General features: G+C 35.6%; 4 protein-coding genes across 7 annotated transcripts; 2 read left to right on the top strand and 2 right to left on the bottom strand.

Moving 5' to 3' along the window:
* The first annotated feature begins 4,696 nt into the window (after positions 1-4,696).
* LOC120417056 (uncharacterized) lies at positions 4,697-8,829 on the top strand. Its single transcript, XM_039579011.2, has 2 exons — positions 4,697-6,337; positions 6,400-8,829. The coding sequence occupies exons 1-2, from the start codon at positions 4,769-4,771 to the stop codon at positions 6,463-6,465; spliced, it is 1,635 nt and encodes a 544-aa protein (XP_039434945.1). The 5' UTR covers positions 4,697-4,768; the 3' UTR covers positions 6,466-8,829.
* Positions 8,830-24,059: 15,230 nt separating this feature from the next.
* LOC120417058 (queuine tRNA-ribosyltransferase catalytic subunit) lies at positions 24,060-25,571 on the top strand. Its single transcript, XM_039579015.2, has 3 exons — positions 24,060-24,338; positions 24,394-25,296; positions 25,350-25,571. Exons 1-3 carry the CDS (start codon positions 24,123-24,125, stop codon positions 25,494-25,496), a joined length of 1,266 nt encoding a protein of 421 aa, XP_039434949.1. The 5' UTR covers positions 24,060-24,122; the 3' UTR covers positions 25,497-25,571.
* LOC120417059 (coiled-coil domain-containing protein 25) lies at positions 25,572-26,873 on the bottom strand. Its single transcript, XM_039579016.2, has 3 exons — positions 26,636-26,873; positions 26,108-26,199; positions 25,572-26,052 (listed from the first exon to the last, which is right to left on the bottom strand). The coding sequence occupies exons 1-3, from the start codon at positions 26,706-26,708 to the stop codon at positions 25,591-25,593; spliced, it is 627 nt and encodes a 208-aa protein (XP_039434950.1). The 5' UTR covers positions 26,709-26,873; the 3' UTR covers positions 25,572-25,590.
* A 9,959-nt stretch (positions 26,874-36,832) lies between these two features.
* On the bottom strand, positions 36,833-85,714 carry LOC120417057 (GATA zinc finger domain-containing protein 10-like). Of its 4 annotated transcripts, XM_039579012.2 has the most exons (7): positions 60,321-60,627; positions 48,763-49,167; positions 48,404-48,661; positions 47,758-48,343; positions 43,057-43,184; positions 42,663-42,853; positions 36,833-38,121 (listed from the first exon to the last, which is right to left on the bottom strand). In XM_039579012.2, the coding sequence occupies exons 2-7, from the start codon at positions 48,974-48,976 to the stop codon at positions 37,972-37,974; spliced, it is 1,527 nt and encodes a 508-aa protein (XP_039434946.1). In that variant the 5' UTR covers positions 48,977-49,167; positions 60,321-60,627; the 3' UTR covers positions 36,833-37,971. The 4 variants fall into 4 exon arrangements, with proteins under 4 accessions (XP_039434946.1, XP_039434947.1, XP_039434948.1 ...); XM_039579013.2 differs by lacking the exons at positions 48,763-49,167; positions 60,321-60,627 and adding an exon at positions 85,352-85,714; XM_039579014.2 differs by lacking the exon at positions 48,763-49,167 and having other exon boundaries at positions 60,321-60,624.
* Positions 85,715-101,719: the final 16,005 nt, after the last annotated feature.

Below are 101,719 nucleotides of genomic sequence, written 5' to 3'. Positions count from 1 at the left end.
CTGATTTTTTTTTTAAATCCCTGAACTGTAGAATTCTCCGAAGTCAAAACATTGTCAACTCTAATTCTACGTACCAAAAAAAGGACTTTGGCCATAAACATCTGTAACAAGAAAAGTAAACATACACAAATAAAAACAGAAAAATAACGAGGACACAGAGCCAGTGATCATGAGACTTTGGCCGCGGTGGTCGTACCACCAGGTTATGCAACACGTGCTTTTTACTGTCCACTTGCTGTTTTTTTCTCGTTGACGGACGCAACGCACAGTAAAAAAGTTCGACCTTAGTTAAAAAAATTGCCAGATTTGTAACCCAAGTTCCAAGGGACGAATTTGTCTTTAAAAAAATGATAAAACTTCTATTTTTTACTGTGCAAATCTTCGTTACGGTGCAGCACCGCCCAGACATTGACGAAATTGACGAATGCGTTATGTGTGTTAGGTTAGCTCACATTTTTAAAAGTGACGTTTTCTTTCTTCTTACCTTTCTTCAAACAGTCTTCAGTCTCGAATCGTGCGAGCCAAGAAAGTATTTATAAAACGTTCGGGGGACACGACAAACTTGACGGACACTGTCTTTGGTTGCGCGGGGTTTGTGGTGTCCTCGACTCTGCTACTAAATCGGTACAAACGCCGCAGAAGAATTTCGGTGCACTTTGGACCAGAGTAAGGTTCAAGGGGGGGTTTAGAGCAGCTGTGAACGAAGAGTTCTATAAGTGATGATATCAGTTGGTGTTTTAGAAATTATCAATTTGAGTCGATTAAATTACACCAACTTCGAAACTACTTTTTAGCCACTTTTATCTGGAACATTGCATAAGATTGTATATTCCACGTGAGCTCAACCGATCTCCCACGTGGCGTCGCGTCGGCGATCAGGAAGCACACCATTATGAGGTCACGGTGTATGATCAACGGGTGTATTTATTCGACTTAATGGGGCTCGTCAACACCCTTGAGGATCACTACGCGGAAACCTGCGCATACATCCGACATTGAAAAGGGTTTCGAGCAGGAACTTTGCCCAATGAAAACTACCCTACAAACCGCCTTAAATAGCGTGGAGTTAGCACAAGGTTGCATGATTAGAGGTAATAGATTGAATAAAACATAACATTAAGAAAAAGGTGAATCTACGCAGTTGAATTCCTTGCTTCGATCGAACAAGAATTTTTGTCTGGAAACCGGTTTTGCGTTTACCGCGATATTCAGGTTGAAGGAACCTCCCACTATGGACGATGATGATGCGCGGAAAAAACACCGAAATGGAATCGTACAATCGCCGCAGGTACCGCTACTTTCTGGAGTTGAAAGCTCGCAGTGAATGGTCTTTCGCCGGACGGCAGCAACCTGCTTGGTGGTGGTCTTTGGAGACATTCGCGAAAGTTAATTTATTTGTTTGCACTGAAAGACAACTTGCTTGAGGTGTTGAAGCCAAGACGTGTTTTGAAAACATCCATTGGAAGACAAACATCGCTCAAACTGAACAACGCCAATCAACAAATCACGATGTATTCCCAAACAACCTATCAATTATCACGTAAGCAAAAAGCGTATCGTACAACCGGTTGTTGGACTTCAGAATCGCCCGCTCAATTGATGTATAGAGTTGCCTCGTAGACCTCTTTCAATCAAGACATTCAGCGATCTTACCCCGGGCACAAAAGACCCAGTCCGTCGAGTTGAACTTGAACTTGGTTGGCCGGCGATCTTCGCTCTTCCAAAGTTCACTTCAAAGATTCTCGTACTTCGTTCAACCTCCCACCGAGCATCGCGGCGCCGATCTTTGCGCTTCGATCGGACGACATCGGATGTAAACAAAGTTGGCGACGATTTTTTTTTGTAGTCTTTGTTGATGTTCGTGGGTCACGTTCAGGGTCGCAACTCATCGCACAATAACGTCGTGGCGCCATTAATCATGCTGGTCAGTTTTGGGCGCCGGTTTGAACCGGTTTCGCACGCATCTGATCGGACCGCGGCCAGATATTACAAAAGAGTTCGCGCTCGCGCTCGGTAATCTTATCAGCGCGCGTCAATTGATGGCGGTGAATTGGGTTAATTGGGATCGGTCCGGAGCAATTGAAGTGCGGAGCAAATATCTGGCGAGTTTGATTGATTGGACGGTAGTGGTGCAGAAGGAATCTTGGTTATTGATTGATTTTTAGAAGAAAAAAAATTGCATCTACAAATTTTGGTACTTACCTACTTAAATTGAGTCAAAATTAATTAAGTCAAATTCAAGTGGTTGGTTGCTTGGTAAGCTACACCCAAACCAATAATTGCTGGTAAGCGATGTTATATCAAGGTGCTGACATTGAATTGCAGCTCTACTGTAAATGAGAGTTAAGATCGTCTCACCATCCTAGTAGTCCAGCTTTTCTCACGTTAGTTTCACTGTTTCGCTATACCAGAGATATACTTCGTAAAGAGCTTGTTTAAACCAGGAAGGTGCTGTGTCCTATCCCTCGCCTAGACCAGACCAAACTCCATGATAAAGCTGTCAGACCAAATCTGTCAGACCAAGACTGTTAGACCAAAGAGCAAAAAGTAAACAATCTTGGTCTTCGACGTAGGTGCACACAAATCAAGAAAAGAAAATTTGAAAAAGAATTTTAATTTTCCAATTTAATTACTGGTTTTGGGCTGCAAAATTTAATGTACGCCAGAAAATGTTAAAACAGTGCGGCGTCCTGTACACCGACAATTAAACCCGACTTCAAAGGGAATGTTATTTATTACATGGCTAGTTTAGTGTGGTGAATTACAACTCAACAGTCCGCCATGAATTACATACATATTTGAACAGGTCAAACCTCTCACGTGTAATCAATCTCACGCACGTTATGCCCACCTCCTCTGGCCTCGCCAGGTTTGGCCTAGTTAAAACTTTAACCAGAAATCGATACTTTTGTCCTCGCTGTGGAGTCATGTCTTCTGAAAGCACACAATATCCTACCTAGTAAAGTTTAGACTCGCGATTTCGCGAATAATGTTGAGAACTTTCGCGAAGCTTGTCCAACAAGTACATCGCGTCAACCATTGTCGTAATCTCTGCAGCAAAATCATGTTTCCGCTGCTTACTCCGGTGTACTGCCAAAAAAAAAGAACCGGGTCCCTTCTCCAGCCGGCTCCGCGCGAGAAGGTCATCCCATGTCTGCGGAGAAGGAAGGAGTTGGGGTGGGGCGAGCCACATGGATCCGATGAGACGGTCTTGCGCCGTACGCGTCCAACATCGTACGATATGTTGGCGATGCAACGCGACCCTGGTGTGTAGGTGGCGGCATCTCTCCCATCAAGAGTGTATTGGTGAGGCGTTTTGAACGTGTGTTGGTTGGGCAACATGTGCGCATCGGAATCGCTCATTTTTTGTTTGTCTCTTCTCTCGCGAGATATCTCGAACCAACGTGAAGAAAGGTATTTAGCAATGCAAGTCACAACCATAGCTAAATATAAATCGAACATGGTCGAATTAGAGTTCAATTAGGCAGAAGCAAAGAAGAAATTAAGAGTACCACGACGCGCGAAGAACTCGCTGACTGGCAGAAATAAACAACGGGACTAAGTCCGCTGAAATGTGTGGAATGAGTAAAGGAAAGCTGAAGAGAGAGGGAGAAGAACTGCCGAAGAAAAACACTCGAAAGTGGGCCAATGCATACAGTTTAAACTGAAACGTACAGAATTCGAATTAAATCGTTTAGACTTCAAACAATTGTGACCATATCCCTCTCCAAAAACAGTTCAACTCTAAGCGTAATTTACTTAAGGATTCCGAGGACTTTTTCCCTTGTTGTCTTAAAAAAATGCAGCATCAACAATTTAATTTTGTAGTTTTATGGCTTGTTTTTTATCATTTTGTTCATTTTTGTTCTTTTTTTTGTATTGTTTATAGTTTTTGTATTTTTTGTTATTTTTTCTTTGACATTTCTGTAATTTTTGTAATTTTTTTTTTTGTATTGTTTGTATTTTTTGTAATTTTTGTAATTTTTGTAATTTTTGTAATTTTTGTAATTTTTGTATTTTTTGTATTTTTTGTAATTTTTGTAATTTTTGTAATTTTTGTAATTTTTGTAATTTTTGTAATTTTTGTAATTTTTGTATTTTTTGTAACTTTTGTAATTTTTGTATTTTTTGTAATTTTTGTAATTTTTGTAACTTTTGTAATTTTTGTAATTTTTGTAATTTTTGTAATTTTTGTAATTTTTGTAATTTTTGTAATTTTTGTAATTTTTGTAATTTTTGTAATTTTTGTAATTTTTGTAATTTTTGAATTTTTGTAATTTTTGTAATTTTTGTAATTTTTGTAATTTTTGTAATTTTTGTAATTTTTGTAATTTTTGTAATTTTTGTAATTTTTGTAATTTTTGTAATTTTTGTAATTTTTGTAATTTTTGTAATTTTTGTAATTTTTGTAATTTTTGTAATTTTTGTAATTTTTGTAATTTTTGTAATTTTTGTAATTTTTGTATTTTTGTAATTTTTGTAATTTTTGTAATTTTTGTAATTTTTGTAATTTTTGTAATTTTTGTAATTTTTGTAATTTTTGTAATTTTTGTAATTTTTGTAATTTTTGTAATTTTTGTAATTTTTGTAATTTTTGTAATTTTTGTAATTTTTGTAATTTTTGTAATTTTTGTAATTTTTGTAATTTTTGTAATTTTTGTAATTTTTGTAATTTTTGTAATTTTTGTAATTTTTGTAATTTTTATATTTTTCTTTTGGCCAATCAAGTACTCCTTGACCTACTCCACCTGTCACAACACATCCCGCAATGAAGCGTTCCCCCTCCTCGCTGGAACTGGCCTGGCCATCGGGGCTCCAGCACGTGGTCTTCCGCGAACTGGGATGGCACTGTGGCCGCGACTCGGGTCGTAACATCCGGGTCGCGCGGACGAACCTTGCAAAAGCTTGCCAGGCGAATCCCGAGGCCAGCGACTGTCACTTGCGGCGAGCCGTCACCGAGTTGGGCGATTTAAATGTGGAAGCGGCGTTGGAGAACTGCCGGAACGGGTTGGCCGTTGACGGATTTGAGGAAGATTTTGGCGGTGTGGAGTTGGAGGGAAGGATTCTGTTCGAGAGGGGTGACTTCGAGGAGCATGCCAGAGTGACGTTTAATAGGAAGGAATTGCTGGTGGGGCATCGGAGGAAGCAGCTGAAGGCGGAGTGGCAGATTGCGGTCAACAATTACGAGAATATTCTGGGGAGGAAAGCGGGCGGTTGCTTGTACGAATTACGAGGGAATATCGCGAGGATTTGTAACCGTCAAGCAGGTAAACACAAGAAAGATCCTCAGGAGTGCGATGTAGTCAGTCTACAGGAAGAGGAGCATGTCGAAGCTCACATCCGTAAGGAGAAGAAGCTTCAGAAGGATACGCGAATGCTTGGTCAACTATATCTGGGTAAAACATGGAAAGATCTTGAGTTTCTCCAATCTCTACGAGGAAACGGGCAACACGGTAACGTCGTAAGACTTCCGGGAGCAAAAGAGAGTTCCGAATCGATGTCCAATACCATAGAGGAATGCTATCAGAAGGTATCCCACAGTCTACACCAGCTTCAATCCAGAACTCCAGTGTACACACTTCGAAACAAGCGCTTCGGAAGTAAACAATCCGCCGATTCGTACACGCAGGAAAACCTTTTCAAGTGGCGCTACAAGACGTACCGAGATGTCTACAACCAGCTCGATCGCATGCACGAACTTCGAGAGCAACGAAATCTCCAGGAACTGCTGAAATTCGCCGAAGATACTCTGTGGAACTATTACCAGATCAAAACGACTCGCGTCTTTCCGGACCAGTTCAAGTTCACCGCGGAAGTGTGCAACCTGGTCGGTTTGGCAGTGCTCGATCAGCTCGAAGTTCCACTAAACCTCATGGATGACCCCCTCGAAGATCGTCTCCGTCACCTGTTCCACCTTCCACCGCTTCGCGAAACCGCCCTAGTAGTCCCAATCTTCGGCGACAAATCAACCTTCCGTGATCCGGCCGCCCCCGACAAGCAGTACCTCAGCTACCGGAACCGTCGTCTCAAGCTGGAACACCGACTCCACCACAGCAAGTACCCGATCGAGCAAGCCCTGCTATACCACGCCCTGGCCCAAACGCACCTCGACGGTGAGCAGCTGGACACGGCCCGGATCATGGCCGGTAGCGTCATGCGAGCGGCGCAGGAAGCGGGAAGTAACCTGTGGTTTGCGCTCGGAACGCTGCAGCTGGTGGCCGCCGATTGTCTCCAGCGGAACGTGGAAAAGCTGGCCCGATCGCTGACCAGTGCTGCCGGGGCGGCGAGTGCGCTCAAGTGCCACCGGCTGCGGCAGGTGATTCATGTGGCAAGGATTGTAAGGGTTGAAGAAGAGGGAGATTCTGAGATGTTTGATTCATGCATTTTTTTTCGTTGCAGATAAACGATGAACTGATCAGTAAAAAGAAAAAGAAACGAGATTCTCAGGAGAGTCAACTTATGTAGATCGGTACAGTGTTTATTATATTTTATAACAAGTTTTAAAGGATGCTTAATAAAACACAATAAGGCTTTCTAGGCCCAGTGAAAAAAATATAATTTAACTCAAAAATGACGAACTCCTCGTCACAGTGTCCTGATGCAAACAATGATCGAGCTGTAGCTGTCACAGCCCTGCGAAGTATGTTGGCTGACATATCGGGCAGTCAGTCAAATAAATCAGCTAGAAGTCGCTTGACAAAAAAAAATTGCTAGAAAGAGATAGTAAACCTGATGCAAACAAAAGTCCAGCTGTCATGTAAACATACTTTGAATGTGTTGGTAAATTTCTGACTAGAAAGCCTTATACTGCAACGTAACCAGGGGGATGCTAAAGGTCGCCATCTTGAGTGATTGAGATTAATAACGCACGAAAACTGCGCACAGTGAAAACAAAACTATTTTTGCTTATCAATAATTCAATTTTTATTATAAGAATTACTGTAGTAAAAGTCAAATTACACAGTAGTAAAGTTAAATGTTTCATGTGATAAAAGTACAACTTTTAGTGAAGTCATCGGCCCGATGTGTGCTTCATAATCCCAATTTTAGTATTTTATTTTGCAAATAAATTGATAAAAATCACCTCAAAAACATACACTAACTTTTGAACTTACATTGCGGTAAAATTTTACATAAAAACAATAATTACTTTATTTCCATTTTATGCCAGCAGTTTTTGTACTTTTTTTGCTTTGATTTGGTTCCGTAACGAACAGCTGTTCTTTTGTGCTGGCGCCGAAATTGACAGCTTCCTGTTGTTCTGGTGCCGAAGTTGACAGCTTGCTGTATTTGAAACCTTTTCAATTAATCTTAAAACTCAATTTTGGATTTGTGCAATTCTTTGGGGCTTCGGTAAACATTGGATATTCGTATTATTTTCCCGAGCAGACGGAGATAACTTTGGAATATTTTTTTTTTTTTTTGATATTTGAAAATACTAGGCCAATAAAATTTTATTCGTTTTCGTTTTCGTTTTACGGAGCAAGGTGGGGGACGCGGCCTCAAGTCAGTCCAAGTCCGGTTTCTTGTGGAAAAAGGGTAGTGGCCGAACTAGTATTGCATACCAAATGAACACCACCGGAAGATATAGGGGATCGGGAGGGGGGAGGTGAAAGAAAATTAGTGTTGGTGTGAGTAGTAAGAACTTGGATGACTTGAGCAGTTACGGTAATCTAAGTTTAACACTGAATAAAGAAAATCTGAAATTGTGATTCAAAGTAAGAAGGCCCGGAATAAATTAAATTATTAGTTAATTAAATAAGAAAATGTAACAAATCGGAGATCTATACAAAAGAAACCTATGATGTATTCCAAATTTAAAGAAAATAAAAAATACTAGAGAAAAAAAAAATGAAAACTAACTGCCGACCTGTCACGTCCGTCAATAGTCTTGTCGTACATTACAACTAGAAACAGATCTGCCAATAAAATGTTACACTTCGTTCAAATCAACTAATCATTTCAGTCCAATTATTCATCGACGGAAAACTATCTAACTTTAATCAACAACCTAAACTAAACTGTCTGAAAGTAAATTTAATCTCAAATTCCCGAATGTTTTATTATAACGCCAAATAAGGTAAAGGATCTTGTTTTTAAACCAGTCTTGCCGCTTCCAAAAACCAATAAACATAAATGAATAGTTCATAAGTTGAACACTAGTAATTAAGACGATTATTTCATGCCTTTCATTTCATTAGGGCATAGAGCTTTGCAAACAAGAGTGCATCTCTATTATACCTTATGTAAACTGTCATTTGAGTGAAGGAGACACACTCCTGTTCACAAAACCCATGCGACCTTTTGAAATGTTAGGCTCCATTTGATCGTCAAGGCTCCAGTAGACCCTCGATTCGCAACAATGGTCGATACAACCATAATCCGAAAACCGTTAGTTCAACAGATTAACGAATTTTGTCCGATATCATCGCACTATTGATTGACCGAGACTCTATGGAAATTTTGACATATCAAAATGCTACGTAATAATATTTTTTTTTTTAATAAATTTCAAAATCTATTCTATCCTACAATGCCTAGAAGAGGCCTCTGTTTCTGTTGTGAGTAAGCGCTGGTTTCAGAGTTCATTTTTCAATTTAAAAGGGGTGGGAGACGACTAATTTGCTTCATGAACTCCTACTCGGCCTTGGGACCACCTCTTAAGACACTGATGGCTCCTAGCTAGGAATTAAACCTAGACACAGCGTCGAGGCCCGCTTCGCATGGCAAAAATGTTGGCTGGGGGGAAGTGATATTATCACGAAATTTTATTTTAAAGCCAACATTGCTAACGGCGTCGAGGTCCTTACTCATGCCCAAGGAACTAGGCCAATAAAATTTTATTATATTTATAACAGGATTTGTTATTCATCGATATGATTTTTTTGTTATTGGATTGTTATTGTAATAACAGACTACCCAAGTAACATTTGAAACCAACTAGCCACCACCAAGTTTTATTAAGGGTTTATTGTAGCATCTTGATTGCCTAATAGTTTTATTTGGGCATTCACCGCAACCAACAAGCAAGAGCTAATTAATAGGTTCTAACAGAGTTTTATGCCTCGGACATAAAACCGGGTTTAAATAAAAGCCGAATGGCTTTCAATAAGGTTTTATGAAAGTTTTAACAGAGGCTTGAAAACCAGATGGCAATGCCATGCCAAACGGTTTTATCGCATGCTTTGTTAAAACCTAGGGTGTTGTAGCTGTCAAGTGCCATTAGGCATGTAAAAAGCTCACTTAAAACCATAAGCTCCTTAAAGAGCATTTATCGCGGCCAAATAGCAGTGCATAAATATGGCGCTAGACGCGTGCTCTGATTGAATATGATTGACCGCCATCTTGGTTGAAAAAATTGAAAACTGAAAAATTTGATTTAAATTTAAATTGAAAACACACATTTATGCTGAATTTCTGGTATGATTTATATAGCGATAGATGTTAAAAAATCTCTTAAACATTTTTTTTAAAGAATTGCAATAATATATTTTTTAACATTAAACACTATGATTACAAAATATTGATTTTTGATGAAGCGAGTTCAATTTTTTGGCTCTATCTCCCCTACATTTATCAATAAAATTTCAACCGCAGCTGAATTTGAGCCATCAATTGTGAGAAATAAGCTTTCAAATTATTTGGATTAGCTCTAATATCTATTATTTATCATCGCACTTTTTGGACAACCATCTCCATAATTTTATTTGGCAAGACGAAGACTTATTTTTGCCAAAATAAAACCTATTTGGCATAAGACGTATGAAATGTCATTTTTCCATAACTCCTGACTAGGTTTTAACAAAGGTTTTATCAAGGCTTTGAGGATGTTGTTAGGATTCAGTTGTAAAGCCTTCAACTCCTATGTAGGTTTTATAAATAGGCCGTAACAACCTTTTGCGGAGGTCCTTTTGGGTTTTAAGTGGGGTTTATCAAGGTTCTGGGGAGTTTGTTACGACTAAGGGGTTTTAATTTTGGTTTTGGCTGATAGGTTTTATAGCGGTTGTGACAGCTTTGATTAATCCTAAAATGTTACTTGGGTAATACAATTTTTAGTTATTCTTCGAACAAATCTGTTATTATTTTTTGTTATTTTATCAACTAATCCGATCATCCCAATAGCATTTGGAGATGTTCTTCCATAACAAAAATGTTATTCCCAAGTTGTTTTTTTGAACAAAAAATACTCAAATTTTCCCCAAGTATCGTGTTTCAAAAAAAAAACAAATTTTTAATAATTTTCAGTATGAGTATAAGCCGATGCAAAGTTTCATATGCATTTTAATTTCATAAGAGTTTTTGTTTTTGTAAAACTCTTGATTTTTCACAAAATAGGTGCCGGTTGTAATTGTCAATATTTGTAGGAAACGATGTGAATTTTGTTATGCATTTTCCTGATTAAGAAATTTTGGAAAAAAAAAGATCACAAAATACCATAAAAAAAACTTAAGTAAAGTGAAAATGCATACAAGACTTTGCATCATTTGATACCTAAATTGCAAGTAATGAAATCTTGAGTATTTAAAAAAAAGTATTTTGTGAAACCAAACTTACCAAAAAAACAAAACTTACGTAATATCATATTACTAATATGAAAGCGTTAAATCTTAAGGCCAGATTTTAAATATTTTTTTTTTTTTTAGTTGATGATGGGAAAATGATTCTTATAACCACAATTAAAATTATATTTTTGGATCATATATCACCCACCAGGCCTGAAGGGTTAACAGGATTTGGTTACAATATTTCAACCCTCTACTGCCCAGTTTTTTTTTGTTTCATTTTTAGTATTTTAATTTGCATTTATCTTGTTGAGTTTATGTTTGTTTTTGGTATTATTTGGCCTTTTCTACCACCTCTTGTCATTGCATTTTGCCTTTCTATTTTTTTTCATGTTTTATCATCCATTATCATTTAAATAGTAAAAAAAATGCGTAGTTTCCAATGCTTTTTGAAGATCAAAAATTGGTTGAAAAATTGAACCCTTACCAAAAATCATGATTTTCTGAGTTCAATATCCCACTTTTCATTCGATTTTTTTGAGTTTAGGTACTACAACTATATATGGATTGAACTGAAAAATTCGTATAAAAGTGGGATATTGAACTCAGAAAATCATGATTGTTGGTAAGGGTATGGGTGGCTGTAGAGGGTTAAGTAAGATATTTTAAATTAATTATCGTCGATTACAATAAATTATCTTTGTCGGATAGTTGGATTATCAACGATAAGGTTTTCGATAAATAAAACATGTTTTTTCCCAACATTTACATTTTTTCATGAAAATGCTCAAAGTTTCACAAAATACCGTATTGATCAAAATGCTCAAACTTTCACAAATAGAAGTTATCACATAATTATGATTAGTAAAAATAATTGAACGAATGTTTTAGCAAAATGTTTTTTCTTTACAAAATTTAAATGCACTTTTTTTTAATTTGTAATTTTGGTGTCAATCATCAATCTGTATTTTTTGAATAAATTATTTAAATGTGTGCAATATTCATCTAAATAAGGTAAAAAATAGCTCAAATAAAAGTGAGCAAGCAACTCTCCATTGTTGATACATCTGACAATCTGGAGTTTTTTTAAAGGTCATATAAACAAATGCAAGACAATAGTTTATAACTGGATTTTTTTTTGAAAAGGACCAATAAACCAAATTTTCAGTTTTTGCTTTTAAGGTGTTTTTTAATACCCCAGACTCAAGGAGGTTACAAAAACACCCAAAAAGCAAAAACTGGAAATTTGGTTTATTGGACCTTTTCAAAAAAAAAAAAACTCCAGAAATGTTGATTAAATAGCGGAAAAGTTTTCCGGGAAACCGGTAAAATTGATGAGAATTGGTCGAACGACTCAGAGTGATTAAAATGGGTATGTTTCCACTACATTCTTTTTTTGTTTGCTGAAACGTTATTCAACAACAAATTTGGAGATGCATAAAAATCTTAGTAGCGGTAACATGTGGCATGAGGGATAAGATTTGGCCAAAGTGATTTTTGAAACTTTATTGTTATTAGAGGGTTGGTTTACAACTTGGCTGTATATTTTACGTTCTGAGAACAATAATATCGCTAATTTCCTTTTCAATTCATAAAGCCGGAAAAACAATACAAGTAAATTAATTTCGCACAAAGCCCGCAAATCCATAAAAAGAATCACAGAAAAGCAAAACATTCCCTTCTCGAACCGTCTGGACGACCACTCTCCACCGACTTGGAAACCGGCTTTCTCTCCACTGCCTATCCTCTGCCCTGCTAGAGCTGTCTGTCAGTCTATGCAGCAAACGGCAAGAAAGAAGAAAAAAAAAACGTGCCACGGACACACGGCCCAAGAATCCAACTCCAGCGCGAGAACCACAGAGAGAGAGAGAAGTAAGGTTAGAAGAAAAAAAAAACCCGGGGAGTGGAACATACAACACGCCACCAAAATATCGATTAAATGTCCACCCCCCCTCTTCGAAGAAGGGTGGTAGGGACAGGTGGCACCTGGAAGGCCACCAGGTTTGTTTTCGCACCGGATTCGCCAACGCCGCTACCGCCGTAATAATCCTGGCGTGGTGTCCTTTTTACTGGTATCGATTCTTCGGGTGAGGAAGAAAAGTGCAATTTGTGTCTCACGCCGCGAGTGGGGTTAAATCAAACTGTGCACACTTACCCCCAGAGGATTACGTCAGGAGAGTTTTGTGGTCCGCTTGGGGGGTATCGTAACGTTGTGTTACTGCAACTCTTTTTTCTCCGGTTGGTTTAATCTGGCTGATTTTGGTGAGCTGCAAACGCCTCTATCCCTCACACTTGGGCCTAGAGCTGTTGGTGTGTAACTTTTATTTTTTGCTTCTTCCTTGCCTGCTGAATATCTCTGCACTTTCTCACTTCACTCCGTGGATGGCCTTACAACTTTTGCACCGAGATATCCAATCCTCTCTTATGCGACGACGACGTCACGTTGCACAAAACTGTTCTTCACTAGAAAGCAAAAATTCCAAATGAATCAATGGAAACCACACATTCCACCAAGCCCCAGCAAGATGATATTCCAGATATTCCAGAAACACAAAAGAAGACGGCACACGTCACACGACGATGACGGTCTTGGGTAGAAAGCACTTCCGGCCACACCGTGAAGAACTCACGCTTTCGGTATGATTCAGACACACACACACACACGCCCCAAAAATAGAAATAACGCACCAAACCTCCAAATAGTACTCGAAATAGTTTGATAAGTGCAATCGTTGCTCCACACACTACACGCAACACACACTGCACTATAAATAAAAGTCTCCCGTTGTCGAGAAAGAAGTAACTCTCGGTCGTGTGATGGCTCGGCGATGTCCGTCCACGGTGACTGTTCACTCTCTAATGTATGAGAGCGATTTCGACGGCCGGCTGGATGAGGTGGATCGTCGTGGCGCGCGGTATTGCCGCTTATTGGCTCCACCACGAGTAGTAGGTAGTAGGTTGATGATCATTACATTTTCTCAGAGCGCGAAGCGGTGAACGGCGACGACGACGATGAGAGTCATGTTGTTCCGACCGGGTCTCTTTCGACTTTTTTTTATAGTTTTGTAAGAGGGCCTATCGAGGAAAGACTGGATGTTAGTTTGAGGAATTGTTGCGAAATGGAATTGTAGCTTGTTGGATGAATTCAACTAACAAGTGTCCCAGTCTCACAGCCCGGGAGCATGTTGACAGCTCCCATACAAACTGAGCGTACCCCTTTTTGTGGGCCCAGTGGGCCTAAGATGGCGGCCTTTGATATCATCCAGCCAAACATTTGAAAATGGCGAATAGTTTAAATTAATATAGTTTTTGCCTTGTTTCGGGTTAAAACGACAAAATAAGCATTTTGGAATCATTTTCTTGAAAAACTTGTTTAAAGATACGCCACGTTAAAATATTTGTCTAGAACAGTTGGAGGAAGCGTGCCGTGAAAGCCGTCACGAAACAAAAGTTTCCCATGCAAATTTTTAGTTGCGTTTTTATTGGGCGGACTCCGACGAGGCCCATTTGCCATCTGTCCGTGGATACGCGCAACTCACGAAAACTGTCATGTTAGGGGACGGCTGCAGTCTCATAACTCCACGTAGGTATTTTTTCATTGTCATGATGATAAGCTGTGACCGAGCTGGTGATCGACTCAAGCCTAGAAGAACATCTCTGAGCTAATAGGTACAGAGTTGAGGTAGCTAGATAATGCGATATAGACGGTATTGTTTTGATTCACCATATGTTGAGGCCATTCCCCCATACCATGTATGATCTAATTGCATAAACTCACGATACCTTAAACACGCCACATCATAATTAGGCTTAGTGATTTTTCACGCATGAAAATTGCAAATTTCACGGGGACCTCAATTTCAAAACACCAAATTTCACGCAAATTTCGCGGAACATGAAAAATGTTAAAATATTTCTGACAATCTTATGTTTAAATCACAGAAACTACTTGTTATGCTTCATTTTATATTATTATTCAATAAACTAAAAAAAAACTTCACCAAAACCAAAATTCTTCTAACTTTCAAAAAAGGTTCCACCTGATTTATGGATGAGCTCTTTATATTTTTTGCAACAAAATGTAGGGTATGCATTTTCTCATTTACTGAACTGCTTTTTTTATAAATATTCGACTAGTAAATATAAAAAGTTTTCATATCAAAGCAAGATTAAACAATATTGTTCAGCCAAAATGAGTAAAATTATCGGATTTTTTGCGACAGTAAGGCCGTTGCAAATATTTTTTGAAGTTTAGGTCTCTCGACTCTGGCCAAATTCGAGTGGGGGGGGGGGGCAACAAAATTAAAAAATTAAACAACAAGCCATGGTATTAACATTTGATTAAAAAAAAGTGTTTTAAAATGCATTTTACACCAGCCCAGTTTATTTGCAATCATTAGTTTTCAAAATATCAGAGTATTGAAGAAAGTTTTTTTTCGCCGAAAAAAAAAACTTTTTGCGGTGCTGTACATTGGAATTTCACAAAAATTGAAAAAAAAGATCGATCTCAGACAACAAAATATGATTTAAAACGCGGAAAATGCGTTAAAAATTGTTTCCAGTTGATTAGATGTTTCCTTTAAAAATTTGAAGTTATTTGAAAAAAAATATTTTTTGCCCCCTGATTTTTCACATCGGTTTTGAAGGGGGTGGGGCGACATAAACTTTGAAAAATATTTGCAACGGCCTAAGCCCATTAAAAATATTTTTTGAAGTTTTCATCTCACTTATCAAAAACATAATTTAAAATCAATAGGCAAAAATAATATGATTTTTAACAAAATCGAAATATTTAATTCAAAATGAGAACAGAAAACAAAAAAGTGTATTTTTTTATTTTTTAACGGGAATTATTCACCCAAATAATCAAATATTGGTCAAATTCAACAGGACTCAGAAAATAATCGTAAATGTTTTTAAAAGATTGTTTGAAAAATAAAAAATACTCTTCATTTTATTTTGAACAAAGCAAAGCTGGATTATTATAATTTCTATTGATTGTTTCAAATAAAATAGCAGCAAAATGTGTACAACAACAAATTAAAGTATTACTAAATTTAGTTAGTTTCTAAAAAACTGAAAAAACTGAACAATCTTCAGATGGTTCATATCAAGCTTTTCAATTGAAAAATAATAAAATAACTTAAATAGTTTTTATGGATCAAATATTTATTATTTTGCTATTTAAAAAAATATTTGAGAAAATTGATAAATTTCACGAAGTTTAAGCCGTACGCGAAATCGTCAAAAATCACTAACCCTATGTTAGTAATTAAACCGCATAACTTTGCAGTAATTACTAAGATTATTTTTATTCCTTTTTTAGTTTGATAAATTATTTTAAGAAATATCGTTACAATTTCACATAAAACATACAATTTCACGGGATTTCGCGGAAAAGGCAAAATTTCACGGATTTCACGATGTCCGCGAAATCGTGAAATTTCACTAACCCTAATCATAATTGATATCATACTGCCCACCCTGTTGATTTTGTGAAATGTGATCCGTTCACCGAATCCTCTCTGTGGTTAACGCGACGCAGTAGGCCTGACCAATTTAACCCTCTACAACTCAACTCCGCCTTTAGATGGGCTTCGATTAAAAAAAATCGCCAAATATCCATTTTTCAACAAATTTTATATCTTTAAAAGCATTTGAAAGAAGAACTCTTGAAATTTTAGAAAATTTATGGGTTGGAAGTTTTACTTGTTTTTTTGACTTTGCCAATGTTTAAAAAAAAATCATTTTAAGCTGTATTTTTTACTATACTTTAAGTAAAAAGGAAATTTCAGTTATTTTTCTAGTGCCCCAGACAATGCCTCTACGCATTTTTTTACAATTTAAATGATAATGGTGCCATTCTATAGCAGAAAATGTTAAAAACAAGCAAAAATTAAAAAAGTTACTGTAAAAACATGAAAAAATAGATAGGCAATAGGTATTGATAAGAGGTGGCAAAATAGGCCAAATACTGCCAAAAACGAATAAATACTAAACAAGATAAATGCAAATTAAAACACTTAAAATGAAACAAGAAAAACATAAAATAAGAGAAGAAAAGTTTTTCGTACAACAAAAGTTGCTCAGAATGTCCTGAACATGGGAAAATAAAAAAAAATTAAAAAAAAAATGGGCAACAAACATTACCAAAAATGTATGTTTAATGATCTAATAAATTGACCCTCAATTTTCAGTCGACGATATCAAAGAAACCATTGATCAAAGTTAAAAAGTGAATTCAATGTTAGAAAGTGCAACTAGCGTGAAAATTTAAATATTTCAATATTTCAAAGGTCGGATGAACAGGCAAAAAATTGTAAACAATTTTCTCAGCCTTTCTATTTTTTTATCAAAGAAGTACTAAGATGGACACCAGAGTTCCCAAATGAACCGGTTAGGCTAGGTTCACCAATAAAATTGGTTCGGCTTAAACCTCCCTTTTTGGTTCAATCCTGGTTCAGTGAACCATGAATCATGGCTTAAGCCAGGCTAACCAGGCTAATGAAAACCATGACTATGCATAGGTGTTAAGGTGCAACAATGCTACCGTGTAACTAATTGATGATGTAACAATGTTACAGTGTATTGAATGATACGGTGTAACAATGTTACGGTGTAACCATATCACGGTGTAACGGATGTTACGGTGTAACAAATATTACGGAGTAATAGATTTAGGGTTACACAGTGTCACGGTCTAACAGAGCTCACCGTTTAGCCTAACAATCTTTGATCAGGTTCAAGCCAATGGTTCATTTTGGCTAGCTTGCCTGGTTTGAACCAAATCAACCATGGCTCACGACGCTCGGTGAGCCTGAGCCGACGATGCTTGCCGACGTGTGGTGTGAACCTGAGCCAGAAAAATGAACCTAGCCGAGCCGATGGCTCAGGCTCGTGGGAACACTGATGGACACTTTGAAAAAAAAATCAATTTTTTGAATAAAATAACCTGCAAATTATCAATATTTTACATAAGTACTCCTCGAAAAATAAAACTGTTTTTCTAAAATATTAAAACTTGGCCAGTAACAAAACTTCCGTCTTACCCTATAGCGCAAAAGTTGGCACTCTTTGTCCACTAAAACTTATCAATAAATGATCGAAGAGGTAGTTAGTCAAAATCGAGTTTCTATAATTTTTTTTTTTCAATACAGTCGACTCTCTGGTTTTCAATATCCAATGGACCGTCGAGGAAAAAAATCATCAGTTTACAGAACGATGCAAAATGAAGACTCGATTGAAAATATGTTTTTCTTGGTACCCAGCTATGGGAGAGAATCATGGCAACGTCCAGCAAACAAAAACAAACTAATGTCAAACACCCTTCAAAGTTTCGTTTCGCAAAGAAAAATGTCTATGCAAGCCATGAGATAGTGACAACATTGACAACCGGAAGAGATTTTTAAAGCAAACAGAATCCAAGGGACCGTCGAGGAAGAGATCCTTCAGGCAAGGGAAAATATCGAGGAATGAAGATAATTGAAGTATGCAGTTTGAAGGGACTGAAGAATTCATCGATAGATGGAGCAATATTGATATCGAGAAGATCGACAGCCAGAGAGTCGACTGTATTATGATTGAAATTACAAGCCAGAATTTCAACATTTCAATAAAAAAAAATTGGAAAATGCATTATGCAACCATACAGTTGATATGAAATCATTAATTTTCAAAAAATGTAAGACTTCACCGAAAATTCAAAAGATTTTTGAACTAACCCTAACATGCTAAAAATGATTCAAAACTAAGCGGAATGCATTTTAAATTGATTCAGTTGATTACATTTAAATTTCCCGAGTTTTTGTTTAAAAGGTCCAATAAACCAAATTTCCATTTTTTCGCTGTTTGGGATGTTTTTAAAACCGCCTTGAATCAGGGGTATTTAAAAACATCCGAAAAGTAAAAACTGAAAATTTGATTTATTGGACCTTTTCAAAAAAAGAAACTTCAGATTTGAACTTAAAAAAAACATATTTTTTGCCACTCGATTTTTTGGGCCGGCTTTGAAAACTTTAAATAAAATTTGTTTCAGCCTTATAAATTCATAAAAAATAATAAATAAAAATTTAATGTGATAAAATCTAATTTTTTTTTTTTTTTTTGAAAAGGTCCAATAAATTAAATTTTCAGTTTATACTTTCTAGTTGTTTTTGAAACCGCTTTGAATCAGGGGTATTAAAAAAATTCGAAAAGCAAGAACTGAAAATTTGATTTATTGGACCTTTTCAAAAAAACTCCAGATTTGAACTTTTTTTGAAAAATGCATAATTTTTTGCCACTCGATTTTTTGGGCCGACTTTGAAAACTTTAAATGAAATTTGTTTCAGCCTTATAAATAAAAAAAATAAATAAATAAAATGCAATAAAATCTGGATTTTTTTTTAAAAAAGGTCCAATAAATTAAATTTTCAGTTTCTGCTTTTTAGGTGTTTTTGAAATCGCATTGAATCAAGGGTTTTAAAAAAACACCCGAGAAACAAAAACTAAAAAATTAATTTATTGAACCTTTTCAAAAAAAAAACTCCAGATTTGAACACTTTTGAAAAAAAAAAAAACATATTTTTTTGCCCCTCGATTTTTTGGGCTGACTTTGAAAACTTTAAATAAATTTTGTTTCAGCCTGACTCAAAGCGGTTTCAAAATCATCCAAAAAGCAAAAACTGGAAATTTGGTTCATTGGACCTTTAAAAAAAATTAAATGAAGAATAATCAAAAACTCCAACCACTCTTTCCCCGTTAGGCCCACCGTTTTCCTCCCAACATGCAGATGCCAGTACGACGCCGACCAATCACGGATCGGGAAATAGTGGCGTGATGTTTACGTCACCATGTTTCACAACTCTCGCTCCCTCTCTTGCTCTCGCGCGTTCTCCCGCTCTCCGCGTGATTCAACCCCACACAAAAGTACAGAAAAATGAGAGGAGAGAACGCGCCGTCAAAAGTTTATCAACGAACTTTTCCTATCCCACATCCCACGAAAAAGAAATGCAATTTATCTCGATGATTGCGACAGTTGAAAACTATCTCCAGTTGCTCTCACCTTTCCAGCACACCTTGATAACACTTATCTGGCCGTACGGCACCCGGATTAACCGTTATCACGACCGAAGTTCCTTCCGCTTATCGGACACGCAACACCACCCGAAGAGAGAAAAACACGCGACTATCGATGTTCGAACCGCGCTTGTGTCACGTTTGTTTTATTTACTTTTGTTTGAGGGGTGGCCTGCAGGCGGGGGATTGCCCGCAGAACTTTTAAAGTTTGGCCGAATTCTTTGCCGCTTCGTCGCATCGTGTAAACGTGTCAGTTGCAGAAACAGGGATGCCAGATTCGTTGATTTTAAATATTGAGAGTTTTGTGCAGACAATCTGATGCAAATCTTCTTTTGCAGACTTTGTGCAGATAACTAGACTGTAACTGAAAATCGCACTTTGCTGAGTTCGTTTTCGCACTTTTTCATACGATTTTTTCAGTTCGACTGCGATTACACAAAAAAGTTACAGTGAACTCAAAACACTCAAACTCCGATGGTTTGACACCAACTGTTGTCAAACGAACTGAGTATTTTTTTAGTTTGACACCCCTTTTATACGGAGTTCACACACACTACCAATCGACTGTTGTGATTTGGTTGTGATAGTGTGCGTGAGCGCTGTGTAAAATATGACAGTTCGTCACTTTTTAGATTGACTTTGACCAAAAAAGTGTCAAACGAACAAGTCGATGCCAACATTTCAAAAAGCATCATGTACAAACCATGCGTTTTGAGAAAAACGCATTTGAATGTTGAGCATCCATTTTCAATTACCATTTTTATATAAAAGCAAAATAAGATGTTCTAATGATAACGAACGATGAAAAACGTTGCTTTTGTTGATACTTGATCATCCATATTCAATAAAACATTATTTCCGTAATTTTATTTGAGAAAAACAAACATAACTTCTTTTGAAATCACCAACGTCGATATCACCCTGCTGTCACTGAGGGGAGCGCTTTGTTATGATTCGTTTTTCTTCGCCAAATGTACATGGCGCTTTTTTCATGTTGCTTTTTTTTCGTCACAAGGTTTATGTAGCCTTTTGTTTGACAGGTTGACAGGGCTATATAAACAGGGACTGCTGATGGCAGAGATTTTGTTTATGTTACTTTATTTAAAATCATGATTAAACAGACTTTACTGAAGTAACTTTTGCTCATTTTTGGTGGAGAGGTAGCTTATTAGAAGTACTTTCAGAATATACAATAACCCAGAAAGTGTCAAAATGTACATGATGCCTTTTGAAATGTTACCGTCGAAGTGACCAACCACCAACTTTTTTACACTTTTTTAGTTTGTACCCCAGTTCGTTTGACAACAGTTGGTGGTTGAGGGTAATTAAAAAAGTAATGGCTCGATTTTTAACGCTTGAAAATATTTGTAGTAAAAAAAAAATACAAAAGATTCAATAATTCTCCAATTCTAGAAAATCAAAATTGAAAATTTCTAAATTAAGAAAAAAACTGTTCAAATAAAAATGCTCCATTCTTAAATTTTTGAATCGTGGATTTTTCAAATTCTTTGTTTAATGAATTTCAAAATCATTCATAATTTTAAAATATGGGAACATTTCTAAATGTGGTTTTAAACATTACATTAAAAAATCTTTAGTCATAAGATTCTGAAATTCTTTTACTTTGCAAATCAAACCTAAGAAAGAAAATTAATTCTAAAAAACTTTGAAGTTCAGAATGTCAAAATGTGAAATTTCATAAATATTTAATTTTAAAACTTAAAAAAAATAAAAAATTACACATTTCAATTCTGAAATTCCAGAGTTGTTTTTATAAGGACATATGAACGCATGAAAGTCAATATTTTAAAAGACCTTTTTTAAAAAAAGGACTCTAGAATCCTACAATTACAATGTAGCTAATTTACTATCCAGGTTACTATACTACACTGAAAAATGTTATGTTTTCATTTTTAAGCAATGTAATTTGCTTATATCTGTAAGCCCATACATCCAATTAAAATGTGGTCAAAGACAAACTTATGGGAAATTGGACGAGCTTTCCGGTAAAAATATTTTCGAGACTGAAAAATCAAGTCTGTCATATAGAAATTGCCAAAAACCACCAAAAAACCTATTTTTTCAACTTTTTTATTTTTAAAACCGCTGTAACTTCACAAGGATTGGACTTAGAACAATGGTCAATATGGAGACTTTTATGTAAAATTGTCTGGAGAATTGACTCTCGTGTTCGGTTTTTGAAATTTTACTGTTTAGAGCACTTTTGAAAAAATAAAACAGTTTCGGTAGATGATTTTTGTATTTTTTTTAGGTGATGCTCCATCCTGCATTTTTCGTGAGTCTTTTCGTAACATCTTAGGCTATTTTCACAAAAAATTTGAACGAAAAAAAATTGTTGGCTCACCTTCAAATTTGACTTTTTAACTTAAAAATCTCATGAAAGTGGCGTATTTTTTTCTTTCGGTGTATTTTTTTCGGAAAGCCCGTCAAGTTTCCTACAAGTTTGTCTTTGACCAATGCAACGGCTTCAAGATACAGCAATATTTAAATTACAAAATACAAAAATATTTTAAACACTTACGCCCTTCTCAAATGCCGTTCTCGAATGTAACTGGCTTCATATACACAAAAATGGCTTATATAAGCGTAGGATAACATGTCTACAAAGTATCAATGAAATCGGAGAGAGTCGAGAAAAAGGTAGGGACCATCCACAAACCACGTGGACACTTTTTTTTGAATTCTCAACCCCCCCCCCCCCCCCATCGTGGACAATTTCCATACAAATAAAATCTTTTTTGTATGGAGCGTAGACAATCGCCGAACCCCCCCCCCCCCCCCCTAAGTTGTCCACGTGGTTTATGGATGGTCCCGTACCTAAAAAAATCCTGTTTTGGGCTGGAATTGCTCTTATAATTTAAAACATTTTGAACATTTGAAAGTACTCTACCCAAAACAAAAGAGGTTACCTACGTACATATAGGACCTTTCCATAAAGTTTGCAAGAATGTTATGTCTTTTTTTATTTTCAAATTTTTCGTTTTTTACTTTGAATTTCATTTTTTTTTTCAATATTTATTATATTTAATTTTTTGTAAAGGACCTACCTGGGTGCAGAATAGTTGTCCGCAAAGCGGCCTCAATTTAGAACTGTCAAAGCGGAACCAATTTACTGTTTGGAAAATGATGCCATGAATTGGCAAGTATTGTAATCGATCTATAATTTATTTTGTCAGGAATATAAAAGTCGAGAGCGTCTAGCTTTTGAGTCAGTCTTAAGAAAAGAGATGAAATCGAGATTGTCTTAATTCGTTGCTAACATTTCCATAAGCGTTATGTCTCACTCAAAACCTATGTTTACAAATTGTTTAAGACGAATTATCAGTAACTGTGAATGGCACCTGCCAAATAACATTGAATAATCTTACTCCTGTATTATCACTGCGCTTCAAAGATACAAAATCTCGTAACTTCCATCCGGTTGCTCTTCTGATTCACGAAATTCTCCCACTTCTGACGCAATATTTCATCACGTTAAAAACAAAGAAGGACTCCAAAATGTTTCAAAACGAGTCACTTCAACAGCAAAAAATACGTCACGCTTGAGCTTGAACAAAGCCTTCTACTTTGTTTATATTTACAGCTGTAGTTCAGTTGTATTAGTGAGGAGCAGTGGGGATCATTCGGAAATCACGTTACGCATTCTGTCTTTTCAGCACCCAGGGACCTACTATAGAATTATAAGATTTCTTATATTTTAACGAGCATTTCAAATAAAACTCTTTTTTTTTCCTTTCAAAAATTTCAGTTTTCGAGAAAAAATTAAATGATTATTGTTATGGTTTTTCCATATGTTTTAATTTTTTTGAGCAAAAAACTTCAGTCCTAATAATTTTCAGCATTTCAAGATTCTGCGTTTTGAGATTCATCCTCCAAAGTGATGTGATTGTGTGTAATATAAATAGCGGCATTTAGGACAATATATTGTAACGTACCAGACATCCAACTGGTCAAATTCAGCTTGCTGACCACAAATTTCAGTCCAAAACTGAAAATTGATAAAATAAAAATTGGGTTCTAAAATGAAGCATAGATTGCTGATATTATTGTTTACAGCGATAAAGCTTATTTTTCTGAGTACAATGACCCTTTGTACGACCACAAAGAGTTTAAAATGGATTTTTAAATCAATTTTGAAAAATTAACCTCTCGGTCCTTCTTGACAGAAAAGCTCCTACTTGACAGCTCGTTCCAAGGGGACCATAGTTGATCCATCAAAAAAATGTTGTCTTGTCAAAAAAATTTTTTGCATTAAAATGAAAAATAGTGATCAGAAATGGTTTTTAATCGTGTTTTTTACCGTTGTACATAAAAATTGACATAGGGCTTTAGTACCCAATTATCATCAATGTTTGCGGCGAAATGGCGTCTGTGGCGCATTCATTACAGACAAACTGAAACCATTTTTTTGGCAGACATTTCCAAACTTCATCTGCAAATCTGCCGACAATCCCGCAATCCAAAACGTCAATCTGTTTTTCTTTCAGCCCCAGCTGTCTCTTGAGTCCGGTTAGGGTGATACTCCAGCCTGGTTCTACGCGAATGCGCGCGCCACGATCCTTGCCGTGTTTAAAGCAGTTCCTCCGAAGGATGTCGTCCGCAGCCGCCGATCAACCCGCCGCGACGACGGCCCCCACCGGTCCCCCTCTACGCTACCGCGTACTGGCCAAATGTTCCCGCACCAAGGCGCGCGTAGGCGTGATGAGCCTGCGGCACAGCGACGTCGACACGCCGGTGTTTATGCCGGTCGGAACGCAGGTGAGGCTGGTCACGCGTAGGTTTGGTGGTTGTTAATGTTTTGGTTGTTTTTTAGGGGACGCTGAAGGGACTGCTTCCGGATCAGATTATGACGTTGGGGTGTCAGATAATGCTGGGGAATACGTATCACTTGGGGATGCGTCCGGGGACGGAGATCTTGAAGAAGGTTGGTGGGTTGCACGCCTTTATGGGCTGGCCCCGGGCGCTGTTGACCGATTCGGGCGGGTTCCAGATGGTTTCGTTGCTTCAGCTGGCGGAGATAACTGAGGAAGGGGTGAAGTTTGAGTCTCCGTACGATAAGAGTGAGTGTATGTTGACTCCGGAGCGGTCCATGGAGATTCAGAACGCGATTGGGGCGGACATTATGATGCAGTTGGACGATGTGGTCAAGACGACCACGACCGGGCCTCGGGTTGAGGAGGCCATGCATAGGACAATTCGGTGGCTTGACCGGAGTATTGAGGCTCACGCGAGGGACGATGAGCAGAGTATCTTTCCGATCGTTCAGGGCGGACTTCAGCCGGAACTACGGAAAGTTTGTGCGGCTGAATTGACGGAACGGAACACGCGCGGGTTCGCCGTTGGGGGTTTGAGCGGGGGTGAAAGCAAGGACGAGTTCTGGCGTACGGTCCATCTCTGTACGGATTTGCTGCCCGAGGACAAGCCACGCTATCTGATGGGAGTTGGATTTGCGGCGGATTTGGTGGTCTGCGTCGCGCTTGGTATCGACATGTTTGACTGCGTGTTCCCGACGAGGACGGCCCGGTTTGGCTGCGCGTTGACCCGGCAGGGTCAGCTCAACCTGAAGCAACAGACCTTCAAGACCGATATGCGACCGATTGACGAGAACTGCGACTGTTCCACGTGCAAAACGTACACACGAGCGTACCTACATCACATTGTTACGGTGGAACCGGTGGCCTGTAGCATCATCAGTATCCACAACGTGGCTTTTCAGGTAGGTTTCAATCCGCTATTTTGATTCAAGACCTATAATTTGTCCTCTTTCAGCTCAAACTAATGGGAGACATTCGAAAGAGCATCGAAGCGGACACCTTCCCGGAGTTTATCAAGTCGTACATGCAGGACCGTTTCCCGGACAGCTCCGTCCCGCAGTGGATCGTGGACGCCCTTGCCGCCGTCAACGTGCAACTTTAAGGGAACGCGTTCGAAGCTCAACAACCAACCCCAAAAAAATAACAGTTTTGCAATAATTTATTCCACCTTACCGTACTCTCTCTCTCTCTCTCCCTCACATAAACTCGTCCGAATCGTTCCCCGCGTCGTAGTTGCTCGTCATGTTCTCCGACTTCATCAGCGAGTTGTAGCTGCGCAGCTCCTTCTCCTCCAGGCGCCGCTTTTCCTCCTCCTTTTCGCGCTCCCGCCCATCCCGCACCTTGGCCTTCTTCTCCGCCCGCTCCGCGGCGTCCCGCTTTTCCCGCTCGGCCCGAAAGTCCGGATGTTCCTCGCGCTTCGTCTTGTTGAGCCGGTTCACGATCTCGTTGGAGCGCTTCTCGATGCGCATCTTGCGCACGTCCTTGTCGCGGTAGAACGAGACTTGGCCCACGTCCATGCCCTGCGTTTTCTTGAGGTTGTCCCACATGGTGTACACGATGTCGACGTTGTTCATCTTGTTGCCGTTAATACTGTTGGCCTTGACCAGCTGGCAGGCGTCCTCGATGACGGCGGACGGGACGTCGTCCAGGGTTTGGCCCTGAGAAGGAAATTTGTTTAGAAAGCTGAAGGATTTTTAACAATTAAATGCATACCGGATTCAGCCGGAGGTACACGTGCGCCGAGGACACCTTGTCCACGTGGAACCAAACATCCTCTGGCCAGCCCCATTTGATAAGATCTTCGTCTGAAAAGAGAAGTTAAACAGTTACTTTTGGTCAAACATAACGTGTTAATGAAGTGATTTATACAAAAAAAAAGCTCTAGAATTAGTTAATCAATATCACAAATGTTGAAATTGTTTAATTTGTAGTTTTACAAACATACATAACAATTCGCTATTTTGAATACAGTTAATTCGAATCAAAAAGAATTCAAACGTCAAAATATTGCTGCCAGACGTCCAAATTATCGGCTCCCCTCTGTAATCTCTAATGAATTCCTAAGCTTGTAGAACATTCCGCTAAAAGATTGTTAAAACTTAAGCGCCAATCCCGAAGAAGACCCTTCCCACCTGTTTGTTGGTTTGTCCAGCAGAAGTTACTTTTCCCCAAATCTCAGCCCCGTCCATAATTCTAACCTAAGCAGGCCGCCGCCACAACACCAACCCCGCAGAAACTTACTTTCGTACTTGTCAAGTCCCATAAACAGTGTCACCGGCGGTTGGACGACATTGCTGGTGAAGTAAAATACCATGTTTTTCAAGCGCAACACAACACGCACTAAACACTGACAAATTTACGCGATAAAATATGTTTTAACGTAGGAAAAAGAGACGAGCGAAAATTTCAGACGAACGAAATTTGAGTCCGCCGCCGTAGCGATTCTCGCGTTGTGTGTCTTCGCAAGAAACAGAATAATTCTGCAACACGAAATGTCAGATAAGAAAGGCTTTTGAGTGCAAGGTTACTGTAAGACAGGTTGGGCTGTTTTTGTAAGGCTGTATTGTTGCCAACACGGAGAAAAAAAGAAAATGTAAATTTTCGCATGAAATTTAATTTTTCTTCATTTTTTATCTCCGTGCACATTTGGCGACGAACACTGTGACGTCACAAAGTTTGTTTTTCATTGAAGTTCAGTGGCAGATGGGCGATTTGAAGTTGGTTTGGACTAGTTTTGAGGAATCTATGGCGTGATTATGGCCATTTGCGGAGTGATTATTAATTTGACGAACCGGAGACGGTTGCGGTGCTGTTTCCTCTCTCCACTTCCGGCAAAATTCAATCCTTCAGCAAACAGGTAGGTAAAACATACTAAGATTAGATTCGAAAAATAATTAATACAATATTATTTTCATTATTCAGCTGTGTCAATCCGGCGACCTCGCCGAGTAGGTCGAGCGCCTAACCGCGGAGGCCAAACCGACGTGCGTTCCAGCCATAATTCCGGACGAGATCAAGCTGCAGTTTCCCTTATTGGCCAAGTACAAATCGAGTCATCAAGTACGTCCCGCCGAGTCTGAGCACCACGATGAAGAAGGTCAAGAAGGGGGAATAGCTGGCAGAACCGAGGATCAAGTGCAAGAAGACCCCACTCTACTCTACCTGAAGTTTTTCATTCTTCGCAAGACGGAAACGCCCTAAAGGGCGAGATCCTCAAACTGGGCGGTAAAGTGGGCACCAAAATCACCAACTTGTTCGCGGCCATTATCTCGACCCCGGCAGAGGTTGAACGGATGTGCAGTCGCATGCAGGAGGCCAAAGACATGCAGATTCAGGTCGTGCCGGAAGATTACTTCGAGAATGCCAAGGCAGGCGGCGAAATATCGTACATCACGAGCAAGTCCATCTGCGATTGGGTCTCCAATCCGCACAGCCGAATCCCGTAGGATGAAGAAAAGTTCAAATCGAAGAAGATTATCTATACCAAATCCGCCCCGTCGAAGGTGACGCTGAAGCTGAAGGGTGGTCTCGCGGTCGATCCCGAATCCGGGGTGGATGAAGTCGCTCACGTCTACAAGCGGGAATGGTTGATTTTCAATTTTAAGCTCAACAAGGTGATACTCAAACGGAGAATTGCTACTTCAAGATGCAACTGCTGGAGGCGGACATAGGCAACAAGTACTGGGTGTTTCGCGCTTGGGGCTGTACCGGAACCACCATCCAGTTGACGGTATCAACAAATCAAAATAATTTATTTCCGACTTATTCCTCGTTTTAAACAAGTCTAGTTTTCTATGTTGGATGTCTCTCAACTGATAAAAAATTAATAAATTATCCGCTTTACAGCATTGCCTTGTCATTCTCGATTGCGAGATTCTTACTCGAAACTAGGTGTCCGAAGGCTAAGTTATCGACCTAACCTCAAGGTTAAATCGGGCCAACATTTACTTTCCTGTCCGACGGAAGGCGTGATCAGACAAATCTTGTCACAAAATTTGCCACCGGGACCTTCTGGGATCGAACCCAGGCCGACAAGGTGAGAGGCAACCACGCTTGCCCCTACACCACGGGTCCCAGGTAATTTAACAAACTACATTCCAAATCCCTGCGATCAAAGTTGTACTATCATTGCAGTCCAAATTGAATCAATTTATATATTTTATGTAATCAAGAAACTCTCATTTAATGCTTTCTACTACTGTATATACATGCTTTCTATTGTTTTAATCCATTTAATCTCGAAAATCACCGTTTAATTTAAAATTGGACAAATTTTCATTCAATTCTGTATACTAGCCATAAGAAACGAGAGCGTTGTGACGTCACCACTTGAAGCATCGCAAATGTTGACACTTTTTTGCTTACTAATACTTAACCAACACGCTTTCAGCCCAACCTTTCTTACAGTAACCTTGTTTTGAGTGTGGTGGTTTCGACAAGGTTTGTGTTAGGGCGGTTCATCGATGGGATCTGCGATGGTTGAGTGTCCTACCCCTCGGAGAATCTAGGTTTTCAGGTTTTTGCCTTCCTCACATTACTGAGGAAAGGCAGTGCATTCATGTCAACCCAACTTGATTTGCACGCAGCCTTCACCCACACAACCAAATGCTGCGTGAAACTCATGCCTGAAAAATCGGGGGCGTGGCATGCAGTCATCTGTTTCTTGGTTTGCATGAAATTCTTGTTATATCCACGTGGAAAATGCTATGGAAAAAAAAATCACTAGCATTTTCATGCAACATTGAAGTGAAAAGTCATGGTGATGAATGAACAAAGCCTCAAGCGTGAAAATCCTGTCTGCAAATTTTGAGTCGGGCGTGCAAGTCTGGGACAGTCAGTTAGCTGCTGATTGTCATCAACTGAACATGGTTTCAGTTTTTTTTCTGTTTGTGCCGGAACAATCTAGCGATGATTTTTACGAAGTGAGATTATGAAGTGCAATAGTAAGTATTTTGCCCACAATGCCATCGTATTTTGCTTAACTTTTTAATTTTATTTGTTTATTTTCTAGGCCACGAAAACCGAAGTTCCAGAGCAACAACGTCGGTGCAAATCACCGACAACAAAGCCAAGCGCAACATGAAGCCGGAGGTGAGCTAGGCTCACCCGGTCCAGGACATGGGAGTCAAACAAGCTAAGAAGGTAACAAAGGCACTGGTCGCGTGCGGCAGAAGGTGAGGATCGCTAAGGAAGTCTCCCTGGACCCGCGTTCCGCAAGTGATAAACCGAAACGATAACCAAGAGTGCGTGTGTGAAATTATTCATTGAAAATGTCTCCTGAACCAGAAAATAGCAGAAAATTTTAGTATTTTGTGATTTATAGTGTTTTATGTAAAGTGAACCATATTTTGTGTTGAAGTGTTATTAAAATTGGTTAATAAAAAAATGTCAAAAGAGCAACCTTTTTTTCTTTGATAAGTAATCACAAAACGAAAAAAAAACATTACTGGTAACAAATCCTAGAACAAATCACAAGACACTCGAAGCAAAAACGCATGAAAATCCAGCGAATACATTCTGCTGCTCATGAGGATCACGTTAAAATATAATAAGAAGCACAGGACAATGCGGTGGAAGCTACATGAAAGTCCGGTGAAATTCATCAGAGGCGCATGCAAACTTGCTTTCAATGTGTGTGTCAGCTGGTTTTCGGTATGCATGAATTTCATGACACAATCGCATGGGAATAGGTTTGGAAAAAATCCACATACCTTTTCATGCAGCATTGTGGTGAACAGTTTTTTGAGTGTCGATATCAACAGTGGTACATTAGAGAACCTGGAGCTTATTAGAGAACGGACATCTCAAACTAGAGGTGGGCAAAAGCGCTCTTTTTTAGGAGCCGCTCATTTTCGTTCGCTCATTAAAAAGAGCCGCTCTCTTGAACGGCTCTTTCGCTCTTTTTCAAAATTTTGATGAACAGATTTTTTTTAAGAATCGTGTGATTTTATAAGCCATTTCACATTGGATTTTTATAAATTATTTGATAAAAAAATAAAACTGAAAACCAGAAGACGCCCATGAAAACGATAGGTCTTGGTGGCCTCTATGTCAAGATTTCTACTAGAACCTAAACTTTTGGGTTGGCATCCAAAAAATTGCAATTAATTATAAAATTGTGTTTATTTCTGCAAGAATTGAACTAATGCTGATATGTTATTTGGAGAAAATATTCTGTGAACTCTTTTTACATTCTGATTTAATTGATAAAGTTTTTAAACTAGAGGTGTTCAAAACCGCTCTTTTTTAGGAGCCTCTCATTTTTGCTCGCTTTTTAACAGCTTTTGAACCGCTCTTTCACTCTTTTTCAAAACAAAATGTTGGAAATACTATTTTAAAGAATGATATGATTTTGATGATTTTTGTTAGACTCAATTAGACATTATTAAAAAAAAACAAAAACGAGCAGATTCGCGTTAAAACTATAGTTCTAATCGTTCCAATGATTGGATGGGGAAAGCACCCAAACGTAAATCTTGAATTTTGGAGAAAATTTCTATTAATTTTACAAAATTGCGATTATTTCTGCTAAAATTAAACAAATTTTATCATGAGAAAATGTCTTGCGAACTCTTTTCTACATTATTATTTAATCAAAAATTCTATAAATGCCAAAATTAAATCAAGCAAAAAATTGTAATAGGGCCGAGTCCGAAGTGTAAACAAAGAGTCCATCTTGCTCGCGTTAGTTGATGTTTACATTAATTCTAAGTGAAGCATTTTGAAATGCTCAAATTTGTACTCCGGTAATTTTGTAATTTGTCTTCCGATCTGTTGTGCAATGAAAAGCTTTTTATTTTGTTTAGAAAATCATTCACTTTTGAAGTTATTTAAGTACATGAAAAAGTTCACCGTGTGCTTAATTCTGACAAATGTGACATAATTTACAAGAATTGAAAAAAAAAAACATTCTCAATCCTCAAAAACAAATTTTATGCTAAAATTTGTAGGAAATTCCAATTAATGATATTTGTTAACTTTAAAATAGACAAAAGTTAAAAAATCATTCCATCTTGAAATGGCTCTTTTAAAAGACCAGAGTTTCAAAAAGAACCGCGGCTCTTTTCCTGTGAGCCATGGCTCGTTCTTTCTTTTTTGTGAACCGGCTCTTTGAGCGGCTCGCTCTTTTTTTGCCCACCTCTCTCTTAAACCAAAAGTACCAATCGAAGCAAGAGAACTGTCAAATGGAGGTACCGATAGAGCAAAAGACAAAGGATTTTACTCGATCTATCGTAATCGTTCTCTAATAAGCTCTCGGCTCTCTATGCTACATCTGTCAATATTTTTTTCAGTCCCTGGTGACACCTCGTGCTGTCGACGGTATCTTTAATACCGACAACGAGAGAGTCCACTGTACCTGGAAATATTTTTATCGGAATCCTTGGACAATTTTACATAACATATCTCAAAATAGTGGAGTTTCATTAACAGAATTTCGATATATATTTTTGAAAATAAAACTAGGTTTTTCAACGCGCCGCGCGCTGGGCGGAAAAAACAACATTTTTCACTAAAATTGCGATAATTTCAGTAGCATCTTTCAATATCGAAAGAATTAGTACTAAAAAAGTATTTGGTATAAGTCATCGCTTGAATTTTGAAGTTGTTGCAATTTTAGTGAAAATGTAGATTTTTCCGAATCATGCTGTTTTCGTGGGGAATTGCTATTAATATCAAAAATGCTTTCAAATAATCTAAAAATAAAAAAAAAAACAGTGAAAAATTATTAATTTTTATTATTTCAACAGAAAAAAATGAAAAAAAAAATCGAAAAAAAGGCTTGTTTTTAAAAGGGCCTTCAAGCTATTGTCTTTCATATGTTTAATATAAAACAAAAACAAAATAGAAAAGAATTTTAAAAATTTGAAAATTTAAGTGCAATCAGATGAAATCAATTTAAAATGCATTCCTCTGCATTTCTAATCATTTTAAGCATGTTTGGGTTAACTCAAATATCATTCTAATTTTTATGAATTTACGATGTACCGCAAAAAAAGTATCCAAATTTTTTTTATTTTTTTTTTTTATTAGTGGCAGCAAATCAACTGTAGTGGTGTATGAAGCAGGATTTTTCTTTGAAATGTTGAAATTCTGGCTTGTAATTTCATTTTTTTTATTTCCCCCCTCCTCGACCCCGGCCTAGTCGAGGGACAAAAACTTTTTAAAAATATTTGAATCGGCCTAAAATTGTGAAAAAATAAAAAAACAAAATTCGATATTTTAAGAAATCTGAATTAAAACATTTGAAAAGGAAAAAAAAAACATGGCCGTTGCATTTTTTAAGTTTATGTCCCTTATATCCCTTGACCAAAATTGAGTAAAGGGCAAACAAATTAAAATAAAGAAAATTGGAATTATAAGCCATGGTTTCGCCATTTAAAAGAAAAAAATGCATTTTACACCGGTCTAGTTGTTTTGCAATCATAAGTTTTTCAAAATATCTGGATGTAGGGTAGAGTAGTCATCAATGAGACACGGGGAACAATGATAAAATGGCTCTCACAAGTCGTAGTTTCAACCAATCAGGCTCATATTTGGGGGAAAGGTGTGTCTACTGGATACACGTCTGCCATTATAGTGGCTTTGGTTATGGACGCTTCCTTTAAAAGTTATTCATAAATGTTTGATTCTGGGGTGTAAAAGTAAATTATGGACAAAAATTACTTTTTCGCTCGTAGGCTGCCATTAACACCAAAACTAATATTTCTTCAAATTTCTTTCGACGTTCCATAGGGATTGAGTTGGGCTACAATGTCCTTTCATTAGGTTTGGCCAAAATTTAGAATATACCCAGTATCCAGGACTGTCTCATTGTTCCCCACTCATTTCAGCACATGGGTAACAATGAGACACTTTGATTTTTCTTCATTAAACTTTTCAAAATCTATGGAAATCTTTCAAAACATGAATTAAAAGTGATTTTTGGCATATTTATTGAGTTTATTGAGTTTTAACTTCATTTAGCCAAAAATGCAAAGTTATTTGGTATAAATATACGTATTTTACAAAATGTCAATACTTTTTAGTATAACTTTTGATAATTAAAGTTTCATGTTGGCAAAATTGCTCTAAAATGTTCAAGGCAAGTTACATGCAATGGAACAATACAAAAACATGATGTTTTACTAGAAAAATCTTGATTTTCGTAGTGTGTCTCATTGTTCCCCAGCTGTCTCATTGTTCCTGCCAAGTGCGTCTACAATGAGACAGTTGAATAACTCTGGCTGTAGATGTCGGATCGATCTCATATTTTGGTCAATGTTAGAACACATTAAAAGAAAGAAAATGCAACAAAAAGCTCATTAAAACATGCTGATGAAAAAATGAGAAAAATCTTTGAAAGTTGAAAACCAAAAGTGTCTCATTGATGACTACCCTACCCTATCGCAGATTTTTTTCTCGAGACAAAAAAACCTTTTCGCGGAATTTCGGAAATCAAAATCTCGATCAAAATAGTATTTTACCAGCCCAAATATGCTAAAGATGATTTTCAACGGGTTGTCGATTGTCCACGAGCCAAACATGAGAGATTTGTCAATTTTTCACATGGGAGGGGGTTGTTCTAGAATTTTCAAAACAGTGTACGTAGTTTGTGGATGGCCTCTTAGCAGCTCAATTTTGAAGTTTGGACACCTGACTTTTTAGAATAAAAAAAAGTATTCATTCGAAAGAGTTTGAAAACAAACAATTCATTCGAAAGAGTTTGAAAACAATCGAAAAATATTTCTTTTATCTGTATATCAAATCGTGGTGATATTGAAAAAAAAGTTTAAAATAGTAAATGAAAAAATCATCAAAAAGAGGGGAGAAGAAAAAACTTTCAAAAATCTTTGCATGTTAGGAAAAAATACTCGTATCTTCGGCTGGAAAAGGATTCGGATAGAATTCCATCCATTTTTTTCCTGAAAAAATCTTATCAAAGTACAGTACTTGTTCGATAACTGGGCTGAGAACATAGCCCAGTCTCCGAATGCTGCTCGCTAACTGGGCTGAACGAAAAATTGCGAGGGAACCACCGCACTATGGGCCATCTCCATACAAACAGGCGGCCAAATTATTTTTTTTTGCTTTTTAAATGTTTTTTCACACAAATTTGGGTAATTGTATGGTATTGAAATGATAAACGTCGATTTTTATGACTTTTCATGTTTTTCAATAGTTGATTGTTTATAATAAATAGTCTTTTCATACATTTGCAAGTGCAACAGAATTGCGTATATATTGTATTGCAAGTTTATATTATTAAATTATGGATAAGCTAATACATCCCCACTTTAAGGACACAACCCCTCCCTCCTCTATTTTTCAACCCCCCCCCCCTCTCCTCCTCCCCACCAACAAAATTTTGTTAAGCGTAATAAATTCATTTTAAGTCAAATATTTATTATTTACTGCTGTGTGTTTCTTTTTGTGAGTCCATGCCATATAACTTGAGACCCCCCCCCTCCCCACCCTTACGGGCAAAAATTGCGAAAATTTTAATTGTTAAATCAAATAACAGAAAAAATAATTTTATTGAAAATTTTAATTATGAAGTAAAACGATAAAATACAAACCATATTCTTAAAATTCATTTGATTATAGAGTTTGTGACAGCTTCAGGATATGTTAATGGTACTTTTTATGATGTTTTATACTAACCAACATAGAACTTAAATGTGAATTAGTTTCATGGATTGATCGCAGAAATTCATCATGCTAAGTAAACATTTTGCTGAATACTTTTTTCGGTATCAAACTGAGATTCTCCAGTTTCGCTTGAGAAACTTCGGTACGAATACCTTATTTTGACTAAGGTACTCAATTTGAAATGTAGGCAACAGAAAATTCCAATAAAGTCATTTCGAACTTCATGAAACAAGGTATTGATTTTTGAAGCGACGATGCCCACGAAGTAGGTAGCAAAGCAAGTGAAATAAACGGGCGCATATGTAGATTGCAGCAAATTTTGAAAAAACGTAAATGTTCAAAATGGCATATCTCCGAAAACGCAAAAAATCGCAGGCTGGAAATTTCAGCAATGTTAGATTATAATCCAATCTTTCAAGTGATCTTAGTTTCATGTTTAGCATCGGTTAGCAAAAAAAGTACTCGATTAACAAACACAAAAAAATATGTTTTGTCAAAAAATGCTCCAGTTATTCGATGAAAACTTCAGTTTTTGGTTTGGAAACAACATTTTATCTATTATTAGTTTCAAAGCTTATCTCATTACCTTTCCAACGATGTATAGTTGTCCTAGTAAAACATTTAAAATGGCTGAGCTATGTTAAAATTAAACAATCAGCCTTTTTTACGAAAAACGCTAGTTTTTTACTCCATTTTTTGAGTTTCAGCTTGCGTATCTCCGTAATGAACAAATTTAGAGCTTTGAAAATTTGGATTTTTCTTAGTTAGAATGTTTACTTTCGAGAAAAAAATACCAAAAAATATTTGGAGAAGGTCACTTTTTTGAAACTTGGCCACCCAATGTACCATAGACCGATGCATAAATTTTTCCAGATGAAATATAAAAATAAAAAATTACTCAAATTTATGTACAATGTTTGCTTTTCATATGTCTTTAATTGTGACTTGAAATTAAATAAAAGATTGAAAAAAGTTTTTTTTTATTTATTGAACATGATTTTTGCATCCATTAACCCCTCGGTAATTTCGGTTTGTTTTGGTTTTTTGACGTTTGTCTGCTTTTTAACTGGGCTACGGCCCTTTTATCGAGCGCCCAGTTAAACAACGCCCAATTACCGAACAACTACTGTACTCAAAAAATACCTTATCAGCATTTGTTTCGGCAGAGCCAGATTTTTTTTTAAATAGTTTTGTTTAAACCATTTCTGAAATATTTTTTTTCGAGTGGCTGAGAAAATTCTTTAAAAATCATTCGTTTTCTGTCATCAAATTATACCACTTTATTTTTTGAGAAAAATAGCTCGGCTTCCACTTGTCGGATTTAAAATGATTAACGAAACATTTTAAAAATGTCCGATCCTTGTTTGAAAAGTCCCTGAACATGGTTTTTCGAAATATATGAAATTGCTAAAGAATTTTACATCGAATTTTCAAAGAACTGTTGAACTGCAAGGATTTTTCGGATAAAATAAACTAAGGTCAACCACAGAAAATATGGAAATATGAGCAGGTGGACATAACATGGAATTTCGGATCACTTTAAACCATTACGATTATTTAAATTCACATGACCTTCTTTATTTTCTCCTTTGTTACTGCAGCTGTTTTGCAAACATTTTCCAATCTTGCAGTTCCGTCAATCTTTTTGTGAGTTTTTTTTCCTGCTGGTGAGGTCCACCCTTCACCATGCCAAACTATTCTCGTTCTTCTAGCAGCGGAAAACCTCTGCACTGCTCTACTGATTGTTTTACATTTAATAAGTATTGTTTCTTTTTTCTTTTCCGCAAATCATTTAATGACGCTCTCCTGTTTTCTTGCAGCTAACTCGATCGGTTTAAAACACGTAAAGTTTTTTGTTTGTTTGTTTAAATTCACTGTATGATTTTTTCTATGCTAATCGCGGCGGTTCGCTTAAATATAATTTCTAATTAACTTATAATGACCAGAAAACGTAAAGCAACGATTGATGCACGTGTTGTCGCCAATTTATCTAAATTCTTTTATTTTATTTTAGGTTTGCACCCGCCGGGATTTCACTAATTAAGTTACAAGCTAAAATGGCTTTTGGTTTCTTTTCGCTAAAACGTTCACGAACTACTAAAGGGGGGTCTGCTGGAATTTGCGGTTTCGCTCGCGGATGATGAGATGCAAACATTGAAAGATTTACATTGCATAATCATAACACTATTCGTACGGAAATGATGGTTGTTGTCTTAGCATTTTTCTAAAGGGAGATTTAGAGCCTGTGTTTGTGTTCTTAAAAAACTGGGTTTGAGATTCCGGTTTTCGATTTTGTTTTATTTTGTATGACTATCTGTTTTTCTCTGTTTATTTTGCAAATGTGAATAGTAACTGTTTTAATTTCTGCTTCGTTCTTTATGATAGTTTTGGTTTTTTGTTAATTACTTTTTTACAATTGGGGGAAATCTATCAGTCTTTGTAAACGTTATTTTGTTTATCTTTAGTCGAAATATGTTGGTTTCATGTATAAATAACAACATTCACGTTCTCTTGATTTGGGGTTCTTTACTTTTGGGGGGAGGATCGATCGATTTGCAACGACTAACACGATTATGTTTCGATATTGAAAACGGGGGAGAAGATTTGTTTTTTTCAGTAGCAAAAATGTTGAGATACTTTGCTAGGTAACATTTTTGATGGAAAATTAGCTTTCTTACAGTAAAATGTTAACAACGATCAATTTTCTAGCGTGATTTCGGTGATCATGAATACAAAATAGGCATGCTATCTTCGTCTGCCACGTGTAACTAAACTAGTAAGCACACGTGTTACTAGTCGTACTCGTGGAGTTCGTTTGACCTTTTTTTTTTTTCTTTACGCTAAAACCAACGTAGCTTCGTCCCTTCTACGCCGAAAAGAATACCTCACCCCGTCAACATTAGTCCCCGAAAGTCGTACCTACTCCCGTTTTCAATTCAATTCTGTCTCTAGAGGGCCGTCCGCTCGTCGTACACCACGACCGCGTCCTGGTCGGACATCGGGAGCGAGGCCAAATTTTGCGACCGTGACCGGCACAGGGCAATGATGGCCGCCTCGTCGTTCCGCATCCGGTTGCGACGTTTTTTGCTAAAGTTTACCTGTTGATTAGTAATTGAGTAATTGTTAAAGAGTATCTATTAATAAAAGAGCCATTTTTTTAAATAAACTGTACAAAAAAAAAATAGGCGCTAAAACACCTTCTGCTTAAGAAAAGGTTTATCATGTATTATTATTTATTTTGTAAATATAGGTTTACGGTATTTCCTAACAGAATGTTGCTACACTCGTTTCTACTCAAATTCCAAGAAGTCAAAACAAAATGTCGACTTTCCAAAACAACAATGAGCAACATGAAAAAAAGTTCTCAGGAAAAGTTTTAGGAGTCATTTTATCGTTGTACATACAAATTTACTGAATACAATTTAAAATCCATTTTCCTGAGTTGATATCCATTTAAAGCATGATTGAAACATATTTTGAAGTCTTGAGGAATTTGTACGAAACCGCCATGGGGTCATCCATAAACCATAAACCAAAAATTTCAAAAACAAATTAGGATAGTGGATAGTTCCTTAAAAGCTAAAGGTTTTTTAAATGCTACATATTTTATCAGAAATTAGATTTTTCGAAAATTTGTGATTTAAAATAGATGATGAATTTAAAACAACTTTTTTTATTTAAATGTTTGAAACCATTGTAACTTATTTTGATTTCTACTTTTATATAGTGTTTTTTATTCTATAAATTGCAATAATTCAAATCATCAAAAAAATAATAAATCCAAAATATCGAGAAAAAAAATTAAAATCAAGACAATTTTAAATAACTGATACTAGTTTATGCAACAAGTTGCAAAAAGAAGTTTTTTTCAGCACGAGCCGCACATTTATCCAACGAGGTTCACCGAGTTGGATAATTACGACGAGTGTTGAAAAAATAAAGTTTTGCAGCGAGTTCCATACAACATTTTTTGAAAATTACAAAAAATACCCTTTGAACGGAATTGTAAGTGCAACTTTTAGGCATCCATTTCAGTGCTGAAAAGTAGAACTTTTCAGTTTTTAAAAGTGTTTCTATTCGATTTTGTTAGTTTTGGTATAGAAAAGTAGGCGTTTTCACGACGGAATTGCAAAAAAGTTATATAATTTAAAAAAAAAATCTGAAAGTTAAGCAAAAATATTCTAAAAATTCAAATTGTTCAAAACATAAAAAACTACATATTTACAAAAATCTGAGCACTTAACAAAATAACCAAAAAAATCAAAAAACTTTTTTTATGAAACTCAACAAAATTAAGGAAATTGAAAAATAAAAATAAAATAGAAGAAATAACTTTTTTAAATTCTGAAAGTTGTTTGAATGATTATTCATGCTTGCTTTTGCCAAAAAATTTAAACATTTCTATCCAAAAGAAACAGGTTTCCAAGATATCGTCACTTGAAAAATAAAAGTTTTTGTTTTTATTTACTTTGGTCATAGGCAAGGGGCATAAACTTTGGAAATTATTTGCAACAGCCTAAATTAAAAAAATGTATGTATTTAAAGAAATCTAAGCGTTAAAAAATTAAAAGTACAAAAAAATTTAAATATTTCTACGAAAAATTTCAAAATTTAAATCATTAGGAAATAAAAAAATGGTCAAGACCATTTAAATCACATAAAATACTTTTTGCGATTCTGTTGTGAAACTACTTACTTTTCCTGTCATTCTCGAAAGACGAAAAGGCTTACCGGCACTACCGAAGCAACTCAATATGTAGTCAATTCTTTCAGATTCAGATCCTTAAAAACGAGGTGTATTAGGGTGTAAGATGGTTTTATGTAGAAAAAATAATGTTATCCAAAATTAGGTGGCACAGTAATTTTTCAGTTCCTTTTGGGGTCCTAAGATCAAAAAAAAATCATTCCCGTGCATTTTCTATAAAAATTAGATCGTTTTGCGCAAAGTGAGCACTAAACCAATCGTTTCCAAAATTTATAAAATTGTTCAGGACCCCAAAAGAAACTGAAAAAATGCTGTGCTGGAAAATCGATTTTGTTATTACTCCCTGGTGGAGCATAGCTAAACTAGCAAAGAAGCCTCTACTCACTTTGACCAGCTCTTGTTCAACGAAAAAATGACTTTTCTTGTTGCGTGTTTTTTTTATTATTTTTGTTTTATATTTTCATGCATTATTTTTTTTATTAACTTCAAAATTTGAATGGAAATCTTATTAACTGCAAACATTTTTCTGCTTAATAATCAGATTTAGCGTGTTTGAGTTCGCTAAAAAGAAACATTTTGAATTTTTGTTAAAATTCCGAAGTACAGTTCCACGAAAAGTTTTATTTTCGTCAATACTAAAATATTTTGAATACTGTTAATGGCCACACAACTGAACTGGTTTAAAATGCCCCCCTCCCCCCGTTTCCCTTACAAAAATGACTGTATTCTTTTTTACATAAAATATAGAAAATGTTAGTGAAAACCACCCCAGAAAGAATTTCATTGGCAAAGTCACATAAAATAAGTTCAACTTCCAACCCTATAATTTGAGAATTTTTTTGGCAATATTTTAGAGCGAAGCCCGTCTAGAGGTGGGGTTTCCCGTGGGAGTCGCTCAACCTGCATTCCTGTCACACATGAGGTCTGCACAGCTGATTCCACGTAGATTTTTCCCGCCAGTAATGACAGGAAACGCTGACAAACGGAATATGTGCCAAAATCATAAGTGGTTTTTAACATATGAAGGGAAATCATCGTGAACTGGAACTGCCGGCCGTTAGCCCGGGTAAAGTGGAAACGTTGAGATGATTGTTGTCCTCTGCTCTCATCTCGCAAAAAGCCATACAGAGAACCACGTCCCTTTCAACCGGCTCCGTAGCTTAATGGTTACGGCTTCTGTCTCCCAAGCAGAAGGTTCAGGGATCAAATCCCGGTCGGTACCTTTGAAATTTGGAATCAGGAATTTGAATATGAATAAAAACTAAAATGAATCAGGTGGGATTCGAACTCACACCTTTGGATTGGTGGTGGTCTGGGACGCTAAGCAGTCGGCCATCAGAAGGTTTACACTCTAGCAGTGAATTGATCCGTAGTGTTGAAACATGTTATCTCTTCTTCTCATATTATTAAATACGCGCTGATCCCTGATTTGCCTGAGGGGATTGGAAGTCTAAATATAGATCGAGTTTCCTTCAGATGCTTGCTTCTATGTTTAGGCGGGGCCGAACAATGCCCAACGACCTCGGAATTGGACCGCAAGGAGCTCTGTCATTCTGAAATGGGTCGTTGGAAGCAGCGCGAGGGCTATCACCACCTAATACCCGGGATTGAGATAAGCTGTATCAGCATTCGGCATGTACACAGTCTGATACAAATTATACTTTCCCATAATTTCGCTACCGGTTAGCGGGTATTGGATTGGACCACACACACACACACAAGCCCGTCTAGAGGTGGGGTTAGGTTGAATGTTTTTCACATTGTTCATATGAACTTAAACTGCAACAAGTATGTAAAAACCTAAATTGGTACATAACAAAAATGGCTCCATTAGATTTTTTTTAACCGAATTTGATAGTTGATAAATCGGTAAATCATCTGTCAAAATGAACAGAATCTTACCTAATATCGGTTGTATATATAATGATAATTATGCATATAATGAACTTCATAACCGAATTCCCGTATTTTTTTTTACCGAAATCGATCATTTTCAGTTTACCGAATTGTTCAGCAGTTGAAAATTCGGTAAAGTTTACCAAATTCGGTAAAATAATTAAAGTCTACTTATCTTATCTTTTATATATATAAAAAATTTCGACGGTTTTGTTCGAACGCGAATCAGTTCAATACGGAGCGTCGGATCGAGGTGCTTTTTGTTGCGTTGGGTTCGTATAAGCCCAAGGAAGGTTCTTACGCCAAAAAGTGACAACTTTGGCCACTCTGGAACTGATTCCGGAAAATCTGCAGATTGTATGGAAAAAGCTGCGTAAAATCAAATTTTGATCACAGGAGGCTGAATACGCAAAAAAGTTAAAAACGTCAACAAACAAAAAAAGACAAGACGAAGTTTGTCGGGTAAGGCTTGTTTTGTCATAAAAATTTAAATAATATGACTTATTCGACCAGATTTGACCGCAGTTTTTTGTTTTTTTTTTTCAAGGTATTAGCAAAATCATCAAAACCAAAATTTTCTAAAAACTTAGTTTTTTAGTTCTACTTTCCAACGCTGTAGAAGGTTCGAAATTGGCTTGAAATTTGAAATGTTTACGAATCTTTAGATTGCATCTCATCTAGAGGCATAGTCGGGGGTATAGAGGAGAAAATCGTGACGTCAGAAATGAACTCAAGTCACTCAAAGTTCATTTTGTGAGTGACTTTAACATTTTGGCCTAGTTTGACAGCTACATTGTCCCCAGTTTTCTGTGGGGGAGAAAAGGAGGCGAATACTTTATGAAAATCATACCTGTCAAAATTCCTAGCCTCAAAATTTTGTCGCGAGTTGCTTTTCTCCTCTATTGGAGGGTTAACTTAACTTTATGTCTTTGATACCATTCGCACCCCCCAGCATAGCAGCATGATTTCCCACGAAATTTCAATTTTATCGAAAAATGCCCCCATGCGTGATTGCACTCCCTGCTGATGATGGCCTACCTTGGCGTACAACTCCTCCAGGTCATCGGCATTGGACAGCGGTCGCTGTTTGTTTTTGCCCCACGAGGGCAGCGATCGCGTCCGGTAGGACGTACTGCCCGCTTCCTCATCGGCATCACCCCGGCCATCCAGTCCACTTCCGCCTCCGCCGCCGCTGCCACCACTGCCGCCGGACAAGCCATCGCTTATCACTGGTAGAGATTCGCGCGCCACGTGGGAGTCGTGAAACAAAGCAGATGCCATCGAGGGGGGAGGGAGAGCGCAGATAAAAAAACGAAACGAAACAATCTCATCAATAATACATGAATTGGGGGCTCGTTGATGTCCTTTTGGGACCTCTGGCCATGGCAATGCCAACAACGACCAGCAACAATGGAACCAACCGACTACTTACCCCCGCTGGACGCGTACAGTGGATTAATTGCCCACATGGATTTGTGATGCACCAATTGGCTCTGCTGTTTTTGTTGCTGCTTTTGGTGGTGATGGTAGTGATGTTGCTGTTGCTGAATTTGATGTTCTCTGCGAAGGGAAAAACAAAAAAACGTTGTAACGCATTAGGGCAAGCGATAATCTGCTGATGTGTGTCAGAAAAAAAATGTAATTGAATATTAAATTGTGCTACAATGTCATAACCGTTTAAATGTTTCAGTGTATTGTAGCACTGCTGAACCAATTTCATGCTCATGAAAATTGCATTTGAACTGTTTTTATATAAATCCATGCAGTTGCGTCAAATCCAAGAATGAGCAAATTTTCAGAAAATTTATTATTTGTTTTCTTTTGTCTGAAACTATGAGAGTATGACCGAAGAAGTCATGATGTATCATAAGTTCGTCTTTACACATCTTTTTACAATTTTATCTTAATGGACAAGAAAAAAAATCAACCTCAACATTTAAAAATGTAAAAAAACACGTTTAGCACCATTTCAAAAACCCAAGTTGATTTTTAGTTTAAAAAAAAAATTACAAGGAAGATCAACAAATTTCACCAATACAGTCCAGAGTCGATTATTCGAAGTTTCATTATCCAAAAGTTCCAACCGAATTTTTTTTTTATATTTTCTTGCTTTCAACATCAAATTGGAGTTCTGCGACCCCGTTTTAGTAAAATTAAATTAGTTGATTGCATATTAAATTACAACACGCATTTTTTTCAGTATTCCATCACTCCCATTTTGGCCGCCATCTTGGATTTAATTCTAAATCACTTGAGCGTAATTAAGGGGCCAATCAAAAATAAGACAACAATTGTGATTTGATCATCCGAAGTGAAATTCTTCCAAGGCCTTCGGATAATCGAGTTTGGGCTGTATTTCATGGTTTAACATAGAAGATCAGTCCAATAGTTCGTGAAATATCGTCACCTGAACGTTGGACGATTATTGTGTGGACACTCAGACAACTTTTTCCAGTTTGTTATTTTTCTTATGTGGTCAAGTTTGGTCATGATTTCTACAGGGCAAAACATAACATAAACATAGAAAAAAAAATAAAAAATAAAACATAAAACATAAAACATAAAACATAAAACATAAAACATAAAACATAAAACATAAAACATAAAACATAAAACATAAAACATAAAACATAAAACATAAAACATAAAACATAAAACATAAAACATAAAACATAAAACATAAAACATAAAACATAAAACATAAAACATAAAACATAAAACATAAAACATAAAACATAAAACATAAAACATAAAACATAAAACATAAAACATAAAACATAAAACATAAAACATAAAACATAAAACATAAAACATAAAACATAAAACATAAAACATAAAACATAAAACATAAAACATAAAAAATAAAACATAAAACATAAAACATAAAACATAAAACATAAAACATAAAACATAAAACATAAAACATAAAACATAAAACATAAAACATAAAACATAAAACATAAAACATAAAACATAAAACATAAAACATAAAACATAAAACATAAAACATAAAACATAAAACATAAAACATAAAACATAAAACATAAAACATAAAACATAAAACATAAAACATAAAACATAAAACATAAAACATAAAACAGACGATTTTTTTTTATAAACTGACTTCGGATAAACGAGTGCGGACTGTATTTGCATTTTTGAACCCTCAGTTTATAAATTTTAAAATTATAAACATTTTTCAAAAATATTTTGAGTATTTTTTTAGGTTTAGATTTTTGTAATTCAGAATTTAAAAAAATCAGAATTATTGAATTTCAGTTTTATGGGACTTCTTCAAATTCGGCATTTTTTCCATTTATTTGGTACTTTTTCCCGCAAGGACGATTGTCTTTAATAAATCAATAATAAATCAATGATTTTGAATTTCACAACTTTTCTTAGCGACTGTTTCTAAGAGAGGAGAAGATCAAAAAGTATTGATTTATTCAGGGCTGTGGAGTCGGAGTCGGAGTCGGAGCCGGAGTCGGTGGAGTCGGGTCTTTTTGGGGACCCGGAGTCGGAGTCGGAGTCGGAGTCGTCAAAACTCGAACAGCTGGAGTCGGAGTCGGAGTCGGAGTCGGCTAAATTTTTTTTAGCCGGAGTCGGAGTTGGAGTCGGAGCCGACAATTTTAGATAACCCGGAGTCGGAGTCGGAGTCGGAGTTATCTAAAATTCAACAAAAAATATTATTTTTATTATTGTTCATAATTTGTTACAATGCAGGTTAATTCATAAAACATCTTATATTTTTAATTGTCGCATGCACTGCGTTGCCTCTTATTTTAATTTTTTTTAAAGATTTATCAGATGCCATTATGTTTTTGAAGCATTTTTATTGTGATTGGAATGCTTGAATTGTTTTATTTCACTATGATCACTAAATGATAACCTTTTAGTCCTCTCTAACTCAAGTATGTAGTATCATAACTTAAAAAATAAAAGACAATATTGGTTTTGTATTCAGAAATATTCAATTGTTTCTTGACTACATCTTTTTGCCTATTTTTATGTACCTTTTCAATTCAAATTTGACCAAATTTAATCCAGTTCATTCTGAAAAAAGTACTTAACCCCGATAGCAAATATTTTGGAGGTTTTAAGTAAATAATTTTTCAGGAAAAAAGTTACGAGGTACATAAAAAGATTTAAAATAATAAGCACTGTTTTTGGAAATCTGAAAAAAACTCAATGAGAGTATAACTCTTCCATCAAATAATCAACGATTAAAACAATCTACTACTTCGAACTCAACATGCGCATTTTTTTATAACTAAGTAGTACTAAGTAGTACAAAAAATTAAAGTTTCACGTTTTAAATATTTGAAACTGACAAAAAATATCAAAAAAAGTTGCAACTTATTTTGAAAAAATCATTGAATATGTTAAATATATCGATTATTTTAATGTTTACTATTTCTCTACTATAATCTGAAAGTGTCGATCCTTGGGAAAACTATTTTGATATGATTGCATATTATCGTTGAATGAATCTCAAGATTTCAGTTCCAGAAGACATAAAAAAAGTTTAATTAAAAAGAAAGGATTTTAATTTATTTTCCAAACATTGTTCAACCGGTAGGATTTTTTGCGTAATGTATATTTCCCGCGCAGATATGACCAAAATGTACCAACAAAATCTTCTTGTAAGGTAGCTTTAGGGATCCTTTTGAAATATCTGTGACCTAGAAAATATTTTACCGGAGGCGCGCGATCATTCATAAAGCTTCGTTTTAGGTGAAGATTCAAGAAGTATCGCGCGCCTGCTTTAAAATATATCGAAAATTTTAAAATTAAATAAATTAAAAAAATCCTGGGTAAAATATTGTTCATGTTGCGGATTTTTGAAAAGGACCCCTTAGGCGTCCTTCCCACGAAGAAATTTTTCAGGTATATTGATTTGCAATAACAATCTCCTTCAGCCATGGCGTGATGTCCATGCACGTCTAATCTAATCTAATCTAATCAAACCCTAGCGCAGCCAATCTTTCGAAGGGATCCTGGAGAGTGCTTTAGGTTAGATTACGCCTAGCCTCTTCTTGTCATTTATTAACATTTGTAGTGCACCATTGCATTAGAATGCATTGAAACATCACAAAACGTTAAATCGACCAGGGCTACTGCGTAAAGATTACCGCAGAGATGAGTCGTTGAATTGAATTGAGTTTGAGTACGGGGTGTTCAAACAACAATACAGTTTTGAATCTACAGGGGAGGAAGAAGCGTGGGGACACACCACCATACGCTCCGAGTTTTGGTGATGTCCATGCACGTCTTAAATATAAATCAATGGAGCTTAAAAGAATTGATTCGTTTAAAATTATATTTTTAAATCACAAGTGACTTTGAGAGTCACTGCGCTTCTTATAAATGTCAGCCTAAAAGTGAACAAATTGAATTTATATGTTAATCGATCATTAAGGCTAGGTTTCTTTTAATGGTTTATTAAAAAATAACGTTCATTTCTAATAAATTAAATGTAAATTAGAAGTTATGTAAATAAATCCTTATTTACTTACAAAATTGTTCTTCTAAAAATGCCTTCAAAGCTGGATTTTTTTTATTTCTGTTTTAATAACGTATAAAACTGGTAACCTAGAAACCTTTTTTTCTGTTTTGTAATTCGAACTTATTTTCCTTGCGAAAAACTTGACACTTAGAGAGTAATTAAATAATCCTACTTATCGTTTTTTTCAAGTAATAGCTTACTATTTTTTGAAAAAAAAAGTGGAGTCGGAGTCGGAGTCGGAGCCAACAATTTGTTGAAAGCTGGAGTCGGAGTCGGAGTCGGAGTCGGCTAGAGTTGGCAGGCCGGAGTCGGAGTTGGAGTCGGAGTCGGTTGGAGCTGCAAGCCGGAGCCGGAGTCGGAGTCGGAGTCGGCTAAACTCAGAAAGCTGGAGTCGGAGTCGGAGTCGGAGTCGCTTAAAATATGACCCGACTCCGCAGCCCTGCTAGAAACTTTTGCAAAAATAATTAAGTTCCTTGTTAAGTTCTCATAAGTAAAGGTCTCAATTTCAAGCAAATAAATTATACATTAAAACCATAAATGACAATTTTACAGAGAGCTGTCCGAATAAAATAAATGGAGCAGCTCAGTACTTTGTTCACAAGAAAAAGGAACCCTGCGTAATCTTACCTTTGCTGTTGTTGCTGCTGCTGCTGCTGCTGTTGTTGCAAAGCCTGCTGCTGCGTTGGATGTATGTACTGAGTTAGCTGCTGTTGTTGTTGTTGTTGATGCTGCTGCTGTTGTTGGTTGTAATACTGTTGATAGGATTGCTGTTGTTGTTGATGTTGTTGCTGCTGCTGCAGGTGAGCATAATGCGCTTGATACTGTTGCTGCTGCTGCTGCTGTTGCTGTTGTTGTTGTTGATGGTGGATACACTGGTGGTGATGTTGATATTGTTGCTGTTGATGATACTGTTGCTGCTGCTGCTGCTGATGGGCGTACTGTTGTTGATGGGGTGAACTGCCGTACTTGCTGCTACCGTGGTGGACGGCAGCCGGACTCACGTTGCTACCGTGGCATGGAATTCCGGACGATCCGGCTGAGCAGATTTGCTGTTGTTGTTGGTTCTGGTTGGTTCCACTGTTGTTGCTGTTGGTGCTGGTGCCAGGGGGAGGTGGTGCACTATACTGGGGTGGACATATCCCGATGGACAAGGGCATCACTAGCTGGTTCGAATCACTGGTTTGCGACTTGGGCACGATCGAACTGTGGGACACTGGAATTTTTTGGAGAGCATTAAACAACCTAAATCTTGGGTCGAAGTTACCCAGCTTACCGTTACTCCCGGTGGTGGCGTAGTAACTCGCGCTGAGCAGTTTCCGCGTCCTCGGCTGGAGCCAGCAGCAGAAGAAGAGCGTCGCTAGGATGACGATCAGTATCACGATGGTCCCGATCAGGATACCCCAGATCAGCGTCGGTAGGCCCCAGATTGACTTTGCCGCCGTGGCCTCAATCGGATACATCCGGGCGGTTAGCGTCACCGACTGCTGGTAGAGACCATTGGAGCTGTTGAACAGCAGCACGTCCTCTGGCCCTGAAACAAGACAGAACAGAAACCGCAGGTTAAAACCTCAGTCACGCGTAACTTTCGCCGGGCAGAAATCAATGACTTTGCAGGAATCGTCCTCCGACTACCTGGTAGGACAACGTAGTCCTCCGTTGGTTCCGCACTAGACCCGACCGGACTAATCTGGGTGGGTGTCGGCCTGGCCGTGGTGACGACGGCCACGGTCGACGACGTCACGTTGAAGATATCGAACGCGGGTGGAGAAAACGCTAGCGTGTCCAGCAGTTTGTCAAAAAGGTTCACGTTATTGCTGGCCACATAGCCAGACGATGTTGCTGCCATGAGGAGGAAGAGGCAGGCAGGCGTCGCAGAACACGTGACCACTTGTGGCGCCAAATAAAGACGAGGCACTTGTTGCCCCCCGAAGAACCAACTGGACTCGACTGGCCGGCCGGGCTATCGATGATTTATTTACACCACACACTTGCTATTTTCACTTGCTTTTATTGTGTTTATGGGTGTCGTTTGCAGTCCTTACGAGTGGATGGTTGTTCATGCGTGTTCAAATTATAGTTGGACTGTTTAGTGGCAGTGCTGGAGAAATGCTTATTGTTTATCATACATTGTTTCCGTTAATTTTAAATTTAAATAGGCAATTGGGATAATTTTTCTTGCATAATTTCTTGACTTTGGTCAAGAATGACCTTTAACACGAATTATAATTTTCCACTTGAGCAATTCTGTACAAAATCGGCAATTTTGTGCATTATTTTTGTTTTATTTTATTTGGCTCACACATTTTGGAGGCCCTCCCTACCAAACAAGCAATTTGTAATATTGAATATTTGATCATTTTTAAATGGTAGTGTTGATCCAACATTTAAAAAATATTTTTTTTGAAAAGCTCAGGAAATTTTAACGGATGTTTAATTTTTAAACATTGAAAATAGTTTAGTTTCTGAGATACTAGAAAAAAAAAAGTTTGGACGATACTTAAACAATTTCAATTTTCTTGTATCTTTTTCTTTTATTCGCTGTGTTTCCAGACCCGGGCAGGTTGGAATAACAGAGGTAATACCATTTCAATAACAAATCGGCAATTATCCCAAAAACTGTTATTGAATTTTCTTATGGGACCATCCATAAACCACGTGGACACTTTTTTGGAAATTTCGTAATCCCTCCCCCCTCACCGTGGACAATTTTTATACAAAAAAAAAAACTTTTTTGTATGGAGAATGGGCAATTACAATCCCCCCCCCCTCCCCCCCATCCATGAATCAATCAATCAAGTTATGTTATCATAACTAAGTTTGTTTTTAAATCTTCTTGCCCCGTCGATTTTTTAATAACAAATTGTGTTATCATAACAATGTTTGTTATTGATTGAAATTTTTGAATAAAATCCAATACCGAACGAAGTTGACTTTATAGCTGTCGGCCACCATTGCTAGTACCAACCACTAGTGTCTTCCTTTTTATCTACAACCCGAGCAGACGGAAATAACTTGGGAAGGTCAGTTTTTGATATTGTGAGAAGATCGAAATATGTTATTGGGATGATCGGATTAGTTGTTAAAATAACAAAAATCAATAACAAAGATTTGTTCGAAGAATAACTTAAACTGTTATTATGTTGTTATTGCGATAACAAACCAATAACACAGAAGGAATCGTGAAGGAATAACAAGATTTGTTATTTTGTGCGGAGAGGAGGAGCAGCATAATAACAAAAAATGTTATTGAACTGGTATGTCTCAATAACAAAACAAGTTATTGTTTTGGTTTATTTGCCATTTGCAAATAAACCTGCAGTTGCCATAACTCTTCTGTACTAGTCAGGGCTGCAGAGTCGGGTACCTTCAAGCGACTTTGAATCCATACTTTGAAGACAACTCCGACTCTGGATGCAGGATATGACGTCAACGCCGACTTCAGCTCTCCAAAAATACCCGACTTCACAGATTCCGACTCCAAGTAAAAGTTGCTGAAAATTAGCTGAATCCGATGCCGTCTCCGAGGTATCTTTCCAGCTCGAACTTCAACGTCAGCTCCGACTTCCTCGCTCTGTGAAAATAATAAGAGTTTTTGTTATTCACATTTCAAAAATTCTCAATAAATAAATCAATTCCCTTAGGGAATATAACAAAATTAAAAAAAAACAACTTTCAAAAGTTAATTTTATCAGATTAATTTAAGCTTAAGGACCCCATTTCATGGTCAAATAAATGACCACGATTAAATTGGTCAAAATTATTCCATAGTTCTAGCCAATTTTAGCAAAGTCCCTTAGGGGGTATATCAAATAATTAAAAAAATCAACTTTCAAAATTTCAACTTTTTAGAATAATTTTAGCTTAAGGACCCCATTTCATGGTCAAATTAATGACCCTGACAAAATTGGTCAAAATTATCCCATAGTTTTAGCCATTATAAACAAAGTTTCTTAGGGGGTTTATCAAATAATTAAAAAAAATCAACTCTCAAAATTTCAACTTTTTAGAATAATTTTAACTTAAGGACCCCATTCCATGGCCAAAATAATGACCCCGACGAAATTAGACAAAATTATCCCAAAGATCTAAACATATTTAACAAAAGAAAAAATAATAACAGATTGTGTTATGGACACTTAAAAACTTTTCCATTTGTGCGATTTATGGTAATTTTATTTCTAAGTCAGAATACCAAACGAATAACAAATCTTGTTATTAGGAGAGTTTTTGAAATGTATAACATTTCCTCTTATTAGCGTGTTATTAAACATTTTCAATATAATATCACTTCAATACCAAATCTTGTTATTTTATCAAAAACTGTTATTATTTTTTCTTCTTGAAGTTGAAGTTCAGGATAAAATAATAACACTTTTTGTTATTTTAACAGGATTTGTTATTGAAATATTATTGATTTTGTTATTACCGTCTGCCCGGGACTTAAGGACTTCGCCGCCCTGGCCTCCTAAGTGTATGGAAGTATGGCACGGAGCGACGGCGCCGAATACCCATATTTACACAAAGAATTTTAGAGCGCCCGCCGCGGGATTCGAACCGGCGACCTCTGGATTGTGAGCCCAGTGCGCGGTCCGATTGATCCACACGGGCGGGAATCCAATACCATTTTATGTTATTTCGATCAACAACATCAGTTATTTTCAGTAAAAAAAAATCTGTTATTATTTGAATTATTATAACAGCTATTCTGGGTATTTCAATAACATGTTGAGATCTTGGTATAACAGGTTTTGATCTTCTCGTGTTATTATGAGCTATTCAATCGTATCAAAGCTTGTTATTCTTGATTTATTTCCACCTGCTCAAGGAGGTTCAATCTACAATGTCTTTGTACAATTTTAATAGAAATTTTCTGAACTTTCAGAACAAAACAGTTAAAGTTAAACTATAAGTGACGTTACCTTTATTTTTTATATTATAAGGCTGGTACAAATTGTATTTAAAGTTTCGGCCTAAACTGAAGTAAAAATTAATTCGAGTAAAAATTCTACCTTTCAAAAAAACACATCTATATTTCAAAAACATAGATACTGGGAAATTGATATTCTTAAGAAAAAAAGTTAATCAAAAAATCGGTACTTTTATTTTAAATTGTCCTCATCAATACCGACAACTTTGCCAAAGACACCAAATCGATTAGAAAATTCCTTCAAAAGATCCAGATTTTAGAATATTTACGTACTATGTTTGTATGGACATAAACTGACAGGAACTACGTAATTCAACGCCATTCCGGTCACGTAACGGCATTACCACTTTGACTTGTTCAGAATACCTTTCAAAATATGGTATTTAAAAAAAAATTATTCTGGTTAAAATTTGTAAACTTGAAGGACAAATTTTTGTATGTGATCTTTTTTAAGATAAAGCCACATCAATTTTATTTCTGTTTGAAAAGTGTTATTTTTGGCATTTAACAAAATAAAATAAAAACCTTTTTGGAAATAAATGACAAATTTCAACCCTGAAATGCCAAAACAAAAAGTTTCAAAAAATGCTGAATACATCATTACAGCTACGGTTATATATAAAAAATGAGTTTTTCCTAAACTTTGACGTCGTTCATCGATCTGTGGTCCCAAAATTTTAAATTTGTTCAGAGATTAAAAAGTTGTTATTTATTTTAAAATTAATAAAATACCGTGTATTTTGAATAGTTTACAATCGTTTTTTTTTATTTTAAGCAAAAAAACATGTACCCAAAGATCCTATTAGAGCTATTTAGTAAACGTATTCGATGCACATCTCCCCTAGTTTTGTAATACTCTCGAAATATGATAAAAAAAAAACAAATTGATTTGAAAATAATGTACAGTCCAGACTCGGTTATCCGAAGGTTTGTATGGGACTTCGGATAATCGAATAATTTTTTTTGTTTTGTATTTTTTTATTGTCTTACTTTTAACATAAAATTCGAGTTGGTTGCGTTATAAATTGAAAAATGCGTTTATTCAATATTTCATTACCGCCATTTTGGCTGCCAGCTTGGATTTCTAAATGCTAAGTCACCTTACAGCTCCTGATCGCATAAATTTCCCATATGGGTAATTCTCCGCCAACTCACACAGCAGTTGCCCCGACCCCTCTTCGATTTGCGTGAAGCTTTGTCCTAAGGGGTAACTTTTGTCCTTGATCACGAATCTGAGGTCCATTTTTTTGATATCTCGTGACGGAGGGGCGGTACGACCCCTTCCATTTTTGAACATGCGAAAAAAGAGGTGTTTTTCAATAATTTTCAACCTGAAACGGTGATGAGATAGAAATTCGGTACAAAGAGACTTTTATGTAAAATTGTACGCCCGATTTGATGGCGTACTCAGAATCCCGAAAAAACGTATTTTTCATCGAAAAAAAAAACACTAAAAGAGTTTTAAAAACTCTGCCACTTTCCGTTACTCGACTGTAAAATTTTTTGGAACATGTAATTTTAAGGGAAATTTAATGTGCTTTTCGAATCTACATTGACTCAAAAGGGTCATTTTTTTATTTAGAACAAAAATTTTCATTTTAGAAATTCGTGTTTTTTGTAACTTTGCAGGGTTATTTTTTAGAGTGTAACAATGTTCTACAAAGTTATAGAGCAGACAATAACAAAAATTTGATATTCAAACATAAGGGGTTTGCTTATAAACGTCACGAGTTATTGCGATTTTACGAAATAAAAGATAGATTCGAAAAGTACATTAAATTTCCATTAAAATGACATGTTCCAAATTTTTTAACAGTCGAGTAACGGAAAATGGCAGAGTTTTTAATTTTTTTTAGGGTTTTTTTTTCGATGAAAAATACGTTTTTTCGAAATTCTGAGTACGCCATCAAATCGGGCGTACAATTTTACACCTCTTTTTTCGCATGTTCAAAAATGGAAGGGGTCGTACCGCCCCTCCGTCACGAGATATCAAAAAACGGACCTCGGATTCGTGATCAGGGACAAAAGTTACCCCTCAGGATAAAGTTTCACGAAAATCAAAGAAGGGGCAACTTTTTCCGATTTCGTGTGAGTTGGTAGAGAATTACCCATATACATTTTAATCGTTTTTGAGTTATTGATGCAGTTTGGTTCAAAATCGTGTGCTCTTTAAAAAGAGCCTGCAACATCCAGTACTTTGTTCTAAAATAAGGATGAAATCCAGTTTTTTCGCGAAAACTTAACACGTAGCCTTATGTGTGGGACAAACTTCAAATGTTTTTTTTTCAGCTTGCTGTTTTTGCATATGGGACATTTATGCGAACATGGGCAGTTTAGAGGTCATTCTAAAGCTTAACAATCAAAAGTAAGACAACGAAAAAAAATCCTGATTCGATTATCCGAAGTTTCAATAGTCAGAAGTTAAATATTGCCAAGGTCTTCGGATAATCGAGTCTGGACTGTACTTGAATAAAATTAAATGAAGCATTTTTTAACAGATCAATTTTTGTTTGTTTTCAAATTCTGTATACAGAGCATGTTGAAATTTTAAATTTCGACTGAAATTTTACTCTGCATTTTGTAATACTTGTTGCTTCTTATACAGTCGAGACTCAATTATCCGAGAATGCTCGGATATTTATGATAAAATGTGAGAAAATATGAAATACGAAAAATAATGTTTGCCTCGAAGTTCCTTAGAAACATTCGAATAATCGAACTTCTGGACTTTTGAATGCCTTAATCTATCTACTTTTCAAGTTTGTGCAATTTCCATCACTGTGATTCACTTAAAAACCATTATTGAATTACCGGCTGCTATATATGTTCAGAACGTTTCTCAGGCAACAAACGACCCATCATAAGAATGAATGGCAAGTTATGACTATATGTCGCTGACTAAAGGGAAACTTTTCTGATTGTATTTTGGTATGAGTGATAATGGCTACCGTTTGAGAGTGATTTTTATTCTTGTCACGTACCAAATCCTTACTTTTTATAAAGAACATCCCAAAACTGTTACTTTTCCTCGTTTCATGGAAAAATAGAATTTCAACAACACGAAAAATAGTTTACATTGCAGTATTTTCCTCATCCTACAAGCAAACAAAAAAAAACGCTATCATCATCAGTCACGTGTCTAAACTTTGACCCACAAACCGGGACACCCGGGAGGAAAAACAACGCATGGAGTGCAAGTTTTCCCCCGTGAAATTGTGGAAAACCGAGCTAAAGTGTAAAAGACAAAAGAGCTCCCAAAACGTTGCACAGCTAGATAGTGGTGAAAATGAATGATCCACGTCCTCGCAAAATGGGGGTCGTCCCCGCCGCGCCTCTCAACTTTCCCCACAACTTTAAGTTTTGCTAACAAGATTAGTTCCGTTTCCCCGCTCTTGGCTTAGGTACACAACAACAACGGTGAAACAAATTAGTAAATAAAAAGTCTTTATGTTGAAGTGCTATTACTTCGCCGGGAACAAGTTCAAGGTTTTTTGTTCTCAAACTTAATAGAATAACTTGTTTGCAATGGAGCCACTTGCTCGCTTTCTCATTATTCTAATTAATTTTCACCTCACGAATTGCGCCAATCGATTGGTCGCTGCAATTATCCGTTCCGGCATTGCGTAGAGCTTGGCACTGACATTGAAAAAGAAGCATAGACTAATATCGTTAGAGCACATACACTGTTATTCAAGACAGAACACGACCAAATGCACGCAGCTACACCTTAAATGTAAGTCTATGACTGGAGTATTTGCAGAGCAGCCATACATGACACCAGCTTCTTGACTTAATTGCTCATCGAATTTGCCAGTTATTTGGTTCCACAATTCCAATGGAATCGAAGCTCAGGTATGTTTGTAAAAGTGGCCTATGTTGAAACAACAAAATAGGACCATCTTGCGTTCAAACAAAGACAAAATAAGCGTAGGCGAATAAGAAGTCACGTTTAGTCTGTCATTAGCTTCCTTCCTCCTAATAGTGAAACCAATTTTGGTCTTGGTAACCGCAGTTTGCGATGGCACAAGTGAAATAATTAAATCGTGAAGTGGATGCGACACTTCCTCACATTAAAAAAAATCAGTGCTTATTTCTTAAATGAAATTTTACGCTTTTCAACCTGACTCTTTGATGTATCCCAGAAAACGACTGGCAAAATACCAACCGAGTTGCATTGTTCAGATGCCAGTAGAAGAAAAATATTATGAATTGCTAATGAAACCTAACTCGGCAGCAATTTCAATTGATTAGGTATGCAATCGCTTGCAACGAAATGATCGAATTGTTGCCCCAGATCAGCCCACCTGGATAACAAACTTTCACTGTTCGCTATCGCCCAGCACCCATCAGCTCATCAAGTCAAGAACGGTTGCGTTCAGCTGGAAAAGGAAATACATTAGGGAACTATCGGTGTGTCAATTGCTTCCAGGTCAACTGTTGTTGTTCGAACTTGCGACTGCATTGTTTAATTCTGGGAAATTTTTGAGATCATCCGAATGAAATGTGAAAACAAACAGTGTTTGAAATGAAATAACGTTAACTTTAATCATCAAAAAGCATGCTTGTTTTTGCTTTATGAAATTGCCCCCCAATTGCGTGGGTTAAAAAAATAACCTCTGGAAAAGAAATTCGTGGAACAGCCACCGGTGGGAGGATGCCGAACTGTTCATAAAAGGCTCTTTAATTTGTAATGATTGATAAAGGTTTCTTCTCCGCTACATTAGATTCATTTTGCAGCTTTGCCATTTTTAACAGTACAATTCTTGACTTTTTTTTGATAAGGTCCTATAAACAAATGTAAACATTGAGTGTATCCCTTTCACACCTTATGTCAAAGTCCATCGGAGTAAGCGGGATACACTCAATGTTTACATTTGTTTATAGGACCTTATCAAAAAAAAGTCAAGAATTTTAAAAATTAACACATTTTTCATTACAATCTCATTGCATAATAGATCCATATGAAGTTTGTAACAAAGTTATCTTAAATATCTTTTGAAATTTTTACATTTAATAAGAATTTATTTTCTTTTTACCCATCATGTTTAAAAAATATTTTAAAATTAAAAAAATAAATAAAACAGAGGCAGAAAATGAAACTTTTGTGAAATTATTCGATCTTTTCGAAAATAATAATTTGATTTTTTTTATCAAAGCTAACATTTCAAAAGGGCGTAATATTGAATGTTTGGCCTTTTTGAAATTTTAGTCTTGATTCATAAAAAAAATCTAAATATCGTTATCGAAAAGATCGGAAAATTTCACGAATGTTTCATTTTTTTACATTGAATATCGGACCATTAGTTGCTGAGATATCAACAATAGAAAATAAGGGATTGTTTGAGTGAAACCAAAAAAAATCTTTTTTTTTTCTATTTCTTTTATCTGCTGTATCTCAGCAACCAGTGGTCCAATATTCAATGTTTCATAGATGAAGTTGTAGGAAATATTCTGAACTTATCGAAAAAAATATTTTCAGTCCATTCCTGAATCATAGACACTATTTTAAAAAAAATATAAAAACCAGAATTTTTCGGACAACATTTAACTTTGAATGGCTATATTTTGAAAACGATGCATTTAACCAAAAAAATTGTAAGGTACTTTTCGATTGCAAATTAGATTTACGTGAAAAATGAGGTAAAAAAATTGTATGTACATAATTTCAATTTTTAACAAAAAATCACTATTTAAAAAAAAATCATAACTCGTCTTCAAAATTTTGATCCATGCTTTTGAATGGCTTAAAAGATGCGGGGATTTGTCCCCTAAAAATGTGAAGAAAATAAAAAAAGAATTTTGGGAACTTGAATTTTTGCGAAATCAAATTAAAAGAAAAATCACCAAATATTTTTTCCGTGTACCTATTTTTTTGAATAGTCCTCATCAATACCTACAACTTTGCACAAGACACCAAATCAATCAAAAAACGTACCATTGGGAAAGTAGTCAAATTTTAAAAATTTTGCCACGTGGATATCAAATGATTGAAATTTGATTGGAAATACAAAAAAAATAAAAAAAAAATCGATAAAAAAAATCAGATTCTAAGTCTTTGCTAAAGTATCAAATGACTGGGAAACTTTCGATCATTTGATGTCTATTTCAGAAACATAACATAAGAATTTGTCTGAGAAATTGTGAAAATTTTGAGCAATTTAAAAAAAAATGCGTTCAAAATTATCAGAAGTTGTAAAAAAGATCTAATTATAATATTTTTTAAATACGTTTTCGTTGAAAATAAGAGTAGGTAGAGAAAATTCTCATATGTTTGGCAGGTTAGGCGCTCCTAACTTCATCCAATTAACTGATTTTCACATTAAAAAAAAATTGTAAAGCTTTGATAAAAATTACAAATTCATACAATCTTAGAAGATATTAATGAAAAGTTTTTTTAGTCTATTTACTTCTGACAGCTTAACCGTTTTGGTCATCCACTGCATTTTTTTAAAACGTAGTTTTATGGAAATTTCAGTTTTTTTTAATGAAAATTTCAGTATTTTTTATTACAAGGATGATTTGAAAAAAGTGGTTTCATTAACATTATAACTTTACAAAATTGATAATATAGTTAGTTCATTATGATCACAGCCAAACTTCCTGAAACATCATAATACATAATAAATCATAATAATTTGATAATAGATAACTTTCGGGTTTTGTAGAACGCATCAAAATATTTTTTAAATAGTGCGTCCAGCCAGAAAATTCGGGGAATTTTCTGTAACCGTGAATTTTTGAATATTGGGATTTTTTTTATTGTGTCCTGGTTTTCCCAAAATTGAAAAATAAAATACTACATATTTTGGTCTACTTATTAAGATTTGGTTGTGAAAATAATGAAAATAGTAGCATATTTACACCCAAAACTGGGCAGCGCTCGTCCGAGAGAATAATGGCCTCGAGTCGAGAGAATGGTGATACCATTCACGGACACAGAGAACACAGCTCGAGATGGGCGATAGAACTATTCCCTCGAGGTCCATTGTCAAAAAAAAAAGTTCATGCGTCAAACAAAAAAACCAAAAAAGTCGACTCCGGGAATCGAACCAGAGACAAACCAACCAAATGACTTTACTGCCTCCTTTACTGTTACCAACCCACACCATCAAAACAAATGTGTTCATTCGTTAATTGGGTCCTAAAATGAAGCTTAGATTGCTGATATTATTGTTTACAGCGATAAAGCTTATTTTTCTAGCTACAATGACCCTTTGTACGACCACAAAGAGTTTAAAATAGATTTTTAAATCAATTTTGAAAAATTAACCTCGTGGTCCCTCGTGGTGATCAGAAATGGTTTTTAATCGTGTTTTTTACCGTTGTACATAAAAATTGACATAGGGCTTTAGTACCCAATTGAGACCTCGAGGGAATAGTTTTCTCGTCCATCTCGAGCTGTGTTCTCTGTGTCCGTGAATGGTACCACCATTCTCTCGACACGAGGCCATTATTCTCTCAGACGAGCGCGCCCCAGTTTTTTTTGATTTCATAATAAATTTTTGGATTTCAAGCCTAAAAACTTAACAAATGTTTTGAAAAATGTTTTTTTAAGTATATTGAAAAAAAATCTCGGGATTTCAAAATTGTTCGTCCTGTTTCCCGGGAAATTCAGAACCCAGGAAAATTGGACGCCCCATAAAGAGGTTTATGAATATTTTTGTAGCCTTTTTGTATGGACAGCTGCCATAACTGTATGGCGACTCGTCAAACCAGTAAACTCAATTGAACAACCACATTACTTAAATTAGGTAACACAACTTGCACAACTTGATAACATCAACCCGCTCTGCTGTTGTTTGCAAATGTTGTGTTCTGTATTCTAACACAACTGGCTACCGCGGGCATCATCACAACACATCACAACACAGTCCAGCCTCGTCATTATCCTCGGTACAAGCCAGCTTTGCTGCGATGATTAATCGCCTTCGGGATCGTGGTGTGACACACACGGCCTGGTTCTCTCCTGACCGCGTTGGACACAATAGACACAATCCCGACGATTCGTTGTGGTTTGTCGACGTGAACACTATTGCACCATACTATTGTATCATCACGCGAAATCTCACAGACATCACTCACAGCACTACTGTATAGTAATATTCTTGATGATGATGTGTGTTTTTCCCCACTAGCACTGGGTTGAAATCTCTCACTGACGCCCTCGTGACACATTTAATCGCTCTTGTTGAACACTTTCAGATCCGAAGCCGCATATGAATCCTAATGTGAGTGCAGAAACAACCATCCATCCTCATCGTACCGTGTAAAATCTTCGTGACACACCAACTTTGAACTCCCAAAAGAGAGATATTTCAGCAGCGGCCAGTTGGTAAACAAAACGAAAAAAAAAATCCAGAACACCAAGAAAAAAAAATCGCGCCAAAAAAGGACACTCGACAAAAAACAAACAGCTGACCACGACGAGACACCACCGTCTTTTACGCGATTCCCGAACACTGACCAAACGCAAACATCCCGAGCACCGGTCAAAAGCGGAGTGAAGAGCCCCAACCGACCAACGAGAATGACGACGACGGCGATGGGAGCTTCGTGTAATGATTCACTTTCATGCATGCGCTCCGCTGTACTGACTGTCTGGTGCCGACGACGACGACGACGACTCTGCTGTCAGAACCGTTCTGATGGTCGTTCGGGTGAGACTCGCGTTGAAGAACACTTAAACGGGCGTGAAATATTTTCTGTTGCTGAGCAAAGTTGGAATTTTGGTCAGTAACGGCGCCGGCCGTGTTAGGAGGTAGATCTCAAGGAATAATCCAAAGAGGTGTAACAACTTTATTGATGTTCCAGTAATACAATTTTTCGATTTTCCAAGAACTTTAATCATCTTTAATCATGAAAAAAAACATCATTTTGAGCTCTAAAATAATTATTTAGAATACTTATGAAATAATATTCAAATTTTAGTAAGGTGCTCAATTTAAAAAAAAAATAAAATCCGGGAAGCGCTATATGTGCTACAATCCTGTTCAGCGAACCCACAATTATGAAAGTTAGATAAGTTTATTGCCATAACTGAATTTTCAATATTTTATCAATAGGCCTATATTATAGATTGCAAATTCCAAACATATTTTAATTTATATTTGATGCTTATATAATTCGAATTTTGGCGGTGATATTTTGGCTTGGATTTCGAATAACGATGTTTCGATTTTATGTAATTTTGTTGATACTTACGACTTTAATACGATTATTTTAATTATATATAATCAATTACACCTGATAAATTAAGAGTATTACAAATAGACATTTTTGCAAATTTCTGAAGATTAACATAAATATCTTTACTAAAATTTTTGGTTAAATTGTTTTCTAAGACAGGGGAGGAAAAAAAAAACATTACAATAGTTTATGTAAATGAATTCATGAAAATATTTTTTTCTTCAAAGCTTCGCGTCTTTTGCGATCTGTGGCCAAAAAACATATCTTGTATATAGCCTTAATTTGCCAGATTTTATAAAACATGCAGAAATACCGAAATAAAATGTAGTCTAAATACATATATTTTGCCCTTGATTTTTAGGGAAAATTTTAAAAAGGAAAAATTAAAAATCATTTTTAAAATTGAATCGAAATTGCTGTCCAAAAGTACTATAATTTTTTTGATTGAATTAACCGTTGCACTCAAAAATTGTTTTTTTTTAATTTTCGTACATTTTTTTCTTCAAGACTTCCAAAATTTGACAATCAGTTTCAATGTTTTAATGTAAAAAAATAATCTTATATTTTCAATAAAAATACAGTCGACTTGCTGGCTGTCAATCTTCTTGATATCAATATTGTTCCATCTGTCAAATAGTTTCTGAGCAGTTCTCTACGGAATCGATCTTTTTTCTTTAATTTTAATTTTTGTATTTTTTAATCCGGCTGAAACTTTTTTGGTGCCTTCGGTATGCCCAAAAAAGCCATTTTGCATCATTAGTTTGTCCATATAGGGGAAATATGCCCATTTTAATCACTCTAAGCCGTTCGACCAATTCTCATCACTTTTGCCGTTTCCGCTATGAAATCAACATTTTCAGATGTATCAACAATTGAGAGTTGCTTGCTCACTTTTGTTTGAGCTATTTATAACTTTGAAACAGTCAAAAACACTTTATGAAAGCTGTAATTCATGATCAAAGTGCTGATAGGCCGATAATAGAAATATGCTGAGAAAGGGTATAGTTACCCTAATTTTCCATACAAATTTGGTAGCTGTCCATACAAAAATGATGTATGAATCTGTATCTTTTGAAGGAATTTTTTTATCGATTTGGTGTCTTCGGCAAAGTTGTTGGTATGGATATGGACTGCACTGAAAAAAAATGACACAGGGTAAAATTTTTTTTGGTGATTTTTAATTTCACTTTTTATCACTAAAACTTGATTTGCAAAAAAACACTATTTTTATTTTTTTTTATTTTTTGGTATGTTTTAGAGGACATCAAATGCCAACTTTTCAGAAATTTCCAGAATGGGCAAAAAATCTTTGATCGAGTTATGATTTTTTGAATCAATACAATTTTTTTCAAAAAATCGATATATTGGTCGCAAAATTTTTCAATTTCATTTTTCGATGTAAAATTGAATTTGCAATCAAAAAGTACTTTAGTAATATTTTGATAAAGTGCACCATTTTCAAGTTATAGCCATTTTTATGTAACTTTTTTCAAAATAGTCGCAGTCATTGATTTTTTTAAAATAGTGCCCATGTTTGCCCGATTATGAAAAAAATATTTTTGAAAAGCTGAGAAAATTCTCTTTTTTGAACTTTGTTGATACGACCCTTAGTTGCTGAGATATTGCCATGCAAAGGTTTAAAAACAAGAAAATTGATGTTTTCTGAGTCTCACCCAAACAACCCTCCATTTTCCAATGTCGATATCTCAGCAACTAATGGTCCGATTTACAATGTTGAAAGATTTTTTGCCCATTCTGGAAATTTCGGAAAAGTTGGCATTTGATGTCCTATAAAACAAATAAAAAAAGGGTTTTTTTTTGCAAATCAAGTTTTAGTGACAAAAAGTGAAATTAAAAATCACCAAAAAAATTTTTACCGTGTATCATTTTTTTTCAGTGTAGTCCATATCCATACCTACAACTTTGCCGAAGACACCAAATCGATCAAAAAATTCCTTCAAAAGATACAGATTTTTGAATTTTCACATATCATTTTTGTATGGATAGCTACCAAATTTGTATGGAAAATTATATGGACAAACTAATGATGCAAAATGGCTTCTTTGGCAATACCGAAGGCACCAAAAAAGTTTCAGCCGGATTAAAATATACAAAAAAAAATCGAATGACCGAAATTTCAAAGAATTGCTCTTCTTCAAATAGCATGCCTTGATTTCTCGTTCTATAATTTGATACCTCCCGCTCTCGACAATCCCTTCAATGTCAACACTGTAACCGTTGGTCACAGTTCTTGAACGAACCTTCACTTTTCAATTTATTTCCCGTTCATACAACACTACACGACACAAGCAGTGAAGGGTTATCCGTACCGCTGCAAACACGCAGATCCTGACAGCGCTAGGTCAGGACTGCACGAAAAGTGGGAGGGAAAGAAAATGGTGGATTTTCCCACCCAAAATGATAAGGTAATGTTTACCTCAGCCGCCGACGACAACATTCGGCCTCTTTTATTATCAGGCGTCCGTGCGGTGTAGTCGAGGATCCAGGTGCCAGTACCGCAACTTTGTGCTGGACACGTCTAGGCCTTCTGGAGGAAGTGCCGCGGAAGTTACTCTCCCGCTCCGGAACTCGACCCCGTACGGGTTTGGTCAACCTAGCCCTGTAAGTGCAGAGTGCCGTTGGCTACGTTTCCCGTCAAGGACCACGACAATCTCTGGCGCGCGGCGCCATAAACGCAAAGGAGATTCCCCCTCTCGGCGCGACCGGATTGGTGGAAGCCAGGTCCGCCGATTACGACAACGAGGGAAGACGCCTGCCGCAGGAAGGATCGGCAACGCCCGCTCGACCTTGCCTCGCGGTTTCCAGCGCAGCAACAACAACAGCCGTCAACCGTTATTCGGCTGCAACAAAGACGACCCCCCCCCCCCCCCCCACGGGACTTCCGGCGGCACAGTCGAGGGCGCTCCTGTGACCGGCCAACGCAGAGGAGAACGCCGAAGGCGTTCAATCCCGGAGAGCTGCTGCTGGTAAAAACGGTACGTTTAGTCCCTGAAGTGCTCACCCCAAAAACACACACACACTTTACACGATACAGAAAAATACACGATTTAAAGTTGAAAAGTGTGGTTCTTGATTTTTATTTCCTTTCCGAGTCTCTCTTGAATCGCTTAGTAGTAATGCCGACCCTGAGATGATGAGTAGTCAGTAGCTTAGGTCTACGACTACCTTTTAATAAATGGTCTCTGCCCTGAAAAAATGGAATGAGTTAGCCCTCCTTGACAACTGATCAAGCCATTAGTTTCAACACAGAGAGAGTCCATTGTAATTTAAAAATTTAAAATTAAACATAACTTTTGAAAAGGTCTGCAAACAGATAATTTTCCTTATTTCATATTTGATACCAAATTTAAAATTTTGAAATTATTTATAATGAAAAGATCAGAAAATTTCACAAAAGTTTCATTTTTTAACATTGAAAATCGAACCAATAGTTTCCGTGAATTCTGTATCTCAACGTCTCAGAGAGAAAATTGTAGGAAATTTTCTCAGCTTTAAAAAAAACGAATGACAGGGTTGGCTTACCTTTATCAAGTTTTTTTAAACAAAAAATGTAAAAAAAATCCGAAAATTATAACCTAAAAGTAACTATTACTCCAAAACGGTAAACTTTATCAAAAGTTCGGTAAAGAACTATTCAATTGCAAATTTCATTAAGGGACCATCCACAAGCCACGTGGACACATTTTTGGAAATTTCAATCAATCCCACACAATTTCCATACAAAAAAATCTTTTTTGTATTGAGCGTGAACAATCGAAACCCCCCCCCCCCCACCCCCCCCCCCCCCCTTAAAGGCGGCCACGTGGTTTATGGATGGTCTCTAAGCTTCGGAAAATATTTAAAAAAAAATTAACCACGTTTCGATAATTTTTCAAAACCCACAACTCACAAATTTATATTTCTGGAACCAGATTTTGCACCATCATGCACTATGGCTCAAAAGATGTCTTTTTGAGTCCCATAAAACATAAAAAAAATTCAAAAACTTAAAAATACGTATTTTGGGAATCCAGCTTTTAGCGAAATAGAAAATGGGTAATTTTTTGAAACGTGACATTTTTTCTGAAAAGTCCAAGACGCCAAATGGATAAGAAAAATTCCATTTCAAGATAAAGATTTTCATAAATTTACGAAAACATTTTGTATGACCGACCCGCAAAATTGCATGGAAACTTGTATGGAAAAGAAAATGATTTAAAATAGAATATTTACAAACTATCGGATTATTTTTGGGCCCAGTCGAGAAAAAATACTAAAAATATAAAAAAAATCTTAAAAATCGTAAAAACTGGTCAACAAAATAAAAAAATAATAATGAAACAATACTCCTTTTGAAAAATTAACGTAACAAGTTCTTAAACGAAAATAATGGACTATTACATCCGTGAAAACCCAAAATTCACACCACCTACGTGGCACGAACTATCGTCTGTCTGCGAGAGACGGTACGAAGTCGAGGATTTTCCTTTTTATTTTTATTTTTTTCCGCCAAACTGTGTGTGATGTCCCCAGGTAAGGGTATCATGCTACCATGCGAATACAAGCTCTCGTTTAACACACAGCTGATGGATGGTTTGTCGCACAAAATACACACGGTGGTGCATTCCGATGGTTTGAAAATTTGCCAAAATGTTGTTGTTTTTATTTAAGTTCGTACAGTTTAGATTGGTTACAAGGTTAGAAATTTATGAACAGCTCAAGGATTAATTTTTTAAGGGAAATGGACATTCAAGCCCACCGTGCATCGCTACTCCAAATCCTCAAACGGAAAAAAAATCCAACATGATAGAGTGACTAGAGGTGAAAGTGAAGCAGCAAACTTGTAAAAAAAAGCATGCCCGGCTAGAACATTCGCATGAGTTGCTTCGAGCTGTGCTGGTAGGAAAGCGTTTACGGGAAGGTAAGCTGAAAAAAAGTCCATTCGCTGGAATTTTCTAAACGTTTCTTTTTTGTACTGCATCAGCAGTTTGAAGCTGAAATTAGGTCTCACTGAGATGACATAGATTTGTTTTTAAATGCATTTATGAGCATGGATTAGATAGTGTAAGTTACTTTTTTCTTACTGTTTTACTTTTTTAACTATCTATACAAAAGCATAATTTCCCCATGACATAACAATCATAATCGGAATGGATCTGAGAAAATGTGACGTAAAATCATCTCTCCATGGTATCCCGTGGAGTGTCATAACGGGGTGCTGTATTTCATGTGGGTTTGCAACATACCATCAAGTCAGAAGGAACTCATTAAAAGTCATGCTGCGCGCACAAAGGTGCTGGCTGGACAGGAAAAACGTTAATGATCGTCTGGTTGTAATCGATCCCCGGTTTGATTTGGGATTAGGAAGTGAACATTCGCAACTGAACAGGGATGATTCTAGTTTTTTGCAATTTGTGGCCAGTGCACAGTGTTCGGAATGGCAAAATTAAGTGGAATAAATTGATAATTCCTTTATTTGACGTCCTAGCCAAATGGTGTCTTCGGAAGAGTTGTTGTACTTGATAAGAGCTATCTTTTGAAGTTATTGACATACAGGGTGACGACCTTCCAGGGTGCAACCAAAAACTAACTTTGTTGGATGACGTTGTAGAGCTTTGGTGTCTTCGGCAAAGTTGTAGAGAAGAAAATTTCATGAAAGTTTGTCGAAGGCGCCAAATTTGTAGTTCTTAATCTACTCGAGATATACGCCATTTTTGTAAAAATGGTCCAAAAAAGCACTTTTTTGGTGATAACTCAAAATGTAAGCATTTTAGCGGCCTACTATGTTCTGAAGAGTTGTTTATGACATAAAATTACACATCTTTGCCGAAGACAGCAAAATGTTTTGAGCCTTTATTGAGGAGTTATAACAATTTTAAGTGATTTTGAGCCTATTTTCAAGTTGCTATGTTTTCAAAATGGCGCATTTTGGCGCAAACCGAACAATGCACCTGAAAGTACACACATTCAACTACATTTCCTGAAAATATCTCCGTGTCTATCGGTGTCTATTTTTAGATATCTCAATTTGAATTTGACGGTTTTTAATCAATTTATTTATAATTTTTAAGCGGAATCTTATTGAAAACGTGGTAATAATCGGTAAATTGAAGGGTAAATTGATCGATTTTTATGGAAAATACATTGTCTATGAAAAAATACGAAAAACGTTCTAAAGTTACCAAATAAATAAGTAAATACTTGATTTTCAATACGAACAATTGTTTAATATTTTAACTTACATTATTTTTGGGCTAAATATGTTTTTATTCATAATTTAAGAATGTGTGTCATAATTTTATGCATAAACAATGTGTTTTCCATGAAAATCGACCAATTTACCGTTCAATTTACCGATTATTACCACGTTTTCAATAAGATTCCGCATAAAAATTATAAATAAATTGATTAAAAACCGTCAAATTCAAATTGAGATATCTAAAAATAGACACCGATAGACACGGAGATATTTTCAGGAAATGTAGTTGAAAGTGTGTACTTTCAGGTGCATTGTTCGGTTTTGCGCCAAAATGCGCCATTTTGAAAACATAGCAACTTGAAAATAGGCTCAAAATCACTTAAAAATTGTTATAACTCCTCAATAAAGGCTCAAAACATTTTGCTGTCTTCGGCAAAGATGTGTAATTTTATGTCATAAACAACTCTTCAGAACATAGTAGGCCGCTAAAATGCTTACATTTTGAGTTATCACCAAAAAAGTGCTTTTTTGGACCATTTTTACAAAAATGGCGTATATCTCGAGTAGATTAAGAGCTACAAATTTGGCGCCTTCGACAAACTTTCATGAAATTTTCTCCTCTACAACTTTGCCGAAGACACCAAAGCCCTACAACGTCATCCAACAAAGTTAGTTTTTGGTTGACACCCTGGAAGGTCGTCACCCTGTATGTCAATAACTTCAAAAGATAGCTCTTATCAAGTACAACAACTCTTCCGAAGACACCATTTGGCTAGGACGTCAAATAAAGGAGTTATCAATTTATTCCACTTAATTTTGCCATTCCGAACACTGTGCAGTGTGAAATAATTGTTGTAGTTGTTTTTTGTTGTAATTTAGTCTTTTTATGTCAGTGTTGATTTTTTTTTAAATTTTTGGCCGCTTTGGTAATTTTGGTCAATTTGTAATTTTTGTAATTTCTGTTTTTTGGACATTTTCGTCATTTTGGTAATTTTGGTCATAAGCATTTTGACAGTTATTTTCCAGGTTCCGAGGCAACAGGTAATTATTTAACAAAACCCGCAATGTAGAAAGGCATCTGGAGAGGCCACCTATTGTTTAACACTTCGTGTTTTGTGGAAAAGTTATCTGTTGTCACGAATTTGCAAAATAGTTACAACTGTCAAAATGCTTATTCGCTCTTTTCAAATGTTGCTCCAGATTTAGATGATGGTCATTTTTGCCATTTTCGTCACTTTCTTAATTTTTGTAAATTTCGTAATTTAGGCTGTGCAAATATTTTTCAAAGTTTATGTCGCCCTTAAAAATTGGTCCAAAAAATCAGGGGGCAAAAAAATATTTTTCCAAAAAAAAAAAAAATTTCCATGAAAATAGAAGTCTAATCAACTGAAAACAATCTAAAATGCATTTTTCTGCATTGATAATCATGTTTAGCATGTTTGGGCTTGTTTAAAAATGTTTTGAATTTTTATGAAATTCCAATGTACAGCACAGCAAAAAAAATATTTTTCGCAAAAAATAAAATTTTCCTCAATACTTAGAAATTTTGGGAACTAATGATGGCAAAACAACTGGACAGGTATATAATGCATTTTAAAACACTTTTTTCATTGAAATGTTGAAACCATGGCACGTAAATTATATTTTTTATACTTTTTTATTTTTTTGCCCCCCCCCCTCCCCCTCCTTCGACTTTGGTCAGAGTCGAGGGACATAAACTTAAAAAAATATTTGCAACGGCCTTACACAATTTTCGTAATTTTCGTGGTTTTCGTGGTTTTCGTAATTTTCGTAATTGTTGTAATTTTTGTAATTTTAGTAATATTCGTAATATTCGTAATAATCGTAATTTTCGTAATTTTCGTAATATTCGTAATATTCGTAATATTCGTAATTTTCGTAATTTTCGTAATTTTCGTAATTTTCGTAATTTTCGTAATTTTCGTAATTTTCGTAATTTTCGTAATTTTTGTAATTTTTGTAATTTTTGTAATTTTTGTAATTTTCGTAATTTTCGTAATTTTTGTAATTTTCGTAATATTCGTAATTTTTGTAATTTTCGTAATTTTCGTAATTTTCGTAATTTTCTGAAATTTCGTAATTTTCGTATTTTTTGCAATTTTCGCAATTTTCACATTTTTTGTAATTTTTGTAATGCTTGTAATTTTGAAATTTTCGTAATTTTTGTAATTTTCGTAATTTTCGTAATTTTCGTTATTTTTGTCAATTTCGTTATTTTCGTCAATTTCGTTATTTGCTTAATTTTCGTAATTTTCGTAATTTTGTAATTTTCCTAGTTTTCGTAATTTTCGGTTCTTTGTAATGTCAATTTTCTTATGAAAATTTTCATAATTTTCGTATTTTTTGTATGTTTTGTAATTTTCGTCATTTTCGTCATTTTTGTCATTTTTGTCAATTTCAGCATTTCGTCATTTTGTTTATTTTAGTAATTCTGGTAATTTGTGTCATTTTTGTCATTCCTGTCATTTTGGCAGTTTTTTGTCATTTTGATCACTTTGGACATTTAGGTCATTTAGGTCATTTTGATAATTTTGATCTTTTTGGTCATTTTGGTAATTTTGATCATTTTGATCTTTTTGGTCTTTGTGGTCATTTTGATCATTTTGATCTTTTAGGTCATTTTGGTAATTTTGGTAATTTTGGTCATTTTGGTCATTTTGGTCGTTTTGGTCATTTTGGTAATTTTGATCATTTTGGATCATTTTGGTCATTTAGTTAATTATGGTCATTTTGGTCATTTTAATCATTTAAATCATTTTGGTCATTTTGGTCATTTTGGTCATTTTGGTCATTTTGATCATTTTGGTCATTTTGGTAATTTTGATCATTTTTGTCATTTCAGTCATTTTGGTCATTTAGGTCATTTAGGTTATTTTGGCCATTTTGGTCATTTTGGTCATTTAGATCATTTTGGTAATTTTAGTCATTTTCGTCATTTTGGTCATTTAGGTCATTTAGGTCATTTAGGTCATCCAGGTCATTTTGGTCATTTAGGTCATTTTGGTCATTTAGGTCATTTTGGTCATTTTGATCATTTTCGTCATTTTGGTCATTTTGGTCATTTTGGTCATTTTGGTAATTTCGGTCATTTTGATCATTTCAGTAATTTTGGTCATTTCACCCATTTTGGTGATTTTCGTCGATTGGTAATTTTGACCAACTCGGTAATTTTGGTCGTTTCGGTCTTTTTGGTCATTTTGATCATTTTGGCCATTCGGTCATTTAAGTCATTTCGGTCATTTAGGTCATTTAGGTCATTCGGTCATTTATGCCATTTTGTTCATTTCGGTAATTTAGGTCATTTAGGTCATTTTGGTAATTTTGGTCATTTTGGCCATTTGATCATTTTGGTCGTTTCGGAAATTTTGGTAATTTTGGTGGTTTTGGAAATTTTAGTCATTTTGGTTATTTTGGTAATTTCAAATATTACGATCATTTTGGACATTTTGGTAATTTTGATCATTATGGTCATTTTAGTCTTTTTGATTATTTTGGTCAATTTTGTTTTTTTTTGCAATTTAGAATGTTTAAATTTTACAGATCAAAATTTAAATTACTTTCTTTTTGTTAGCACAGGGACTATCAGAGATATATGACATCCTCACATGTATCACACAAAATCCTCTGATACCCGGGAAACCGTGATGAACCACAAAGAGAAGAGGTGCCAGTTCAAATAATTGCCTTCTCGGATTCACACTTTACTTTTGCGAAATGTGAACACTGACACCGGGTGTCATTTGCAGTCGTCATCGTGCTCAGGGGGGAATTCCGAGCCGAATATTATCCCGACGACGGTCTAATTCCAAAGTTACACAAACCACACCACTTCCGGGGCTAATCCGTAATCTGATGGATCCAGTCTCTTTTGCTGGAAGGGCATATCTGTTGCTACAAGTTTTTGAAGAACTAACAGATGAGCCAGTCCCAAAACCTCACCCTCGGAATCCATCAATCATGGACTCCATTTATTGACACATTCTTTTGGGGGGCTATATTCATTCACTGGAAAAATGTCTGACAATTTTGATATTCTGTCTGTTCTTTGGAAAAGCAGCAGCAAATAATGCCGTCACAAAATCTACTACCCCCTCACAACACACTCAAGATGTGCCTGATCAATATTTTATTAAACTCTGGCCCGCCGGGAAATCGGTCTTGTCCTGTTACGTTTTCGGGGCCGACGAGCGGCGAATGTGGTTCCTTTTCTTCCCAGAAAAGAAACCCCCGGACTTGGCAAGGTAAGGTAAGCAAAGAGCGCCCACACACGCCAAAGCAAATTCGATTCCACTTTTGGGAATCACTTTCATGATGATGATGTTTCGATGGTTTCCCAAATTCTGAATCGTAGTCGGTCGTTCATGGTGGCACCAAATGAATGAATTGTTGGAAAGAGTAAAATGGATGGAATTGTCCTCAGGAGATCGTAACTTGCTTGTGAGTGGGTTTGAGAAGAGAAAGAATAATCAAGCTGAGAATATTGACACTGACAGAACACAACTTTGTGGTTCCAAAAATATCTTCTAAATCTCTGCTATACGCAATGGATTAACTTCTAGCAATCGTTTCAATCTCGATACGATGGTGATGGATACCGTACAGCAAAGTTCTAAGAAATATGTGGTCTGCTATCCACTAAAGCAGGGGTGCTCAATGTTTTTGGATGCGGGCCAAATGTATAAAATTAGTTATTTAAAAAATTAAATTACGTTATTTTAATTTAAAAGACAAAACATTTAATGTATCACTTGATGTTTTTTTTAATTTCTGTTTTTTTTTTTTGGAAATTAAAAATAATAGAAAGCAGAAAATGACAGTTGGCCATCAGTTTTGCTGATTTTATTGTATTAGGTATTTGAAAAAATGGTATTTAGCCAGGTTAAAATTATAAAATTATGGTTATGGTTATTCCGATAATTCTATCGGCGATAATCTTGTTGCTGATAATGGAACTCATCTTGAAAAAATCATAAATCGACCTAATTCAAACATATCATGTTAATTTTTTAATGCATTCACTAAGAATATATTTTTTCAAAACGAAGCTTTATTAGAGTTGTTTTTGGAAAATACTAAAATTTTCACAAAATACCGTATTTTTTCGAAAATAAACGAAGCGAAATTTTGTATGCTTTTTTTCACTTTATTAGAGTTTTATTTTGGAAAATATAAAATTTTTCACAAATTACTGTTTTTATTTCAAAAATACTGAAATTTTCAAGATAACATTTTGAATTTTTTGTATTTTTGAAAAATACGGTTATTTGTGTGAATTTTAGTATTTAAAAACTCTAATAAATTGAAAAGCATACAAAATTTCAATTCGTTTGTTTTTCAAATTATGAAAATTTGAGTATTTTCAAAAAATACGGTATTTTGTGAACAATTTTGAGTACATATTTAAACTTTTAAACTTACTAGGAGCGGCCGTGGCTGACTGGTCACGGTGTTCGCTTTGTAAGCGAATGGTCCTGGGTTCGATTCCCATCTGCTCCCAACGAGAAAGTATAAGAATTATAAATCTTGAAACTCTGAACATGAACGAAAAATCAAACTCGCTCGAGTCGGGGTTCGATCCCCCGTCCTTTGGATTGGTAAGCAAAAATGCTAACCACTAGGCCATCACGGCTTGGTGAGCTATGAATGGAAATAGGAATACTGTTACTATCAACTATATACGCGCTGGGTCCTTGTCCATTTGACAAGGGTTCGGAAGTTCTAAATAACGTTTGAACCCGATTGGTGCAAACGTTCTTCAGGGCGGGGCTTGTCGATAAAGCTGAAGTACCTCGCGCTCGGCTAGCCAGCGTAGAAATGGGTCACCGAAGCTCGGCAGAGCTAACACCTTCCAAATGCCTATGAGAGTTATTTGCATGTATAGAATGTAGATCTAAAATATACATGGAAACAACTCAATTTGTAAGAAGTGGCCGCGTGGTCCCGTTTGGTTGGTTGCACACACACACACACACACACACACATATTTAAACTTTTAAACTTACTACATTTTCAAAAAATATTAACGTCGATTAACAACCTTGATATTTGTGTCGTAAAATGAGGTTCAATAAATGGAAAAACCCTTATTTTTTAAATAATGATAATAAAAAAAGATAAGCATAAAAAAGTTTAAAATAAAACTTCATTTTGAAAAAAAAATCATTTTACAAATGGTCAACGGGCCATTTTACATTATCAGTCAAAATGGGTTTGCGGGCCACAAAAAATTACCTCTCGGACCACGCGGCCCTGCACTAAAGTGATTCTATACTAAACAAAAAAAATACAAAAGTTTTTAAACTCAAAAATATTAAGTTCATTTGAAAATTATGTAGAACATATATAAAATTATATAAAAAAAATTTGTAATTTTCCATGGAAGTTTCCACCTTCCACTCGCTGACGTCGTGGCGTAATGTTATCATTAGGGATTTACGAAAAAAAAGAACGTAAATCTTCAATAAAAATCGTGTCGTCTTTCACCTACACGAAATCCCGCATGCAATAACGGAAAATGATGGCACAAGGACGGCCGAAGCAGTAAGGTTTGACTTTCTCCACTTTGGATTATATTTAGTATTCGCACAGAAATGGAAGAACCAATAATATTGCCGGGGCGCGGGGGTGGTTATAATCGTTGACATCGCACACCGAGTTACGTGGGGACTTTTCCGATGAAATCTGGCGAAGTATGTGTGTACGGTTGAGCTTAGGCCTCATAAATCTGGGCGCAAATTGCTGCGGAGATTTGTCGAATATTGGCTGATTTAACCCTCTACTTTTGGCATTTTTTCGTTTTTTTCCATTTTCAAGAATTTATTTTCAATTTATATTTTTTTTTGCAATTTTAAATAATAGATAAACTAGAAGAGAAGTTATTGCATCAACAATTCCATTTCCAAAACGAAAAACTGATTTTTAATTCATAATGACAGTCAGTTTGCCAACAACACAAAACCGTGAACAATCATTCTAGAGTAAAAACGCCAGAAGTAAACTGTCACAGATCGCGAATAATTCATTTTGATGGAAAACCCCAACAAGACATCCCGCGTTGCAATGCTACATTTTCCGCGCAGCATCTGTCAAGCTCTAGCTTATTTTTTTTCAATTTTCGGTTTCGTTTTTAGCTCACCAAAACAAAACGCTAGTAATAACTGATGTAGGGACAACATTTAGTCTCCATCCTCCAGGGCAATGTTTGGGGGAAGGAAAACTGCCCTTTAAAATGGGAGAATGAATGTTTTTTTATTTGTAGATTATAAATTATTCTGCGGTTTTTGTTACATGTAATCCGAAAATAATAGGTTTAAAATGTTTTTATTCTATTTTTCTTCAAAAAGAAATTTCATCACTGGTCTCCATCTACATTTAAGGGCTGGGCCAGGGATGCCACTTCATTTTTTTTTTAATATCTGTAAAAAAGTCTGTGTATGTCTGTTCATTTGTCTAAAATTCAAATATATCAATTTACAGTCATGGAAATCCATCAGAAATTGCGTTTTTAAGCATTTGAAGACTAGCTAAATAAGTTTCGGTTGATATTTTTGTAATGAAGTTTTTAAAAAGTCTGTGCACCTAAAAAAAAAGTCTGGTACAAGCTCAAATGTCTGTACAACACAGACAAATCTGTGTATCTGGCATCCCTGGGCTGGGCTATCTCTCCAAAATATCATTATCGATTCAGAGTCTTCGACAAAGTTGTAGTTATTAACACCTAAACTCCCAAGCTCGAGAAAAAGGGGGAGTATCCATATAAATTCCCCCTTTTTCTCGAGCTTGGGAGTTTAGGTGTTAACACTGAAAAAATAAATTCTATTTAAAAAAAAACACTATTGCTTTGAACAATTATACAGCGTTTTTAGTAGGTAATAATGCGATCTGTTTTGCTTTAGCAAGTGGTTTTTTTTTTGGCTTAACCCTCTACTGCCCAAATTTTTTTTTTCGCAAATATTTATTTTTCCCGTGTTCAGGAGGTCATTTTGAGCAACTTTTGTTCTACGAAAAACTTTACTTTTCTTGTTTTATGTTTTTCTTGTTTCATTTTAAGTATTATAATTTTCATTTATCTTGCTTAGTTTTTGTTTGTTTTTGGTAGTATTTGGCCTATTCTACCACCTAATATAATTACAATTTGCCTATCTATTTTTTTCACGTTTTTACAGTCACTTTTTAAATTTTTTACATGTTTTTCACATTTTCTGCTATAGAATGGCACCATCATCATTTAAATTGCAAAAAAACGCGTAGAAGCATAGTCTGGGACACTACAAAAATTACTGCATACTTCTTTTTACTGAATATATAGGAAATATTAGTAAAACACACAGCCAAAGTTGACCCCTAAAAACATGTCAATTTAAAAACATTGGCAAAGTCACATAAAACAAGTTAAACTTCCAACCCTAAAACTTTTGTAAAATTTTAGGAGTTCTTCTTTCCAATGCTTTTTAAAGATCAAAAATCGGTTGGAAAATTGATTTTTGGCGATTTTTTAGATCGAAGCCCGTCTAAAGGCAAGGTTAGGTTGTAGAGGGTTAATTATAATTTATGAAAAAAGGTATGAGAGTAAGCTCGAAAACAATCTTCAATATATTTTTTTAAATATAAAAATTATTGCAGTACTGATGTAACAGCATGAAATTTTAATGAGATTTTTTTTTCGATTTTTTAAAGGTAGTTTTTTTAGATGCAAAGCAATATTATATTAATGAATGTTTTAAACGACGTTGTTAAACAATTAGAATTATCTTGAAAAAATTAGGACTGGAGATTTTTTTATCGAAAAATAACTTAAAATCTAGCGTGATACAAAAAACGTGCATTCAATCTGAAAATTGGAAAGAAATTGAAACCAATGTTATACCTAAATTTAAAAAGCATTGTAAAGGAGAACTTTTTTTTAGAAAGGTTTGGGTTCATTGATTTAACTTGTTCGTGTGTTTTTGCCCATTTTTTTAAAATGTTTTTTTTTCAGGTATCAACTTGTGATTAAATTAATGTTCACTACTTTTTAAAGCAAAAGTAATATCCAATAATTTTTGGTTTTGTCCCAGATGCTTTGGACATACTTTTTGCGATTTGATAGCAGAAATTATTTCGATAAATTTGTAGATAATAGAACTATTCAGAAGAAAAAAAATAAATACAAACCAAAAAAAAATCTTAATTTAACTTTTTTCACTAAAATCTTAATTTCCCAAAAAAAGTTATTTTTTATTCTCAATTTTTTATGTTTTGGACTCAGAAATACATTTTTTTGTGCCGGAGAAGTGCATAATCTGGTTCCAGAGACATGATTTTTTGTAAAAAGTTATTTATGATAGATATCGAAATGCCGTTATCTAAATTTCACGAAATCATAAAAAAATATTTTGAAAGGTTTTTATAGATTTTTTTAAAAAGAGCTCCGTTTTGGAGTTATAATAATTTTTTTGCAATTCCGTCGTGAAACTACTTACTTTTCCTGTCATTCTTGAACGACGAAATAGCCTACTTTTCTGTACCAAAAATAACAGAATCGAATAGCAACACTTTTTAAAATAAATGCTGAAAAGTTGAACTTTTCAGCACTTGTTTCGAAAAGTTGAACTTTTCAGCACTTGTTTCGAAAAGTAACACTTTTCAACATTTTTTTTATTTAAACGATTTATTGACAAAATACATGAAAATTTGACTTAAAATTTCACTCAATGGGTGTTTTTCGGAATTGCAAAAAATGTTGTATGGAACTCGTTGCAAAACTTGTTTTTTCAGCACTCTTCGTATTTATCCAACTCGGATAAATGTACGACTCGTGCTGAAAAAATCCACTTTTTGCAACTTGTTGCATAAACTACTATTAGGCTTTTTCGGTTAAAAAAATATAAAAGCTTATTTTATTTACAATTTTCTCTCTGAGATCTGAAGTTTTTGAGATACATCCTCACAAAGAATTCAAATCGATGAAATTAGTTTTTCTAAGTGTCACCTTATTAGCTTGTAATTTCAACTGAAAATCTCTCGAAAACTATTGGTTCGATTTTCAATGTTAAAAAATGAAAATTTTGTGAAATTTTCTGATCTTTTCAATAGAATAATTTAAAAATTTGGTTTAAAATATGAAATGAGGAAAAACATCTATTTGTAAACCTTTCAAAAGTTATACCTGTTTGCAAAACTGTAATTATTTTTCATTGAAAAAATCCCAAAAAAAATGTAAAAGTTTATTTCATAACATTGAAAATCGAACAAAAAGTTTTCGAGATATCTTCTGTTGAGAATTACAAGCCTAGACGGTGACATTTAGAAAAAAAACTCATTTTCATCGGTTCGAATTCTTTGTGAGAATATATTAGAAAAACCAGCTGTCCAATTTCCAAAATTTTAGAGAGAAAATTGTAGGAAATGTTCTCAGCTATTAAATATTTATTTTTTTCAGAAAATAAATCGAACATATTTACCCAAACGTGACTATAACTTATCAAACAAAATGTAAAGTATTTTTTAAATTGCAAATTCACGTCAGTTAAAAAAAACATTTTTTAAAAAATGTCCATTTGTCCACAAAATAATTCTTTTTGCATATCGAATACGAAGACGAAATTCCATTTAAATCGAAAAATACCAAGATCGATTTGCGAAAACGGAAAAAACTATTCACTTAAAAACCGAAAAAATACTTAAAAAAATATTTAAAGAGACCAAAGAGGCAAAATATATTGTTTGGAAACTGTAAAAATAATTTGCTCAAAATAACCTCATAAACACGAGAAAAAAAATCTTATTAGATAAAAATTAAAAATCAAATAAATTATTTGGTGATAGAATGTGTTCCAATCGGAACGAAAAGGAAAAAGAAATTGATGAAAAAATGCAACAGATTTGCTAAAGCGTAGATAATTGCTCATCTCAACTCAGAGTTAAATTTACATGAATTTGTAATAAACTAATAAACTCAAAATTCTCAGAATCACATTCAAAATATACTAATTTAAATACTTTGTAAATATGTGAGAATTAATTACCTGCGGCATATAGCATGAAAATGCCACGTAACATGTGAAAATTGCCAGCAAAAATTATGTACAACCCAAAAAAAAACACATGCCGAGATACAGTACAAAGACACACGTCTGAATCCAGGAGCTTGCGACGGCCATGTCCATGCGGAGGATGGGGGGTCTGCGTCCTACTTGGAAAATTATTCCCCACGGCGATCGCAAGGAGATGTTCTTTTGCAAACATGGGAGCAATTTTCCACATGCAGCCTTTTGGGATTTTGTTGTTAATTTATCTTTTACTTATTCGCGACACAATGTAACAACATTTGGATCAAAGTTTTAAGTTTTTGAAGATAAAAATCAGCGAATAGGTGAAAATCAAGCTTTCAACGTTATTTATTCGCTCAAGTACGGTAACCACCTTGATTGACCATTGCAAACGATGTTGGCACTGTCATAGTACCCAGGGGAACCTTCTTGGTTTACTTTTACACAATAAACAAAATAATGTTAAAAAAAACAAGATTGAAAAAATTGCTTTAAATTTATCTAATTTTCAATTTATTTTTACACAAGATTTTTCCGTAATAAAATATTTTTTCCAAAAAGTTTCAACTGTGTCCAACCGGTGAAAAACAGACCAACACGGAAGACAAGCAAATCAGAATTTGCGACCCGCTTTTTTCCCACAACGATAACAACCAGGTCTGGTCTGGAAAAATGAAAACATAAAACTGGATAGGTAGGGATATGGAGGCACCACAAGTGCGGCGGATATCAACCATTTGCATGCAGCATTTCCGGTTGAATTGTTTCTCGGCTCTTCCTCCCTGGTGGTGGCAGCAGCATGCATGCGGAGCAGTTTGCGTGTGGACTCTTTAGAGTCTTTAGAGAGTAGAATTCATTTGTTTTTCTTTTCGGAAATTTTTGCATTGTCAAGATTTACTTTTCTATTGCATCGCCACCCAATTGCATCGTCGTCCTGGTTGGAGACGAGAGGGAGCCGTACAATTCCAGTAAAGTCAGTAAACAATTCCAAGAATTTCCTCTTTCATTTAGCTTTCCTGTGATGTCAAATCAACCAAAATGAATTTGTTGGCGATTGAAAATCGTCTTTGAAGGCGAATGACATTTGGCAGTCAATGGGATGTATAATCTGATAAAGATTCATACGATTATGGAAGGCTAGTGAATGAAGAGATTGGAGACATATCGATATTATGAAACTTTAGGACATAGATTATACATTATTTATACAATCCAAATGTTAAGAAAAGCAGGTTTGTTTGCAATAACAAAAAAATAGCATAGTGTGCCCAAGAAACTGATTTTATTAATAAAAAATTAAAAAAAAAACCTAAAATTCAAGAAACCTTGGAAGTTGTATTGGAACAACATTACAACCAAACAAGTTCCGGAAAATGAAAAATTATTCGAACTTTGAACTATATACATTTTGAAATAGGTTCATGTCGTACGTTAGTTTTGTAAAATGTTTTGCTGCAATCTTTCAAATGCTTAAATCAAGATAATTTTGATAGAAAACGGGGTGACACATTAAAAAAAACTAATTTTCAACTAAAATTCATTTCTGATATCGGCGGATTGCTTGGTATCGTTTTATTTCTAGAAAAACAATAAACTCTGTGTCTTATAATATGTGGACCCTATGATCATCAGAATTCCGGGGTCCGGGTTCAACCAACGCACAGTGGGAAAAAAGGGCCCAAAAAATTACCGCAACATGATTTCGCGCAAACCATCGATTGCTATACACCAAAAGCTTCGTTTTTGCACCAGGAACAATAATCCGATGAAAAATCGCACTGCACGGACTGGTGGCCGGAGTACAGGCCACCGGAAGATCCGGATTTTTAGAAAAAGTATCAGACTTATCCAGTTGTGAACAGATACGCTTTCTTCTACCATGAATAGTCATGCAAAACAATCTTAGAATAATATTAAATACCATAGGACTCATCGGAACCGGTTCCACGGATCTCCGGTGGCCACATCCGAACCATAGTGGGTAACAGTATAAACTAGTCGTGCGACGTATCAAACTTCCTGATTTTGGATGGGGACATGAGATATACACTCCCCTTTTAAAAACATGAAGTTTGATATGTCGCAAGAGTGGTTTCAGGAATTTGCCAATTATGATCTCTGGATGTGGCCACCGGAGAACTTGGGAACCGGTCAAGGAGGCAAAAATACATCTTAAAAATACTCTCCATCCAAAATCAGGACGTTTGATACGTCGCACGACTAGTTTATGCAGTTTCCCACTACGGTTCCGGATGTGGCCACCGGAGATCCGTGGAACCGGTTCCGATGAGTCCTATGGTATTTAATATTATTCTAAGATTGTTTTGCATGACTATTCATGGTAGAAGAAAGCGTATCTGTTCACAACTGGATAAGTCTGATACTTTTTCTAAAAATCCGGATCTTCCGGTGGCCTGTACTCCGGCCACCAGTCCGTGCAGTGCGATTTTTCATCGGATTATTGTTCCTGGTGCAAAAACGAAGCTTTTGGTGTATAGCAATCGATGGTTTGCGCGAAATCATGTTGCGGTAATTTTTTGGGCCCTTTTTTCCCACTGTGCAACGTTTCTTGCTCATTTCAAAAGTATTTCAAATACCTTGGGTGATGGAATCGATTACCAATTTAAAAAAAAGTTCTATCGTGATTCGCAATAGAACATCAATATGAACTAAATTGCCATAACTTGAGATAAGGTGACCAGACTCATTGTAAAGGTTTTTCAATAACCTTTCCAACGATATGTCTCAAGATAGATCCGGACATCGTTTTTATAAAGTTTACTGCGACCGGCTTGAAAAAAAAAAACATGCAATTTTTTTATGTCTGAAAAGGGTTAATAAATTAACAAAAAGTCTGATTGGTCTCAAACCGGTTTGTAAATAAAGCACATGTTGCTAGTTTTCACATAAATATATCAAATACATGTTCACCACTTTTGAGTTATAGATGCAGTATTGCTCTAGGGAATGTAAACTTTAAAAAAAAACCACAAAGAAAATAAAAAATGAAAATAAATAAATGAATGAATTCCAAATTTGAAACCTTAATTTTAAAACAAAATTCAACTATTCAAAATATTTTCATCGGCAAATTATACCTCTTTTGAAGATATGTGGTCCATAAAGCTGAGGGTTCGTTCAAATATTACGTTACTTAAATTTCGGCATATTCAGGTATCCCCCGTCCTCCACGACAAATCAGGAAAATGTTCGGAAAAAAATCGGACAACCTTTAGTCAAATGAATGCAATATCAATATCTTTCTTTCTCTACGAGAGTATTATTTCACTTGAAACTGTGTAATAGATTCAAGCTACTAGGTATTGGATATTTTTTCTGTTGAGTAATCTATAATATTTTTAGCCTTCGCAAAATTGTTTTCAAAATTTTCAAAATAAAATTCCACAGAACTGGCAGTTTTCCCACCAAATTTTGCATATCAAAATTTAGAAACCAATTACGAAAATTAAGAAAAGAACGGTTTGTATGCAAATATTTTCTTTTAATTTTTATCTATTTCTTTCTAAATGGTTAAGAAAAAAAACTTTTTTTTAAATCCATCGATTTGAATATTTTTTGTAATTCTAGTCGAATACGAAATAAATATAAAAACGTTGTCCCGCCCGTTTGGATCAATCAAACTGCGCACTAGACTCCAATCCAGAGGTCGCCGGTTCGAATCCCGCGGCGGGCGCTCTAAAATTCTTTGTGTAAATATGGGTATTCGACGCCGTCGCTCCGTGCCATACTCTCGTACACTTAGGAGCCCAGGGCGGCGAAGTCCTTGTAGATAAAAAGGAAGACACTAGTGGTTGGTACTAGAAATGGTGGCCGACAGCTATAAAGTCAACTTCGTTACGTGTCCCGGATTTTTATTTCAATGGCGAAAAATAAAACATTAGTTAAATTTTCTTTTCTTTCCAGTTAAAATAACGCTTTCAAAAATATATTTAGAGCTTTAATGCTAGAGCTTCTACTGTCTAAAATAGTAGTTTAAGCAACAAGTTGCAAAAAGAGGATTTTTTCAGCACGAGTCGTACATTTATCCAACGAGGATAAATACGAAGAGTGCTGAAAAAATCAAGTTTTGCAACGAGTTCCATACAACATTTTTTGCAATTCCAAAAAAACACCCATTGAGTGAAATTTTATGTCAAATTTTCATGTATTTTGTCAATAAATCGTTTAAATTAAAAAAATGTTGAAAAGTGTTACTTTTCGAAACAAGTGCTGAAAAGTTCAACTTTTCAGCACCCATTTCAGTGCTGAAAAGCAGAACTTTTCTTCATTTATTTTGTAAAGTGTTGCTATTCGATTCTGTTATTTCTGGTACAGAAAAGTAGGCAATTTCGTCGTTCAAGAATGACAGGAAAAGTAAGTAGTTTCACGACGGAATTGCAAAAAGATTTTTTATAGAAACAATTATTTTTGAGTCGATACAACATGAAAAGAATAGTGAAATTTTGATTGATTTTAAATTTGATTCCTCATCTGAAAATTAATTTTAAAAAATGGGTTTGACGTTTTCATAAAATTACGATTTGCACTGCTTAATGAAAATTTAACATCGTGTTTTTTTTAACTCAAAAGATTACATTTTTAGTAATTAAAAACAACAATAATTCAATTCAATTTGTGTTTCATTAGTATTTAACAGTTCTGCCTCAGGATGTGACATATGCAATACAGAGATTTAAAGAACCTTTCAACTGAGTTCAATTCATAAGCCTTTGCATGACCTATTTCTAAGATAAGATTTTGAACATCATAAATGATTTTATTGCGCAATTATAATTACAGGTGAAAATTAATAAACGGTTATTTTTAAGATAACTAGTTCTTTTTCAAGAGTCCTAACATTAATACCTACAAGTTTTTAAAAAGGTCAAAAACCGATAAAAATCGTGCCAATAAAAAAAATCAAAGAAATTGCTGATTCTTTGAAGAATTGCACTTCTTTAATTAACACGAGCTTTTTTTTTTTAAAGAATGGGGCGCAAACACCGAAGAGTGTTTGAATATTTTGTTAATCTTTGTTTTTTTTTCACCCTGGTTTTAAATTTAATTTTTGATAAAAAAAGGAAAAAGATTTTTAGAACGTTCTGATAAAAAAAAGCTTTATGGAAAATAAGATTTTGGAATTAAAAACGATCTAAAAGGCTCTGTTTGAAACTAGTGCTAGCGTATATTAATTGATATATTAAAAATAATACTTGTATCAAATTCACACATTCAAGTTTTTTTTTTTGATACTCAGTTCAGATTTGAAAACATTGTAATTTGATGTAAACAAATTCTGAAAAATACAAATTTGGTGTAACGTAACAGAGTGAACCCTTAAAAGTCACTTTTCAATAAAAGTGGAAAAATAAACGTGAATGAAATAAACAATCAATGTATTTTTAATAATTTACATTTTATTGTATTAGTGTTTCAAGGAAAATTTTATATCATTTTTTTTACATATTTAACCTAAAAGATGAATAAAATTCAGCTTGTTTAGCAAAATTTGTAACATTTTCTTATATTCTAGGCACCCTAGCGTCCATTAATGGTCAAACTTCCCTACGAAAACGAAGTTGACTTTATAGCTGTCGGCCACCATTGCTAGTACCAACCACTAGTGTCTTCCTTTTTATCTACAAGGACTTCGCCGCCCTGGGCTCCTAAGTGTATGAAAGTATGGCACGGAGTGACGGCGCCGAATACCCATATTTACACAAAGAATTTTAGAGCGCCCGCCGCGGGATTCGAACCGGCGACCTCTGGATTGTGAGTCCATTGCGCGGTCCGATTGATCCACACGGGCGGGACAGAAACTTCCCTACTCCTAGTTTTATTTTCCATTTCAAACCATCCAAATCAAAATCAAGTTAAATCTCGAAAACATATTATTCTAGCTAGGCCACACCATTACTAAACCATATGATTTTGTAGACTGGCATCCCCCGCCCATGCCGCCGGAAAGTCGGCATCACTGTCTTACCCCCACCCCCCCTCCTTCCTCTCCTCATCGGGAAAATATTAACTTGTTTGATTGCCCGCACGAATGACTGGAATCGACAGCGAAATTGGCTCCGAACAAATAGACAAATGTGCAATATGTGCAAATGGCAACGGACCAACTGTTGCGCGGGGTTAAATAGATTTGTATTTGTTTTGATAAAATGCAAATCATGGCTTCAAAATTGATAGCCATGTTTAAAAAATATAACTGGAATCGAAACTGCAAAAAACTGCTTTTTCTGTTGTTGTGTAATTTTAGTTCAAAAACTGATCATTGCATGAGCAAACGATGAAAACAAATATAAAATACGGGTTTATTTGTCTACAAAATATTCTGTAATAACGCATCCAATATCCTTTCCACTCGTTATTTACCATCCAAAAAAAAGGATGTTATCATCCCGCCTATACCAACATCTCTTCCCTTTCAAGAGAAGAGGGGGAGGAACATATTGCGGGGGTGTCGGAATGATGTTATGGCTGTCGCTGCCGCTGCTGTGACCCGCACTCGACCGAAACGGAGGTGAGCGCGAAAATCGATTTTCACCATCATAATGCTTTCTATGCTATTTTTTTTGTTTTTTTTTGTTCACCTCAACCACCCACATTATGTTGTGGGTTGATGTGGGACATGCCATCGAGGGCTTCAGTAAAGAAGGGGTGGAGGCGTGGGAGGCTGCCCCTGGCAGACATTGCCCGGAGTCCCAAACAAAGAAGTCGTACAACTATTGGTGCGTTCTTTTTTGTTGTTGTTGTTGTGGCTGTTTCGATCAGTCCTGTAAACTCACTTCGGGAAAAGTCATTGACTTCTGCCAAGAATCTGTGTGCTTGGGTTTAGCTCGGAGTACTTACATTACTGTTTAGAATATTACATAATCTAGCGTGCAGGACAGGACTCCTAATCAACAAATCTGTTGAATCGATAGCTGGCGATGCTGGCGTTCTTCTTCACCAAAGATTTTCCTAATCCTTTTTTCTCACTCAAATGGAAAACCACTCGACACTTTGCCGAGGAAAATTTTCACTCGGTATTCACGTGCCAAACACACAAACTCGCACTCCCTCGCGCACACGTCGTCCACCTTCGTCCCGTGCAGCAGCCCCCTTTCAAACCGGAAAGGAAACAGGACGAAATTTCCGCTTCTCGTTAATAAAATTTCAATTAACAGAGCGACACGGGAACCGAAAAAATCAGAGCCTAAAACTTTCGAAACGAAAACTGACTGACAGTCGCTGTGTCGCTGTCGTCGTGGACAAACAACAACAGAAGGGCACTCACTTGTTATCCTTTGGGGCAGATTTTCCTTGCACGCACACTACGATCGGGGGAACTCACTCATACAGAAAGCTAGAGCGGGTGGAAAACTCCGTGAGTGACTCACGTGTGGTGAGTGGAGTGTTGATGTTTTCACCTTCTTTTTGTTTAGGCTTCTTGTATTTAACTGCTCCGGTTGTCGTTCACAGAGCTTGAAGTTCACTTTGTGGAACCAACGTGGATCCAAAATGCAATTAGCTTGCAAATTGACCGGAAATCAACCCCAGAATGGCATTTTTGGAGCTGGTCCAGTAAAGGTTTCGACGTTTTTTTTATTCGTGCCGGAATTAACGGTCAACTGTGCATTTGATTCTTTCGTTATTTTAAATTGAAGGATGAAAATGTAGTCTAAATTATGACACAGTGCTGCTCAAGAGAATTTTCACATGAATTTAAATCTGTGCTTATTTTCAAATTGCTTTGATTCATCTATATACCGTAAACCGGGGTGACTTTGATAGGATTTCAATTTGTTTTTAGAATATTTTCCAACAGGTAATGTTTTTCTCAACATTATTATTTTTAAAACATGTACTGGGGTAGGCCACACAAAGTCTAGCACTATTTCGGAAAAAAAGTTTTTTCAATAATGTTTAGAAAAATAGTTACGTTAAAAATTCTTAGTTTTAATTCCGGGGTGACTTTGATAGTCATAGTTTTTCTTGTTAAAATCATAATTAAGATGTTCAAACTTTATTTGTGTGTATTTGTACGTTGAATGTACCATCACTAAAGTAGCTGATATAGTTTTTAAGAAAAAAAATCAATGTTTATACAGGGTGTTTGGTTCATGGATGCGGATACTTGCTGGTCCCCTAGAGGACCCCGAAAAATGAAAAAAAGTCTTCTACGGCATGGTCGAATTCTCAACCTAAACCGAGTTAAGTAGAATTTACTGTTTTGAGGAGTTTCTACACTAAAATCGATTTATCTCATGATTGTGATCACGAAAAGCTTCGCTTCTGATTTCATGCGAAAGCTGACGATAAAAAATGATTTTTGAAATTTTTTAAACTTTACTTAAGTCTGCCTACAGAGCCTTTACATTTTTTTCTTGCCCTGGTGTTGTTAGTTTTTTGCATTTATTTTGCGTAAATGGCAGGTAAATGGTTTGTTTTATGTATCAAAACGATGCTCCTAGATCCCCTCTACAAATCTCTCTAAATAACCATTTCCCAATTTCTTTTCCTAAAGCCGCTATTTTAATTTTATTGGTGAAAAAAAATCGAAGCCAGAAAACTAGACATGGTATCTTAATAAATCAAACCGACGCCTGTCAGAGCATCGCGCAAAGCATACTTGATCGACGCGCGCGCGGCCGCATGTTTGCTGGAAGGAGGGTGACAGTAAGAAAACAAACCACGTGCATATGGAAATTCGACCAAGGATAACGAAGCTTAAAATTGCATTTTATTGCAAACTAAAGAAGAACTTTGAAAAGCCATCGCCGCTATGCTGAAGGATGTCATCCATGAAGAAAGTACTTCACGCGATCAAAATCATCATTCCAACTTTTTTGGTCGCTCTTGCCTCCGCGGAATAGGGCCGGTAATTGAAAATTACGTTTAGCGAAATCTGTTTGTGTGATGCTTGAATACAAAATGGAAATGTTGAATTGTTTATTGAATAGATTGAATCATATTCTTCGGTAGTCAAAAGTTGCCAAAACAAAGAAATTACAGTGTAGTTGCAAACAAGGTTTTGCCACACACCCAGTCGGTCTCGGTCCGATCACTGTCCCCGATCCCACCCGAATTTCTTGAGACGAGAAATGTGTCATCACTCCTTTTATCGAATGGGGAAGTAAAACGTCGGTCTCGGCCTCAGTTGTTGTACGGTCGATAGCTTATCCCACACGAAGAAAAAAAAAATCCGTCCAGGTGTACAAGTTGTCTCGCTGGAATAAGTATACATAACACACCAAACCAAACCAAAGCCTTGGAGTCTTTGATTGGCGGTTACGAATCCAATGATCGTCAGTTCTTGCAACAGAGACCACAATAGACTCCTTCGTGTATTTTTTTGGAAATGGAAAAAACATAAAATGAGGTGGTAAATAATAAATTTAAAAAAATTGATAGCTTATTTGCATATTCTGGGAGTTTCAGTAATTCTAATTTAAACATTTCGTCGCTTGTGTGCTATCTTGTGACACGTCCTAACTTTTTACAGCAGACGCGTCTCAAGAAAGTACAAACATGACGATTCGGTAAATGGTAGAACTAATTATTTATTTTGTTAACACTCAAAAATTCTTATTCCCTTCCTAAATATGGAAAAACTTTGTTTCCATTGTACATTTTGACGTTTTATTTCATACAAACTTAAAGGACATTGGTGCATTATTTTTTTTAATTTATTAACTTCTTTTTGAAATAATAAAATTAAAAATAAAAAATAAACTAAAAACTAAAAAAACTCAAATTTAAGTGAAGCTAAAATTTGTTATACTAAGTTGAAATAACTAAATACAACTCGAAACATTAAAGAACGACAAGATGTAATTTTCAGCAATTTCTAACAAATAATTTGATAATTTAACAATTTATTAATTTAATAATTTAATAATTTAATAATTTAATAATTTAATAATTTAATAATTTAATAATTTAATAATTTAATAATTTAATAATTTAATAATTTAATAATTTAATAATTTAATAATTTAATAATTTAATAATTTAATAATTTAATAATTTAATAATTTAATAATTTAATAATTTAATAATTTAATAATTTAATAATTTAATAATTTAATAATTTAATAATTTAATAATTTAATAATTTAATAATTTAATAATTTAATAATTTAATAATTTAATAATTTAATAATTTAATAATTTATTAATTTTATAATTTAATAATTTAATAATTTAATAATTTAATAATTTATAAATTTAATAATTTAATGATTTAATAATTTAATAATTTAATAATTTAGTAATTTAATAATTTAATAATTTAATAATTTAATAATTTAATAATTTAATAATTTAATAATTTAATAATTTAATAATTTAATAATTTTATCATTTAATCATTTAATCATTTAATCATTCAATCATTTAATCATTCAATCACTTAATCATTTAATCATTTAATCATTTAATCATTTAATCATTTAATCATTTAATCATTTAATCATTTAATCATTTAATCATTTAATCATTTAATTATTTTAGGTATCACGAATCTGAGCTACATTTTTCATGAACTTGAATTCAGTTTAGTTTTAATAACATTTATTTTTCAGATGCTTCATGAGCTTCAAGGATAAGCCGTTCATCAATGACAAATGTATTTTATGGGGTGAAGAATATCACTAAGAACAACATGGAATCATCAGGTGGGTAGATTTTGCTGTTGCATGTGGTGCATTGTGATGCCATTTCCGTTTTGCCTTCCTCACCTTACTGAGGAAAGGCTATAAAATCACTCGAAAAATGAACTTTTTAGTTAGACCTCCTAGACCTACCTTCATTTGTACATATCGACTCAGAATCATCAGCTGAGCAAATGTCTGTGTGTTTGGCTGTATGTAGACATGTGTACCGAATCAATGTCACTGGAATATCTGGTCACTGGCTGAACCTATTTTGACCAGATCCGCCGTATTCTGTTCGTTTTGGGGTCCCCTAAGAGCCTATTAAATTTTATTTTGTTTAGTAAAGTAATTTTAAAGTTATGCCATAAAATAGTTTTTTTGTAGATGCTAAAAAGGGTGATTTTCAACATAACCTCAAATGGCCGGGTCTGCTGTTGCGGGTCGACGAGCGAATACAGCGTTGTAATTTTTTCTATATGAGAGATCTGTATTTTCTTATGTAAAAGTCTGTAATTGGCAAGTATATTTGTTGCACCTTTATAGATTTTTACTAACTTTAAATGCAAACTAATAATTTTGGAGCATTTTGCCTTCCTCACCTTACTGAGGAAAGGCTATAAAATCACTCGAAAAATGAACTTTTTAGTTAGACCTCCTAGACCTACCTTCATTTGTACATATCGACTCAGAATCATCAGCTGAGCAAATGTCTGTGTGTTTGGCTGTATGTAGACATGTGTACCGAATCAATGTCACTGGAATATCTGGTCACTGGCTGAACCTATTTTGACCAGATCCGCCGTATTCTGTTCGTTTTGGGGTCCCCTAAGAGCCTATTAAATTTTATTTTGTTTAGTAAAGTAATTTTAAAGTTATGCCATAAAATAGTTTTTTTGTAGATGCTAAAAAGGGTGATTTTCAACATAACCTCAAATGGCCGGGTCTGCTGTTGCGGGTCGACGAGCGAATACAGCGTTGTAATTTTTTCTATATGAGAGATCTGTATTTTCTTATGTAAAAGTCTGTAATTGGCAAGTATATTTGTTGCACCTTTATAGATTTTTACTAACTTTAAATGCAAACTAATAATTTTGGAGCATTTTTTATTATAGTTTAATAACAATTCAGCTGGAATTAAAAAAAATAACAATATATTAATGACACTTATTACTCATTTCAAAATAATAAATTTCAAAAGTCTGTACTAAACATTTGGTTCAATATATCTGGCATCCTTGTGTGCGAGAAACGTCAAGTCGCAAGTTGTTTCGTTTCGGTTTTGTTGTGCTGCAATCCTTCCTCCTGAGGAGGCATTTCAACGATTTGAACCTATTTGAACGGTATTCTCGCGATTCTCAAGCCAAATCCGGTGGCTGTCCATCAGTAGTGCTAAGCGCTGGTGAACGGTCCCCGCGTTGGAGTTCCAGAACGGGTGAAAAAGTTATGTTAAGGCGGCGGCGGCGGCTCGCCAGGAAGAAACTTTTTTTTTGTGAGGACAGGAAGCTGGACAAGTACAACGATTGCATTTGCGAGCAGGACCGGGTTCAGAAAAGCTGGAGATCGCTAGATGGTATGAAGTTTTTTTTTTGAGATTCAGAAGAATATTACCTAAAATGACTTGTTTGTTACAGGCCGGCAATTACAAGATTTGTCTGTTGAACATTGCGTTGGCCAGAAAGCACCACTACAGGGCCAGGTCGGAGCCCAAGTTGGCCGATGGACGAACTTCCAGTGCTGATGGAGAAGAAGAACCTACGCCAGCTGCATCTGAACTTGAACAAGCCGGGGAAAGAGGTGATCTCAGGTGGTCTTTCGATGACTCCAGACTCGCTGCTCCAGAACCAGTGCGAGTCCTGGATGGTGGTCCAGTTAACGCAGATTCAATTGGATATTGTGGAAATTGGGTCGTCGGATGTGGTGCTGACTAGGGAGGAGGTGTGCCAAATCTCGACGTCCCTGTCCGTTACGGTTAGACCAACAATAGGAGGATGCCCTCGTTCAGCCGGATCGACTTTGGCCGGTTGGCCAACACGCGGCTTAAGCACGTCAGCCTGAACGACATCCACGATTGGGTCCGGCTGTAGGACTACTAGGGCAGAGATGCAGCACCTGCAACGGTTAGTCATGCACGCCTGCTGGCTGGACAGTTGGGCTGAAGTCTTTGGAGCGGTTTAGCAGGCACCGGCATTGCTGTTTTTTGTAGCTGAGCTGCATCCGGGTTGAGTGTGGATGCGATTGTCTGGCGGAGCGAGTCGGGAATCTGCGATATTTTACGCTGAGGGCGTGCGACGTAACCAAGAGTATGTGGCAGCACATGATTGTGGTGTGTCCGGCGTTGAGGCAGGTCCAGCTGTCCTGTTGGCGCTTTGTCTTGGACTATCCCGACTGGCGCTGCTGATCGTGTTCCGGTGTCCTGTTACGGACAATTCCGGGGGCAGCTTGGTCCGGTTTGGTGGATACTGCAATCAGTTGACGGCGGGTGCGATCGCCAAGCTGGGTAAGCTTTTCCGGGTGCTGTACGGGGCGTAAGTCCAATAAAAACGACTGTTGAAACCAAAAAAGGTATTATAACTATGAATGAGAGTTCAAACTTCAAAAACAAAGAAGTTTCCCGTAAAACAGATGAAACTGTTCGCTAACGAACGAAAGACCTTCAAAATTCAAAGTGCATTTTTGTAATTTTTTAGGTCATGATATATTTCTGGGCAAACGATGTTAATCAAAATAACAGAACTCGATTCATCATCATGCTGGTCTCTCATGCTCATGCTCATAATAGAACTCGATTTTTTTTGGGACTGGCTGAACCGATTTTGACTGTCCTGAGGTTCCATAAGCCACTGTTTATAAATTATGATGTTTTGTTAAGTACTTAAAAAGTTATGCTAAGAAACGATTTAGGTTATAGTCCAGAGGAATGTAAATGGGTTGTTTTTGTAAGAAAACCCGTCATGTTATTTCTTTTTTAGAAAAGCATTTAATAGACCTTTCCAGCTCTAATGACTACAGACCTGATAACTCTATCAAAAGTTATAAGTTATAGATATACACTTTTTGGAGGCCAGGTCTCAGGTATTTTTGGAAGAAAACGTTGTCCAGATCTACCATGTGACCCATCTTTTGATAGGTACTCAAAAACATTTCGAACGAGCCCAATAAATTGTAGGTTTGACAACCCTATTAAAAGAAATGAGTGATGAAGTTTAGTTTGTTAAACGTGTTAAAGATATATTTTGACTGAATGTAATTACTTTATAAAAGCGAGGAAGGCACCATCCACCTAAAGGTGGATTAAGTAATGTTTTTTATTATAGTTTAATAACAATTCAGCTGGAATTAAAAAAAATAACAATATATTAATGACACTTATTACTCATTTCAAAATAATAAATTTCAAAAGTCTGTACTAAACATTTGGTTCAATATATCTGGCATCCTTGTGTGCGAGAAACGTCAAGTCGCAAGTTGTTTCGTTTCGGTTTTGTTGTGCTGCAATCCTTCCTCCTGAGGAGGCATTTCAACGATTTGAACCTATTTGAACGGTATTCTCGCGATTCTCAAGCCAAATCCGGTGGCTGTCCATCAGTAGTGCTAAGCGCTGGTGAACGGTCCCCGCGTTGGAGTTCCAGAACGGGTGAAAAAGTTATGTTAAGGCGGCGGCGGCGGCTCGCCAGGAAGAAACTTTTTTTTTGTGAGGACAGGAAGCTGGACAAGTACAACGATTGCATTTGCGAGCAGGACCGGGTTCAGAAAAGCTGGAGATCGCTAGATGGTATGAAGTTTTTTTTTTGAGATTCAGAAGAATATTACCTAAAATGACTTGTTTGTTACAGGCCGGCAATTACAAGATTTGTCTGTTGAACATTGCGTTGGCCAGAAAGCACCACTACAGGGCCAGGTCGGAGCCCAAGTTGGCCGATGGACGAACTTCCAGTGCTGATGGAGAAGAAGAACCTACGCCAGCTGCATCTGAACTTGAACAAGCCGGGGAAAGAGGTGATCTCAGGTGGTCTTTCGATGACTCCAGACTCGCTGCTCCAGAACCAGTGCGAGTCCTGGATGGTGGTCCAGTTAACGCAGATTCAATTGGATATTGTGGAAATTGGGTCGTCGGATGTGGTGCTGACTAGGGAGGAGGTGTGCCAAATCTCGACGTCCCTGTCCGTTACGGTTAGACCAACAATAGGAGGATGCCCTCGTTCAGCCGGATCGACTTTGGCCGGTTGGCCAACACGCGGCTTAAGCACGTCAGCCTGAACGACATCCACGATTGGGTCCGGCTGTAGGACTACTAGGGCAGAGATGCAGCACCTGCAACGGTTAGTCATGCACGCCTGCTGGCTGGACAGTTGGGCTGAAGTCTTTGGAGCGGTTTAGCAGGCACCGGCATTGCTGTTTTTTGTAGCTGAGCTGCATCCGGGTTGAGTGTGGATGCGATTGTCTGGCGGAGCGAGTCGGGAATCTGCGATATTTTACGCTGAGGGCGTGCGACGTAACCAAGAGTATGTGGCAGCACATGATTGTGGTGTGTCCGGCGTTGAGGCAGGTCCAGCTGTCCTGTTGGCGCTTTGTCTTGGACTATCCCGACTGGCGCTGCTGATCGTGTTCCGGTGTCCTGTTACGGACAATTCCGGGGGCAGCTTGGTCCGGTTTGGTGGATACTGCAATCAGTTGACGGCGGGTGCGATCGCCAAGCTGGGTAAGCTTTTCCGGGTGCTGTACGGGGCGTAAGTCCAATAAAAACGACTGTTGAAACCAAAAAAGGTATTATAACTATGAATGAGAGTTCAAACTTCAAAAACAAAGAAGTTTCCCGTAAAACAGATGAAACTGTTCGCTAACGAACGAAAGACCTTCAAAATTCAAAGTGCATTTTTGTAATTTTTTAGGTCATGATATATTTCTGGGCAAACGATGTTAATCAAAATAACAGAACTCGATTCATCATCATGCTGGTCTCTCATGCTCATGCTCATAATAGAACTCGATTTTTTTTGGGACTGGCTGAACCGATTTTGACTGTCCTGAGGTTCCATAAGCCACTGTTTATAAATTATGATGTTTTGTTAAGTACTTAAAAAGTTATGCTAAGAAACGATTTAGGTTATAGTCCAGAGGAATGTAAATGGGTTGTTTTTGTAAGAAAACCCGTCATGTTATTTCTTTTTTAGAAAAGCATTTAATAGACCTTTCCAGCTCTAATGACTACAGACCTGATAACTCTATCAAAAGTTATAAGTTATAGATATACACTTTTTGGAGGCCAGGTCTCAGGTATTTTTGGAAGAAAACGTTGTCCAGATCTACCATGTGACCCATCTTTTGATAGGTACTCAAAAACATTTCGAACGAGCCCAATAAATTGTAGGTTTGACAACCCTATTAAAAGAAATGAGTGATGAAGTTTAGTTTGTTAAACGTGTTAAAGATATATTTTGACTGAATGTAATTACTTTATAAAAGCGAGGAAGGCACCATCCACCTAAAGGTGGATTAAGTAATGTTTTTCCATTTACTACAACTTCTATGATTGAAAAATAAATGTAAATTAAAAGACAGTTTCTTTTATTTTCAGGATCACCAAAAAAATCAACGAAACTATCAATTGAATGGTTAATCAAGTATTTGATTATGTCACCTAAGTGAAATCGCAACGATTATACAAATTTCCTTAGTGGAAAATTTAGCCATGCGCAAAGCGAACTGTCAAACTTTGCGAGCGTTTTTCTCTGAACATCGAGTTGATTTACGGGTGCCATAATATCTCGAGATGTGATTGACCGAATTAGCTGCAATTTGGGGTGAAGACTCGCAAGACATATCCCGTGTGCATGACGATGCTCGAATTTGAAATTTTAATTTTTTTTAAAGTACAAAAATTAAATTCACGGGTCCCGTGCAATCAAAGTATTTTTTTATCCCGACTTAGAGACATTTCAATGATTCCATTTTTGTTAAATGAAAATTTAAAAATCAAATCATTTTAGCGCACTTTTTTGACTTTGTCAAAATTGATCAAAATTTTTTCATAGTTTCAGAAGAAATTGATAAAATTCTGTAAAAACATACCATACCAAAATGTGGTATTCTGACTTAGATTTTTTTTTCAAAATTATAAGTAATTTCTTTAAAGGGTATTTCAAAAATCTTAAAAATCATGTTTGAAATGTTCGGTTTTTTTTTCGTTATTCGCTTGGAGAGTTCTTTTTTTCACCCCTGATGACGGTAGTTGTTTTTTTTTTTGTGAATGTCTGCTCCGATATTCTTGAATGGAGTTCGTTCCCCTACAAGGAAACCGAGGAATAATTATTTTTATTTACCAAAAACATTTCAAATCCATTTCTTGGATGGCAAATGATTTTAGGAAAGAATTTTTATTTCGATAAGAATTAATGCATAGCATGGTAGGTTATCTTAAATAAATCAATTAATTAATCACTTTCTTAAATAAATAAAATAAGTAAGCACTTCCTTAAATGACTAAATCTGTGTTTATTCATGCAAAAGTTTTTAAGTTTTCTTAAGAAGTTTTGTTATTCTAAGTGTGCATTTTTTTATTTACTTTAAAACCAATTGCAATGTTTGAAAATGATTGAAAAATATCAATTCACGTTAATAATCAAAAATCTATCATAAAACGATTTTCAACATGTAATGATTAAAGCACAGAGGAAAGAAACACTTTCTATTAAATTGGTTGATTTTACATTTTTATCAAATTATGATCACATTCTAAATTAGGTCTTGAAAGAGCTATTCAATAAAAAATGCTTTTCAAAAGTTGAAATTAAACAAAAGGTTGTTGATATGCCAACATTTGGTGCTTGATAGAAATGTATGCTATTGTCCTATCTACGCAAGAAATAACTAAGATACATCTTGGATTTAAACAATTCAACTTATCCTTTTTGTAATGTAAAGAAAGTAGAACTGCTAACTAAACTTTTACTTGCATTGTCAATGGGCTTGTTTTAAATGTTTGATTTAATCAGCTTAATTATTTATTGTTGTACCGCCTGTGTGGGTCAAACGATCCGCACACTGAACAACAGTGGAAATCCTTCAACGAGACCCTATGCCACACTTATTGCATTTTTACTCATTTTAAAAACTAGCACCTTCTTTCCCTTAAATAGCCGTCCCTTAACTTTTGTTTTTACCGTTTGCAAAAAGAACGCGAGACAAAATACCTCCGGTATTGTAACAATTCTGAAACGAACTTTTTTCCACAATGCAATGGGCACACGTGGTTTGTTTTCTTACTGTCACCCTCCTTCCAGCAAACATGCGGCCGCGCGCGCGTCGATCAAGTATGCTTTGCGCGATGCTCTGACAGGCGTCGGTTTGATTTATTAAGATACCATGTCTAGTTTTCTGGCTTCGATTTTTTTTCACCAATAAAATTAAAATAGCGGCTTTAGGAAAAGAAATTGGGAAATGGTTATTTAGAGAGATTTGTAGAGGGGATCTAGGAGCATCGTTTTGATACATAAAACAAACCATTTACCTGCCATTTACGCAAAATAAATGCAAAAAACTAACAACACCAGGGCAAGAAAAAAATGTAAAGGCTCTGTAGGCAGACTTAAGTAAAGTTTAAAAAATTTCAAAAATCATTTTTTATCGTCAGCTTTCGCATGAAATCAGAAGCGAAGCTTTTCGTGATCACAATCATGAGATAAATCGATTTTAGTGTAGAAACTCCTCAAAACAGTAAATTCTACTTAACTCGGTTTAGGTTGAGAATTCGACCAAGCCGTAGAAGACTTTTTTTCATGTTTCAGGGTCCTCTAGGGGACCAGCAAGTATCCGCATCCATGAACCAAACACCCTGTATTTAGTTAACTAAGTTTATAAGCTTTTTAGCAAAATACATATAAATTTTAGGTAAAAATGTTAAAAAGTCGGAATTTTGCCTGAAATTTGTTTAAACTAGTTATGTTTATAAAATTATCGATTTATATTGCATTTTATACTGAATTAGAAGCACGAATCACAAGTTTTCACATTTTACATGAAATTTGTTCAACTGAAATTGCCTACAAATTTGAAGATTTTTTTGTAATTGTGTTTCAAAAACACATATTATTTATTATTTACAAACTTTTTTAACCTTCTCCTAGAGGAAAATTGTCCAAAGAATCCGAAAATGCATTCCGTTTTCCGATTAAAAATCATGTTCATTGAGAAAATCATGACACTTTGAGAAGTTTAAAATAATTACTTTCATCAACATTTTCTTAACTATAGTTAACTAACTTTTAAAACTTGTCAACATTTTATGAAAAGTTCTTCTTGAGGTACTTTGAACACTTTTCTACCACGGTCAGTATGTTTCTAAACCATTCCTTACGTATTTTAATTGTACTCTTCATTTTGCGGAAAAATCGCAAACCTATCAAAGTCACCCCGGCTATCAAAGTCACCCCGTTTTACGGTATATAAAAAATTTCGACGGTTTTGTTCGAACGCGAATCAGTTCAATACGGAGCGTCGGATCGAGGTGCTCTTTGTTGCGTTGGGTTCGTATAAGTCCAAGGAAGGTTTATATGCAGAACAATTGCCACTTTGGCGACTCTGGGACCGATTCCGGAGCATCTGCAGATTGTATGGGAACAGTTGCGTCAAATCAAATTTTTATCACAGGAGGCTGAATAAGCAAACAAGCTATACGCCAACAAACAAAAAAAGACAAGACGAAGTTTGTCGGGTAAGGCTTGTGTACTTATAAGCAAAAGTAAATCTAAAATAATTTCGATTTTTTATAGAAAAGTAAAGCTTGATTTCTTAGTTAAAAAAAAACTGTTAACTGTAATATAAGACAAAATCACGTTTTTGTTTTTCCTTTTTTGGATAACGGAAAATGAAAATTTCACACTCTGACAACCTCATTTTGACTTTATGCTGATAATTCGAAACTCAGGCAATATTGGTTCCATCCAAATATCATCTCGATAAGACCTGCATCTTGTAGGGGATCTGGGACTACCATCTGAGACTGAGGACGCTTTGGGTAAGGCAGTTTAACATATTAAATATACATTTTTTTCTTTTAGTGATTTTTTTGGTTGTAAAGTTTTGCTAGGGGGACCCCTAACATCAAATTTTCTGATTAGAGGTGGGCAAAAAAAGAGCGAGCCGCTCAAAGAGCCGGTTCACTGAAAAGAGCGAAAGAACCGTGGCTCACAAAAAAAGAACCGCGGTTCTTTTTTAATTTTCGGTCTTTTGAAAGAACTGACTCAAGATGGTATGATTTTTGTATAAATATGATTTATTGAATTTCCAGAAAAAATAGTATTAAATTTGTTTTCGCGAATTGAAAATGCAATTTCAAATATTTCAATGTTTATAAAAATTAATTCCAAAAGTAAATGAATTTTTAAGCTACATAAAATAACTTTTCACTTTACAACAACATCCAAGTATACCCGGAATATAAATTTGAGCGTTTCAAATTGTATAATTTGTAAAATAATACCAAAAATCTACTGAATAGTTTAGAGATTTTGGAAAAAAAAATCTTTTTGTCGGATTAAACATTAGCGTTTATAGACTTTATCGATTAAATCTGAATGTAGAAAAAAGTTCACAGAATGTTTTCTCCAAATACAATATCAGCATTAGTTCAATTCTTGCAGAAATAAACGCAATTTCAAAATCAAGAGCAATTTTTCCAAAATCTTAGATTTATGTTTGGATACCCTTCAATTACTCGAATGTTTATGTTCGAGTAGAAATCTTGACATAGCGACCACCAAGACCTATGGTTTTCAAGGGCATCTTCTCGTTTTCAGTTTTAATTTTTGTTATCAAATAATTTGTAATATTCCAATGTGAAATAACTTATAAAATCACACGATTCAACTTTTTTTTTCAAAATTTCTAAAAAGAGCGAAAGAGCCAGCCGTTCAAAAGAGCGGTTCTTTTTAATGAGCGAACGACAATGAGCGGCTCTTAAAAATGAGCGGTTTTGCCCACCTCTATTTCTGATGATATTTTTTTCATATTCGTATTTCTGAGACGATTTCACAATGGAAACATGCATAAAAACTTAAAAAAAACTAAACTTTAAAAAAATAAATTTATTTTTTTTTATTGAAAATCAAGTTCGTTTCCAAGGATTCTAGATGTCATCAGAAAAAGTGTTTTTAACTTATTTTTTTTTTTTGAAGGGTTTAACCCTCTACAACCTAACCCCGCCTTTAGACGGGTTTCGATCTAAAAAATCGCCAAAAATCAATTTTCTAACCGATTTTTGATCTGTAAAAAGCATTGGAAAGAAGAACTCTTAAAATTTTAGAAAATTTATGGGTTGGAAGTTTTACTTGTTTTATGTGACTTTGCCAATGTTTTTAAAAATGACATTTTTTTAAGAGTCAACTTTGGCTGTGTTTTTTACTAACATTTCCAAATTTTTCAGTAAAAAGAAGTATGCAGTAATTTTTGTAGTGATCCAGACTATGCCTCTACGCATTTTTTTTGCAATTTAAATGATGATGGTGCCATTCTATAGCAGAAAATGTGAAAAACATGCAAAAAATTGAAAAAGTGACTGTAAATACGTGAAAAAATTAGATAGGCAAAATGTAATTATATTAGATGGTAGAATAGGCCAAATACTACCAAAAACAAACATAAACTAAACAAGATAAATGCAAACTAAAATACTAAAAATAAAACAAGAAAAACATAAAACAAGAGAAGTAAAGTTTTTCGTAGACCAAAAGTTGCTCAAAATGACCTCCTGAACACGGGAAAAATAAATATTTTCGAATAAAAAATTTGGGCAGTAGAGGGTTAAATTGATGAAATTAAACATTGTTATGCATGTTTATATTATGACATTGTCTAAGGAACACGAATATGATAAAATTTTCATCAAAAAATTTGATCTTAGGGATCCCCCGAGCAAAAATTTACAACCAAAAAATCACTAAAAGTAAAAGAAGCTATTTAATACGTTAAACTGCATTACCCAAAGCGTTCTCAGGCTCAGATGGTAGTTCCAGATGTCCCCTACATGCCCTACATGGTCAAATCAAGTTGATATCTGGATGGAACACTTTTTTATTTGAGTTTGAAAATTGTGCCAGTTTTTCACTGAAATGCCAATAACTCCCTTTAGATTAAACCAATTGGGATGCTTCAACTTGCATTTTGTTGAATTTTTTAAGCCCTTTCAGATGCATTTTCAATTTTGGTATTTAATTGAATTTTGTAAAAGTTACAGCATTTTTAGGATTTTTGACGTTTTTTTAACATTCAAACTTTGTGTCTCGATTTGCCCCACTTCTCCTTGACCTAGAGTGCTCATATTTTGGCCAGAGGCTAGTTTTATATGTACAAACAACCCCTGAAAAGTTCAGGCCAATTGGTGAGGTCTAATCGACGTACCATACAAAGGGGTATGCCCTGTTCGTGGACTCGCTCTTAATATCTGGCAGCAGAAAATCTAGCGAGATTTCTCGCTGTTAAATCTGATTTTTACGAAACCAGTAGATTGAGCCCCGAAATCAGCATAAAACACTCCTGAATGATTTTGAAATAGGGCATCACTGTGTTTTTAGCTTTCAAGCGGCCAGGCCTACTGCGTTGCATAACATCACAGAATTTACAAGGGGGGAAGGATGCGTGGACATACCTTTCCCAACGCTTCGGCGTACTCATTTAGAAATATTTATAGGAAAAGTGCGTGACAGGGGAGAAGGGGGGGGGGGGGTCTTAAATCCCGAAAATCTGTGGACGTAATATTTGAACAACCGCAAATCATCAAAAGTTAAAGATTTCTTACCCAGAAAAAAATAACAATTTTATTTATTTGCTTTTAAAACCATAATATCACGTACATAAGTTAACTTAAATTTTGCCATGAACACCGTCATTTTTAACTACCTTTTGAATGCAACATTATTTGTTCATAATTTACCTTGGTCCTTTCTTCTAACTATCCCACATCTTTTAGTTATTTCAAAAGTTATTTTACATTTTTTTCCATCTCTGTACAATTTTTTCTCCTTAGTGGATTTTCCGAAAATGGTGAAGTTTTGGAGTCATCAGAAGAGTTGTTGCAAATGAGAAGGGGCAACTTTTGTTTTTTTTTTTTTTTTTGAAAATTGGGTGGTTCACTATTAGGGTGATTTTGAAAATCTAATCTTTTCAGGAATATTTTTGGGATTTTCCAAGCAACTTTGTTGAAACCACCAAAGTTTTATCTCGCAAACCTTCAATAATCAGTTTTTTAAACGTAGCAATTCCCGGCTAAGCTTTAAAGAAACAAGATGTTCGAGGCACTTTTAGAGCTTTGAAAAAAAGTGTATGGGACCACCCTAATGAAATTGAAAAATTCTCCAACTATATATTTTTCCATGTAATTTGCCCGCTGAATCTGAATCTGCCCTCAGAATTGAGCCAAGGTATCAAAATTTCAATTTTGTGTTTGTATGATAATTTTTGTTTTAAATTTCTTTTTCGGAAAACAGATGGTAAAAAAAATAAGAAGAAGAGGAATTTCAAAAATTCTTTAAGCGTTAGTAAGGTAATTGGCTAGGCTAAACACTATTTAAAAAGTAACAAAGATTTA

The sequence above is a fragment of the Culex pipiens genome, chromosome 3 (assembly GCF_016801865.2).
Source record: "Culex pipiens pallens isolate TS chromosome 3, TS_CPP_V2, whole genome shotgun sequence".
NCBI lineage: Eukaryota > Metazoa > Arthropoda > Insecta > Diptera > Culicidae > Culex > Culex pipiens.
The sequence above is the reverse complement of the archived record's forward strand: the minus strand, read 5'-3'. Positions and strand labels throughout refer to the sequence as shown.

Excerpts from the sequence above, each read along its gene's own strand:
- LOC120417059 (XM_039579016.2), bottom strand. The coding sequence starts at position 26,708 with ATGGTATTTTACTTCACCAGCAATGTCGTCCAACCGCCGGTGACACTG. Across the intron at positions 26,200-26,635 it reads GGGACTTGACAAGTACGAAA|ACGAAGATCTTATCAAATGG; the intron begins GTAAGTTTCTGC and ends TTCTCTTTTCAG. Across the intron at positions 26,053-26,107 it reads TGTACCTCCGGCTGAATCCG|GGCCAAACCCTGGACGACGT; the intron begins GTATGCATTTAA and ends TTTCCTTCTCAG.
- LOC120417058 (XM_039579015.2), top strand. The coding sequence starts at position 24,123 with ATGCGCGCGCCACGATCCTTGCCGTGTTTAAAGCAGTTCCTCCGAAGG. Across the intron at positions 24,339-24,393 it reads TTATGCCGGTCGGAACGCAG|GGGACGCTGAAGGGACTGCT; the intron begins GTGAGGCTGGTC and ends GTTGTTTTTTAG. Across the intron at positions 25,297-25,349 it reads TCCACAACGTGGCTTTTCAG|CTCAAACTAATGGGAGACAT; the intron begins GTAGGTTTCAAT and ends GTCCTCTTTCAG.
- LOC120417057 (XM_039579012.2), bottom strand. The coding sequence starts at position 48,976 with ATGGCAGCAACATCGTCTGGCTATGTGGCCAGCAATAACGTGAACCTT. Across the intron at positions 48,662-48,762 it reads GGACTACGTTGTCCTACCAG|GGCCAGAGGACGTGCTGCTG; the intron begins GTAGTCGGAGGA and ends GTCTTGTTTCAG. Across the intron at positions 43,185-47,757 it reads CAGCAGCAACAACAGCAAAG|AGAACATCAAATTCAGCAAC; the intron begins GTAAGATTACGC and ends TTCCCTTCGCAG.
- LOC120417056 (XM_039579011.2), top strand. The coding sequence starts at position 4,769 with ATGAAGCGTTCCCCCTCCTCGCTGGAACTGGCCTGGCCATCGGGGCTC. Across the intron at positions 6,338-6,399 it reads TGATTCATGTGGCAAGGATT|ATAAACGATGAACTGATCAG; the intron begins GTAAGGGTTGAA and ends TTTTCGTTGCAG.